At 43.1% G+C, this 144,179-nt stretch overlaps 1 protein-coding gene and 1 pseudogene across 4 annotated transcripts; one reads left to right on the forward strand and one right to left on the reverse strand.

Annotated features, from left to right (window-relative positions):
* Window positions 1-14,651: 14,651 nt before the first annotated feature.
* BLM (BLM RecQ like helicase) lies at window positions 14,652-113,486 on the forward strand. 4 transcript variants are annotated; one of them, XM_055326741.1, is made up of 22 exons: window positions 14,652-14,720; window positions 48,762-48,863; window positions 50,035-50,726; window positions 51,809-51,959; window positions 54,734-54,855; window positions 58,384-58,516; window positions 58,833-59,524; window positions 61,247-61,438; window positions 63,463-63,581; window positions 64,453-64,566; window positions 67,258-67,356; window positions 67,565-67,713; window positions 78,677-78,783; window positions 81,351-81,511; window positions 87,028-87,223; window positions 89,816-90,006; window positions 94,554-94,701; window positions 102,881-103,080; window positions 103,566-103,761; window positions 106,004-106,126; window positions 108,356-108,557; window positions 111,867-113,486. In XM_055326741.1, the coding sequence occupies exons 2-22, from the start codon at window positions 48,766-48,768 to the stop codon at window positions 112,042-112,044; spliced, it is 4,263 nt and encodes a 1,420-aa protein (XP_055182716.1). In that variant the 5' UTR covers window positions 14,652-14,720; window positions 48,762-48,765; the 3' UTR covers window positions 112,045-113,486. The 4 variants fall into 4 exon arrangements, with proteins under 4 accessions (XP_055182716.1, XP_055182717.1, XP_055182718.1 ...); XM_055326742.1 differs by lacking the exons at window positions 51,809-51,959; window positions 54,734-54,855; XM_055326743.1 differs by lacking the exons at window positions 106,004-106,126; window positions 108,356-108,557; window positions 111,867-113,486 and having other exon boundaries at window positions 103,570-103,650.
* LOC129510515 (elongin-C-like) lies at window positions 43,487-43,984 on the reverse strand (annotated as a pseudogene).
* Window positions 113,487-144,179: the final 30,693 nt, after the last annotated feature.

Raw genomic sequence — 144,179 nt, forward strand, 5'->3', positions numbered from 1 at the left:
CATAGTAAACTGATTAAAAAAAAACTACAATAAACTTGCAAGGATGAGGAGAACAGAGGAGACACTAGTAACAAAATTTTGGAGGCCACAACAGAAGAGGAATGGTGATTGTCTTAGTAGATCTAAAAAGGGGCCATTCCTGAGCCAATAGTGGGATAAGGTGAAAACCAACTCAGTTTCTACCACAGAATCCTAAAAAGGAACAGCCATCAGAAGAACAAGGTATCTCTGGAATTAGGAGTGAAGGAAGGCCTAAAATAATGAGTACTGGGCAAAGGCAGTTTGAAAGTAGTTAAATCCCTGGATCCTCTCACCTACTGCATCCATTTGGGCTGGCTTCCCATCAGCACACTCATTATGACCATATTTTTGTTGAATTCTTTGAACATACTTTCTTTTACATTCTTGAACAGGTTTATAATATTTTCCTTAAAGTCTTTGCTAAATCCAACATCTGTATCTTGTTGTTAGTTTGGGCCACATGTTCCTGTTTTCCAGAGCATCTACTGGATGAGATGCTGTAGATGCTCTAGATTGCCTTATCTGCTAGATCTCTCATATATGTTTGATTCTCAACTCCGTAGCAGCTTCTCTCTTGGAAGCCTCAGACAGTCTTCCCCAACACATGTGCATCCCAGCTCTCAGACAGCAAGTCTCAGGGGACCCGCCACATAGATTTCTGCTTCCCACAGATGAGACAACATCCTTTCCGGTGCCATGACCTATAGATTGTGTCTGCTTCAGCAGCCCTGAATTCTACTCTTCAACACAGCAGGGCATCTCTACTCTGCTAGGAGTCCAGCTCACTATGCTATGGTTGGAAAACTGTTCCTCAATAGAAGGCCAAAACGATTTGGAGTACATCTCCTGTGTTCCCCTTCTCTTGGAGGTCACTGTCATGCACTGCCAGTTGTCCAGTGCCTGGAGGATGGTTGCTCCTTCTTCTGGTCACCTTTACTGTTGTTATTAGGAAAGCTAATCTGGCACTAGGATTATACTATCACTGGAACCCTCCCATGCTAGATTTTTATTTTTTCTTTTTTTAATTTATATTTTATTATTATTATTAAAGATTTTATTTATTTACTCATGAGAGACAGAGAGGCAGAGACACAGGCAGAGAGAGAAGCAGACTCCATGCAGGGAGCTCACTGTGGGACTCGATCCCGGGTCTCCAGGATCGCGCCCTTGGCTGAAGGCAGGCACTCAACCACTGAGGCACCCAGGTGTCCCTCTTTCTTTTTTTAAAAAGATTTTATTTATTTATTTGAGAGAAAGAGAGAGCACACAAGTGGAGGAGGGGAGAGGCAGAGGGAGACACAGATTCCTTGCTGAACTCAATCCCACAATCCTGAGATCATGACCTGATCCAAAACCTAGAGTTGGATGCCTAACCAACTAAGCCACCCCGGCACTCCCGGATCTTTATTTTCTTATGGCATCTTTCCTCCTCCCCTTCTTCATCCATTTAAGCCAGGTCTGTGTTTATTGGCTCAGATGAGAGATGATGCAATAATGAAAGCAGAAAATACAGAAGTCCCCCCGTGCCCCCCACCTTATCTGCTCTTTCATTTTCCATGGTTTCAGTTACCCATGGTCACCACAGTTCAGAAGCAGATGATTCTCCTCCTGATGTATCATCAGGTCAGCAGTAGCCTAATGCTACGTCAGAGTCCCTATGTCATTTACCTCACTTTATCTCATTAATGACATAGGCATTCTGTCATCGTCCATCTTCATAAGAATGAGTCCAAAGCAGCACCTGGTGGTGTAGTCAGCTAAGCATCCAAGTCTTGGTTTGGACTCAGGTTGTGATCTCAGAGCCATAGGATTGAGCCCTGCGTGGGGCTCTATGCTCAGCGGAGAGTCTGCTTAAGACTCTCTCTCCCTCTCCTTCTCCCCTGTGTACTCTCTCTCTTTCTCAAATGCATTAATAAATCTTCAAAGGAAAGAAAAAGAGTACAGAACAATAAGTTAGTTTGAGAGGGAGACCACATTCACATAACTTTCATTATAGTATAGTGTTAGAGTTGTTCTACTATTATTAGGTATCGTTGTTAATTTCTTGATTTATAAATGAAACTTTATCATAGGTATGTGTGTATAGAGGCAAAAACAGCATATAGGTTCAGTACTTCTGTGATTTCAGGCATCCCCTGGGAGGGGTCTTGGAATGTACCCCCTGAAGATAAAGGGAGACTACTCTAGTCTGAAACCAATAGTTCTCAGAGGCCTTCACTGATTAAGAAGAGGGTTTCTCTATGGAGACTAGATAAAAGCCCCTCAAGCAGGGGAAAAATAAATGAGGAATTGATTTATGAGAACAGGGATGAGTTCAGTGGGTTCAAGAAAAAGGCCTGGGGCCCTGCTTCCTGGCCAGCTCCCCAGGGAAGATGATTGCAGAGAGGGCACTGCTGTCTAGGGTATCTGGGGAAGCCGTGCTCTGGGCAGACTCTCCAACATCCCCATGCCCTTGGTCAGCACAGTAGCAGCAGAAAGATTCCCACCCCCAAACCGGGAAAAGAAGTTGAGGAGGGAGTCCACGGGCCTGAGGAAGGCACATACACAGGAACAAGATACTTCTCGGTGACTATGGGGAAAGGTTTTTTTTTATGATAGTCACAGAGAGAGAGAGAGAGAGAGAGAGAGGCAGAGACATAGGCAGAGGGAGAAGCAGGCTCCATGCACTGGGAGCCCGACGTGGGATTCGATCCCGGGTCTCCAGGATCGTGCCCTGGGCCAAAGGCAGGCGCTAAATTGCTGCGCCACCCAGGGATCCCCTGGGGAAAGGTATTTAAGGACCACCCGCTCTTGACACATTGGCACAACGTGAGCCTCTAGAACGTAAGACACACCATTCGGCAGAGAGGAAAGAAGATCCTAAATTCCGGAGATTCATTTGCTGTCACTCTAGCTGGTGGGGAGCCCAAAACATAAAATTACCTAAAAATAAAGAAAATTGCTATTTATTGGGGGTGCCTGGGTGGCTCAGTCAATGAAGCATCTGCCTTTGGCTCAGGTCATGATCCTGGGGCACTGGGATCAAGCTCCAGGTGGGGCTCCCTGCTCAATGGGGAGTCTGCTTCTCTGTCTCCTTCTCCCTGTCCCCCTGCTTGTGCATTCTGTCTCAAAACAATAAATAAAATATTTTAAAAAGGAACCAAAATGCTATTTATTGCCCATCGGGGTTGGTAAGCTGAAATTCATGCCTAACAGGACAAGACACCATTTGTGAGGACTTTACAGAGAGTCTTACACTCATTATCTCATTTAAGCTTATTTTATGTGATGAGAGTTCACCCTCTCAGACTCCCCTGATGAATCTTCTGACCAACCAGAAGTACTCACCTGAGAAAAACTTAATAAAAACAGATACTGGGCAGCCCGGGTGGCCCAGTGGTTTGGTGCCACCTTCGGCCCAGGGCCTGATCCCAGGATCTGGGATCGAGTCCCACATCGGGCTCCCTGCATGGAGCCTGCTTCTCCCTCTGCCTGTGTCTCTGCCTCTCTCTTTCTCTGTCATGAATAAATAAATAAAATCTTTAAAATAAAAAAATAAAAACAGACATTTACCGTGTGCCAGGCATTATGCGAAGGGCCTTATGTCACTGAATCCTCACCCTAAAACTAGGAGACATGTGCTACCACCTCCATTTTACAAATGTGAAAACAAATTCAGAGTTGTCTGTCAAATGATATGGCTTTCCGATTCAAGCCTGCTAGAAGCTTTGCTTTATGTTATTTATAATCCACGAGAGAAAACAAGATCTAATAGGAGCATCTACAATAGGATTTAGAAAGTGAGTTTATTTATAGTTCAAATATACAAATTCCTTTTTATTTTCTAAAACAAACATTCTAAGATTAACAGGATAATCTTCTTGGCTAAATACTGTATTCTGGAAAGACGTTAAACAAAAACTTTGCAGTTAACATTGTTCGTTCTATTCTTTCATCTTTCTGAACTTCAGTTTGGATATTTTCCATTGGCCTGTCTTCAAGTTTAGGTTACTAATCTCTTGCCTCTCTTGTGTCTACTCTGCTGCTCAGAGATATTAAATAATAATATCTGAATTATCATATCAGATATTATATCTGTCAATTCTAGAATGTTCACGTATTCCAAATCTCTATTGAAATTCCCCATTTCATCACCATTTTGTCCACTGTTCCCACTATTTTCTTTAACATATTTTTAAAAAGATTTTATTTATTCATTTTAGGAAGAGAGAGAGGGAGTGGGAAGAGGGAGGGGGAGAGGGAAGGGGAGGGTCTCAAGCAGGCTCCCAGCTGAGTGAGGACCACCACCTGGGGTTTAGTCCCGGGCTTAGACCTGAAATCACGACCTGTGCCGAAATCAAGAGTTGGAAGCTCAACAGACGGAACAGCCCAGATGCCCCTTCTTTAACATATTTAAATAATTATTTTAAGTCCTTGACATCCAGATCAGATGTGGGTCTACCTTTACTGTCTCATTTTTTTCCCTCTTGATTATCAGTTGCATTGCCCTCCTGTATTAGTTTCCTATTGCTGCTATAATAAATAACCACAAAATTAGTGATCTAAGACACCACTGATTTATTATCTTAGAGTTCCGGAGGTCAGAAGTCCAGAACCAGTCTCATGGGCTCAAGTCAAGGTGTTGGCAGTGTTGGTTCCTTCTGAAGGCTCCAGAAGAGAGAATACATTTGTCTTTTCCAGCTTCTAGGGGCCACCTGCATTCTTTGCCTTGTGACCTCTTCTTCACATAACTCCAACTTCTGGCTTCCATCCTCACATCTCCTACTACTGACTCTGACCCTCCTGCCTCTCTCTTGTAAGGACCCTTGTGCTTTTATTAACCCCATCCCAATAAGCCAGGATAATCTCTCCATTTTAAGACCCTCAATCTCGGGCTCCCTGTATGGAGTCTGCTTCTCCCTCTCTCGCTGCCTGCCTCTCTCTCTGTGTCTCTCATGAATAAATAAATAAAATCTTAAAAAAAAAAAGATCCTCAATCGCATCTGCAAAGTCTCTACATCCACAGGTTTCAGGAATCAGGACACACACATCTTTGGGAGGCTGTTGTTCAGTCTACCATACCTGCTTTTTCTATGACTTGTAGCTTTCTGTTATGCCAAATATTGTGTATAAACGAATCACGGAAGTTAAAGTTAATCATATTTTCACCTGGAGGGTTTACCCATTGTCTTTAAGGCAACGTAGCTCAAAGGGATGATGCCTCAATCCAATCAGGAACTGAGCTGAGTTGGAGTGAGTTGCAGCTTTAATTAGACTCTGTCTATCCCTGTTTTTAATTAACCTGAGAATGAGACCTGCCTTGTGTTATAGGACCTTCCCTCTAGCAGGACTCCACCTTCCAAACACTAAGAGACAGCAGATCTTACTCTGCCTTTCCAGTCCAAGCCCTGGCTGGGTCCTCCCCTATCCCACCCCCAATCTATCCCAGCACTTACCAATTACCCATGGGGAAAAAAGCATCATATCTAGATTCTAGCCTATAACAATAGCCTGAGTGGTCTCAACAATTCAAGGTAAGCCAATCTCAGTCTTTAGCTTATGCCCAGACTTCACAAATGACCCAAGGAAAAAGGACCGACAATCTCAGCTCACCTAAAATGGGCTCTTCCTTCTCTGCTTCCACTGTTCTCTGATATCTTTAAAAATATGATTTTGGGGGATCCCTGGGTGGCGCAGCGGTTTGGCGCCTGCCTTTGGCCCAGGGCGCGATCCTGGAGACCTGGGATCGAATCCCACGTCGGGCTTCCGGTGCATGGAGCCTGCTTCTCCCTCTGCCTGTGTCTCTGCCTCTCTCTATATATGTCTCTCATGCATAAATAAATAAAATATTTTAAAAAAAATATGATTTTGGGGGACGCCTGGGTGGCTCAGTGGTTGAGCATCTGCCTTCAGCTCAGGGCGTGATTCCAGGGTCCTGAGATCAAGTCCCACATCAGGCTCTCTGCGGGGAGCCAGCTTCTCCCTCTGCCTATGTTTCTGCCTCTCTCTCTGTGTCTCTCATGAATAAATAAAATCTTTAAAAATATGTATGATTTTTGTAGTTTACCCCCCTGCCGCTTGCCAAATTGCTGCAGCAGGAATGATGACCTACTGATACCTAACTACATCTTACTCAGAGACAGTAGTTCCTTGTGGATAACACTGAATGTTCTGCAAGAACTTTGCAGTTATCACTAGATATCTCAGAAAGCTTCTTGCATCTTCTCAGTAAACATAGTACAAGTACAAGGCAGGCTATGTATACACACCCTTAAATTTACTTATTTGTTTGTTACAGTAGGCTCCACATCCGGCATGGAGCCCAACACAGGGTTTTAACTCATGACCTGAGATCAGGACCTCAGCTGAGATCACAAGTCAGATGCTCAACCAACTTTGCCATCCAGGCACTCCTACTTATTTTTTTTAGGCTTTATTTTTTTTAATAATCTCTACACCAATGTGGGGCTCAAATTCACGACTCCCAAAGAGGTCAAGAGTTGCGTGCTGCTCTGATCGAGCCAGCCAGGCACCGCTAACCTTAGATTTAATTAAGATCTTTCTCCATCTACCTGTTCTCTTAACTGTTCTTTTTTTTACTTTGTTTCTCGGTGGTTCGGAATGTAAATATACTTATCTTACTAGCATAGTCTTTGAAAATTCAATATTGTTAATGTAGTAAGATTTGTTCTTCCTAAGGTTTATCAAATACCATTGCAACCTCTAGATTTTGTATTTTTAGAATTCTGTATTTAATACTATGAATAGGTAACATTCTTAGAAATGTAAATGTCAAAAGATAGAAAAGAATATACAGTGACATCTATGATTTTTCCCCATTTACTCAGTTTCTATTCCATAATAGGTATCCTTGATTATCAGTTTCCTACTTAACAGAAAAGATTAAATGTATTTGCAAGCAGATATGTATAAACGCTATTTTCTCCTCCTTTTATCACACAAACAGTAATATAGTAGGTCCACCAGTTTGCACCTTGCATTTTTTTAAGTATGAAAGGGAACTTATCAGTTCCCGTACCTTACCGAACTGTGGGATCCAGGGTGTGGAACAATCCAATCAGAACCCAGTTTCTTTCCCACTCTTGCCTGTACTCTTCTCTGAGGTGGTTTTTACCTAGGCTAGGTCCCACTTCTCCTCCACCTGGTGCTCTCCTCCCAATCCCAGCTCCAAGAGGACACCCTAAAGGGTGGCAACCTCACCAGAAAGGATGTATCTGCCTGCCAAACTCCCAGTACGTTCAGCAATGGGCTAACTGGACTCACAGGCCCATCCCTGAACCAGTAACAGAGGCCAAGACAGCAGGAGATGCAGATTGTCCAAGCGGAAGTCACATGACCATGTCAGGCGCTCTAGGCTTAAGGAGTCAGTTCCACAAGGCGTGAGTCCCCTGCACTGAGAGTTGGGAAGGGGTGGCTCTCCCAGGGAATATCAAGGTACTGCAAGCAGACAGGTGAAGGTGACAGCTGTCTACTGCAAAAGGTGTTCTTTCATTGTCTTTGGGTGTTTGGGGGTGTTTAGGGTTTTTTTTTTGTTTTTGTTTTTGGCTCTTTCATGGCTGGAAGCTGTGTGGTTATGCCTAACACATGTGCAGCTGAGGTGACACATAGCCAGCAGCACTAGCTTCTTGGAAAATGCCCCAGGGTGGAAAAGGGTTGCTAAAACTGTTTTCCTGGATTCTGTATATGTCTCTTTGGCATCTGTTAACCACAAGGCCAAAGTTGTTTACACCTCGCCTGCTATCCACTTTTGCAAGCTCAGAAAGTCCTATTACAAACCCTCCAACCCATCCCAAGCCCACACCGACAGCCACCTCCTTTCTGTAACCCCCACATCCCTTGCCAATATTACCCCAGTCCTAAATCAACCCATGGCTAGGAACCAGAAATCTAGGGACAGCCCCTATGCCCCTCAGATCTGCTGGAATTATTCAAACTAAGACTTTATCAGGTAAACACTCAAAAGCAAAACAGAGGGGTGGGTGGGAACGGTCAGGGACAGACAGGAGAGGAAAGAAAAAGGGGGGGGCACTTTACCCACCTAGAGATACAGCTGTATGGGTATTCTAAAAGACTTTGCTTAAGAGGAAAAAAAGGTGGATGTTGGGGGGATGGTAAGAGGGGGACAGATTAGGCTGTGGGCAAGGAGAGGCTGCTGCCTAGAAGCATAGGGTTCTTCCCACTCCTTCTTTCCTCTTATCAGCCAGAGACAGAAACTAAAAACCACTGCTTCAGGGAGCTAAAAGCCTGAAAGAAGAGAAAAACAGTAGGCAGCGAGAGAGAAAAAAAAAAAGAACAAAACCACACCAAACTTTAGATACAGGGGGAGAAAAATAAAAGGTAACTAAATGTGTCTATAAAATATTTTAACACAAAGGTAAATTAGGTACATTACATAGGTCTTTGTGATAGCTAACGAAAAGATCTGTTCTTCATTTGACCCAATTGGAAATCCAAAATTTGTGTCCAAAAAATGTATACACTGAAAGAATTTATATAACAAAAAAGATAAAAATGGTGCTGATTGTCTTTTGTGCATCTGCAACCTATGTTCTAAATTAACTTTAGCATTTGCTAAAATGCACCAATTGACGCAACCTCACGGTCTTAATACTGGGGCTCAAATTATAGTTATATCTAGAGATTCCACTAAATTTAAACATCATGCCTGCTATAATCTTAAGAAAGTAACTAAATATAAGATAGAGAAAAAAACTAGTAATGTCTCACTTTAACTATAGCTTTGCCTAAATTTCCCATAGTCATAATACCCATTGTCCTAAAAATATCCCATATTGGGCACACACACTCTAGCACAATGAATAATAAATTAAAGCCAAATCTTTGGCACTTGCAAATTGGCTTAATACAATGGAACTCCACGGACCCCTTAGTTAAAATAGCTATGCTGGCCCTATGTAAGTTAAAACAGGGCCTTCGAGGATTAAAACTTATTATATAAAACCTAATTAACAAAGGGGTAATTATTCCTGCTGCTTCTCCATTTGACAGCCCAATTTCACCTGTTCTTAAACCTAGACAAAGTAAAGGGTGCGATAGTGGTTAGCTTGGGTACCACAGACTGGGTGACTTAACCAGCAGAAATTGGTTTTCCAAAAGTTGTGAAAGCTGGGAAATCCAAGATCAAGGTGTCGGCTGATTCAGTTTCTGTTCAGGCCTCTCTTCATGGCTTGTAGGCTTTCTCACTGTGTCCTCACATGGCTTTCCCTCTGGTAGTGCAGAGAAAGAGAAGTCTCTCTTGTAAAGCCACCAGTCTTTTTGGATTAGGGTCCCACCCTTATGATCTCATTGAATCTTAGTCATCTTCATAAAGGCCTTACTCCAAATCTAGTCACATTGGGGGTTGGGGCATCAACATCTCAATTTTGGAAGGACAGTCATATTCAGTCCATAACAGGAGACTCATGGTGGATTACTACATTAATGCTCTGGTCCCATCCATTTGGGTCCCATTAATGCTCTCGTCTCATCCATTGGGTATTTTAGATACTCTATATCTAATATTATTAAAATTACTGAATCTATCCAATCACTAATAGGTATATATATATTGCTCTTATAAATGTGGCTAATATATCAAGTGCCTATTTCAACAGCCTCTCAGCTGCATTTTGCCTTCACCCCCAAAAGGATACAACATACTTTTTCCAGGCACAGGGAACCTCAACAGCTTTGCCACCACATACAGTCTGTGCAGACAAGATCTTCATGTTGTCCACCAGAAGCACAGGTATGCCATGATTGATGACATCCTTCTCCAAGGAGACTCACTTGACATGCTCACTGCAGTCATCTAAGTCCCATATCTTTTGGTCCTTTTAGGGCTGGTGATGACATATTCCTCATTTACAAATTTTACTTCCAAATTAAAATCAACAGGCACTTCCATAGCGCCCTCAGAAACTCCTTCACTCTAGAGACTTTGGTAACCTCTTCTTATGCCTCCTGGAGTTTCTAGACTATATATGATAGACATAAGTTGCCCAAGAGCTTGTGATACAAGAAACTAGCTCTCTTGGCTTCATGCTATATGCTATTAAAACAACAAATAATTGGCTACACACTGGGATTTCCTGGAAATTGAGCTTTCATAGACCTTGAGTTTGTGTCTTTCCATATCCATTGTGCTTTGGGTCATGGAAGCTGTATCTCACGAGGTACCTGCCTCATATCAGTCAACTCCTTGACCCCTCAGGGAGAGGACCACTCATTCCCCAGTGCCTTATGCTCCCACCGTAGGTCCCCAACCATGATCACTCCTTCCCCGAGGTTATACACAATACCACTCATCTTTACATAGACTTTTTTAAAAAAAGATTTTATTTATTTATTCATGAGAGACACACAGAGAGGCAGAGACACAGGCAGAGGAGAAGCAGGCTCCATGCAGGGAGCCCGATGTGGGACTCGATCCCGGGACTCCAGGATCATGCCCTGAGCCAAAGGCAGATGCTCAACCACTGAGCCACCCAGGTGTCCCAACATAAGACTTTTCTAAATATCAGCTCATATCCTCCATCAACATAACTGCTGAGAAATACACCTGACCATAGAGTACAAATTGACCTGAGAAATACACCAATACATTATTATTAACCTCATGTTTTTACATGTAAAAACCTCATGGTTTTTACAAACCAACCAGAATATCGTTAGAGATTCCAAAAATTTCAGATGTTTTTTTGGCTAATGTTGTATAAGTGAAAAACCTAGTTATGTGCTGGCCTAGAAGGACTCCTTATACTTCACCTTTTCCTCCATTTCATGCTCATGTAAAATGTTTCCTGTGTTGCTTAGAACAACTTAGATTCTACTTCCTGAAAGTCCCCACTGTCATCATTCGAAAGTTTCCTTGAAATGATGCCAGGTAGCCACAGGACCTACTGTTCTGTGTTTTTTTGGTTTTTTTTTTTTTCTTTCCGTATTTGTCCTTTTGACATCTATTAACCTCAGCGAAATGAATGGCCGAAGTCTGTGATCCAGTTTTTTCAAGCACAGAAAGGCATATTACAAACTCTGCCTCCCATCTTGAGTCCATAACCACAGCCACCTCCTTATCTGACTCACACACCATGCCAACATTTCCCCTGGCTGAAGTAAATTCAGAGCCAGGTACGAGGCACCTAGGAACAGCTCCTCTGCTCCAAAGCCACCGGGATTATTCATACTAGCCAATCCTAAACTATTTTCTCTGCCCTGGCTTGCCTTGCCTGCACAAACCCCAATAAGGGCTCTGGCTTAGGTTTTCCCTTGCTCCTTCCTGCATCCTGGCCAAACCTGTGTGCGGTGTGCTTCCTCCTTTCAGGAAACATTAAGGAATAAAATCTTCTGTGTCCTCATTCAGTCACTTCCATAAATTAAAATTTTGCAGGTACAATTGAGACAGGAGCCACTGCTCAGTTTTCAGACCCAGAACATCAGGCATACCTGTGTGTCCGTGTGTGTGTGTGTAAGTGTATATGATACAAATTTTACCATTAACCATTATAAGTGCACAGGTCGGTGACATTAATTCCATTCATAGTGCTGTGCAACCATCCCTACCATCCATCTCTAGAATTATTTCATCATCCCAAACACAAATTCTACCTGTGAAACAAACTATTCATTATACACCCCACCCCAAACCCTGGTATTTACCATTTTATTTTCTGTCTCTGAATTCTGGGTACCTGATATAAGTGGAGTCATACAATAATTGTCCTTTTGTTTCTGGCTGAATTTATTTACTGTACTTCTTCAGGGCTCACACTGTTACATGTGTCAGAATTTTACTCCTTTTCAAGACTGAATCATACTCTATTGCCTGAATACAACACATATGTTTATACATTCATCTGCCAATGGACTCCTGGTTTGTTTCCACCTTTTGGTGATTGTCAGTGATGCTGCTGTTGAGCGCTGGTGTACAAATGCCATTCTCCACGTAACAACCAAAAGCGCTTTCTAAAAATCCATTCAACTTCCCTCCTGAAAACCTACTATGGTTAATTAAATAAGCAACAATGAGATACCATTAAACACCCTACAGAACAGCTAAAATGGAAAGGATTGGCAGTTTCTGTGTTGGCAAGGATGCAGATAATGGGACATCTACAGTGTTAGTATATATACACTATATATATATATAAAACAATATAACCACTTAGGAAACATGACTGTTTCTACCAAAGTGAAATACACACTTACCCCTGTGGTCCACAAATCCCATTCCTAGATACTGTTTACCCAAGAAAAAGTAATACATGCAATCACAAGAGATTTATACAAAAATGTCCATAGCAGTTTCATTTATAATAGCCAAAGGGGAAAAACTCAAGTGTCCATCAGTAGATGAATAGATAAATAAGTTGTGGCATGCTCATACAATAGCGTACTGGTGTTAAAGAATAATTTTTAAAATCAAGTATAATCATGACTCTCATAAAGATATAGATAAACACATGTCAAAGGTTTTATTTAACTCTTTAATGAGATCTGGAAAGATATTACAACTGATTTAAAGGATAATTCAAAGTACTGCACATATATACTGTAGTTCAATGAGAAATAATGAAATACCTTGCAAAACTGGCAGAACTAATGAAATCAACAATAATTCAATGCATTCCACTGGACATAGTTTGCATTTCTATAGACAAGAATCATTTTTTGAAAAACCTTGCAGAGTTTTTGTTTTGTTTTGTTTTATGATAGTCATACAGAGAGAGAGAGAGAGGCAGAGACATAGGCAGAGGGAGAAGCAGGCTCCATGCACCGGGAGCCCGACGTGGGACTCGATCCCGGGTCTCCAGGATCGTGCCCTGGGCCAAAGGCAGGCGCCAAACCACTGCGTCACCCAGGGATCCCCAGAGTTCTTTATATTGAAGACAATGAAAGGTGTAGAGCCCACATAGAATCAGCTCTCCCTGAGGATGTGCTAGGAAACACCTTATTTTTCCTTGGACAAAAAAAGTACTATTGGGGGGCCATTTCAAAGTTTTCACAAATTTTCTCTACATTCTGCAATAATAAAAGAGAATGAGTCACTGGTACACACAATATAAATGAAGCTCACAGATATTATGTTGATCCAAAAAAGGCAGATATGGAGGAGTATACACTGTGTGATACCAGATTACCTCTCAGGACACAGAGAGATGGGAAGCTCCCAAGGGAACCGTACCAGGTGCTGGAAATGGTATATACCTTGATTTAGGTGGTGGAGATACATATATATGTACATAAATGTAAAGCCATTGGGTTTCCTTAAAATTAGTGAACAAGGCTCTCCCTATCCTACTTGTCCCCAGATCCAACAATTGCCATTTACCTTTCCGGTGAAGTCCAAATTGAGATCTGGTCTCTGTTTCTTCTCAAGTATTTTCTCTGTCTGTTGCTCATTTTCCTGACTTTTCCTCTAAGGTACCTTACTGTGGTCTTTCCCATTTCCTGGCCTTTGCCTTCAAATCTTACCTCCTATTTATCTCTGAGTCTTACCTAACACTGCGAGTGTGTGTGTGTGTGTCCCTCCTGGGTGCTCCTAAAACCTCGACCAGTGTTCCTATAACTCTTGTCATCCATATGCAAGTGTCAGCACGGATCCTACTTATCATTCTGGGTGGTACCCTTTGAGTCTAAGTGTTAAGAGCTTTCTCTTTTGGTAGATTTTTAATACCTTGTACTTCGTCTCTATCCCGCTTCCTAGGTAGACATTTTGGTATTAAAAACCTGCTTTTGGGTGGCTCAGTGGTGGCTCAGTGGTGGAGCATCTGCCTTCAGCTCAAGTCGTGATCCTGGAGTTCTGGGATGGAGTCCCCCGTCGGGCTCCCTGCAGGAAGCCTGCTTCTCCCTCTGCCTGTGTCTCTGCCTCTCTCTGGGTCTCTCATGAATAAATAAAATCTTTAAAAAAAATTTTTAAAACCTGCTTTTGCTTTTTCCCAATGTGTTTTGTTTGACTGCAGCATGTTATTTTTGTAGCATTTTAAAATCAGCAGATTTCACACATAAACACATTTTCAACTTTTCTTAGAGAAAGGAAAGAAGGAAGAAAGGGAGGGAGGAAGGGAAAAGAGATGGGGGGGGAGAAGGAAGGGAAGGAAAAAAAAATCTGGCATCACAGAGCCCACAGTCCGGCGTGGCTTCTCCCTCGGGTCCTGCACACGTCCCCGAGCCCTCTGAGTTTGCGACCCTTACCCGTCGATGACAATTTACAGTCGCTCTCGCTCGGGAGCTGGGGGGCGGGGGGGGAGGCCAGCGTTGCAAGGAGGTAGAGGGGACAATCCGCCAAACCCTCCGCATGGCCTGTGGAATTGCCTCACGCTCCTCTCAAACTCCGGGGTTTTTCACTCCCGCCACAGCCGGGTTTCCTGATCCTCTTATTCAAAACCTCCACAGACACCAAAATACACATGGAGAACAAACATCGCGAGAGTGCCGGAAGCCCGGGGGCGGGGGCGGCGGCTGTCACGTGACCTCGCTTTCCGGGTTCTGATTGGGCATTGGCAAGATCCGGCCCCGGCAGCCCCCGGGGGCGGGGACAGGTGCCACGCGACGACGCCACTGGTCGGTTTCCCCAGGAAGCAGCCAATCGGGATCGGCCGGCTTCCGGCGCGCCGTGAGCTGGCGCGCGGCGCGGAGGCTGCGGAGGCGGCGCGGGGAGTTTGGACCGAGATTTTGCCAGCTGTGAGCCAGCGCGAAAGGTGAGGGCAGCGCGCTCGGACCTACGGGCTTAGGGCCCCGAGCCCTAGCCCGGCCCATCCCCGCTCCCGGCGACCCGGCTCCGGGGCCGGAGAGGGAGGCTCGTCGGTTCCCCCGTTGCCCGCCACCCCCCGCGCGGCGAGGCCCGCAGAGCTCTCCGTAGCGGCTAGCAGCCCAGGGGGGAGAGCAGAGAAGCACGCGTATTCGCGGACCCGCGAGCAGAGGCCCGGGGGTGGGCCAGGGTCGCCCTGGGCGTCGAGGGAAGAGCCGGCCTAGCCCCCGTCTTGTTCGCGTACTCCGGTGCCCACTTGCAGGGGTGCCCGGCATAGAGCGGTCACTGGTGATCCTAGCCCAGAACCCCGGTGCTGCCCATCTCCCCCGGAACGTCAAAACGCTCTACTCGTCCCGGACCCTTCCATGGTCACGTGCCGGGCTGCTGTTGTTTGGGTGCACTGTGTGCCTCGTGCTTGGGACCCGTTGTCTTACAAATGCAGCTCCGCCCTACCTCCGCACTGGGGAGTGGTTAAGGATGCCGAGTGCATCCCATTACGTGGGGGTCGGATCCCAGCTCTTCCACGCAACAGCTCAGTGCCAGTCCCACTCGTCACTTAAACTCAGTGCCTTCCTTTCCTTCTGTCATATGGGGAGAATTATTTCTTCTACACCCTGGAGGTTTTGTTGGGATTAAATGGCTTAGTATATGCAATAAATGCTTCAAAGAGTACTTGGTACATAGTTAGGGTTCTGTTATCACCAGTATCCAGAGAAGTAGGTGAAATTGTCCCGATTTTTGACTAGAAGAATCTGAAGCATCAAGAGGCTGTCCCTTTGTTGAGCTGCCTGATTCCAAGGCATCTTCCACGACACCACACTTTCTCCCATACGCCCCACTTGCTCTCAGGTTACTCAGCACTTTGGACATTTAATGGCCTGACAGCTCCTGGTGCCACCAGTGTAGATAATAGATAAGTAGCATTTGTGTCCCTGTCAAGGTTAATGGGCAGTAATGGCAGAGAGCATGGTAAAGGTCAGCAATTGGGAAGGAAGAGAGGCAGAAGTATTGCGTTTGGGGAATATAAATAGAACTAAATTGAACCAGGAGGCCTGGGTGACTCAGTGGTTGAGTGTCTGCCTTTGGCTCAGGTCATGATCCCAGGGTCCTGGGATTGAGTCCCACATCGAGCTCCTCGCAGGGAGCCTGCTTCTCCCTCTGCCTAAGTCTCTGCCTCTCTCTGCGTTTCTCATTAATAAATTAATAATAATAATAATAATAATAATAATAAAAGAACGAAATTGAACCAACATTTTGTTACCAAAGCTGCTTTTGGAGAGTAGCTTATGGTCTAGGAGGAGGGAATGAAATTTCTGGGTCTTGAGTTCTTTTCAGTGCCAGTCACCATGATAGGCACCATATACATTCTATTTCTAATCCACTACATGGGAGAAGTAGCTACTGCCTTCATTTTACTGATAAGGAAACCCAGAGTTTAAAAACTGGGCAAAGCCCATGGTGTTAGATATGCAGTGAAAGAACAATGTACAGAGAAATCATAGGCATCCACTTTGAGATAGTATTATCTATGAGGGTAGAGGGAAGAGGAGAAAAGAGGAGTGAGTGGGATTTCAAATATATCTGAAACATTTTATGCCTTTGAAAGAGAGTAGGAGAGAATTTGAGTTCTTAAATTTAGTTGCTGGGTACATGGGTATCATTTTTTTTATGTTTGAAATATTTAAAATTAAAAGAAATACATGATATATAAAAATAAATATATTTTAATACTAATTTTAAATATTCCAACATATATTCTCAAATACTTTTTATTTTATTTTTTTTAAAGATTTATTTATTTATTCAGAGAGAGCGAGAGAGAGGCAGAGACACAGGCAGAGGGAGAAGCAGGCTCCATGCAGGAAGCCTGATATGGACTCGATCCCGGATCTCCAGGATCACACCCCGGGCTGCAGGCAGTGCTAAAACGCTGCGCCATCGGGGCTGCCCTCAAATACATTTTAATACTAATTTTAACTAAATATATATTCTAATATATAATGTGTGTGTGTGTGTATTATATTTCTTTTAAGGGAAGAAAGGATAGAACAAAGAGGCCCAAGATAATTGCAAAGTACTCTTGGGACCTAAATTCTAAAAGCGCTAGTGGTTCTCCATTGCCTGTAGCATGTCTTTAAGCAGGCTCCTTCTCTAGCCACCTCCTCTTCTACCTCAGACTTGGCACAAATACTGCATAGACACCCTTCACACCTCCACCCTGTCTGGAAGCTTTCACCTGTCCTTCAAGATTCAATTCAGTGTTCTTTGGAAAGCTCTGTGATTTTCCTGAGTTTTTACTTCATCAGGGAAGCTGTAGACTGGCCCCCCCTTGCCCCCCCCTTTTTTTTCCATTTTGTTTTTTAAATTGTAGTTGACACAGTGTTACATTTGTTTCAGGTGTACAGCATAGTGATTTGACAATTCTAGACTTCATGCTGTGATTACTGCAAGTGTAGCTACCACCTTTCACCACCTAAGGCTATTACAGCATCATTGATGATATTCCCTGTGAGGTAGCTTTGATCCCTGTGACTTATTCATTTCCTAACTAGAAGCCTGGACCTCCCACTCCCCTTCACCCATTTTGCCCATCCCCCAACCCCTCCTCTCTGGCAACCATTAGTTTGTTCTCTGTATTTATGGGTCTGATCATGTGGGAAGTCATAGACTTTTAAGAAGAGACTTTTTTGTGGGACTTACTTCGTTGGGTGGTAATTTTTTGTTGACATGTCTGTTTCCTGCCAGCCTAGAAGCTTGTTGAGGGGAGTAATTATGTCTTTGCCTGTCTCTGTACTCCAGTGCCCAGCATGGTGCGTGGCACCAAGTAAAAAATACATGTTGAAGTCACCTTGTGGAAGGTCTTGGGGTTATGACGTAAGGACTTTATTCTCTAGAATTGCAAGGACCTGGGGCACCTGGGTGGCTCAGTGGTTAAGTGTCTGCCTTCAGTTCCGGGCATGATCCTAGGGTCCTGGGATCAAGTCCCACATTGGGCTCCCTGCAGGGAGCCTGCTTCTCCCTCTGTCTGTGTCTCTGCCTCTCTCTGTGTCTCTCATGAATAAATAAATAAAATCTGTAAAAAAAAAAAAAATGCAAGGACCTATTGCATTTACTTTGTTTAAAAATTCCTGTATCTTAATGAAATACACCCACAATATCAAGGAAAAAATATTGCAGCCACAATCCTGTCCTTCAACCACATCAGCTATTTTCCTTTGTCATGAGTCCTTTCCAAATTTTAGCTATACAGATTTCTTAGCTGTAAGCATAATGTACTAATAATTTAGTCTTTTGTTTTTCCAATATTAAATCATTCCATGTAGCTACTCTTCATGGTTGTCATTTATCTTATAAATTATCACAGTATTGCACTCTCCTTGGCTTAATAGGTATGCAGTGTTGCTTAATGCTATTAATTATTAGAAAAGAATGTTTTTTCGTAAGTTTATTTAGTGTCTGTATTTTGGCGAACTGCGTGTTTACACTCTGATCATTCGTTCGTGGGAAATTGGGTGTTCTTTGTATGTTTTTAATATTAATTTGTTTTTGGTAACTTTTCTCAGAAATTTTGTTTTAAAAGTTTATTTATTTTAGAAAGAGACAGAGAGAGCACGTGCATGTGGGGAGAGGGGCAGAGGAAGAGGGGGAGGAAGGGAGAATTCAAAGCAGACACTGAGCTGAGTGCAGAGTATGATTCCGAGTTTGATTGCAGGACCCTGAGATCATGACCTGAGCTGAAACCAAGAGTCAGATGCTTAACCTACTGAGCCACCCCATGTTGTCTCAAAGAAATTTTTTGAGAAAGAAGATACATAGTATCTTAGGAAGTACTTAGTGTATATATATACAATTTAAAGAATAATTATTTTAAAATTACAAAGTTTAAAAAATTATAGCTTAATTATACATTAAAACTAAATAAACTATGTTTATTAAACATAAAGATGACTGTAAAATGATAATTATACATAACCATTAAACAAATCAAGACATAGGATATTACTGGTGCCCCAGGAGTGTGCCTTCCCTCATCATAACCTCCTCCCCACACTAGAGAGAACTATTGTGAATTTTGTGATAATTTTCTTACCTTCATCATTTACCTTATACATGCATCCATAAATAATGTAGTTCAGTTTTACCTGGTTTTGAGAGTTTATGTATTTCTACTTTGTCTTGTTTGGTTCAACATTATGTTTGTGAGAGTCTTCCATACTGTGGATATAGGTTTTTTTTAATTTTTGAAATAATTTTTAATAAAAATTCATATGATTGCTGTAGAATATTCCTTTGTGTGATTGTGCCACAGTTTATCCATCGTGTTTTTTTTGGTTTTGGTTTATTTTTATCCATCCTGCTTTTTGATGGCATTTGCATTGTTTTCAGGTTTTGGCTATTGATGTTTGTTGTGAATGTTCTTGTATGTGTTCATTAGTTTGTATATGTGATTAAGAGAAGTCCTGGGTCTGAGTATGTTTCCTTTTTACCTTCCAAAATAAGGTCAAATTGTTTTCAAAAGTTGTTGCGCTCCCCTCCTACTAGCCTGTGAGAATTCCATTGCCCCACATTCTTGCTAAGATTTGATACTGTGTTGTAATTTTTTCCCATTTAGTAGACATATGTATAGTATTTTCTTGTGGTTTTAACTCCCTGGATTATTAGTGAAGTTGAGTGCCTTGTGTTTCTGGACTGTTTCCTTATTTTTAAGTGTCCAAGTTTTTTTTGTCTTTCTTTGCAGTTGTCTTGCCTTTATCTCATTATTTTGTAGGAATTGTTTATACATTCCATACACTACTTATTTGTCAGTTACATGTATTGCAAATATTCTTTGTGGCTTTTAAACATAGACTTAGTATATTTTAGTCAACCATTTTTAAGCATCTTTTATTGTGAAATATCATAGAAGAAAGTGCAAAAAAGATCTAAATAAGCTGCGCAGGAATGAATTCACATAGTAAGCCTGAAACTTACCTTTAGAAAGACCTGCTTACAAGATTGCTTCTTGGCTGATGAGTAGGAACTTGGCTTTTAAAACCTAAGTTATTCTATATTATTCTCCAGAAACTTTTATTTTTTTAAATATTTTATTTATTTGAGACAGTGGTAGAAGAGAGGAAGAGGGAGAGGGAGAAAGATTCTGGGCTGAGCATGGAGACAGAGGCAGGGCTCTATCTCAGGACTCTGAGATCATGACCTGATCTGAAACCAAGACTCAGGTGCTTAGTGACCCAGGGACCACATGATCTATTTTCTTAAGTGTACATTTACATTCATAAAAACAGTTCATCTGTTAAGTTGCAAGGAAGATTAGTAATTTCCATAAAGTAGAAGTGTTACAAACAGTCCTTATCACTATATAACAAAACTAGAAATTTAAAATGAAATTTTAAAAAAGCAAAAAGACCCTTTCATGTGGAAAATTAAACGCTCAATTGGGGCAGCCTGGGTGGCTCAGTGGTCAGCCCAGCACGGGATCCCCGAGACTCAGGATCGAGTCCCACGTCGGGCTCCCTGTGTGGAGCTTGCTTCTCCCTCTGCCTGTGTCTCTGCCTCTCTCTCTCTGTCTCTCATGAAAAAATAAATAAAATCTTAAAAAAAAAAACCCTCAATTTAAAAGACAAAGTAAAACGAAAGCACAAAAGAATAAAAAATAATAAAGATTAAAATAGTTTAATGAGATGAAGAACAGAGAAACATCTGATTGAGAAATAATAATCTTAGTTTTTTTTTTTAAGATTTATTTATTCATGAGAGACACAAACTGAGAGAGGCAGAGGCATAGGCAGAGGGAGAAGCAGGCTCCTTATAGGGAGCCTGATCCAGAACTCGATCCCAGATCCCAGGATCACGACCTGAGCAACTTTGGGAGAAATCACAAATACAAAATAACAAATGACAAGTGGAAAAAAAAATGTTTTAATAATATTAATTTGCATACTTCTGTGTTAAATGAATTTGAAAATTCAAATGAAAAAACAATTTAAGAAAATACAATTTACCAAAATTGACGCCAGCAAAGATGGAAGTTAAATAACTCAATTTTCATAGAATGAGGTTATGAAAGAACTGTCCCATTGGAAACAAAACACTAGATCTAAATGGTTTCACAGAGAAATTCTATTGAAAATTTTAGGAGTCCACATAATCCCAGTGTTAAAATACATTGTTTCAGAGCATAGGAAATGAAGGAAAACTTCCAAATTCTTTTTTTCTTAGTTACTTTGTATTCTTACAATGGTTGGTTTAGTCATCTGCCTTTAGCTGTTGAAGGGCTAAAGTGAAATAAAATTTCCCCGAAACTTTTCAGTCTTCTAGAGGTCTTTGGGTTTTTTTTTTTTTTTTAAAGCAGCTTTATTGATCTACAATAAACTGCATATTATTAGGGTGTTTTTTGTTTTTGTTTTTGTTTTTTTTTTTTTTTTTGAGAGAGTGCATGTGCATGTGCATGCAAGTAGGGGTGGAGGGGGGTGGGAGCAGAGGGAGAGGGAAAGAATCCCAAGCCAACTTCATGCTGAGTGCAGAGTCAAATGCGGGGCACAGTCCCCCCATGACCTGAGCCAGAATCAAGACTCAGTTGCTCAGCCAACTGAGCCATCCAGATAACCCTGTAAAGTGTACAATTTGATCAGTTTGATAGGAGATATCATCACTACAGTCAGGTTTGTCAACATATTCATCTCCCCCAAAAGTTTTCTTATGTCTCTTTAAAAATGCCTCCGTTCTGCTCTCCGTCCCTTACTCCAGAATGAAGAACCCCTATGGTTCGGGGCATAGGAGTGACTCAGTGGTTAGGCATCTGCCTTTGGCTTGGGTCATGATCCCAGGGTCCTGGGATCAAGCCCTGCATCTCCCTACCCAGTAGAAGTTTGCCTCTCCCTCTCCCTCTTCTTCAGCTCTCTTTTGCTTCTCAAATAAATAAAATCTTAAAAAAAAAAAACCTCCTATAGTTCCTTAAAACAAACAACTCAGTTAAAAGTAGACAAAGGATTTGAATGGACATTTTGTCAAAGAAGATACACAGATGGCCAAAAAGCACATGAAAAGATGCTCAGCATCACTAATTTATTAGAAAAATGCAAATCAAAGACACAAGATATCATTTCACACTTACTAGGATGGTTACCATTAAAAAAAACCTAGACAATAACAAGTATTGGTGAGGATGTGGAGAAATTGTGCCCTGTTGCTGGGAATGTAGAATGGTGCAGCTACTGTGAACTATAGTATGCCTATTCCACAAAAATTAAAAATAATAGAATTAGGAACATCTGGGTAGCTCAGCAGTTGAACCCCTGCCTTTGGCCCAGGGCGTGATCCTGGAGTCCTGGAATCTAGTCCCACATCCGGCTCCCTGCATGGAGCCTCTTTCTTTCTCTGCCTATGTCTCTGCCTCTCTCTGTGTCTCTCATGAATAAATAAATAAAATCTTTTAAAAAAATAATAGAATTAGCATAGGATCCAGGAATTCCACTTCTGGGTATAGACCCAAAAGAATTGAAAGCAGAGTTTCAGAGATATTTGTACACAAATGTTCACAGCAACATTATTCACAATAGCCAAAAAGTGGGAACAACCCAAATGTCCATTGACAGAATGGATAAACAAAATGTGTTAGAGCCATACAATGAAATATCATTAAACTTTAAAAAGGAAGGAAATTCTGACACATGCTGCAGTGTGAATAAACCTTGAAGACAATATGCCAAGTGAAACAAGCCAGTCACAAAAAGACAATGCTGTATGGTCCTCCGAAGTAGTCAAATTCATAGAAGCAGAAAGAATGGTAATTGTTAGGGGCTGGGGAAGGGGAAAGTTACTGTTTAACAGGTATGGAGTTTTAGTTTTGCAAGATGAAAAAGTTCTGGCAATTGGTTGTGTGACAGTGTGAATATACTTATTCCACAGAAGGGTATGCTTAAAAATGATTAAGATGGTAAATTTTATATTACATGTATTTTAGCACAATTAAAAATAGAAAAGGATTCAGGAGCCAGCTTGAAGGAGCTCCACTAATCAAATATGAAACTACTTGAGCGTGAAAATAATGACAGTAATGGATTACAACCCACCAAATACGTTAAGAATCCTGACTGATAAAAAGCAAATAGGGGAGAAAGGAAAGTTCTTTACAGTAGCATGTCAGCTGCTGAACGATGATGCCAATACAAAGAATGATGGATGGGGTTATGAAAACCATCATTACACAATCCTACTGTTTACAGTCATACTATTATTTCTTCAGGCGTGAATCATCGATGGATACTAAAACAGTTACTTTTTCCAATTATTGATTTGTGGCATAATTTATTGGGTTGGAAAACATGTTGTGATTTCAGTCCATTGTAATTACTGAGACTTGCCTTATGGCCTAGTACACGGTTAGCTTCTGTAAGCATCTCTTCTTGAAAAGAATGCACATTTTATAAGTTGTAAAGGTTGTGTTATTCAAATCTTCAGGGTCGTTACTGTTTAGTTACTTGTTCTCACAATTACTGAGAGGTCATTTTAAGTCTATAATTACAGTCTTTTTCTGTTTCTTATAATTCTGTCAGTTTGGTTCATGTATTTTACAGTTATTTTATGGGCCATACAGATTTAAAGTTGTTATATCTTTCTGGTGAATTAAATTCTTTATCATTATACAGTGACCCTCTTTATCTCTAGTAAGGCTTTATGTCTTAAAATCGATTTTGTCTGATATTAATGTAGCAGTCTCAGCTTTCTTCTGGGGAGTTTTTACCTATTTTTTCATCTTACATTCAGTTTTCTATACATCTCCTGTTTTAGACATGTCTCTAACAAATAACAAATATAATAGATTTCATTTTTAAGTTCAGATAATCTTTTTAGCCAAAGTAATTTGTCAGTTTATATTTATTATAACTAACAAATATTTGGATTTAAATCTACTAACTTATCTCTTAATTTGTATTATATTTTTTTCTCTTTTTTTATAGCTTTTTTATTTTTTAAGTTTCAGAGGTAGAATTTAGTGATTCATCAGTTTCAAATAGCGCCCAGTGTTCATTACATCATGTACCCTCCTTAATGTCCATCCCCCATTTACCCCCAAACCTCCACCTACCTCTTCTCCAGCAACCCTCAGTTTATTCCCTAGATTTCAGTGTCTCTTGGTTTGCCTCCCACTTAATTTTCATCTTAATTTTTCCTTGCTTTCCCCTCTGTTCATCTGTTTTGTTTCTTTTTTTTAAAGATTTTATTTTATTTATTCATAGAGACAGAGAGAGAGAGGCAGAGACACAGGCAGAGGGAGAAGCAGGCACCACACAGAAAGCCTGACGTGGGACTCGATCCCAGGTCTCCAGGATCACGCCCTGGGCTGCAGGCAGCGATAAACCGCTGCGCCACCGGGGCTGCCCTGTTTTGTTTCTTAAATTATACATATGAATGAAATCATATGGTATTTGTCTTTCTCTGACTTATTTTGCTTAGCGTAGTACCCTCTAGTTCCATCTGTGTCATTGCAAATGGCAAAATTTCATTCTTTTTGATGGCTGAGTAATATTCCTATGTACACACACACAGCACATCTTCTTTATCCATTCATCTGCCAGTGAACATCTGGGCTTTTTCCATAGTCTGACTATTGTGGACATTGCTGCTATAAACATTGGGGTGCAGGTGTTCTTTTGAATCACTATGTTTGTATACCTAGTAGTGTAATTCCTGGGTCATAGGGTAGCTCTATTTTTAACTTTTTGAGGAACCTCCATATTGTTTTCCAGAGTGGCTGCGTCAGTTTGCATTCTCACCAACAGTGTAAGACGGTTTCCCTTTCTCCACATCCTCACCAAGATCTGTTGTTTCCTAAGTTCTTAATTTTTATAGCTTTTTAAAAAAGATTTATATTTATTTGAGAGAGAGAGTGCATGTGAGCAGGGAGAGAGGCAGAGGAAGAGAATCTCAAGCACACTCCCTGTGATCACCAGACCAGCCCTACAGAAAGTTTTAAAAGGGTCCTTGAAGTGAAGAGAGAGCCCAAAAGTTACATAGACCAGAAAGGGACAGAGACAATATACAAAAACAGTGACTTTACATGTAATATAATGACACTAAATTAATATATTTCAATAGTTATTTTGAATGTAAATGGGCTTAATGTCCCAAAGGACACAGGGTATCAGATTGGATTAAAAAAAAAAAAAAGCAAGATCATAGATATGCTATCTGCAAGAGACTCATTTTAGACCCAAAGACACCTCCAGACTTGAAGTGAGAGGGTGGAAAACCATTTATAATGCTAATAGACAGCAGAAGATAGCTGAGGTAGCAATTCTTATATCAGACAAATTAGATTTTAAACCAAAGACTGTAATAAGAGATGAGGAAGGACACTATGTCATTATTAAAGGGTCTCTCCAACGAGAAGATCTAACAGTTGTAAATATTTATGCCCCTAACACGGGAGCAGCCAATTAATAACAAAATTTAAAGAAACACATTGATAATAATACAATAATAGTAGTGGACTTTAACACCCCATTCACTGCAGCAGACGTATCATCTAAGCAGAAGATCAACAATGAAACAAGAGCTTTGATAACACACTGGACCAGATGGACTTCACAGATATAGTCAGAACATTCCATCCTAAAGCACCAAAATACACGTTCTTCTCGAGTGCACATGGAACATTCTCCAGGATAGGTCACATACTGGGTTACAAATCAGGTCTCAACTGGTACCAAAAGATTGTGATCATTCCCTACATATTTTCAGACCAATGCTTTGAAACTGGAACTCAATTACAAGAGGAAATTTGGGGATCCCTGGGTGGCGCAGCGGTTTGGCGCCTGCCTTTGGCCCAGGGCGCGATCCTGGAGATCCGGGATCGAATCCCACGTCGGGCTCCCGGTGCATGGAACCTGCTTCTCCCTCTGCCTGTGTCTCTGCCCCCCCCCCCGTCTCTCTCTCTCTGTGTGACTATCATAAATAAAAATAAAAAATAAAAAAAAAAAGAACCAGAATGTTTAAAAAAAAAAAAAAACAAGAGGAAATTTGGAAAGAACTCAAATGTAGACTAAAGAGCATCCTACTAAAGAATGAATGGGTCAACCAGGAAATTAAAGAAGAATTAAGAATATTCATGGAAACAAATGAAAATGAAAGCACAGCTGTTCGAAACCTTTGGGATGCACCAAAGGTGGTCCTAAGAGGGAAGTTTATAGCAATATGAGCCTTTCTCAAGTAACAAGAAAGGTCTCAAATACACAAGCTAACCTTACACCTAACAGAGCTGGAGAAAGAACAGCAAGTAAAGCCTAAACCCAGCAGGAGAAGAGAAATAATAAAGATTAGAGCAGAAATAAATGAAATAGAAACCAGAAGAACAGTAGGGCAGATCAATGCCATGAGAAGCTAGTTCTTTGAAAGAATTAATAAGATTGATAAACCCCTGGCCAGACTTATCGAAAAGCAAAAAAAAAGGACCCGGATAAATAAAATCATGAATGAAAGATCATAACCAACACTGAAGAAATACAAACAATTATAAGAACATATTATGAGCAATTATATGCCAAAAATTAGGGGATCTGGAAGAAATGGATGCATTCCTGGAGACATATAAACTACCAAAACTGAAACAGGAAGAAATAGAAAACCTGAGCAGACCCATAACCAGAAAGGAAATTGAAGCAGTCATCGAAAATCTCCCAATAAATGAGTCCAGGGCCAGATGGCTCCCCAAGGGAATTCTACCAAACGTTTAAAGAAGAATTAATATCTATTCTTCTGAAGCTGTTTCAAAAAATAGAAATGTAAGGAAAACTTCCAGACTCGTTCTATGAGGCCAACATTACCTTGATCCCAAAACCAAAGACCCCACCACAAAGGAGAATTACAGACCGATATCCCAGATGAGCATGGATGCAAAATTCTCACCAAGATACTAGTCAGTAGGATCCAACAGTACATTAAAAGGACTATTTGCCATGACCCAGGGGGATTTATTCCTGGGTGGTTCAACATCTGCAAATCAATCAATGTGATACACTACATTAATAGAGGAAAGGATAAGAACCATATGATTCTCTAGTTGATGCAGAAAAAATATTTCACAAAGTATAGTATCCTTTCTTGATTAAAACTTTCAGTGTAGGGATAGAGGGAACATACCTCAATATCATAGAGCCATCTATAAAAAAGCCCACAGCAAGAATGGTAATCTCAATGGGGAAAAACTGAGAGCTTTTCCCCTAAGGTCAGGAACATGGCAGAGATGTCCACTATCACCACTGTTATTCAACATAGTACTAGAAGTCCTAGGCTCAGCAGTCAGACAACAAGAAGAAATAAAAGGCATCCGAATCAGCAAAGAAGTCAAGCTCTCCCTCTTTGCAGATGACATGATATTCTGTATGGAAAACCCAAAGACTTGACCCCAAAATTCCTAGAACTCATACAGGAATTCAGCAAAGTGGCGGGATATAAAATCAATGCACAGAAATCAGTTGCACTTTTGTATACTAAAAATGAGACAGAAGAAAGAGAAATGAAGAAATCAATCCCATCTACATTGCACACAAAATCATAAGATACCTAGGAATAAAACTAACAAAGAGGCAAAGGATCTGTGCTCAGAAAACTATAGAACAGTTATGGAAGAAATTGAAGACACAAATGGAAAAACGTTCAATGCTTATGGATTAGGAGAATAAATATTGTTAAAATGTTTAGGCTACCTAGAGCAATCTACACATTCAGTGCAATCCCTATCAAAATACCATCACCTTATTTCACAAAGTTAGAACAAATAATCCTAAAATTTGTAAGGAACCAGAAAAGACTCCTAATAGCCAGAGGAATGTTGAAAAAGAAAACCAAACACAATTCTGGACTTGAAGCTCTATTATGAAGCTGTCGTCATCAAGACAGTGTGGTACTGGCACAAAAACAAACACATAGATCAATGGAACAGAATAGAGAATCCAGAAATGGACCCTCAGCTATATGGTCAACTAATCTTCGACAAAACAGGAAAAAATATCCCATGGAAAAAAGTCTCTTCAACAAATGGTGTTGGGGAAATTGGACAGCCATATGCAGAAGAATGAAACTGGATCATTTCCTCACACCATACACCAAAATAGACTCAAAATGGATGAAAGACCTAAATGTGAGACAGGAATCCATCAAAATCCTAGAGGAGAATATAGACAGCAACTTTCGTGACCTTGGCCACAGCAACTTCTTACTAGACACATCTCCAAAGGCAAGGGAAACAAAGGCAAAGGCAAAAATGAACTATTGGTATTTCATCAAGATAAAAAGATTTTACACAGCAAAGGAAACAGTCGACAAAACCAAAAGACAACCAACAGAGTGGGAAAAGATATTTGCAAATGACATATCAGATAAAGGGCTAGTATCCAAAATCTATAAAGAACTTATCAAACTCAACACCCAGAGAACTAATAATCCTATCAAGAAATGGGCAGAAGACATTAACAGACATTTCTCCAAAGAAGACCTACAAATGGCCAACAGACACATGAAAAAATTCCCAACATTACTCAGCAGCAGCGAAATACAAATCAAAACCACAGTGAGATACACCTCACACAGCAGTCAGAATGGCTAAAATTAACAAGTCAGGAAACAACAGATATTGGCAAGGATGCAGAGAAAGGGGGACCCTCGTACACTATTGGAGGGAATGCAAGTTAGTGCAGCCACTCTGGAAAACAGTATGGAGGTTCCTCAAGAAGGTGAAAATAGAGCTGCCCTATTAGCCAGCAATTGCACTACTGGATATTTACCCCAAAGAAACAAATGTAGTGATCCAAAGGGGCACCTGCACCCGATGTTTATAGCAGCAATGTCCACAATGGAATACTACTCAGCCATCCCAAAGAATGAAATCTTACTGTTTGCAACGACATAGATGAAACTAGAGGATATGATGCTCAGCGAAATAAGTCAGTCAGAGAAAGACAATTATATATCACTCGTGTGAAATTTAAGAAACAAAACAGAGGACTATAGGGGAAGAGAGGAAAAAATAAAACAAGATAAAACATAAGACTTAATCATAGGAAAGAAACGGAGAGTAGCTGGAAGGAAGGGGTGGAGGGTAGGGTAACTGGGGGTTGGACATGATGGAAGGCGCGTGATGTAATGATCGCTGGGTGTTATATAAGACTAATGAATCACCGAATTCTACCTCTGAAACCAATAATACAGTATATGTTAGTTAATTGAATTAAAAAAACCTCCTGTTGGCTATTTGATTTGGATTGCACTGAATAAATGGATTAATTTGGAGATAACCCTTATTTTTTTTTCTTTAAGATTTTATTTATTTATTCATGAGAGACACAGAGGCAGAGAGGCAGAGATACAGGCAGAGGGAAAAGCAGGCTCCATGCAGGGAGACCAATGTGGGACTCGATCCCAGGTCTCCAGGATCAGGCCCCGGGCTGAAGGCGGTGCTAAACCGCTGAGCCACCTGAGCTGCCCAACCCTTATTTTTTAAATAGTGCTACTTCTACAAATGAGCAAAGGAAAAAGGAGATAAACCAAAAAACAGGCTCTTAAATATAGAGAATGGATGATTACCGGAGGGGAGGTAAGTGGGAAGATGGATGAAACAGGTGATGGGGATTTAAGAGTACACTTATCATGATGAGCACTGAGTAATATATAGAATTTTTGAATAACTGTATTGTACATCTAGAACTAATATTACATTGTATGTTAACTATACTGGAATTAAAATTAAACCTTCAGTTCTCCATATTAAAAAAATTACATAAAAATTTTAAAAATAAAATTAAAAATTTTCTTTATTTGAGAGAGAGCAGGCATGAGTGGGGCAGGTGGGCAGAGGGAGAGAATCTCAAGCAGATTCCCTACGGAGCACAGAGCCCCATGTGGGACTCGATCCCACCACCCTGAGATTATGACCTGAGCAAAAATCAAGAGTCAGGCACTTAACCAGCTGAGCCACCTAGGAGCCTGTATAGCTTTCTTTTAGGTGTGTTGTTGTTGTTGTTGTTTTTAATCATTTCATTTTCGCCTTCTAGATTTTAAGTTAATTCTATTTTTATTCTTCATTCTAGTGGTTACCCTAGAATGTGCAGCATGCATATTTGTCCTCTCAAAGTCTAAAACTAAACAACACCATACACCCCTTAAATCACAGAGGCCTTGGAGCACCTCACTTATGTGTCATTACTGTTGGGTATTTTAACTATTTTATTTTTCACCCTACAAGACATTATTATTATTGCTTTCTGCAGTCAAGGCTTGCATAGATTTAGTCATGTATTTACCACTTTCTTGACTTCTTTCAGTCCACCTATCATGTGAGAACTTCCATCTAGGCTTACTTTTCTACTGCTTTAAATACTTCCTTCAGGGATCCCTGGGTGGCGCAGCGGTTTAGCGCCTGCCTTTGGCCCAGGGCGTGATCCTGGAGACCCGGGATCGAATCCCACGTCGGGCTCCCGGTGCATGGAGCCTGCTTCTCCCTCTGCCTATGTCTCTGCCTCTCTCTCTCCCTCTGTGACTATCATAAATAAATAAAAAATTAAAAAAAAATACTTCCTTCAGAATCTCATTTAATAAGAGTCACTGGTGGCAAACTATTGGTTTTGGTGATCTGAAAATGTTATTATATTGCCTTGATTTCTTTCTTTTTTCTTTTTTTTAAGATTTTATTTTATTTTTTAATTTTTTTATTGGAGTTCAATTTGCCAACATATAGCATAACACCCAGTGCTCATCCCACCAAGTGCCCCCCTCAGTGCCCGTCACTGAGTCACCCCAATCCCCCGCCCACTTCTCTTTCCACCACCCCTTGTTCATTTCCCAGAGTTAGGAGTCTCTCATGTTCTGTCACCCTCACTGATATTTTCACTCATTTTTTTCTCCTTTCCCCTTTATTCCCTTTCACGATTTTTTATATTCCCCAAATGAATGAGACCATATAATCTTTGTCCTTCTCCGATTGACTTATTTCACTCAGCATAATACCCTCCAGTTCCATCCACATTGAAGCAAATGGTGAGTATTTGTCGTTTCTAATGGCTGAGTAATATTCCATTGTATACATAGACCACAGCTTCTTTATCCATTCATCCTTCGATGGACACCATGGCTCCTTCCACAGTTTGGCTATTGTGGACATTGCTGCTATAAACATCGGGGTGCAGGTGTTCCGGCATTTCACTGCATCTGTATCTTTGGGGTAAATCCCTAGCAATGCAATTGCTGGGTCGTAGGGCAGGTCTATTTTTAACTCTTTGAGGAACCTCCACACAGTTTTCCAGAGTGGCTGCACCAGTTCACATTCCCACCAACAGTGCAAGAGGGTTCCCCTTTCTCCACATCCTCTCCAACATTTGTTGTTTCCTGTCTTGTTAATTTTTACCATTCTCGTTGGTGTGAGGTGGTATCTCATTGTGGTTTTGATTTGTATTTCCCTGATGACAAGTGATGCGGAGCATTTTCTCATGTGCTTGTTGGCCACGTCTATGTCTTCCTCTGTGAAATTTCTGTTCATGTCTTTCGCGCATTTCACGATTGGATTGTTTGTTTCTTTGCTGTTGAGTTTAATAAGTTCTTTATAGATCTTGGATACTAGCTCTTTATGTGATATGTCATTTGCAAATATCTTCTCCCATTCTGTAGGTTGTCTTTTAGTTTTGTTGACTGTTTCTTTTGCTGTGCAGAAGCTTTTTATCTTGATGAAGTCCCAATAATTCATTTTTGCTTTTGTTTCCCTTGCCTTCATAGATGTATCCTACCAGAAGTTCCTGTGGCCAAGTTCAAAAAGGGTGCTGCCTGTGTTCTCCTCTAGGATTTTGATGGATTCTTGTCTCACATTTAGATCTTTCATCCATTTTGAGTTTATCTTTGTGTATGGTGTAAGAGAATGGTCTAGTTTCATTCTTCTGCATGTGGCTGTCCAATTTTACCAGCACCATTTATTTATTTATTCATGAGAGAGACAGAGAGAGAGGCAGAGACAGGCAGAGGGAGAAGCAGGCTCTCTGTGGGGACCTGATGCAGGACTCGATCCCAGGACCCTGGGATCATGCCCTGAGCTGAACTCAGATGCTCAATCACTGAGCCACCCAGGCGCCCTGCCTTGATTTCTTTCCTAACAACTTTGAGAGGTAATTCACATAGTGTAAAATTCACCCATTTAGAGAACAACTCAGTGGCTCTTACTATGTTCATAGACTTGTGCAGCCATTGTCACAACTGATTTCAAAACATTTTCCTCAACCCAAAGACAACCTCCACACCCTTCACCATCATCCCCCAATCTGATAACCACCTCACTCCCAGGCAATTACAAGCTACTTTGTTTATACAGCTTTGCTTATTCTGGACATTTTTTTTTATTCTGGACATTTCATATAAATAGAATCATATCATATCATATGTGGTTCTTATGACTGGCTTCTTTCCCTTAGTGTAATATTTCAAGGTTCTCATTATTGTAGCATGAATCAGTACTATATTCCTTTGTATGACCAAATATTTCCTCACAGGGATACCTATGTTTTATTTTTCCATTCATCAGTGGATGGACATTTGGGTTGTTTTGCTTTTTGGGTATTATGAATACTGCCTCTGTGAACATTCAGGTACAAGTATTTGTTTGAATCCATGTTTTCTGTTCTTTTGAGTATATATCTAGGAGTGAAATTGCTGGTTTCTCTGTGTTTAATCTTCTGAAATACTGCCAGACTTTTCCAACACAGCTGCACCATTTTATGCTCTCAACAACAGTGTATGAGGGTTCCAATTTCTCTGCATCCTCAGCACTTATCTGTTGCTTTTGTTATAGTCAGTTTTAAAAGTAACAACTTTACTGAGATGTAATTCACAAATCACAAAATTCATCCTTTTAAAGTATATAATTCAATCTCAATTTTTGAAGGATAGTTTTGCTGGGAAAAGAGTTCTAGGTTATTTCCTGTCAGCACATGGAAAGTGATTTTCATTTTTGCTGAAGAGAAATCAATTTTCTGTTCAAATGTTGTACAATGATGTATTTTGGTATGGATTTCTTTTTATCTATCCTGCTCAGAATTTGTTTGGTTTCTTGAATCTGAAGATTCACGTCTGTGATTCTGGAGGAAACATCTGAGCTGTTATCTTTTTTTTTTTTTTTTTTTTTTATAAATTAATTTTTATTGGTGTTCAATTTACCAACATACAGAATAACACCCAGTGCTCATCCCGTCAAGTGTACCCCTCAGTGCCCGTCACCCATTCACCCCCACCCCCCACCCTCCTCCCCCTCCACCACCCCTAGTTCATTTCCCAGAGTTAGAAGTCTTTATGTTCTGTCTCCCTTTCTGATATTTCTCACACATTTCTTCTCCCTTCCCTTATATTCCCTTTCGCTATTATTCATATTCCCCAAATGAATGAGAACATACACTGTTTGTCCTTCTCCGGTTACTATGGCCAAGTTCAAAAAGGGTGTTGCCTGAGTTCTTCTCAGGGATTTTGATGGAATCTTGTCTCACATTTAGATCTTTCATCTATTTTGAGTTTATCTTTGTGTATGGTGCAAGAGAGCTGTCTAGTTTCATTCTTCTGCATGTGGATGTCCAATTTTCCCAGCACCATTTATTGAAGAGACTGTCTTTCTTCCAGTGGATCGTCTTTCCTCCTTTATCGAATATTAGTTGACCATAAAGTTCAGGGTCCACTTCTGGGTTCTCTATTCTGTTCCATTGATCTATATGTCTGTTTTTGTGCCAGTACCACACTGTCTTGATGACCACAGCTTTGTAGTACAACCTGAAATCTGGCATTGTGATGCCCCCAGATATGGTTTTCTTTTTTAAAATTCCCCTGGCTGTTCGGGGTCTTTTCTGATTCCACACAAATCTTAAAATAATTTGTTCTAAGTCTCTGAAGAAAGTCCATGGTATTTTGATAGGGATTGCATTATACGTGTAAATTGCCCTGGGTAACATTGACATTTTCACAATATTAATTCTGCCAATCCATGAGCATGGAATATTTTTCCATCTCTTTGTGTCTTCCTCAATTTCTTTCAGAAGTGTTCTGTAGTTTTTAGGGTATATTTTGAGAACCATTTGAATGGTAAATGGTTCTCCAACCTTTTATTTTCAGGTTGTAGGTGTCCTTCTGTCTAAAATGAGTCTCTTGTAGACAGCAAATAGATGTGTCCTGTTTTTTTATCCAGTCTGAAACTCTGCGCCTTTTGATGGGGTCATTAAGCCCATTCACGTTCAGAGTTACTTGAACTTCTTCTTAAAGGGGAGTTTTAAGAGTCCCCCTTAAAATTTCTTGCAGAGCTGGTTTGGAGGTCACATATTCTTTCAGTTCCTGCCTGTCTTGGAAGCTCTTTATCTCTCCTTCCATTTTGAATGAGAGCCTTGCTGGATAAAGTATTCTTGGTTGCATGTTCTTCTCATTTAGGACCCTGAATATATCCTGCCAGCCCTTTCTGGCCTGCCAGGTCTCTGTGGAGAGGTCTGCTGTTACCCTAATATTCCTCCCCATGAAAGTCAGGGACTTCTTGTCTCTTGTTGCTTTAAGGATCTTCTCTTTATCTTTGGAATTTGCAAGCTTCACTATTAGATGTCGAGGTGTTGAACGGTTTTTATTGATTTTAGGGGGGGATCTCTCTATTTCCTGGATCTGAATGCCTGTTTCCCTTCCCAGATTGGGAAAGTTTTCAGCTAGGATTTGTTCAAATACATATTCTGGCCCTCTGTCCCTTTCGGCGCCCTCGGGAACCCCAATTAAACGTAGGTTTTTCTTCCTCAGACTGTCATTTATTTGCCTTAATCTGTCTTCATGGTCCCTTAATTGATTGTCTCTTTTTTCCTCAGTTTCCCTCTTTGCCATTAACTTGTCTTCTATGTCACTCACTTGTTCTTCCACCTCGTTAACCCTCGTCGTTAGGACTTCTAGTTTGGATTGCATCTCATTCAATTGATTTTTAATTTCTGCCTGATTGGATCTAAATTCTGCAGTCATGAAGTCTCGTGAGTCCTTAATGCTTTTTTCTAGAGCCACCAGTAGCTGTAGAATAGTGCTTCTGAATTGGCTTTCTGACATTGAAGTGTAATCCGGATTTTGTAACTCTGTGGGAGCGAGTTTCTGATTCTTTCTTTTGAGGTGAGGTTTTCCTTCTAGTCATTTTGCTCAGTGCAGAATGGCCAAAAACAAGTTGTATTGGAACACGGGGGAGTATCACTGGTCCGTCCAGCTGGTCTTCTGGGGGAGGGGCCTGCTGTGCTGATTTTCAGGTGTTAGCACTTGGGGGAGCTGCTCTGCCCCTGCCTGCTGCCGGGCTCAGCTTATCTTTTTAAGTATAAATTCTGACTTAGTTTCTCCTCTTTCTGGAACTAGATTTCTGTTAGAATCACTGTATCTTCTGTGTCTTTTAACTTCTCTTATTTTCCACCTGTTTTCTTTATCTCTCTGTGTATGCATTTGTTATGTCAGAAACCATGAAGGATCTTAGATTTTGTCCTGTTTTTAAACTAGTAAGTTACCTTGTCATAGTTTTTTATACACACATATATACACACTTATATATGTACTGACAAGACCCAAGACCCCTGGATCAGAGATATAGACAATTTATTACAGCAAAAACAGCCAGCAATATCTTACATCAGTTTCTTGTGCCCTGATTCCCACAGGGTGAGGTAATAAAGACTAGGTGATACCTGTACGTACATGCAGTTTAGTGCATCACAGAAAAGGAACTCCAAAACCCAGAGACTCTGAGCACTGGATTGCTGACACATATGCACATCCTTCCTTCCAGAGAGATTACTTGTTACCTTAGGATGTAGGCAGATCTACCTACCCTGGGGTGAGATGGGGAGGGTGTCTTAAGGCTTATTACCCTGAAATGTAAGGAAATATCTCAAGGGAGAGAAAGGAGAGGGCTTTGTCTTTACTACTGTGGGATGTCTCTCGGGAGGTCTGACTCCAGATCTCTCTGGAGGGACATGCTATCTCTAGCTGCCAAAGACTTAACATGTCCTTTGCTCAAAAGGCTGGGACCAGGTAAGAAGGTGAGAAATCCCTGGAGATGGATCTTGGACACTTTTTTCTGATTTTCCCTCCCATTTACTAATATCTCTTTAGTTGTGTGTAATGTATTGGTAAATCCATTCATTGAATTCTTAGTTTTGGTTATTGTATTTTTCATTTTTAGAAGTCCTTTTGGCAAGATCATTTTTATAGTTTTCTGTTTACTGCAGTTATTTCCAAGCTTGTCTTTGATTTTTCTAAACATAAGAAGTTTAGTTGCCTTACACTTTTATGCCTGTTCGACCATTTCTATTACTGCAAGGTCTCATTCCTGGTGCCTTGTTTCCTTGTATGCTTGGCTATTTTTGTCTGTGTTTGCTACACATTGTCTTGAAAAATTATTTATGGAAATTATTTAAGCCCTAAGATAAATATATATTTCTCCAGAGACGTTTTTGTATTTGCTTCTGCCAGGTACTTTGGAGCTAGGATCACTTCAATCTAAATTAATGACTTGAAATTTTAAGAAATTATTCAGGTGTAAAAATTGATTTGAAAATATTCTTGGGCTTGTGATCTCAGGGTCTTTCCCACATAGCCCCTCTCAACTGGTAACTTCTATTCACTTACAAACACCAGCAATAGAAGTGGGATTTAAGGGACTCCTGGGTGGCTCAGCGGTTGAGCACCTGCCCTTGGCTCAGGGCGTGATCCGCGGTCTCAGGATCGAGTCCCACATTGGGCTCCCTGCCTGGAGCCTGCTTCTCCCTCTGCCTATGTCTCTGCCTCTTTCTCTCTCTGTGTCTTTCATGAATTAAAAAAAAAAAAAAAAGTGGGATTTAATATTAGTTTACCTTTTCCCAAATGATAAGGCCATTGGGGTTGCCGATTTTATAGGGGGACTTTCCCCCCTGGTTAGGCCTAACTTTCATTCTGTCTTTTCCCTCCAAGGCTATCAAAATTGATATCCAGATTCTCAGGATTTAGACATCTGTCTTAGGACAAAAGCAGTTTCAGTGCTCTCCTTAACTCTCTAGTTGTCCGCTTTGATTTAGGTTTTGGCCTGTTAGGGGCACCTGAGTGGCTCAGCGAGCAGTTGAGCATCTGCCTTCAGCTCAGGACATGATCCTGGATACAGGGATAGAGTCCCGCATTGGGCTCCCCGCAAGGAGCCTGCTTCTTCTATGTCTCTGCCTCTCTCTGTGTGTCTCTCATGAAAAATAAAATCTTTAAAAGAAAGTTTTAAAGATTTTGGCCTGACAATTTTTTTTTTTTACTTCTAATCAGGGATTTGATGTATTTAATAATTATTTTTTTACTCAACAATAATCTAGAGCAACTATCAACAAATCTTTTCTAAAAAGAGCCAGATAGTAAACATTTTAGGCTTTGCAGACCAGATAGTCTCTGCCATAACTACGCAACTATGGTGTTAAAGCAGCTAGCTATAGGTAGTATGTGAACAAATAAGCATAGTTGTGTTTCAGGAAAATATTGCTTACAAAACCTGGCTGCAGGCCAAATTTGGCCTGTGTGTCGTAGTTTGCCAGCTCCTGATCTAGAGTATATTGCTTACTGAACATCCCAGTAACACTTGTTAAATACTGATTATTTTCCCTATTTTGTTATGTTTTTCTCATCACACATTAAACATTACGTTTCAGAGACCAGGTTTTTCTTTTTTAAAGATGAGTACCATGCCTATTAAATTACTGCCACATTTAACATAATTGTATTTCTAATGCTGGTTCCAGCCCCAATATTGTTTAGTATTCTTGTGCTTTTGACAAAAGAACTTTAGAAGCATTTTTGTTGAGTTTTGTATTCTTGTGGTGTTTTAATTGGAATTTTGTTAAACTCTTGAATTAATTTATGAAAGAATGCTATCTTAATGACATTTAAAGCTTTCATTGAAGAATATGAAATATTTGTCTATTTTTCCAATTTTTCTTTATTTCTCCTAGTAATATTTGGTCATTTTCTTTATATCATGAAGATGTATATCTTTTGTTAGGTTAATTGGTAGTTTAATACTTTTCATTGCTATTGTTAACTGAATGCTTTTTAAAATTTGGATTTTCTAGTTAGTTATTACCACTACACAAGAATACACTTGCCTTCTGTGGATTTATATTTATCTTTTATTTAACCACTTTGCTGAAGTTTTAATTATCTATTGTTATGACTGATTTTCTTTGGATTGTGTTGGTATATAATCATATTGTCTACATGTAATGATATTCTCATCTTTTCTAGAATTTTCCTTTTTGAATATTTTCACATTGGCAAATATGTGAAAATGTGAGAGTGAAAAGTGAACACCCTTGGTTTTTGGCCCTATTTTTAATGGATTCATCCCTACTGTAAAATATATTACAATGGGTCTTGGTTTCAATTTCTAATTCTGTGTTTCAGTCTGCCTATTAGAAATGATTTGAGTTTTATCAGCTGGCTTTTCAAAAATGCATTGGTAGTACATAGTGTATTATTCTATATATATGAATGAAGTTCAAGAATAGGAAAAACTAATCACTGGTGATAGAGTCAAGTAGTGGTTACATGTAGGATATATTAACTGGGAAAGAAAACAAGAAAGCATACTGAGGTGTTACCGATATTCTATATTATAATTGAATGTTATTTATATAATTGAATATATAAGTAAAACTGTATTGAGAGGTACATTTAAGATCAATGCACTTTACTGCATGTATGTTTTACCCCAATAGAAATATATTTTTAGAATCTATGGATCTGATCATACTATTATTAAGTAAACTGTTAAGATGACATGTTAATGGTTTTACTTAATATTAAACAGCTTTATATTTCTGGCATAAGCCATAGTTGATCACAGTTATTCTTTTGAGTGGCACCTGGGTGGTACAGTTGGTTAAGCACTTGACTCTTGGTTTCAGTTCAGGCTGTGATCTCAGGGTCATGAGACTGAACACTGCATTGGGCTCCATGCTCAGAGCTGAGTCTGTTTGAGTTTCCCTCTCCCTCGCTCTCTGCCCCTTACCTCCCACCCCATGCATGTGTGCACTCTCTCATTCTCACTTTCTCTCTCTCTCAGATAAATAAATAAGTAAATAAGTCTTTCAAATAAATAAAGTCCTTTGAACCATTCTTTCTATATTCTTTAAAATTGTTTTTTATTCTTTCATTTAATAAGTGTTAATAAAGCGCTAGGTATTTAGAGATGCTGTGGGTTATAAAACCAATAGTGGCCCAATCTGCATAGTACTTAAAATCTAGTAGAAGAAATAACCAATCAAGTAATTACAAAAGTGAATGTAGAGTTACAACTGTGATAAGAGCTGCAATTAAGAGGTATTTATTATCATAAAAGTGTATTATAGAGGAATTATTCTTTATCAAACACAGATATCTATATACTTGTTGTCTCCCAGATAACATTCTAAACACTTCACAAATACTGATTTGCTCAAATTCACGTAACAACCACTTGAGGTTGGGAGGCATTGTATAGATGAGTAATCTGAGGGACAGAGAGGTTAAATGGCAGTGTCCAAGGTCACTTAGCTAATAAATGGCAGAGCCAGGATACAAACCCATGTACTTTGGCTCAAAACCCATGCTTTTAACCTCCTCCCTAAATATGGGTTTTCCTTAAGGAAGTAATGATTCAGATGACATACTGAAGGATGAGTAGGAGTAAACTGTCAAGAGGGTCTGATAGAAGGCTCCTGTTTCAAAAAGGAGCATGTAGTCAACTATGTCATATATTAAGAGGTCAGAAAAGAGAAGGGTCAAAAAAGGCTATTGGATTAAGTAATATAGAGATCGTTAGTGGCCCTAGTAAGGGTTTTAGCTTTGTGGTCAGGATAGAAGCCAGATTTATATGAGGAAAAGATGATTGAGGATTGGGAAATGTAGAGTGAAGGTAAGTCTTTCAAGAAGTTTGGCTTTAGGGGCACCTGGGTGGCTCAGTCGTGTAAGTGTCTGACTCTTCAGCTCAGGTCATGATCTCAGAGTCGTGGGATGGAGTCCCACATTGGGCTTTACACCTGGTGCAGAGTCTGCTTGTCCCTCTCCCTCTGCTCCTCCTTTGTGTGTGTGTGTGTGTGTGTGTGTGTGTGTGTGTGTGTACTCTCTCTCAAATAAATAAAATCTTTTTTAAAAGGAGCGCTTGGGTGGCTCAGTTGGTTAAGCAACTGCCTTCAGCTAAGGTCATGATTCAGGGTCCTGGGATCGAGCCCCAGGTTGGGCTCCCTGCTCAGCAAGGAGTCTGCTTCTCCCTTTCTGTCCCTTTGCCCCTCTTCCCCTGCTTGTGCACGTGCTCGCTCGCTCGCTCTCTTTGATAAAATTAAAAAAAAAAAAAAAGGTTTGGCTCTACAGGGAAGGAGATATGGAGTCATATAGGTGTTATGTTTTGGGGTTTTCTTTCCTCAAAGGGAGAGGCTTTCACATGTTTAAAATCTAAAGGGATGCCAGTCAAGAAGAATGGACTAATTATACAAGAAAGAGAAAGATTAGTAATAAATAGAGTAAGGTTTTTGGAAAGGTGAAGGATGTGTAGGAGATCTAAAATTTCAGGTGGAGAACTTTGTCAAAGAGGGTAGCCTGGCTCCACATAAAGAGGGGGCTTGCAATTTGGCAGAAAAGTGGGGAAGTTTCCTGTGGTGGTTTCCATGTTCTCTGTAATATAGAAAGGAAGTCATCTGTTTGGAGAGAGGAGTAGAAGTTTGAGGAAGTAAAATGAGAGTGAATTGACCAGAGAAATGTACTTTTTCTTGGCAGAGCTGCAGGCCCATTTGAGATTGGTGAGCATCAACTTAAATTTTTTTGTACTTATGATATTTTAGAGTCAGGACCATGCTTGTTTTGTACAATGAATTTGTACAATGAATTTGGTGCTTTTTAGAGAAACTTTTTATAGTTCTTTCCATTTTAACTGTTCATTTTGGCTTCCTATTTCTCATATCAATATTGAGTACTTACATTTTTTTAGAAAAGTCTATTTAATTTAAATTTTTCAAATCAACCATCATGCTTTGATGTTAGTGTTTATATGTTTCTCATTACGTTTTATTTCTTTTTTTATAGTTTACTTTTTTTTTTTTAATTTATGATAGTCAGAGAGAGAGAGAGAGAGGCAGAGACACAGGCAGAGGGAGAGGCAGGCACCATGCACCGGGAGCCTGATGTGGGACTCGATCCCGGGTCTCCAGGATCGCGCCCTGGGCCAAAGGCAGGCGCTAAACCGCTGCACCACCCAGGGATCCCTGTTTGTCTCTTCACTGTGCTCTAGAAACACCTCTTGGTGTTATCAGTTCCCCTGTTTTTCCCTTATTAACTTTTATGCCCTTAATTTTTTTAATTGTTATTCTGTGCTTTTTCTAAGATTATACACATGTGAAATTAGTTCATTTTTTTCCTCTCCTTCAGCTATATTCAAATAAAACAGGTTGTTACCAAAGGCTGTGGTGGGCTCCTGGTGGGACTCAGAACCCCTTGAAACTTATTACAAAATTGTGTTCATTTTTCAGACAGAGGGTCCATTATTTTCATAAGATTGTTAACAGAATCTATGACCTAAAATGCTAAGAACTACTGCCAACTAAGTGTTCAATATATAGTGTTTTAATTATCACTCTTTAAAAATAGTATCATTTTATAATACTAAGATTTTTTTTATCAGTTCCAGTTTTATTTAGACTATAGTTTAAACTTTCTAAATTTCGTTTTTATTTTCTCTATTAATTTGTTTTTATTAACTTGTGCCTCCAACTTGAAACTATGTAGTCTCTACTTTTTAGTATATATTATTTCTTTGACAGGTTTTTTTTTTTTTTTATTGCTCATCAACATTTTGGGATTATATTCTCTACTTCTCATTTTATTCCTTCCAAATACCTGCTTAGTTCTGAAATCATAGAAAGCTAATTTTAGAAGGAAACACAGAAATTCTCCAACCCAACCTCCTTACTTTACAAATGAGGGTGCTAGAGAGAGTAAATGAATTCCTCCAAGGTACACCATGAATTTGTGGTAGGATTAACCAAAGAAGCTGGGTTCTTTAATACAGTTCTCATTCCCACTGGTCTTTGCATTTTGTACTAAATTGATGCTGTGATCTCCTTACAGTTCTGTTTCTTTCCATTATCTCTCCTTGCATTTTTAACAGTTTTAGCTTTATTCATTTTTTTGCTGTGGTATTTGGGTCATAGAGATTAAGTATAGTTTGGACTTTTTTTTATCATTCTGCAATGACTTTTTATTTATTCCCTTTGCCTTGGGCTCTTTGATATAATATGTAGGTTCTTTCTTTTTTTAGCTCTTAGTAGCTGTTTTAATTTTACTTATTAAATATAACTGGAAGTTAAAAGTCTAAAAGTTGGAGTATTTATTTATTTATTAAGATTTTATTTATTCATTCATGAGAGACACAGAGAGAGAGAGGCAGAGGCACAGGCAGAGAGAGAAGTAGGCTCCATGCAGGGAGCCCGATGTGGGACTCGATCCCAGGACTCCAGGATCACACCCTGGGCTGAAGGCAGCGCTAAACCGCTGAGCCACCAGGGCTGCCTGGAGAATTACTTAACATTTTTACCATGAATTTTAAAAAGAAAGATAATTAAAACCTACATAATAAAAATAGTGGAATGGAAGAACTGTGGGCAAATGGATTTGGTAACCACCTGATAACCCCATAATTAATAAATTTCCCTTTCTTATGAGATACAGTGGGATTACACATTTTGACAGCTTTGCTTTTCATAGTTAAATCACACAGAGATATGCCTCTTCCCAGAAGATAAACTATGCATGACAGTAAATGAAGAAAACATACATTTATGAAATCCTAGTCAGAAGTCTCTCTTCATTTAGAAATTGTGTTTGCGTAATGTTTGATTAGAGAAGAAAGTGTTGCTTGTCTCTGGTGCCCTGTCAAGGTGAAGTTGAGGTTTATAAGGTTAAAATTTGCCCTCACTTTTGCCGCAGGAAAGTAGCTCCTCCCTTTGAACAGTAACCAAGTGAAGCTCACCCCTGAAACCTCTACTTCCAGCAGAAAACTGAAAACAGTACAAGACATACTTGAATGTTAGTTGGCAGTGAATTTCTTTCTTTTTTTTTTTTTTTTAATTTATGATAGTCACACAGAGAGAGAGAGCGGCAGAGACACAGGCAGAGGGAGAAACAGGCTCCATCCACCGGGAGCCCGACGTGGGATTCGATCCCGGGTCTCCAGGATCACGCCCTGGGCTAAAGGCAGGCGCTAAACTGCTGCGCCACCCAGGGATCCCGGCAGTGAATTTCTTAAGAGTAGTCTTTTTGGCTAGTCTGTCCTCATGTCCTAAAGTAGCCATCTTACGACAACAAAAAGAATAAAAGAAAGGCTTGACCTAGAGAAGGTAGTACTACTGATTTTGATAGATACCCAAATAGTAACTTTAGTCACATTTATTTGTAAGAAAAGGAATTCTGCATTAAAAAAGAGAGAAAACTTTGCTTTTTCTGCCCTTTGTTATCCTGCAGTCTTTTTTTAACTTTAACTTTTGTTGTAATAATTCTGCATTTCATAGCAACAGTCTTTTTCCCACCAGTGTTTTCAGAACATGTCTAATAGACCTGGTTAACTCAGATGAGCCATTCCTTCCACTAACTTTTTAAATTTTTGTTTATTTTTAAACACTGAAAGAAGTTAACAGGTTATTACAATGTATTTTATTTAACAATCTAAAAGTTCCCAGCCATCAGCAGTTCTGGTACAATTTCAGGTGCATTTGGCATATTCCATGGAGCTGTTAGTATAGCAAACCTTGTAGGTAAAATACATATGTCTTGTTTGTTTGTTTGTTTGTTTTAAGTGAGAGGGCTGGTAGGGGCAGAGGAGGAGAGAGAATCCCAAGCAGTCTCCACACCCAGTGGGGAGCCCCATGCCAGGTGATCTCATAACCCAAGATCATGACCTGCATGGAAATCAAGTCAGATGCCTAAATGACTGAGCCACCCAGGCGCCCCTACACGTACTTTTGATAGCATACATGAAGGGATCTCTCTGAAATTGACCTCAGTAGTCTTGTTTTCAGCAGACTGATTCAGGCTGCACAATGTGGCTTATATTGTTCCAGATGTTAGTACATCTTCTCTTTCCACAATAAGTTCATGACCATCGAAAGACATCAATTTGACATCCATGGTGTCAAGGGCCTTCAAGCCATTACAGGTTTTCTCTTCTCCACCTCTCATATTCTTAGGAAATTCTGCTTCACTTTCACAGGACCTTTAGTAGTTTCCTGATGTGGGAGGGACATAGAGTCTTCAAGCCACCTGCTTGTGTCTACCTAAATTTATGTTTTTAAAGTCAGTGTTACTATTTGAACATTTTTTTAAAGATTTTTTATTTATTTTAGAAAGTGTGCACACGTGCATGTGCAAACTGGGGGAGAGGCAGAGAGGGAAAGAAGATTCTGCTGAGCTTGGAGCCCCATCTGTGAACATTTCTTAACAGACAGTTTTGGAGATAAGGCTTGAATCTTAAAATGTTAAAACTCCAGGGACACCTGGGTGGTGCAGATGAGCATCTGACTCTTGGTTTGGACTCAGGTCATGATTTTAGGGTTGTGAGATTGAGCCCCCTATCATGTTCCACATCAGCATGAAGGCTGCCTGAGATTCTCTCCCTCTTTTCCCTGCCCCCATTTGCACACAAGCGTGCTCTCTCTCAAATAAATAAATCTTAAAAAAAAAAAACTCCAAAAAGATTACTCTTTGGAAAATGAACAAAAGTTGCTTGGATCTTTTATGCTGAGGATCTTATTAACAGCTATATCCCTCAAGTAGTTGGAAGTAATTCTATTTATTATTACAAATGTGATACTTTTCTTGCTTTGCTACATGTAGGACTTTACCTTTTTTTTTTCCTTTTAGGGGTTCCTGGGTGGCTCAATCGGTGGAGCATGTGACTCTTGATCTTGGGGTTGTGAGTTCAAGCCCCATGTTGAGTGCAGAGATTACTTAACTATTTTTTTTCCTTTTCATGTCCTTAGACTACTTCTTAGTATCACAGCCTGCTTGTTAAATAAAAATCCTCAGTTTCTGACCTAAACCATTTTTCTTTATTCAAGATACTGTTCAGATAGGACCCCTTTAGTCGTTTATTCTTTGCCATTGGTTTTTTTTAATTTACAAAAACTTGAAGTCTCGTTTACTGGGTATATGTTTTGAATTCCAGCTCTGGATTGTTGTTATTCTCTCATTCCTCTTTTCACTGATTTATTTATTCTTATTTATTCTGTGCTTGGATGTCGTTTTGTGGTTCATTTTGTTTCATTCAGCAAATTTTTTATAACTATTGAATCAGTATTTTGCTTATCACAGTGGCTTAAGAATGACTTACCCCTCTTGTAAGTGAGAGAAAATTGTTAATCATTTACCAAAGTATTCTTGTGGGGCAGCACTGGTGTCAGCGGTTTAGTGTTGCCTTTGGCCCAGGGTGGGATCCTGGAGATCCAGGATCAAATCCCATGTCGGGCTCCCTGCATGGAGCCTGCTTCTCCCTCTGCCTGTGTCTCTGCCTCTCTCTCTCTCTGTCTCTCATGCATAAATAAATACAATCTTTAAAAAAAAAAAAGTATTCTTATGATTCCACTGGTGAGTCTAATTCAGAAGTTTATTTTACTTAAAGTTTTCTGGGCTCGTTGCTCTGTTCCTATTCTTTGGTATTGTGAAACTTTTCACTGATCTCTATTTTCAGTTAATTTTCCTCCATTTTATATCAGATTTTTGCTGTTAGTGAACAATTTTTTGTGTGTCAATTTAATGTTCTAATGGAATAGGTACAAGGGAGACACCTTTTGCTTCTCAGCACTCACCAACTTCTTAAAGGCAATCCCACTGAAGGATATTGAGTAGAAAATTTGTGTGCTTGCTACCAAGCTCTGGACTATGTCTCTGACTAGAGGATGGTACCCTCTGTGAATAACCAAAGAGTTGTGTAGCTTAAAAGTAGGGAAAGTGCCCCAGGGTTAAGGCTGACTGCATGCTAACTATGTGTCACTACCATTATGAAATATTTAATCAAACATTTGTCCTATTGAGGTGGTTAAATACATATCATCATGTTTTGGAGTGATGTTGGAAATCTCAGAGTACCTTGGCTGATTTTGAGCCAAAAATAAATAAGACATGGAAAATTCATAGAAGGATGAGATAAAAACTATAAAATCTTAGAAGGAATGTGGGGAAAAATTAAGTAATGATGCCGTGGACCATTTTGTTCTGCTCAATGTCTTAAGGTTGAAGATCTTGTGCCTCCACCTCTGTGTCAGCAGCTGAGGTTGAAATTCTGAGAGGCAGCAGTGTGACTTCACTCTTTCTCATTTATACTGTGAAGAATTTCCACACTGGACAGATCTTGGAGAGAGCAAATTTCAACAAAAGACCAGTCTTTTTTAGAGAGGTGCCTGGGTGGCTCAACTGGTTGAGTTTCTGCCTTTGGGTTGGGTCATGATCCTGGGGTCCTGGGATCGAACCCTATGTCGGGCTCCCTGCTCAGTGGGGAGTCTGCTTCTCTCTGTCTTTCTCTCTCTCTCTCTGCCTCTGCCCCTTTCCTGCTTGTGTGAGCCTCTCTCTCTATCACATAAATAAATAAAATCTTTATTTGTTTAAAAAAAAAAAAAGAGGGACAACTGGGTGCCTCAGTGGTTGAGGGTCTACCTTTGGCTCAGGTCATGATCCTAGGGTCCTGGGATCGAGTCCCGCAGGGATCCTACTTCTCCCTCTCTCTTCCTATGCCTCTCTCTCTGTGTCTCTCATGAATAAATAAATTTAAAAATCTAAAAAAAAAAAAATCCTTTTAAACTGGGTATAAAATGGGGAAGTGCTAGGGTTCCTGGCTGGCTCAGTCAGAGGAGCCTACGACTCTTGATCTTGGAGCTGTGAGTTCAAGCCCCTCATTAGGACAAAATGGGAATGTGCCTTTGGACACACAGAAACTGGCCTTAACATATTCTCCATATAAAAAAATCAGGACTCTTTGGGGGAAATGGCTAATTCTAATTCTGGGGCAGAAAATGCACAATATTAGCCTGGAATATGTATTCATTCCAGATAGTGAGGGAGCTCACAAAGACTAGGTTATGTCAGAAGGACTAAGGAGATTCCCACTAGCCACACATGAAACAATTGAAGAATCAATAAGGATGAATGGTAATTATTGGACTGAAATATGCCTAATACATTTAAGTGATGAGTTTATAATCTGAAAAAAAATTAACCATTGGGGGTTGTTAGAAAATCAAGTCATTGTTTTGAAAATTAATAAATAAAGGAAAGAATCTAACATCCTGACCTTCCTGTGTGAACTGTATTAAACTAGGTAACAAACTAGGTCAGAAGAGACTTCTGTTGATAGAAATATACCAGGTAATGAATAAAAAAGGGACGACAGAATTAAAATACATCATTTGAGGAGGTCAACTTCCAGAATGGTAAAGTGAGGACAGTGGGATGTGAGTACAGATGAAACAACATTGGATGTGAGTTGACAATTGTTGACTCTGGGTGACAGGTATGTAGGAGTTCATTACAACCCTTCAGTCTATTTTTTAAATTTTATTTATTATTCATGAAATTATTTATTCATGAAAGACAAAGAGAGAGAGAGGCAGAGACAGAGGCAGAGGGAGAAGCAGGCTCCATGCAGGGAGCCTGATGCAGGGCTCAATCTCGGACCCGAAGATCACACCCCGAGCCAAAGACAGAGACACTCAATCACTGAGCCACCCAGGTGTCCCCCTTCCTGTCTATTTTTTAATCATTATTTTGATAGCAACTTTACTAAGATATAATTCACATTATCGATATGAATTATTCAATGCTATTAATTAATTAGCTATTTTACCTGAAGCATACTAAAGGGGAAGAAGAGGCAGAAATCATTCCTTCTGGAGAATGTGGAAGAAAATTTGTATCATAATCATCTTCATCAAGCTCAACAAATGGAAAATTTTCAATTGAATATAATTGCATTTCTTCCAAGTTCTTTTCACTACTATCTAAAGTGAAATGGTGCCTGGCTGGCTCGGTTGGAGGAGTGTGTGACTCTTGATCTTGGTGTCAAGAATTCAAGCCCCACATTGAACATAGAGATTACTAAAATAAATAAACTTTTTAAAAAATCAAGTAAAACAGTTGTTAAACAGATTATGTTAATAATCAATGAGTGGAATATGATTGATATAAAACTTCCTATTTCCATAAACATCTAGTGTTTTTAACCCTTCCTCCTAAGGTACATGGCATAAAATAAAAGTGGGTCTCTGGTAAAGATGGAGTAGGAGAGGAGGTTATAACACTCAGCCTAAATGAGAATTTTTAACTATGCATAGATTCCAGCTATCCCGTCTTCCTTCAGCCTCAGGAATTTTAAAGTGGCTGAGACTGTGCATTATCCTGCATAGTAGCTCAGCAATATCACATTTGTCCCACGAGGAGTATAAATGTGCTTGGTGAAAGTACTCTTTCAGACTGAGACCCTATAATCATGAAGCACGGCATCTTGCTGGCAAAGTGCACTATTCTCATAGGTGAGCCCTTTCTTCTTTGCCTTTCATCTGTTCTTGGGGGTTTTCCATATGCTTTCATCGTTCACTCCCACCTCGCTCCCATCCAGCTTCCATTTACTCTTCCAGCCCAAGCCAGGTCTTGTTTTTCTCTAAACCCTTTACAAATAATCTCTTCTCTTATGTCTATTGTGCTTATTTTAGCTTTGGGGGAAACCAGGTCATTTTGCTATTTAAGTGAGCCTTCACTGAGTTAAAGGCTATATATTTCAGGTATCACCAGATGTTAAAAAAAAAAAAAGAAAAATCAAAACAATTTATTGACCCCAAAAAACGTCATTCATCTAGGCACAGTTGAAACAGTGCTCCATGCGTCCCCCTCCAGAAATACTATGATTAATGCAAAGTACTTAACTGCCCTGATCATTCTTTTCCTCCCTGTTTAGGATCATGGCTGCCGTTCCCCAGAATAATCTACAGGAGCAACTAGAACGCCATTCAGCCAGAAAACTTAGTAACAAATTGAGTCCTTCCAAACCGAAATCTTCGTAAGTATTTTGGCTGTCATACAGGCACTGACCCAGAGTATTGTATGAATGAAACACTTCTCTTTCAGCACTTTCACTGTGCAGATAAGGAAATGAAGCTGAGGGCTCAGTCATGTCCCTACTTTGCACATTAACGATAGAGCATGTTTTAGTAGCTCCAGGTAATAACTGTTCAGTACTTCCGCATTGTTCCTGGCACATATTACTTGCTCAGTTAATATCTGTGGCATGAATGAATAATGAATCTTCCTATAAGTTTGGGCAAATAGGTATTTTCAATATTTTAATATAATTTTATATCTATTCCAACAACAGTTTATAAGGACCCTGCAGCTCTCCAGTTCTTTTCTCTCCTCCAAGCAAGGCTCCAAACTCCTTCTGATGATATTTAGTAATAATTTTTTTTCTTTAATATTTCTATTCTGTTTAATAATTTCTAGAACTTTACCAAATTCTAGACACTGATGTGAGTGCTGGACTTTAAAGTTACCATTGAACTTCATGCCACCAGGCCCAGCAGGCATCCAAGGGACTTTGTCCTTCCGGTTTCAGCATAGCCTGTTCAGTTTTCATCTCTCTTCCCCATAAGAACTTGTACCAAAAAAAAAAAAAAAAAAAGAAAAGAAAACTTGTACCAGAGAAGCAACTTAACCTCACATTTGAGTCTCTTCTCTTTTTCTTTTATGCTGTCCCTCTCCTTAATTACAGATGATCCGTGTGAGAAATAAAGTAGTGCAAGTGGCCTGGATACTCTCAAAACCAAATAATTAGCTTCTAAATTGGAAAGATCAGAGCATACAAATTATAATTTTAAGTTACTGTACAAATCTTAAAACCAGAGAGGGAGGGCAGCCCTGGTGGCTCAGCGGTTTGCTGCCGCCTTCGGCCCGGGGTGTGATCCTGGAGACCCGGGATCGAGTCCCGAGTTGGGCTCCCTGCATGGAGCCTGCTTCTCCCTCTGCCTGTGTCTCTCTCTCTGTCTGTGTGTGCCTCTCATGAATAAATAAATAAAATCTTAAAAAAAAAAGGGGGGGGAGATGGATTCTTTGTTTATCTGTGCTACAGTGAAGGAGTTGCTGTATAAATCAGTAACAGACTTTAGAGTTTTGTATAGTTGGTGAGTTTGCTAAAATTAATCAGTCTAATTCAGTTTTTCAAATTTTTTTTTCAGAGTTTTCACTTTTAAGAAGAAAACATCAGCCAACAATGTGTCTGTCACTAGTGTTTCAGTAGCAAAAACACCTGTGTTAAATGACAAAGATGTTAATGTCACTGAGGCCTTTCCCTTCAGTGAACCTCTGCCCCACACCACAAGTCAGCAGACAAGGCCCAGTGACCTCAAAAATACTCCAGCAGGACAGCAAACCAGGAGAACTGTTTCAAAACCATTATTGCCAGATTTGTCACTGGTTTCACGAGTTTTATGTAATACCCAGAACACACCGATTGTAAAGAAATCCAGTAATGCTACTTTCAAGAAATTGGAATTAAGCTCTTCATCAGATTCTTTTGTTACCATCAATGATTGGGATGATATGGATGACTTTGATACTTCTGGAAATTCAAAGCTTGTTACACCATGCAAAAATCACTTTGTGAGAGTTAGCACTGCTCAGAAGTCAAAAAAACCTAAGAGAAACTTTTTGAAAGCACAGCTTCCTCAAGCAAATACAGTAAAGGCTGATTTGACTCCATCCTCCTTTGAAAATAGGCAAGCATGTTTGACTAAAAAACAGAACGACGACTCGGAATGGTTTAGTAATGATGTGATTTGCATTGATGATGACCCCAATCCTGAAGAGCTTATACATGGAGATCCTCAGGAGAGTCATGCTTTAAAAACTCATTTGGAAGAGGAAAGAGGTAAAAATTTTATTTTATCTCATTTCAATATATTGATTATATTAATTTATTCAAAGCAAGGCCCTGAAACAATAGCAGATAGATACAGCTTTTGTCCTTAGCTCTGTGGAGATACCTGTTGCACAGCGTGTGGCCACTTCTTTGAAGCAAGTTCTACAGATGAAATGAAAATTTTATTCTAGTAATATAATTTTTATATAAACACCAAGGATAGCTCTGTAAGGTCCATAGAGGTTAAATGGTTTCTTAACGGTCTACTGACTAGCTCATGGCAGAAATGGGACATGAAATAAAGCCTTTCCATTATAAGTCCTTTATGGCTTGCTTCCGCCGGATGTGGATGTATGATACGATCTAATTGTGCTATTAAAGTATTACAGATGACACTCAAATCCTTTTCTGTTTAGGTCTCCTAGTTATTAGGTGCCCAGAACCTCAGCTGAGATTAGCCATGTGTGGAAGTACCCACCTCATGAAATGATTGTAAATGTGAGACTAATACTTCTAAACACCCGAATCCCATCAAGGTTACCACAGGGTGCGAAGGGACAGAAAGGTGATTGATGAGAAGCAAAACTGTAGTCTAATCAAATGCATTGCTGTTTATGAAGAGAAAATGGGGTCACAGGTAAGCTGGAAAGCAACCATCGGGCATTGTTATCACACATAGTCAAGAGAAAGACAGTGTGGCAGACTTCAGTAACTAGGAGGCCCTCATAGTCAAGTTAACAGGGTTGGTACAGTTACACACTCCTATGTCATACTCACTTACTGAAATATGAGTGAAAAATAGAAAAACGGAAGTGCTGATACTAAGTAGGGGTTTCATAGTTGAACTAGAGAGTCCTGAGAATCCTTCAGCAGATCTTTAGCCTTCTTTCCCGCATCCATTGGTCTTAATCCAGGTGACTCAGTGATGATTTGTGAAGAAGCCCCCAGCATGGACATGTGGAAGGTGGGCACACATAGAGTGCTGGCATTGGTGTGACTCGCCTGGAGCACCCACTTGAGTGCTTGTGCCCAGCACTTCCTGTCTCAGTAGTGATGAAAGTAACCTGTGCTTGTCAATGGTTGTACTTTAGATAGTGAAAAGAAGAACTGGGAAGAAACAGAGTTACGTTCACTGGAGAAGTCGCCATGTGTAGAGCTTGACGAAGATGATTACGATACAGATTTTGTTCCACCTTCTCCAGAAGTAATTTCTGCCTCTTCTTCCTCTTTAAAGTGTTTTAGGTAAAACAGCAAATTAATAAATGTTACTGTGTATTTCTGGGATATCTGAAATAATTTTGTTTAGGATACCTGGGTGGCTCAGCGGTTGAGTGCCTCCCTTCAGTCTAGGGCGTGATCCTGGAGTCCCAAAATCGAGTTCCACATCCGGTTCTCTGCATGGAGCCTGTTTCTCCCTCTGCCTGTGTCTCTGCCTCTCTCTCTGTGTGTCTCTCATGAATAAATAAAATCTTAAAAAAAAAAAAGAATTTTGTTTAGCCACCTAGTATCATTTCTGTATAGATTTGTTTGATGCTTTTGCAAAGTTTTCTATCCCCATAAAAGCGTCAAAAAATCCCTGTTTATACACTTTATTTAATCGGTGGTATAAAGCTGTAAAGTTCTATTATTAATTATGTGGGACCTCCAAACAGTTCTATTTAGTTTAATTTGACATGTGAAATATATTCCTAAAAATACTGTATATTTTCAAACTCCTACACCTGAAATGACACAAATGAAAAGTCACTTATTTGGGAAGTGATTTAGTTAACATTGTGTCCTTTTCTTTTTACCCTGCAGGATAGAATTGGCCATTATATTTGTCATTCACTAAATTTTAGTAAATCAGTGATGTGGTTGTGGTTAATTGACAGTATTATAGGAAAAAGACATGGTATACATAAGCCATCGATAGCTAAAATACTAATCAGTCTTACCTCCATCTCTGACCCAATCTAGATCATGGTGCATTTGAGTGGTGGAGTATTTACTGTGAACCAATATTTTTATGAGAAACATGTCCCCTTAGTATACCACCTTAATTAAAGAAGGCAGGCAGGAAGGAAGTATTTGCCTACATAACCTCATTTCTCTGAGATTGTGTTTTAACACGTAGGTTGGCTTGTTTAAAGAGGAGGGAAAGGTCGAAGCATGATTACTATTTGATAAAAAACTAAAAAACTGTAAGAGCTGTCCTCTTATCCCATCCCATAGAATTTCAGACAACATTATAAAAAGTGAAAGAACTGAACAAGAGTTTATATAGAGTGTAGATTCTAAACCAGATTCCCGTTTAACAATGAAGCAGCCAAGGCCCAGGGAGGAGAGGGGATTGTCCAGGATGATACAATCAGTGGCACGTGGACTAAGATCCAGTGTAGGGTAGGGGTGACTGGGTGACAGGCACTGAAGGGGGCACTTGATGGGATGAGTACTGGGTGTTATTCTATATGTTGGCAAATTGAACACCAATAAAAAAATCAAAAAGAAAAATAAGATCCAGTGTAGGGCTATTTTCTGGACCATACCAATTCCTACTGAACACCTGGGTTTCTCCCTCTGTTTACTAAAAAAGTATGTTGCACAGACAACCTTGTATCCAGCTTAACAGGATGCTTGTAGTCTTGCAGTTCCAACAAACCAGACGTTTTCCTTACCCATGTTAGGTTTTGATCCTTCTTCACATGTGTGTGTGATTTTTACATTGTAATCATTTTTACATGTAACTTTAATTTTTTATTCTGCTTTTCTCTTACATTATTTTTAGACATTTTTCATACTGCTACATAGTCTTTATTTTTATTCTTTTTAATGGCTACCTAATTTATTGAGTTGTCATACCATGGTTAACTTTACCTAGATTTTTGGCAGTTGGAAAATGTTTATTTCCAAGGTTTCCCCAAAGGTGAAGTCTATCTATATAGTTTCCATTGCGACCTCGAATACATATTTGCATATATTTTAAAACTGAAATAGAATTTTCACAAATTATGCTCTCAGTATGTGCAGTACATACTTAAATTTTCTTTTGTATTTTATCTTGTCTTAAAACACTGGTTGTGACTTGTGGATTAATTTCAGAATTGTAACCTCAGTATATGTACAGAAGAAACGTGTTTTTGTATCTCCTGTGTGCCAAACCTCTTGAGCCAGCCTTCAGAGTCCTCCCATCTTCAGACCCCACATCACCTCTTCAATTCTATCCCTAGTTATGCTCTTAGGATAACGATAAGCTCCAGTGAGCCAAATGAGACAAACCGACAATCTAGAAAACATTGCTAAAACTATAAGGCCTTTTCTTTAATTATATTATCATTTTTTAAGACTATATAAAGCATAGTTATTCATCACTGCTCAATCTAGTTAGAAGATTGCATTCCAGCCTTAGGCAAGGACAGTTGATACCAAGTAAAGAGAATTATCTTTTTTGTCTCTCCTCACTCAGAGAGACACTTGGTCTGTCACTTTTCCAATACCTGTCATTCAGGGCTTCCTCATATCTCCCTCCTTGGCAAAGCCTGCTCAAGTTCCAGAAGATGTTGTCTTTGTCTGGATTTCCATGGTATCCTCTCTCTAACACTTTAGTGCCCATTTATTACTTTTAAAGTATTTTTTGTATGCAGACTGACCATGTTTATATGTGTTAATAATTTTTGTATAAAACTATACATTATCAGAGAAGATTGGATGATGAGTTTTCCAAATTGAGAGGAGAGGGAGACAGAATCCCTCACATAGACCAAGTAGACCACGCCAGTCTCCTGTGAGGAATGTAAGTGATGCCCTGTGACGCCACATGGGGTTACTAAAAGAACATCATTGGAAGGAGAATTGAAAAGATCTCTTGGGGCCAGAAGATGGGAGATTTTGAAGACCTGCCAAAGAGGTTCTAGACTAGAGGAGATTAAAAAAAAAAAAAACATGCTTATCTGTCTGACCCGTTGTGGGAAAACGTGAGAGGAAAAACTATACATTTGGTTTAAGTCTCATTTAGTTTTATATTTTTTAATTCACAGTATGTTAAAGGACCTTGATGCCTCTGGCACAGAGGATGGTCCTAGCACATCCGAGGACTTGCCAACACCCAAGGGGATGACAACACAGCAGCCCAATCAAGAGACCAGCACAGACTGTGATGGTACAAAAAGTATTTCGACATAGCACATATTTTAACTACCTAACATTTGGAAACAAAGTATGGTTGTATTTTTAACCTGTGGCTGTCCAGTGTAAGATGGCAAATTTGCAGTTCCTCACCTCTAAAACAGAACCACCTTTGGCTGCTGGCTAGCTAGCATTTGCTTGAACAACTCACAAATTTGTGTTCTCGAAAGAGAAATGGTGGAAACACTATTTGTTAGAAAATTATTTCTCACATTGAGCCAGAATTTGCCTTCCTAGAACTTTAATCCTTGTGAGGAAGGTCTAAAGCTCCTAGAAACTTTCTTCCCCCATCCCCCTCTTTTTTTTTTTTTTTTAAGGGCTAAATATCATTAGGTCTTTTAACTCTTCTTTATAGATAATGGTTTCTAGACCTTCCATCCTCCTGACTCTTCCTTATTTGTACTCTGGGTTTACATCTTGATGGCCATGCAAAGTTTAATGCTTTTTGTTTGATTTGTTTCCAGTTCATTTTTAGACTTTCTATCAAGTATCTAGTATAAATAGTGCAGCCACACTACTTTGAAAAGGAGCAGCCTCCTTTCCCACTGTGATTTCTACTTCCCTGGGGCTCTGTCAGTCCTGAGATCTATGTCCTTCTATCCTAGAAAGTTTTCCAGTATTTTTTGTTTTTGTTTTTGTTTTGTTTTGTTTTGTTTTTCACTCTTCCTGAAACTTCTGTTATTTGGATATTAGGCTTCCCTGAGTTATCTTTCATCTTTCCAGCCTCTTGCTTCTCTGCTTTCTGGGAGATTTACTCAATTTTATCTTTAACTTGTCTATATGGGATTTTCCAAGAGCCTTTTTTTCATTTTCTGAATATTTCTATAACATGTTCTGGTCCTTTTTGATGGGTTCTGTACTCATGATGAGTGTGTGTACACATGTGTGTCATAGTGGGTGTGTCATATGCACGTGTGTGGAGGTGTGTGCATGCACAGGCATGTGTGTGGTGTGTGTGCACATATGTGGTGATATGTATGGTGGGGTGCATGCACAGCATGTGTGTGTTGTTTCTGTTTCCTCCCCATTTTGTTTCTTTATTTTGGTGTCCAAATTTATTGTTAGAGATGTCCCTGAAACATCTGCTGTCCTGGGCGCTTTTGTACGTGTTTTCTGCTGTTAACTAAATTCATCCTCACAGTGGCCTTTAAGGTAGTTTCTATTATCCCCATTTTACGAATAAAGACCCCGAGGCACAGGAGAGTGAACTAGAATTAGACAGCACAGGCAGGGTTTAAACCCAGTGGTGGGGAGGCTCCTGCACTGTGCTGCTTGTGGGCATGGTCTTGCTTATAAAGTGGTTACTCGGTTGGGGGCAAGGCCATGGTCCTCCAGGATGACATTAGAGGTCTTCCTCACAGCAGATGTGAACCCATCACTTCTTGTTCCATTCTGTACAAACCTGCCTGGAGCCCATGCTTCTTCCCCTGGCCCACAGGGCTGCAGAAGACTCACGTGACTGCACACGATCTGGGTCTGAGGCAGCAAGAGGGAACGGCTGGGACATGGGCTCCAGAGTGATGCGGTCCTGGGGCACAAACCTGTCTCCCTCAGCTCCTGGCGGGGAGACTGGAGCAAATCAGTTATGCTTCTCTGAACCTCAGTTTCTTCTTCTCTGAAATACCTTGCTGGGTGTTTGTCAGGATGCAGGGTAAAGTGCCCAGTGTACTGTCGGCCTTCAATAAATGGTGGCTATTGTTATCTGCCAGTCTGGTAATCCCTTCAAAGAAGGAAATACATGAGATTACTGATTTATTTATATAAACTCTTGCTAACTCTATAATTGTTTCCTCTCCTTAGAGTTCACAAAGCAGCCATTTGATAACATGTTCCAGAATTTTGCCTTGAATTAACAGCCAGAGTACCAGCCTGTAGCTTTTGGCAATCAGTTTAGAATTTTTTGAAAATTAGAACAATGTTTGCCTGTCTTCACTCTTCCATCAACTGTCCTGTTCACTGGATGCCTCACATATCAGTAGGATCTTCTTTGAGGGTTTCCTTTGTGTTCTGAGGTATAATCTGCCTAGACAGGGAGACCTGAGCTCCTTTTCAATACCCATATCTCTCTCTGAGCCTGTCTGGCTTTCATTTCTTTCAGACCGTTATTCATTCTCTTCTTCCCATTCTGATAGCCATTCTCTGTGTAGAGAAAACAGGCAAAACGGGGATTCAGCCACCATCCACCCAACATCTCAGACCCCACATCCCTATCTGTGCCAGTCACCAAATTCCATATTTCCCAAGTCATTTTGACACAAACACTTGTCCTCCCGACCCATCTGTCATCTCTCCATCTCCTTTCTGCCCGTTGGACCATACGACGGGCTACTCTCCTCAGCAATTTCCCAGCAACCTCATTCTCTTGCTGTCAGCTCTCAGATTGTCTCCTGAGAATAGTCTCCTCTGCAGCCCACTGAAACCATTTCTTTCTCCCACATCCATAGACCCTCAGGGTGGAGTGGGCATCTTCCTTGTTTCCCGTTATTGGCCTAAACCATTCTTTTCTTCCTTCATTTATAGCCTTATCTCCTTTTACATTCTGTTTTTTAGTCTATAATGTCAATTAAATAAATGTGGACCAGACTGTCCGGATTCTGATGTGTAAACACTGTCATTAGGCATTTCTCTCCCTCACACCTGCCTTCTCTCCTCTCTTCCACCCTCCCTTCCAATCTCAGCCCCCTTCCTTTCTATCTCTGTTTTCCACTTTCCCTTGCATGGGTCTTATTTTCAAGCTGTGTGTCCCAGGGTGGTGGTAGGGGTGGCCACCAGAAGCTTGTCCAGCTCATTGAAAAGAGAAGTCTTCTTTTCCAGTCAGAAAACTCCCAGACCTAATTCTCTTTGAGCTGCCTCTCATCAAAGGCCCACTGAGGTTGGGGTCCCCGAAAAGAAAGTCTCAATGCTGTGCTGTTACCTTGAAAACAGTGTGGATGCCGGGTGGACTGGAACTACAGGTGGTGTGGGAGCCTTGCCAGTCCAGCCCTGTATGATACCTTGTATGGGCATGGTGAGATTTACCCCTCAAGTTGGTTAAAAATGATAGTAACCTGGGATGCCTGGGTGGCTCAGTGGTTGAGTGTCTGCCTTTGGCCCAGGGTGTGATCCTGGGGTGCCCGGATTGAGTCCTGCATCGGGCTCCCTGCATGGAGCCTGCTTCTCTCTCTGCCTGTGTCTCTGCTTCTCTCTCTGTGTGTCTCTCACGAATAAATAAATCTTTAAAAAAAAATGATAGTAAGCTGATAAACTTTTGCATCTTACAATGATGTTGGTTACCCTAAGAGAAATATTAAGAATTGACATGAAACAAAATGAAGGTAACACAATTTGGGGCTCTCATGATATAGAATAGAGACAACATGATTTCAGATTATTTCACAGGCAGATAATAGGGTGATACATGATAGTTTATGATCTTGTTAAAGTACTGCCAGTTTTACATGCATGACTGTAAAAATTTTAAGTCTTTTTCAAGGAAAAATATTAACAAAATAACATTTTATAGCTAGACAGCCAAGTTTACAGCAGCAGCTTATTCACGTGATGGACCAGATCTGTAAATTAGTAGATACTATTCCTGATGATGAACTGAAAGCTCTGGCTTGTGGGAATGCACTGCATCAGCAGCGGGACATAAGGTATCTTACTTTTCCTTCTCTTGCAATATATCTGATTGCATTTCGACTGACCTGAGTTAGAAATGTACCGGGCAGAATTTTGAGGGGTTCTGAACAGGAAATCGTATCGGATAATTGGCTTTATGTTTTATATTTTGAATTTGTTTACTTTTTCAAACTGCCCCTTTAGCATTTGTGTTCACATTTTTGAGATTGAGGAAAAGAGGATATAAAGGATAGACTTCACCACGATTGGGGATGAAAACTAAAGATACACTTGTGTGGCCTGCCCTGGCAGACTACTCATGTTTCATGTGGAGTTCTGTTTCCTCTTCAGAAGGAAGCTCCTAGCTGAAGCCGACTTTAATACAAGTGATGCCAGTGTTCTTGCTTCGGTGTGGACATGCGGGCCTGATTCACTGGGAAGCCCTGTGGAGGATATGGCATCTCTTTCTGCTCCTGATGTGTTTCCAAAGGGCAAGTCCCATCCTACCAGGAATTCTGTTAAGGAGTTAAATTTTCCACACCTTCCCTCACATTCCAGTTCCACTGGGGAGTGTTTACTGGCTACTACCCCAGGAAAGACAGGATTCTCCAGCACCATGAAGAATCCCTCTGAAAGACTGTTATTCAGTCCCCATTTACAGAAGTCCTTTGTAAGTAGCAACTGGGCTGAAACACCACAGATAGAAAAAAGGAATGAGAGCTCTTACTTCCTGGGAAATGTTCTCACAAGCACGGCTGTGAAAGATCAGAATAAACGTGCTGCTCCAATAAATGACTTAGAAATTCAGGCTGCCTGTGATATTGATAATTTTGACATAGATGGCTTTGATGATGATGATGACTGGGAAGATATAATGCATGATTTAGCGGCCAGCAGATCTTCCACAGCTGCCTGTCTACCTATTAAGGAAGGTCGGCCAGTTAAGCCAGTATCAGAAAGAATTTCTTCAGCCAAGACAAACTGTTTTCCAGTGGCATCTACTGCTCAAAATAAAAACTCAGAGTCAATTCAGAATTACACTGGTAAGTTTAAACTAAATTGAATGCTTATATTTTATATGTAAACGGAACTGTCCAAAATCGCAATTGGGTAAGAAAACCAAGAGGAAATCATCCTTGCCTGAAAAGTGCATTGTTTCTATGCAAATTCCTGTTGATAATATGAATTACAAATCACAATTTCAATAGCAAGTCACTCCTTTGTCTCCGTAGCAGCTGTAGTTTTATAAAATGAGTAATTAAAACCTATTGTAGTAAAGCTCTAAAGTCATTACAAATGTGCTTTGCCTTTAAATTAACATCTTTTAGCCCTGGAAACAATAAAGCTCATGAGCACCAAATTTTAAAGATTTGGGAGATAAGTAAAAGCAAAGCTGAGTTTATATGTTAAAAAATGTAACTGCATGTATTTTTAGAACTCTGATGAGAACCAATTTATAAAGTAGTAAAACATGTTTTATGTGTTAAAATATTAAAATGCAAGGCCGCCTAAGAAAGACATGGAGTCAGAAATTTCTTAAGACAAATGATCTCTCTGGGCCTAAAATCCTTTTAATTCATTCAGCAGATGGTTATGGAGTTCCCACTCCAGGCCCTGGTTTATGTTGGGTTCTGGTCATAGTTGAGTAACGAGTAGTCCCTTTCCTCTTAGTAGAAGTTTGTGGAGGAGTGCAGTTAGCCACTGGAAAGGCTGCAGGAGAAGCCAAAATTAATTTTAAAACCTTACATCAACCCTATAAAGTTATCACCAAGTGTTTTTTAACTGAAGCAAGTTTATATATGTAAGATTTATAAAGTACAGCCTTCCCTATTTTTGCCATTGATGACTTAATACCATGGAGGTTGTTCTGACAGTTATGCTGTTGACCTTTAAAATAACCATTAATGGATTTATTTTTGTGTCAAGTTAGAATGTGTCATACTTGATGTTTGCATTTATCTTTGAGACAGTTGAGTGTTGGGGTTGGAGAGACTGCCAGAGCTGGTGTGAGCACCTCTTGTTCTGTGTGCCGAACCAGGGCTGCAGAGCAGGGGGGCAGATGTGAGAGACGTGGTAGAAGAGGAGCCAGAGGAAGCTGAGATGCCTTGGAGGTTCCAGACCCGGTGACTGGGAAATATGTGACACCATTAGCAGAGCAGGGGAGTCAGGAGGCAGAGCAGATTGGGAGAAAAGCTGAGGAGGGCTATTTTAAGACTCATGGAGCTTAAAGTGTTGGTAAAGTCATTCAGGTAGAAATGTCTTGCAGACATTTGGAGATGCATGCAGGACTGGAACTTAGGTGGGTGTCAGTAGGGCTTTACAAAAGAGATCTAGGCAATCTGTGCACATACGTGATGTTCAAGATCTGAGGACTAGGAGAATTACAAAGAAAGAATGGCCAAAAGTCCCAAGCATCTGCAAAGACTCCCAAGTGTAAGGGGCAGGTGGAGGAAGTGGAGCCAGGAGAGAGAATTTAAATAGAAAAACTATGATTGTCTTGAAGGTCAAGAGAGGAGGAAGAAGGGAATAAATGAAATAGTTAGTGGTAGGTGCTGCAAAAAGATCAAGGAAAAGACTGGAATTTGGCCTCCGGAAGCCTCTGGCAGCTTTGACATTTGGTGGGGATGAAACCCTGATAAGTAGTTGAAGAAAGATGTGCTGCAGGGACATGTATGCCTTTGATTTTGTATGGCAAAGGGTAAATGCTAAAACTGACTTGTTAACAATAACGCACTGATTTTTCTTAACATCAATTATTTTCTCAGACAAGTCGGCGCAAAATTTAGCATCCAGAAATCTGAAACACGAACGTTTCCAAAGTCTTAGTTTTCCTCATACAAAAGAAATGATGAAGATTTTTCATAAAAAATTTGGCCTGCATAATTTTAGAACTAATCAGCTAGAGGCGATCAATGCTGCACTGCTGGGTGAAGACTGTTTTATCTTAATGCCCACTGGTATGTATTTTTAGATGTAAATTGGCAAGAGTCCATTGGCAGATGTTAAATGAAAGCCCTTTAATAGAAATAAAATGAACACCCACATGGCATTTCCATCATTAAGAGACCTCTATACCTCCCATGCCATAGTGAGAAAATGTATTACCTCACGTCCTCTGCTGACATGATAACATTTATAACCCTTTAAGATTTTCACCTCAAAGCTTGTTGTGTTGAATCGATCTAGAATTTCTCTCTCTCTCTCTCTTTTTAGTCTGTATTAATCTGGAACTTGAACAAAAAGTTATCATCGTCAGAGACCTTGAACATCTCTGGCACTTTATTTGGTACAGTCTGCTGTCGAAGGGTGGTTAAGATCATCGGCTCTGGAGTGACTGCCTGGCTCCAGTGTGCAGCGCTGCTACTTACTCGCAGCGTGACCTGGAGCGAAGCACTTCACCCCAAGCACCAGCTTCCTCATGTGTGCAGCGGGGGTGATAACCAAGTACCTACTTCACAGAATGTCGTGAGGAGTAAGCAGAAGGCCTTTAGCCATAGTTCTTGCTTGGCCTCAGTTTTTAAGAGATCCAGGACTTTTCATTGTGCCATTCACATCTGTAACAGCTGTTTGATGGTTTACAGTCATCCAAATGAGGATATTAAATCAACAGTTAGGATAAGGAGCACAGGAATCTGAGTTGCAGTGCTTCCTCAGAGCCTTCCCTGTCTTTTACTCACCTTGCTATGACCTTTAGCAATTAGTTATTACCGTTTTAAAATTATGTTGCTAAGCATCTGAGTTCTTTCAAACTGATTTTAGAACTCAGACAACATTGGCTTAATAACCAACATTTTGTATTTTATTGTTCACTCTGCTGCTCTGGCTCTAGTTTGGTATTTCAAAATGGAAGCTGGAAGTGATCCTGACAATGATCTAGTCAGTGGTTTCAGGGTTTTTCATGGTCCTTTAGGGTTTCAGGGGGCTTTTTGTGGTTCTTCCCACCCCAGTTTCAACCTGTTGATTTATATAGATAAAGATTTCAATAAGGTTTCTTTCAGACAAAAAAACATTTTGCAGGTGAGAGAATTGAGGCATGGTAAGGGTAGCTTGAGTGTCAAAGTCAAACAGTCTAAGTGATGGAGCAGAAGCTGGAACACAGCTTCTTGATCTTTTCTTGACATTTACACATACATATATACCAAGATATAATGTATTTACCCAACATGCAAAAAAGGTGGAATGTGATGTATATAGTATTTAAAAAAAAAAACAGAGAGTCCTAGAAACTGTCAGGCACAAGTTTCTACCATTAGTGGATGGGAGAAGTTGAAAATTAAGAGACTAATCATTAAATGTAGACCAATTGTCTTACCATTTTGAATTAGAGTTACCCAGAGAAATGGGGATGCATCTCAGAATGACTTTCTCTTCATCTTCTGTTAGTACACACCGATGTAGTTCTACTCTTCTATCTCAAAGGAAGATTGGGAATATTTTCTTACTGATAAGAGTACAGGGAGTCAAAGTACAGATGTTCAGCGTTGAAAGGTTCATATTAATGGTTTAAAAAAGTGAGATCCTAAAAGTGCTTTCTGGATCATCAAAGAAATATTAAACCATGTTCACTACGGTCTTAAGTGATGTATGTTTTATAACATTTTAACTCTTTAAAAATTAAATATTATACAAGGTAATTACTTTCACCCTAATACTGTGATAGAATATCCCTCATACTGCACTTGGATTTCCCAAGTAGCTTTTTAAAGCACTTCTATTACATTTAAGTTTCCTGCCCTGATTCCTGTTTTTGTATTCATGTATACCTACATAAGATCTCCTAAAAGATAAATTTCACACATTTAAATTGTCTAAATATTTTGGCTTATTCCAGTGTGGCAAATTATTGGCACCATAGGGAATGTCACTTGGTGTTCTGTTACTTTTAAATATTACTGTATGATTTAGTTTGTAACTTCTGCCTTCATGCTCACAAGATAGAACCTGACAGGTGGTTTTTTGTTTTTGTTTTTTGTCCTTTCAGGAGGTGGTAAGAGTCTGTGTTACCAGCTCCCTGCCTGTGTCTCTCCTGGTGTCACTATTGTCATTTCTCCTTTGAGATCACTTATAGTAGATCAAGTCCAAAAGCTGACTTCCTTGGATGTAAGTTAAAACAAAACACTACCAATTATAATTAAAAATACTAATAAAGACATAAAAGTAATTCTATTTCAGTACTCTGGGTAACATTTTTTATTAAGTAGTTCATAAATTAGAAGAATCAAGCACAGCAGTTTGAGTAAGTTGTACAAGTCGTTGAAAATTCTAGTACAGATAACCTTCTCAGTTCAGTCTAATTTTATTCTAGAAAAATGTATCTTAGCAAGAACTTTTAACCTGTATTTTGCTGATGTACATTTCTTTTATTAATGTGAAAGGATTTCTTATTACTGCAAGATCAGCATATAATATCTTAAAACACTTACACATGAGCACACCCACACATGCGTCCTTTTTCCTCCGGCTGAGGTTAAGAAAGTATAAAATGTATTCTACCAAACCCCACATATATTCGAAGTCGTGAGCCACCACCCCTCAACAAGACCGCCAGTTTGATTTTTCTGCCAAAGAATGTGTGTGTGCAGCGCCAATCACCAGTGTTCAGCTATTCCTGATGCTATGGCCCTCTCATTGTCCTCATGCTTTAACGCACTCGAGATACATTTGCCTAAACAAAAACGAGCTGTGCATTAGGATGTGACTCTCTTGGGCACTGAATTCATATTTATCTTACTTACAGATGTGAAAAGCAATGGCAGTAAAGAAAAGAGAAGAAAAAAGAAGGAAATAAACAATGGGAATATTCTAAGTTATGGCTAAGAAAAGTTTTGGTTTTTTTTTAATATGTGCTAATTATTTACTTTCATCGCATTGAGATTAGCTTTCCTTTGACCCAGGTTTGATATGAGACTTATAAAGTATATATAGAACCTAAAGATAAATATATGCTTACGTTTACGACTTTTGTACTTAGATTCCAGCTACATATCTGACAGGTGATAAGACTGACTCGGAAGCAACAAGTATTTACCTGCAATTATCCAAGAAAGACCCAATTATAAAACTTCTATATGTTACTCCAGAGAAGGTTCGTATTGATACCATTATTTTAAAATATGATATTAGGGGCACCTGGATGGCTCAGTGGTTGAGTGGCTGCCTTTGGCTCAGGTCGTGATCCCGGGGTCCTGGGATGGAGTCTCACACTGGGCTCCCTGCTGGGAGCCTGCTTCTCTCTCTGCCTGTGTCTCTACCTCTTTCTGTGTGTCTGTCATGAATAAATAAAATCTTTAAAAAGTAATGAAATAAATAAAAATATTAAAGCTGTGTTAGAAAAACAACCCCGTTCTGTCTCCTGAGTAGGGAAGAACCCAGGCTTCCCTTCCCATGTCTCTCTCCTTTACCATCACATGAAGTATTTTACTCCTGGTGACCAAACGTGTGGACATTTTTTCCTTATTCTAAGCAGCTCTCTGTGACCAGAGAGTCCTACAGCAGAGAGTCCTACAATTTAACACAGCTCTGACAGTGTCTACACAGAGAGAGCATTGGGTCCCCCCAGGTGAAGGGTTCAGTCCCACAAGATGATTCCCACCCTCTTTTAGATGCCAGTAGCAACTAGAAGGTCCCCAGTCACCCATAACTTCTGTTGGATTTGGCTAACAAAGCAGAGATTCCGATGATCCCCTCCTCGGGTTTGATTAATGTGCTAGAGCGGCCCACAAAACTCAGGGAAACACTTAACATTTACCAGTTTATTAAAGGACATGACAGATGATGCAGATGAACAGCCAGATGAGAGACACACAGTGTAGGGACTTGGGGGGAGGGGGTCCCAAACACAGGAGCTTCTGTTCTGGTGGTGCTGGGATGCATAACCATCCACACTGGAAGCTCACCAAACCTCCTACTATTGAGAATTTATGGTGGCGTCCTCACATAGGTATGATCATGTCCAGCCCCTCTCCCCTCTCAAGAGGATGGGGTGCTACTGAAAATTCCAAGTTTCTGATCACGGCTCGGTCTGTCTGGTGAGTGGCCCCTCCCAGAGTCACTGCACTAGAACAAAAGACACTCCCAGTGCTCCTATCACTTAAGAATTTAGAAGGGATTTAGGATCCCTGCATCAGGGATGGGGTCAGAGACAGATATTGGAGTGAGGGATGCTTCTCCTCTTATCACTTAGCAAATTACAAGGGTTTCAAGAACTTGTGCCAGGAACTGAAAGCAAAGACCAATGTATTTTTCTATTATCTCATAAAAGCCCACTAGAATACATAATATTTTTAAATTTTTGACATAATTTCTGATACACAGTATAGTACAAGGATTCCTGTATAACTTTCACCCAGAAACCCTAAATGGTAACATTTTACTATAATTGCTTTATTGTCCTTTCCCTCTCTCTGCCTTTTTTCTAAAATATTTGAGAGTAGGTTGTAGACATGATAACCCTTTCAACCATAAACACTTCACCATGCGTTTCCTAAAAACAAATTCTCTTGCATAACCTCAGGACAATCATTAAAATGAGAAAATGTTTATTGATACAATGACTTAATCTGTAAACCTTATTATAGTCTTTCTAGTTGTCCCAGCAATGTCCTTTATTGCAAAAGAAAATCCTAGATTGCATTCGGTTGTCATGTCTCTTTAAAGTTTCTCTCTGTCCTTCATGATTTTGACAGTTGTGAAGAGTGAAGGCCAGTTGCTTTGAGGCCTGTCCCTCAGTTTGAATGTATCTTCTGTTTCCTCACGATGAGATTTATGTTACTCATTTTGGCAGGAATATCATAGAGGTGACAATTGTTCTCAGTGCATCAGATTGGGATGCACTTGATGTCTGTTTATCCTTTTGTTGGTGGTGTTAAGTTTGATCACTGGTTGAGGTGGTGTCCGCCAGATTCTCCACTATAAAATGACTTCTTTTGTATTGTTGCAATTGGTAATTACAAAAATAAACATAAATCTTTTGCTTTTGTAATTAGTGGGTATCCTGCTGTGGAGTACTCTTGAGATTGTATAAATATCCTGTTACTCATCAGACGTTGACCCAAAAGAGTTTTTATCATCCATTGACGACTCCCTGTCAGTGATTTCTGTAATGGATGCCAAATGATGAGTTTTCTAACTTAGCCAGCATTCTCCTGTAAGGAAGAGCTTTCCCTTTTACCTACATATCTATTTATACCAACACGAAATAATGGGTTCTTAATTTATCAGGGGGCTATAATCCACTCTCATTGTTTATGTGGATGTTCTAATTGTCCTAGATTTGGCCAGTGGGAGAGCTCCATCACACTGCTTCTGTATCCTGTTGACGTGTCCCTGTCAAGACATGGATGCCAGATGTTGTCATTTCTACTGGGATATCATTGCTTCTAAACCCTGTCACACACAGAATCATGAAACACATACATATATACATACATGTGTGTATGTGTGTATCCCCCCCCAAAACAACATGCATGCCGACAACCTAAACCTGTAACCCTGTTACCAGTGTAAACGTGGTGAATCTCAGGCATATTGAGGCAGGAAAAAAGTTTTAGAACCACTGACCTATTACACAACTGCTTGCTAAATGTGGGTGAATATTCTAGAAGGTTTCATTTGCAATTTTCTATTCTGCTAATTCTCTTCATACATTGAAATAACTCATTTTATGTGGAGGTTTTAATACAGCTGAAGTTGTAGTGGAACTAAAGACAGCAGAGTCCTTAAGGTGCTGTGGTGTTTAAATATTTTCAGATCTCTAATGAATACATCTCTGGTCTAGGTCTGTGCAAGTAATAGACTACTTTCCACTCTGGAGAATCTGTATGAGAGGAAGCTCCTGGCACGTTTTGTCATTGATGAAGCGCATTGTGTCAGTCAGGTAAACACTGGTTTATGTGACTTGAAATACCCAATGAATATATACTACCAACAGTATATGTCTTTTCAGAATAGAGGAAAAACAGTGAATTATCCTAGCTCACTAAAGAATAAAATGTTTCTCAATACAGTGAGCAGTATATGCTTCCTTTTTATGTAGGAAGATCCAAATAGTCTGAAAAGCGTTTTTTTTTTTTTTTTCCAACTAGTGGGGACATGATTTTCGCCAAGATTATAAAAGAATGAATATGCTTCGCCAGAAGTTTCCCTCTGTTCCAGTGATGGCCCTTACTGCCACAGCTAATCCCAGGGTACAGAAGGACATCCTCACTCAGCTGAAGATCCTCCAGCCTCAGGTGTAAGTTGCTCAAAGTCCTGAATTTAAAAACCCTGGGGCAGTGGTTCCCAGATTGCCACACAGTAGAATCGTGTACTGAGCTTTAAAATCCCAGTGCACAGATTGCACTCTGTCAATTAGACAAGAATTTTGGGGGCTGGGAGCCATTATGTTTTTAAAAAACCCCAAGTGATTCCAGCGTGCAGCAAAATTTGGGAACCAAGGCCTGAGGGCTTTTTACTTACTGAAATTCAAACTCTATCCCAATACCTATTTTGGAAGTAGAGATAAAGTGTGTGCTGTACCTGTTAACTCTAGAATGGTCCCTGTAGTAAATTAGCTTTTATTTATCTATCCTGGTTCCCATACATCCTAGGGTATACATCAGGAAGTACACAGATGACCCTACTTTGTCATTTTCCCTGAAGTTCCACTTATATCCAGGATATTGAAAACAATCCAGGAACTATGTTTTACAGTTTTTATGCTTTGTTTTCATCTCAAAAGCAGAGGTGCTTTTCATTGCCACCAAATCCATAATTACAACAGAAACTACTATAAAAAAAAAATCCCCACATATCTAGGTTGTACTGGATTGTTTCATACCTCTGCATGAGTCTGTAGAGACAGGTGCATTCTCTGATAGGTTCATTCACTCAGCAAATATTTACTTAACACCTGCTGTGTGCCAAGGTTAAAAGTACTTGTCCCTTCTAATTTATTAGTGGGTGCTTTGAGTTTGAGGAATGCTTGAAGGAATGACTGGTATATTGGGGTGAATTTTTAAAGCACACCTTTTGCTCATTTGGAAATAAAGACAGTAAGCTGGCTCTCTAAATATTGTGGTCAATAAAAACAGCAGCATCCCTCAGCAGCTTAGGGAAGAACCAAAAGCACCATATGAAAGATATGGGGGACCATGAGGTTAAGACAGCTACAGGGACCTTTGCAGATTAAACTGGCATTCTCCAGCACACGAATTTTAGAGTCCTCAGAATTTTTTGTGTGAAATCACAAAATTTGGAATGGAATATCTTACTTTAATCTTACTTGAGAAAGGGTGTTTTTGTAGAATTTGGGGGTGGGGAGAGATTTTGCTTCCATAATTGATGTACATGACAACATATTTAAGGTGTCATATTATGCTTTAGGTTCTAGTGAGTAACCTACCTGCCAGAAATTCACTGCTATAAGTACTACATTGATCTGTGAAAGCCTTTCTTTTTTTTAATAGGCAGTGTTTTTAGCTTTTTTCCATCAAATTTATGCCAGATGCAGTCTGCTCATCTTCTCGGCCAGTAATATTAATTGCCAAATGCACATAGTTAAAAGAAATTGTATGAATTCACTTCACCTTTTGAATAACTTTTTGTAAGTACAGAATTTGTCATTTTTGTTTGCGTAAACATTGCACATATGCATTTAGAGATAGACACCTTTAATATCTTTTCCTGGTCGTGTGAGGAGATCAGCCTGGAAAAGCAATAGATTGTACATTTCCTGAGTCTAGCATGTGGTGCCCTGTGCATAATTGGCACTCAGTAAGAATGAATAAATGGAACATATGGAGGAATTTTGGTAAATGTGGGTAAAATATGAAAATTTGGGCAAGTCTGTTGATTCCTTAATATATTTGGTACTTCTATATTTGGGAGAGTTTAAATCTCTTAGTGGAAGTAAAAAGATTTTAACAAACACTTTCTGGTACATTTTTTCCTGATCTTTTTTGCCAGTAGGCCCTTGCTTCGATTAAATGTACCCAACTGCTGCTGTATCATGGCCCCGGAGAAGGCAGGTCTCCCTAGGGTTGGAGCCACAGCACCCCCATGCTCCCCTTCTACAGCTAGTGTGTGGTAATGTTCTTCTTTGGAAAATAGGATAGATAATAATAAAATAGAGACTTTATTTCTTTTCCTTAGGACCTTAAAATATAAACCGAGAAGGGAAAGGCAGACACGTAGACAGTTGATACAACAATAATATCACAAAACAATAATGAGAGCTACTAGTTACATATTTAGCCTATTCAATGGGCCAGGCACTATTCTTGACAGTTTATGTGTATGAACTCATTTATCCACACAAAAGGCTTATGAGCTAAGTACTCTACTTTCCTCACCTTTGGATGAGGAAACGAAGGCATAGAGAAATAACTTGCACAAGGTCATAGGCCTCGCGAGTGCCAGAGGGAGGACTTAAACCCAGATAGTCTGGTTTTAGAACCCTTTAAGTACTTAATAAATTGCAGGATGAAGTACATGTTAATTAGAGATGTAAATTATGACTGCAGGAACTCAGGAAGGCAAGAGTGACTCTAACCCAAAATAACAACCAGTTGTTAATGAAGAGGGGTCGGTTGGGCTTTTATAAAGGAAGCGGGCTTGGTAGGATGAGGAGTCTTTGTTGTCAGCAGCTGTACTGAGATACCATTTACATACTTTAAGAGTCACCTATTTAAGTATGCAATGCTATGATTTTTTTTTTATTTATTCACAGAGTTGTGCACCCCCACCATATCTAATTTTAGAACATATCTGTCTCCCTTGAAAGAAACTCCATACCCATCAGCAGTCAGTTCCCACTATTCCCCATCTCCCCAGCCCTAGACAACTACTGATCTATTTTGTGTCTTTATAGATTTTTGCCTAAGCTGGACATTTCATAGAAACAGCATTTTGTGGAAAGTGGCCTCTGTGACTGGCCTCTCATGCAGCTTCATGTGTTCAGGGTTCATCCATGTGTTGGTTCCTGTCAGTACTGCTTTCTTTCCTACTGACAAAAACTATTCCATCAAACGTGTGCTCTCTATGTTTTATTTTTCATTTATCATGTGGTGGATATTTCAGTTGTTTCCATTTTGTGACCGTTGTTATTATGAAGACTACTACCGGCCTTGGTGTCTTAAGTTGTGGGTGTGTGTTTTTGTTTCTCTGGGGCATCCGTGCAGCAGCCATGGCAGACCACAGAGCTCCAGCAGTGTGTGAGGGCTATGGTTGCTCCCTGTCCACATCAACACGTGTTACAGGACATCTTTTATTATACCTGTCCTAGTGGGTGTGAAGTGATGAGAATGGTGCTTTCACAGGCAGAGAGGGAAAATTCAGGGCTGAAGTTTCAGATATCAGAGTACAAGCGGGATCCAAGGAATGGAGAATAATACATGGGATAAGAGGAGAGACCTGGGAGGGCTTAACACCCCATCACGGGGATCTTGCGTTTTGTGGTGGTATGGTGTTTGGAATTCATTCTTTGGACAACTTGACCTGGAAAATGGCTTGAGCTGAACCTTAGGATAGAATAATCACCCTGGCAGTGGAACAGAAGATGGAGCAGACGAACAAGGGATCAGAGGCCAAATGGCCCCTGGAAACCCCATTGTAGCATTCTAGAAGACAGGTGACAGTGCTGGCAACAGCAGAAGAGAACCCAGGGGACCGGTTTGAGGGAAGACACAGCTGAATCAGGAAGACTGACAACTGATGGCATAAGAAAGACAGACATTGTAAAGTTTATACTAGTTTCTGGTGCAGGTGACATGCAGGAGGGGAGAAGAGGTGAAGGGGTGGGTAATGAATTTGATTTTTAGATCTGTGGTTGGGGTGGGGGTTAAGGGATGAGTGGAGAAGGTCACGACCTCAGTCTTCATACTTTCTTTCTTTTAAGATTTTATTTATTTGAGAGAGACCAAGAGAGAGAACATGAGCAGGGGGAAGAGGGAGAAGCAGACCCCCTTCTGAGCAGGGAGCCCGAGGCAGAGCTCGATCTCAGGACTCCAGGATCATGACCTGAGCCAAAGGCAGACATTTAACTGAGCCACCCAGGTGCCCCTTAGTACTTTCTTTGGTTTTATGGGCCCCCTGAAAGAATTTTGGAAAACTGTATCACCTATATATTTCTAACCTGACACCAAAAATTTTTCAACATGAATTTTAAATAAGAGAATGTAGTCTGTTGTAAATAATGTTTTTAAATTAAATCTTTAACCTAGCCCTTTTAAATGTATCCAGTAGAATATAAATATAATAGTAATTTTGTATCTACTTTCACTCACTTAAAAAACACATTAAAAATTTTTAACTTTAAATATCTTCAAAAATGTCTTTAACAGGGACACCTGGGTGGCTCAACGGTTGAGCGCCTGCCTTCTGCCCAGGGTGTGATTCTAGGAGTCCCGGGATCGAGTCCCACATCGGGTTCCCTGCATGGAGCCTGCTTCTCCCTCTGCCTATGTCTCTGCCTCTCTCTCTTTCTGTCTCTGATGAATAAACAATAAAATCTTTATATATATCTTGGGCAGCCCCAGTGGCTCAGAAGTTTAGCACCGCCTTCAGCCCAGGGTGTGATCCTGGAGACCCGGATCGAGTCCCACCTCGGGCTCCCTGCTTGGAGCCTGCTTCTCCCTCTGCCTGTATCTCTGCCTCTCTCTGTCTCTGTGCCTCTCATGAATAAATAAATAAATAAAATCTTTAAAAAAAAGTCTTTAACAGATATTTTATTATATCTTTCCTTTTTCTCTTTGAACTCCTATTTTTCTTTCAGTTTCCCCACAGATTTTTATCCTAAGGTAATATATTTTTATGCTTGAAGTCTTATTACTTACTATATCATACTTACCTATAAGAAAAATATGAAAAAAATCTGTGTATATAAATTAAAAGTTGTTTTTGAATTTCCCATACCAAAATTTTCTTCCAGATTGAATTACTATAATCATTAGTAATATATTACTGATTGAAATAGTTTAAGTATCTTTTTAAAAATTTAAGCCTATATTTTGATTGGGAATGTGTAATTTAATGAGATAGGACTTCTTTTCAATTAGCTGATACATCCATGGACAAATCAGGTTTTTACAGATGTAAGCATTGAGAACCATTGCTCACATACACATGTAGATGGGAATGGAAAGCATTTTATTATAGCAGTAACACTCAATTATTTGAATTTTTTCTGACATATATGCCAAAATTACATAATATGTCATAAAAATTATTTTTAATGATCTGTCAACTGACTACTCAACTTAGGTTCTTTAAATTTTGTGGAAAGCGAAGTATTGTAAACAATCTAACTGGCAAAATAAGTCAGATCATTACTCACTTTATTTTTTCTGGGAAGCATACTATAAAAAATACCAAGACTTATCTAATGACTATTAAATATTCTTGTTCCTGGGGCTCAGTTTGGTTAGTGGCCAACTCTTGGTTTTGGCTCAGTTCATGATTGCAGGGTTGTGAGATTGAACCCCCAAGTCAGGTTCTGCATTGGGTGTGGAGTCTGCTTGAGATTCTCTCTCCCACTTCCTCTGCCTCCCCCGCCAAAGTAAATAAATAATCTTGTTCCTCTTGTACTGAAATGAATCTTATATCCGTTATATTTGGAAGAGGTGGGAAACCAAAATGCTGTTAGTTTTAGTACACTTTTTCTAATATATTTTTGACAGGTATTTTTATTGTGGGATATGCTTTTAAATGATAGTTTTATCCAATTTTTGTGGCTACCATTTAGCATTTTCAAATGCTGGGATGTGACTACTATCTAATCTGGTTGGCAAAGCTAGTATTCAGTGCCAAACCCATCACCTAAATTAAACTTACTTTCATTTTTAAAAGGAAAATTCTGACTTTGTTTCTCAGTTCATATAAACTGTTTAGTACACATCCCCATGACAACTATCTCAGTTTCAAAAACAACAAGAGCTGAGCACAAATTGATTCCATTTCCTAACACATCACTTAAAATGACATGAGTTTGACACCCTGGACCTAATCATAGTTGCCATGTTAATGTCAGCTGATATAGTACTCTCTTAGTGAAGATACAGTGGAATCTCAAACTTTTTTTAAAATATGAAAACTTTATTGAAATATAGTGGAGGCACCTGGCTGACTTAGTAGAGCATGAGACCCTTGATCTCTGGGTCATGAGTTCAAGCCTCATGTTAGGTAGAGCCTCCTTAAAAAAAATGATAAGAGAGAGTGATAATTGACACATCATAAAATTCACCCATTTAAAGGTTAGAATTTAGTGGGGTTTTTGTATTTTCACAGTTATGTAGCCATCCCCCAAGTCTAAGTGTAGAACATTTTCATCACCCCAAAAATAAACCTCGTACTCATTAGCAGTCATTTCCCATGCTCCCCACCTCATGTGTGCCATTGTCTTTCCCCTAGCCAAGTGTTTTCATGGCTCGTCCATGTTGCCGCATGCATCAGTATGTAGTTCCTTGTTATGACTCAGTAATCTTCCATGGTATGGGCATTCCATGTTTATTTATGCATTCATTGGTTGATGGGACCTGTCGGACTAGAATACTTGGTAATTCCAAACATCCCATTTTCCAACAGGCCAAGTAAGACAAACTCTAAGCAACCATTAATGTTCCCATCACAGCAAGTTGTGTACAAGCTACTTTTACTCAGTGGCCCATGTGCTAGGGGTTAGCTGTCCTTCTGCAGTAGAGACATCTGTTTTCATTTTAATTGAGTTTGGGATTGGTAACTTTATTTCCTAATCTCATGTCATTTTATTATTTTTAGTAATCCATTGACTAAGTTAATTAGTATTTCTAAGTTTTTTCAATTATGTCACAAATATTAAAAATTTTTCAGATTATGTGCCAGCTTTTGGTAACTGCTTTATTGAGATAAAATCCACATACCATACAGTTCATCTATTTAAAGTATACAGTCCAGGGATCCCTGGGTGGCACAGCGGTTTGGCACCTGCCTTTGGTCCAGGACACGATCTGGGAGACCCGGGATCAAGTCCCACGTCGGGCTCCCGGTGCATGGTGCCTGCTTCTCCCTCTGCCTATGTCTCTGCCTGCCTCTCTCTCTCTCTCTCTCTCTCTCTCTCTCTCTCTGACTATCATAAATAAATAAAAGTCAAAAAAATAAAATAAAGTATACAGTCCAGGGTATGTGGGTGGCTCAGTCAGTTAAGCATCTGCCTTTGGCTCAGGTCGTGATCCTGGGGCCCTCGGATTGAGCCCTGTGTCGGGCTCCCTGCTCACTGGGCAGCCTGCTTCTGCTTCTCCCTCTGCCCCTCCCCCTGCTTATGCTTTCTGTCTCACTTGAATTAAAAAAATTTTTTTTGAACAAAGCAAAGTGTACAATTCAGTGGTTTTAGTACAGTTATACAACCATCACCATAATCAATTTTACAGCATCTTCATCACCTTCCAAAAACACCACGTCCACTAATAGTCATTCCCTTCCCCACTGCCCTGTCCACCCACAGCAACCACTAATCTATCTACCTTCTTTTTCTAGATTTGCCTATTTTGGATATCTCATATAAATAAAATCATTCTATCCTTGGTCTTCTATAACTGGCTTCTTTAACATGATGTTTTCAAAGTTTATTGCTGAATAATATTCCATTGTATGGGTGTGGCCCATTTTATTTATCTGTTGGTGGTGTTTCCATTTTTGGCTCTTATGACTAATGCTAAACTCTGTGTTCACAGACAGGTTTTTGTGTGAATCTCTGTCTTCCTTTCTCATGGGCATGCACCCAGGAGTGGAAGTGTGCACTTACAGGGTGACTCTATTTTTAACCTTTTGCAGAACTACCAGGCTGTTTTCCAAAGGAGCCATACTGTTTCCCATTCCCATTGGCAGTGTCATGGGTTCTGATGCCACCTACACTTGCTATTGTCTCTTTTTTGGCCCAAACTCTTTTTTTTTATTCATAAAACATTATTCTGAAATTAAAGCATAGTGTAAAATGTAATAAAAGGTAACAAGGCAATTCTTGTCTATAGTCATTTTAGCATTCATATGGGTAGGGAGACTCACACACCATTCCCAACTAAAGCCCAAATTAACTCAGATAGTCTACATTGTTTGTATACCTGGGCAGTTCTTGTTATGACATCATTCTGTCAAGACTGTGGTTTCCTTTGCTAGAGCAGTAGTTGTAAATAATTTAGAATGATCGAAATAGTCCATAGATATATCAGTCTTTTTACCTGTTGTCTTTTCTTGTCACAATCCATTACATGTTCTTCTGCCATTTCCAGCCCTAGAAGAGAGCTCTCAGTGTTCTGTGCATATAACTAGCATAAGAGGGATGGTTTCAAAGTATTGATTAACAGATGTCTCAAGACTCTCAGAAGCAAGGCATCCTGAGATAATAGCAATACAAGAAGCAACATCATATGATGAAAATCATCTCTACCCCCACCACTTTGCTCTCCGTGTGTCTGAAATCAGAATATCCCAACAAGGGCCAATGTACTTCATTCCTCATGTCACACTTTATTCCCAGCATAAATATGTAAAACCCTTAGAAGGCATGGAGCTCTACCCAGGGTTTCTAGTACTTTGATTAAAGAAAGTTTCAGGGGTGCTTGGGTAGCTCAGTCAGTTGAGCAGACTCCATGCTGAGCATAGAGCCTGATGCAGGGCTCAACCCCACAACCCTAAGATCATGGCCTCAGCCAAAATCAAGACTTGGACTTTTAACCAACTGAGCCAGCCAGGGAGTCCCCTTCTCTCTCTTAAAAAATAAATAAAAATAAAGTTTCAGCTGCACCCATACTATATTGCATTTGTTCTGCATGGTGCCCTGGAGGTTTTTATTGCCAAAACGAATGTGCGATCGTGAGGTTCAGAATGGGTGAAAAGTAGGGTTTATTTTTAGGAAGTGAGGAGACCGTTTTAAAAGGGAAAGGCAGGGCAGGGGTCATGAGCAGGATGTCAGGACTGCAGGTATACCCAGATCAGTCTTCTGGGAGAAAGTACACGTGAAGATGGAAGATCTGCAAATTGATTCCTTTATAGTTGTCTTTGCTTCTGTACCTTTAGAAAGTCTTTGTGATGGGACGCCTGGGTGGCTCAGTGGTTGAGTGTCTGCCTTCGGCCCAGGACATGATCCTGGAGTCCCGGGATCAAGTCCCACATTGGGCTCCCCTCAGAGAGCCTGATTCTTCCTCTGCTTGTGTCTCTGCCTCTCTTATGAATGAATAAATAAACCTTTAAAAGAAAAAGTCTTTGAGAACCCGTGGTGTGTGTACCCCAGTTTCAGGCCGCTGATTTTAAAAAGAAGTTGGACTATAGTTCAGAACTATAAAGTCTAAGGTGGACAATAGCGGAAATTGGGGCATGTGGGCATGGCACTAGGTGCTGCTTAAAGCGGGGAGTGAGGTCTCTGAAGAAAGCAACATGAGGGAGAAGAGGAGCACTGAACACTTAAGTAGTCCCCACTTAAGGAGTAAGCAAAGGAAGAAGAGACAGGGGCACCTGGGAGGCTTCGTGGTTGAGCTTCTGCCTTCGGCTCAGGGCATGATCCCGAAGTCCTGGGATCGAGTCCCACATCGGGCTCCCCATAGGGAGCCTGCTTCTCCCTCTGCCTTTCTCTGTGTGTGTCTCATGAATAAATAAAATATTTTTTAAAAAAAATAAGAAAAGAAAATGAGACAACTCAGAGGAGCAAGTGCCGGCGGGGGGTGGGGCACAAGTCCATGGACTGTGAACTTGTTGCTGCTATGAGGGGTTTTCTGTGAGGACAGCCAACTATGTGGAGTGCTGGAGAGGTCAGAGAGAGTGAGGTCTGAATAAAGACCAGTGGGCACAGTGCACACAGCGGGGAGACTGATGCCCATTGCATGGCCGCCTTACCTACATAGAAGTCCATTCAGGAATATGGCTGCCCTCCACATGCAAGGCATTCTTTCACCCTAAAGCCAAATAAGTGTATCCTACCACTGGCAACAAAACTTGGGCCCAACCAGCTTGGATTTAGATACAAAGACAAAAAGCCAGTGGTTTTATTCACCATCATCCTTCCCTCCAATCCCCACCCCCTGTACTAGGTGTCTTCCTTAAACACAAGTTGTTAGAGTTACAGTCTCTTTTCTTCTATCAGCATGGGCACTGACTTGTCTTTATGCTCTAACCTTAACTGTTCTGCAGTGTTACCTTCTTCCTATAGAGATGTTGGAACCTGGTGCAGTGGGGGGACCCAGGCACAATCCTCTCACCTTCCTTTAGTTTTTTGTTTTTCTTTTTTAAGATTTTTTTTTTTATTCATTCATGACAGAGAGGCAGAGACACAGGCAGAGGGAGAAGCAGGCTCCATGAAGGGAGCCCAATGTGGGACTCAATCACAGAACTCCAAGACCACACCCTGAGCCAAAGGCAGACGCTCAACCGCTGAGCCACCTAGGAGTCCCATTTCTTTGGTTTTAAAAGCTTAGCTAGAACAATTTGGGTAGAATGGTGATGGCAAAAACCAGAAATGGAGGTGCCAAGAATTGAAATTGGACATATGGTTGGTTGGGGGCATAAGTGTCTTCTGAGAAACTTGCCATTGGAGGGAAAAGAAAGAGGTGAGGTGCCAGATGCAGTGGAATGTAAGGATCCAGAGGAGCTTCTGTTTTTAGGATTGGTGGCCCTAGAACATACTCAGGCAAAAGGAAGAGACTGAAATACAGGAGAGGAGCGAATAGAGAAAAGCTGAGGAAGCAGGAGGGTGGAAGTGGGAGGAGAACAAAGGACCAGCGAAAGGGGAGACAGACCTGCTGTCTGGGGCGCAGACCACAGGACAGGGGTCCCTGCTGCTGCCCTACAGTCAACTCTTCATGGACGCAGTCAATTTGAGAACATTGGTAAAAAAAAAAAAAAATACACCATTCTCTGATTTTCTTAATGTTTTAAGTAATGTTTTTCTGCCTCTGCTTGTAATCAACCTCATCCTGGCGACTGGGCTCCCAACTCCCCTGTCTTTTGTACACGGTCTGTGTATAGCCTTCCTAATTCCTTATCACCTCGGCCTACAGACATTTACTCCCTCTATCTGTGGACCCTTCACCTGACTGCCCTCCCACAGTTCTCTTACCTAAGCTGCCAGGGACCATATTCAGCTTAAGACAGCTTGATAATTAGGTTTGCAGAATGCAAAATCTGTGTTTAATGTGTGAAGGTGACTGAAACTATACTTTCTCATAATAACAGAATTTTATGTTTGGGACTTCTAGGTTTAGCATGAGCTTTAACAGACATAATCTGAAATACTACGTGTTACCAAAAAAACCCAAGAAGGTGGCATTTGATTGCTTAGAATGGATCAGAAAGTATCACCCACGTGAGTACAGCCATGTGACAAACTAATAAATGTCGTTTCAGTATCACAATAGAATAAACGTGCATATTAAACATTTCTTTTCTCGTTATAATAGCACTAGCTAGCTATTTATAGAACAGAATACTGCAACTCTCTGAATCCTAGAAATTATAAAATTGCGTTTAGTAACAATAAACCCTAAGAAAAAGTGTATGAAATACTCCCTCCTTCACACCCGTGTTATGATTCGTGGTTTCAGTGTATCTCCCCTGGTTTCTGTTGGTAGGAATTTTACCGCTGTCTGGGTTAGGGTCTTCTCCCAAGACTGTCTGCCTCTGAGTTCTGTTAACTGGAATGAGATCCTGAAATGCATGGTGTTTTTCCATGTAACCCTTTTTCTACTTCCCCATAGAAAATTGTTTCTGTTAGTCACCTCTCTTTGATTTTTTAAAAACTAGTACACCTGTTTGTGGGGCACCTGGCTGGCTCTATCAGTGGAGCGTGTGACTCTTGATCTCAGGGATCATGAGTTCGAGCCCCCACTTTGGGTGTAGCGATCACTTTTTTAAAAAAATCCTTGGGGCAGCCCTGGTGGCGCAGCGGTTTAGCGCCGCCTGCAGCCCGGGATGTGATCTTGGAGACCGGGAATCAAGTCCCACATCGGGCTCCCTGCATGGAGCCTGCTTCTCCCTCTGCCTGTGGCTCTGCCTCTCTCTCTCTTTCTCTCTCTCTCTCTCTCTCTCTCTCTCTCTCTCTGTGTTTCTCATGAATAAATAAGTAAATAAATCTTAAAAAAAATCCTATGTGTATTTTTTTGATCAAATCAAATGATACAGGGATAGACCAAGAAGTCATCCACAATCTCCCTTCTAGGCCTCCTTCTCTCAGGCAGTGAAGAACATAGGCAGCGTGTGTGTCTATAACCTTGACTTTGCCATGGAGAGCGGACAAATATCATACCTTTCGTTTTGTGATTTTTTTTTTTTAAGATTTTATTTATTTATTCATGAGAGACCCAGAGAGCGAGAAAGGCAGAGACACAGGAAGAGAGAGAAGCAGGCTCCATGCAGGAAACCCAATGTAGGACTGGATCTCAGGATTCCAGGATCATGACCTGAGCCAAAGGCAGAAGCTTAACTGCTGAGCCACCCAGGCATCCCTCATTTTGTGATTTTTCAAAACAATACATATAACATATAACATGTGCTTACTGAAGAAAACTGAGAAAGTAACAAGAAGAAAGAAGCAAAAGATAAACCTTACCTCAAGACAAGTCACCATTACCATTTGGGGGTTTATTTCCTTCCAGCAGTTGCTGTGTGCATCTTTCCATAGCTTCTGTGTATAGTTTTTCTACCCTTAACCTGTTTTATATCTTGAGCATTTTCGTGTTTTATTTTTTCAACTTAGAGGTCACTTAAAAGTTTCAGCATATCAGGATGCCTGGGTGGCTCAGTAGTTAACTGTCTACCTTTGGCTCAGGTTGTGATCCCGGGGTCCTGGGATCAAGTCCCACATCGGGCTCCCCGCAGGGAGCCTGCTCCTCCCTCTTGCCTTTGTCTCTGCCTCTCTCTGTGTGTCTCATGAACAAATAAATGAAATCTTTAAAAAAAAAAAAAAGTTTCAGTGTATCTTATTTCTTTTTCTTTTTCTTTTTTTTTTTTAAGATTTTATTTATTTATTCATGATAGACATAGAGAGAGAGAGAAGCAGGCTCCATGCCGGGATCCCGACACGAGACTCGATCCTGGGATTCCAGGACTGCTCCTTGGGCCAAAGGCAGGCGCCAAACCGCTGAGCCACCCAGGGATCCCCAGTATCTTATTTCTTAATGTCCTAATGTTGGCCATTAAAATTTTTCTAATTTTAAAAAGTAGAAACAAAACTTTTCTCAGAAGTCCTTGTACCACTTTATTTCCTAGATTAGCTTCCTAGATGCATTTCTAAGGCTGATACATACAGCTATACGCTTTCCGCAGCATTTGTGTAAGGGTACCCTCTTTCCATTTTGTTGCCAGAGTGAAATAGAGCCCAGGCTTCCTCCACGTCCACATAAGGAGTCATTCGGGGAACAAATAGAACAAAAGGTCACTTTTTTTTTTTTAACTTATTTGAGAGAGAGAGGAAACACAAACACTGGGAAAAGTAGAGGCTAAGGGAGAAGCAGCCCCCCCCCCCCCCACTGAGCAGGGAGCCTGATGTGGGGCTCAATCCCATGACCCTGGGATCATGACCTGAGCTGAAGGCAGACGCTTAACCAACTGAGCCACCCACACGCCCCCAGAAGGTCACATCTTGTCATTTCCAGTACACCTGAACTCCTTGCTTGAATTACTCTGTTACCCGCTACTATTAGAAGACTGGAGGTCTACTTATGGTTTGTGTATTTCTAAGAACATAACAAGTGGCTAAGTTGGTTGAGCATCCCACTCTTGATCTCAGTTTGGGTCTTGATCTCAGGGTCATGGGTTCGAGCCCCACATTGGACTCCATGCTGGAATTAAAGCCAACTTAAAAAAAAAAGGAAATTGTTTTGTTACTTATGTTAAAAGCTCTCGTGTCTCAATACTGTTTTGGTTTCTTGGCAGATGACTCCGGGATAATCTATTGCCTCTCCAGACGAGAATGTGATACAATGGCTGACACTTTACAGAAAGATGGCCTTGCTGCTCTTGCTTATCATGCTGGCCTCAGTGATTCTGCAAGGGATGAAGTACAGCACAAATGGATTAATCAGGATGGCTGCCAGGTAACATTTTTTAAAATAAACAAAGGAAATAATCTTTTATAGTATATGAACAAACTTGCACATGCAGTATAAAAATCTTTCTACTGAAAAGACAGCAAACATCAAAATAAGACTGAAATTTAAAAACAGATTTTTTTTGAGACTTCTAAAGTTGCTTTTTCTTTCCTAAATCAAAAAAATTTTTTTCTTATTCAGTTGTAATTTACATACCATAAAATTCGCCCTTTCAAAGTTTACGAGTCAGTAGGTTTTAGTGTATTCACAGGGTTGTGCAAGCATCACCATTATCTAATTCCAGAATATTTCATCATCGCAAAAAGAAACTCCATACCCGTTAGCAGCCACTCCCCACTCCACAAACTCCCATCTCTGACAAAAACTAATGGAACCACTGCTAATCTGTCTCTATAGTTTTTCCTATTCTGGACATTTCATATAAATGAAATTATACAGTATGTGTTCTTTTGTGACTAATTTCTCTTATTTAGCACAGTGTTTTCAAGGCATTATGTATCTTGTTGTAGCATGTATCAGTACTTTCTTTTTGTGCACCAGATCACATTCTGTTGTATGAATATATCCTAGTTTGTTATCCATTCATCAGTTAATGGACATTTTGTTGTACCCACTTTCTGGCTATTGTGAATAATGCTTCTGCGAACATCTGTGTACATGTTTTTGTATGAATATGTTTTCAGTTCTCTTGGATAGATACCTAGAGTGGAATTGTTTAGTCATATGGTAACTGTATTTAATGTTTTGAGGAACTACCAAACTGTTTTCTAAAGCAGCTACAGAATTTTAAACTTTACATTTCCACCAGTGATATATGAGGTTCTAGTGTCCATGCTTCCTTATTATTATTATTACTTTATTTTTTTAACCATATCCATCCTAGGGAATGTGAAGCAGCATCTCATTGTGATTTTAATTTGCATTTCACTGATAATTAATTGTGTTGAGATTCTGAGATGACAGATTTTTCACCCAAGTAGATCAAGAGACATGGAACTAAGAACCCTCTAGACATCCCGTATGGCAACAGGTGCCAGTGTTGCGGCCTTCGATAGATCTCTCTAAATACAAAGATGAATTTGAGGAAAATCACTGATAACTTTTTTTCTTAGCCTATGAAGTTTTCAGTCACAAAAAAAGAAATTACCCCGAAGATTCAAAGGAAAAATATCTCTCAAAATTATTTCATAATGGAAACAGAAAAAAGTCTTAGAGGGTATTAGCTTGGGGTCCTTGGAAAGATGCCAGAAGACTCAATATATGAACTAGAAGTACTTTGCCATAAGAAGACCACAGGCAGAGATGAAGGCACAAATAAAAAATTCAGTTTATCTAGATAAGAAAATTCACAAAAAGGCAAAACAAATCCAATTATGTAACAAGACATAAATGATTCACCTTGGTGCAGACATTTGGATCAGCGAGGTAGTGAATATCTTGAAAATGTCAGCTTAAGAATAATCAGTGTATCCAAGGAAGAAATCAAGATGGCTGAAGTAGATACAGTAGTCAGATGTGTTCTGAATGAATACATAACAAATATTTAACAAATTTAAAAGCATTATCTCAGAGTCGCTGGGGGAAAACTTACATGTAGACAGAGTTCACCACTTTGTTTGATTTGCAGAGAGCTGAAAGAAATTACATTCACGAAGATAGAGAAATAGGATACTCTACAAAAAAACAGACAGGCCTGAGACTGTTTCACTGAAGAACAAAAGCAGAACACACCATCTTCAGAATCAAAGGAGGGAAGCCTGGAGCTGTAGGATTTCACAGCCAGCTCTCATCACAGATGTTGGACACAACAGAAAAGCACTCTCAGATATGTAAAGTCCAAAATGTATCACCAGCTTATCTCCACTGAAGTAATCACAGATGCCAGTCTTCCCTAATTTGTATATTTAACTAAGCAGAATTCCAGTGGGTTTTTTTTCTTTGATAAATTTTTTCTAAAGTTTATCTGGAAGAATATTCAAGTTAAAATAACTGAAAGACTTGGGCAAGAAAATGAAAACACGTGAACACTGGCTTTGCAGTACATTACAGACAGATCAATAACACAGAAGTCCAGAATTAGACTGGAAAACAGAGCACACCGGGTGGGTGGTGCAGTCAATTGAGTGTCCCAGCTCTTGGTTTCAGCTCAATTTGTGATCTCAGGGTTGTGAGATCAAGCCCCATAAGCAGGGTTCCCTGCTTAGGGCGGAGTCTGCTTGAGACTCTCCCCCCTCCTTTCCCCTCCCCTCCCCCAAAATGAATAAATCTTTTTAAAAAAAGGCATTATAAAAACAATATGTGGTAAGGATGACATTGAAAAATAATGAGGAAAGGAGGACAATCCAACCACTGGTACCCCTTACCTGCTGGGGGGGGGGGATCATTTTGAATCCTCCCATCAAAATTAATTATAGGTAAATAAAGGTATTGATATTTTTATTTTTTTGAAGATTTTATTTATTTATTCATGAGAGACACAGAGAGAGAAGCAGAGTCAGGGAGAAGCAGGCCCCCTCCAGGGAGCCTGATGCCAGACTTGATCCCAGGTCCCCAGGATCACGACCCGAGCCAAAGGCAGACACTCAACCACTGAGCCATCCAGATGCCCCAGTATTGGTATTTTTAAATGTATGAACTCTGACTAGAAGAGAACCCAACCTTAAAAAGAGCTCAAAAGGAAATAATTGCTAAAAACAATTAAAAACCTAAATAAACACTTATTAATTGATAAGATTAAAGGCAATAGCAAATAGCAAAACTAGGAAAATAATGTCTCCAGCAAATAAAACATACCAAAGAGCATGTAAAACTTTGATAAGAAAAACATGAGTCTCTTGGGATCCCTGGGTGGCGCAGCGGTTTAGCGCCTGCCTTTGGCCCAGGGCGCGATCCTGGAGACCCGGGATCGAATCCCACGTCGGGCTCCCGGTGCATGGAGCCTGCTTCTCCCTCTGCCTCTCTCTCTCTCTCTCTCTCTCTCTCTCTCTCTCTCTCTCTCTCTGTGTGTGTGTGTGTGTGTGTGTGTGACTATCATAAATAAATAAAAATTAAAAAAAAAAAGAAAAAGAAAAACATGAGTCTCAAATAATAAATTTCCCCAGGCTATCAAGAGACATCAAAAAGGAGGAGCCACGAAAAGCTAAGTAGAATTGTTTCTCAAAGTGCAACTTTGCTAGTTATTAAAGGAAGCCAAACTTAAAACAGTGAGAGACCATTTTCACTTCTTGTATTAGGAAACTTCTATTAATTGTTAATGGTGCTATAAGAGGCAGTTTCCTGCAATGCTTCTGAGAGCCTTTCTGGAAAAGAACATAGCAGACTATTACAGGAGCTTCTGATTTGAAACGCACGAATGGAATTCGTATCAGTGTTTATGGTTTTCTGGGAGCTTTTTTAATTGAAGTATAGCTGATATATACAATATTATATTACTTTCAGGTATACAACACAGTGACTTGGCAATTATATACATTGTCGCATGCGCACCACAATAATTGTACTAGCTACTTACCACAATACTTGTACTAGCCACTTACAACAAAGTTATTAGAATATCATCGACTGTATAATAATATTATTTTTAATCGTAAGTAGCCTAAGTGTCCTGAGAGAGTGACTGTATTATAGTGCATTCCTGACATTGAAAATGATTTATGAAGAATTTCATAATGATACGCAAATGTTCAGATGGAGAAACGTAGGAACAAATAGAATCTAAAACCATAAAAAAGGGACTAAAAAAAAAAGGGGGGGGACTCCTGGGTGGCTCAGGGGTTGAGCGTCTGCCTTTGGCTCAGAGAGTGATCCTGGAGTCCTGGGATCCAGTCCCACATCAGGCTTGCTGTGAGGAGCCTGCTTCTCGGTCTATGTCTCTGCTTCTCTTTCTCTCTCATGAATATATAAATAAATTCTTGAAAAAAAATATTTATAGTATAAATACCCATGCACATATATATACATATTTGTATACATATATATAAAACACTTTGATCAAAAATATAATTTAAAAAAAATTGGTGAGTTTTTGTTTCCATTTTCAGACTAGCTAATTATACCATCACTGGACAACCCTGATCTTGTTAGATTTGTAAGATAGAATAAAACTTCCTTGTTTTTCTTCACAAAGAAATTATTATAGTCTAGTCTATAGTTTTAAAAGCAACACAGAAATAAGGAAATAACAGCTGGACCAAGCAAGTTTTTCCCAGTGAGGAGTAAAGGCTTTCAGGGGGACTTGGCATCTATGTCGACTCGCTGGGAGCCTACACGCTCTCTCACTGCCCTAAACCCACCTGACCTGGGGAAATGCACCCCTGCTTCTTGGACTGCTGCGGGCCTGTGGTTTGCCACACCTCCCTGCCCGGCCTCTCCACCTGCTCCCCACCACTAGAGGCTCCAGTAGACTTTCTCTTTTCCAAGGACATTTCCTTTGATCAAAGTGCCATAAATTTAGAGGGCTGACTGGCCTATAGCTCAGGCCGCAGCCAGACCCAACATTGCCAAGCACATTTATTTGCTGCCTCACACTTCACAGCCTGCAGTTGCTGTTTCTACTGTTCAGGCACCAAGGCCTCAGTCTGGCTGCTAGGTAGCTCAGTTGCTTTTGAAATCCTGTTCTTGCAGCTGCTGTTTATTTTCTTAAGAGCTAAAAAAATAAAATAAAGCCTTGCAGCTTTATTTGTATAATATAATTTTACCTGGAGATGTAACTTTTTGATCTGACTTAATAAGTCCTAAATTTGCAACTGAAATATTCTTAAAAATGATCTTTTTACTAAAAACCAATTTATGAAGCTCCTGAAATATAACCGTCACCTGGCTTGTCCTACTAAGTCATTTGCATAGGCACAATCTCCAGTCTTTTTTTTTTTTTTCTAGTATAAGCAACTTAGACTTTCACCCACATGAGTTCCAATAAAAATGTCACAAGTTTTTACTTTGAAATCAGCTGTTGAGGAGAAGTTGCTTGTGTGTGATCCATCAGCTGCCCCACCTGGGAACATAGACGGTAAGCAGTGGAGCAGGGGAGAATGCCATTGCTCCCAAAGCATCAGAGAAGCTGGCAGCAGTGACCGCTGGAAGTTCAAGCCCTGGGAACAGCCTGAGTAACGGCTCCTGAGCAACGTGTTCATGATCATAGACCTGGTGATCATGGCCATGTGGATAGTGCTCCTCACACCTCCATATCAAAAATGTAAGAGAATAAGCAATGGCAACACACCAAGAGGTGACTGCTCTTGATTCTGGGCCTCTTCCATAATGACTCCAAATCACACAAAAAAGTATCTGCCATAGCAAGTTTCTCTTTACCTCCTTGGGTCTTAATAAAATTGACAATTATCTCGTATATGAAGATCTCATATAAGTCATGCTAAATAATGGGACCAAGTTACGATATTAGATTGTTGTATAAATAAAATAGAGGATGGAGCTTTTAGAGGTGCCTGTAAATGTTCCTGTAAATCTATTATGAGTCTAAAAGGCTTCTGCTTTTTCATCAGGTCATCTGTGCAACAATAGCGTTCGGAATGGGGATTGACAAACCTGATGTGCGATTTGTGATTCATGCATCTCTCCCTAAGTCTGTGGAGGGCTACTACCAAGAATCTGGCAGAGCTGGAAGAGATGGGGAAATTTCTCACTGCCTGCTGTTCTATACCTATCATGATGTGACACGACTCAAGAGACTCATCCTGAGTAAGCCAAGCTCCTGTCCTCTTTAGTCTCGTGATAGAACCTTGTCCTGCCATTGGGGTACTTTCGGTCCAGTTTTCTTTAAATAGTTATAAACGTATTACATGCTTGTCATGTAACACTCAAATGATACAGCAGCAGACAATGTCCAAACCATGCCTTGTATGTGGTCCTACCCTAAGAAGTAACTCCAGCTATTGGCTTCCTTTGTATCCTTCCAGATCCAGTCTCTGTGTGCATCCTTGCATGTAACATAGATTTCAAACACGCGGAAAGGTCAAATGGGAGAAATAACGAACCTTCACATATCACCAGGTTAAGAAATAAACCCCCCATGTCTCTCTCTCCCATCTCAGCCTTCTACTCCCCCATCAGAGAGAAGCAGTATCTGATATTTAGTGTCTACCCCTGCCAAATGCATACATTTTAAAATTTTTAAATTCGGGGCAGCCCCGGTGGCGCAGCGGTTTAGCGCCGCCTGCAGCCCGGGATGAGATCCTGGAGGCCTGGGATTGAGTCCCACGTTGGGCTCCCTGCATGGAGCCTACTTCTCCCTCTGCTTGTGTCTCTGCCTCTCTCTCTATCTGATTGATTGATTGATTGATTGATTAATTAATTAATTAATTGAAATAAAATTTGTAAATGGGGTTATGTATGCCTTTTTTTGTAAACTGATAGCAAGCTGATTGTTTTCAGTCTACATGAGGATGTAATTATGACTCCGGTTGATGACGTATTGTTCAAATACGTAGAATTCCATGGCTTTTTAACCAGTCCTGTTGGAATCGATACCTAGATTATTATTGCTTTTCACAGTTATCAGCAGTACAGTATTGAGCATCTTTTACGGGTATCTTTGGGCATATGTGCAAACAGTCTGTATAGAACAAATTTCCAGACTTAGACTTGCTAGGTTAAAGTGAATACATATTTTAGAATCTTTTATTATTCCCTTTGCCCATTTTTCTACTAAATTGTGGTAGTTAAATACATTTCCCAAATAAAGTTGCTATTTTGAGACCACTTTTGAATGGATCCTTCCAGAGATACTACACATGGACATGACATTTACCAGGCACCGTGCCAAGTATCATGTCCCCTTTTGTGCCCATAATCCCTAGCTTTTGAGGTAGTTTATCCCATTGTAAAAGGGAGTTTCATGAAACCTTTGTGTCTTGCCCCCAAGAGCACTGATGAGCAGCTGCAGCAATAGGAATGGGGGTTTGGAAGAGAGTACGTTGTATCAGCAATACAGATAGATGGCATTGCTTAGCACCTGCTCTGTGCGCTATCTTAACTGCTTGATTATATCCCTTTACCCAGTCTTCACAACAGGCCTAATGGGTAATGCTGTTACTCTCCTCATTTCACATGGCAGGATGAGAGATGTAGAGCTAGTAAGTGGCAGAGCTCTGATGGGGCCCAGGTCTATCTGAACCCCAAAGTCCATGTCCCTTGCACTATATTCCAAGATGATTCTCAGTGAAAAAATGGACTTTTAATCTTAGCATGTCCTTTTGTGATTTTAAACAGAACCTGTATTGGGGATCCCTGGGTGGCTCAGTGGTTTAGCGCCTGCCTTCGGCCCAGGGCATGATCCTGGAGTCCCTGAATTGAGTCCCACATCAGGCTTCCTGCAGGGAGCCTGCTTCTCCGTCTACCTGTGTCTTCCTCTCTCTCTCTCTCATGAATAAATAAATAAAATCTTTAAAAAAAAAAAAAGAACCTGTATTAATTTAGGTCCAAACAATTCAATAAGTATTTTAAGTTTTTAACACTTAGCAATATTTTGAAAAAAATAATACTCATAAATCAGAAAAAAAATTTTAATTTTTTTATTTTCATTCTTAGCTAACCTCAATTGCTTACAAACAGAAAGTATGTGCATGTGATTCTCAAACCTTGACATGAGATTAGACACTGCCACCCTTATTTCCTGTTTCATGTGGATTTTTCTGGAGGTACTTGTATTTATCACGACAACTGCCAAAACTTGAGTTTCACAGAGATGGCATTGGAAAGAATGTAGCACCCTGAGCTACCTCGGACTAGTGGTTTGTGTGGTGTTCAACAGATGTCAGATATTGCTGTGCTTAGATTTAAAATACCCTGCCAACATCCCTGTGAGTTCACTGCAGCACCCCGGGGCTCCTTGGCACACACCTCGGGAACCGCTGGCTTAACTCTTTTGACCCTAGATGCCCAGGGACGTGCATGGCTCACTGCCATGGTTCCATGCTCTGCTGACTTTGAACATCCAGCTAAGTATGTGCTTATCTGATAAATACAGTAAATTTGATTCAAATCTTCATCAGTGGGAATCATGAAGATCTGAAGAAATTTTTCAGATATTCCTGATGACAATCTTCATTTATTCCTATAGAACTAAAAATTTGAGGGATAAACATAAATACCCTGTTGGTCATAGTATAGAATATAGAATGATACCATACTGATATCTATGCTATTAATAATTTTGTTTCATTTAATATTCAAAGTTACATGAATCTATTCTGTATATTTCTGTGATATTTACTTCTATTTTTTCTACTTAATACTAATAAGTATTTTTACTTTGTTCTTCACCTCTTTTAGTGGAAAAAGATGGAAACCGTCATACAAGAGAGACTCACTTCAATAATTTGTATAGTATGGTGCATTACTGTGAAAATATAACAGAATGCAGGAGAATACAGCTTTTGGCTTACTTTGGCGAAACTGGATTTAATCCTGATTTTTGTAAGAAATACCCTGATGTTTCTTGTGATAATTGCTGTAAAACAAAGGTAAAAAAAGAAAGTTTTAAATTCCTTGTAATTCAGGAAATTGCTTTTTTTCTTTCTTAATTTAGCAAAGTGAGGTACAAGTTAGGTTACTATAAGTGTGCCCTCAGGTATTGAGCTGGGGAAAGATGGCTTCCTCCCCATAGTAATTTGGAATAGAAACATTTAATAGTAATTCTGTGGAATAGCTTTCAGATTAGAAGCCTATAAAAAAAATATACCGGACCTATCTAAAATATTGAGGTTTTGGGGATCCCTGGATGGCTCAGCAGTTTAGTGCCTGCCTTCGGCCCAGGGCATGGTCCTTGAGTCATGGGATCAAGTCCCACGTCGGGCTTCCTGCTTCTCTCTCTGCCTGTGTCTCTGCCCCTCTCTCTCTGTGTCTCTCATGAATAAATCTAAATAAAATTTTAAAATAAAATAAAATATTTTATTTTAAAATAAAATAAAATATTAAGGTTTTATATGTGCAATAAGGCTTATAGGGTATTTTAGAAATATCATTTATCTGTAAAGATCCAGAAAGATCCAACATGGGCAGATAGAATATTTAGATTCAATCCCAATATATATTTGAAGTTGTCATTCTGAAGAGAGTTATAGTAACTAGTATATTGTGTGTTTGAATCAGGTTAATTATGTTATACTATAAATTGGTTATTTAAAAACTATAAAGAATTAATGGCAATAGATTCTAGATGAGTTTGCTATCATCCGTCCTAAAAATAACCATGAGAAGTTGTTAAATTCAATCATTAGGTACTTAATTTTACCTCTCATGGTAATTCTGTGTTTTAATGTCTCCGTACAGAGAGACATTGCAGTTTACAGAGTGTTTTCACATTTGATACATTATTTGAAATGTCTATGCAAGATGCTGGAGATTCACAAATGAGTGTGCTATGGGCCAGTTCATAGACTGGAGGGGGACAGACATACATGTATTCACATGATTGTAATGCCATGTGATAAGCACAGTCACAAAGATACGCAGCAGTAGCCAGAACAGAGGGTGGTGTACTCTCTGTCAGGGTAGGATCTCCAGATTCCTCAAGCCCTACCCTGCGCACATTGCTGATCAGTTCTTATTTAACAAATGTTTATTGAGTGCCTGCTGTGTGAGGGTACCATTCTAGGAGATTGGGATGCGTAACTGAACAAAATAAAAAGATCCCTACCCCTGTGGGGCTTACATCCTCACAGGGGGAGTCTGAGTACAGTGTAAGGGCATGCGACCACAGCAACGTAAGGAGCCCAGAATAATGGATGGGATGAAGGTTCAGGATCAGGTAAATTGGCCCAGGGCAGTCTTAGCACAGAGATGCAGCCTACCTGAGAGGATACTTGTAGTTAGCTGAGCAGCTCCCTGGATATGGGCATTCTTAGCCTCAGGGTATTAGAGGCGAGGGCGGGTATGCCTGTGTATTTGAAGGATGGCAGGGGAGCCCGTTTAGCTGGGCACAGCTAAGAGTCAGTTGAAGGAAAGGAAATGGCAGGCCAGAGAAGCCACTGGAGGGGTGGTGTGATGTGACTCTCAGCCAGAATCTTTGGGGATGGCCATTTGGCAGGGCAAATCAGTTCAGTTTGGGGTGTTTTGAGTTAGATGTGTCTGTTAGATTCAGGAATTCTGAAAAGAGGCTTGTGGTACCTACAAATTTGGGAGTGGTTAGTACACAGATGGTATTCAGAGCCATAAGAGCAGATGAAATCTTCAGACGTCTAAGGTTAGACCAAAGAGAAGAAAATCAAAGCATTGAGTCCTAGGACATTAAGAGTTTAAGGAGAAGAGGAGGGGCTAGGAAAGGAGACCAAGAAAGAGAATTAGCAAGGTAAGAGGAAAACATACAGACAGCGTTTTAGGGAGAAGGGAGTACTCACACCTCAAATGCTGCTCCTAAGCCAAGCAGGAAAGGGACCGAGAATATGCCGCTGGCGTTAGCACCACAGGAATCATGGTAGCTTAGATTTGTTTGGCCAGTTTCAGTAGCATGGGGCCAAATTGGAGGTAGTGAAAATAGAAAACTCTTAAGTTCTGCTTCAAGGATGATCAGAAAAATGAGATAGCAGCTGGCAGGGGAAGTGGAATCAGGAAAAGACAGAAGTAATATATGTCTCTGATAAGAATGTACCTGTAGGGGCAGCCTGTAGGGGATCCTGGAGTCCCAGGATCAAGTCCCATGTCAGGCTCCCTGCATGGAGCCTGCTTCTCCCTCTGCCTGTGTCTCTACCTCTTTCTGTGTGTCTCTCATGAATAAATAAATAAAATCATAAATAAATAAATAAATAAATAAATAAATAAATAAATAAATAAATAAAATCTAAAAAAAAAAAAAGAATGTACCTGTATAGGGTGAAAACTTGATGTGTCAGAAGAGGGGAGAACCACAGATGCAATGTCCTTGAAGAGCTTGAAGAGGGTGGGTGGTGGAGGGATCTAGTGCACAAGTCCAGAGTTGGCTCTGGGTAGGAACCTAGATAGTCCATCCGTAATAGCAGGAGGAAGAAGACTATGGAGCCTTTGCCAGTGATAGATGATGTGAGGGAAGTTTGTGAAAGCTCTCTTGTGGTTGCTTTCATTTTCTGTGAAGTAGCAGATGGTCAGCTGATGGTCAGGAAAAGAGAATTGAAGAGAAAGGAGCAAGAGAAGTAGTCATCTAGGACAGTGGTCAGCAAACTTTATCTTAAAGGACCAGAGTGTATACTCCAGGCTTTGTGGGTCCTGGAATCATGGTCTCTGTCACAAGTACTCAACTCTGCTCTTTTAGCTCAAAAGCAAATATAAACAGTAAATACATCAATTTTCCATGGCTTTGTTCCAATAAAATTTGATGTACGGAAACAGGAGTACAGCTCATGGGCCACAGTGTGCTGATCCCTGAATGGAGGGGTACTAGACCAAGGGTGTGTGATGATGACCTGGCCGAGTGAAGGATTCACTTGAGGTTTCCCGCCATTTGTTGAAAGTGCAGACTTTCAGCGTGGCTGCACATGTTCTCCAGACAAGGTCAGCCACCAAGGCTCGGGCATGGAATGATGAAGAGTTGGATCTAACATGTATCATCCGTTGAACAATGAATGTGATGAAGTGACCTAAAGGCAAGGGAACTTAAGGTACATGAAAGGTAGTATTGTAATGACGGGCTGTGGAATTTAAGCTGAGTTAGGAGATCAGATGAGGATGGGAATGAGTGGGTTCTTGGAGTCAGAATATACAAGATGGCATAAGGTGGCAGTCAAAGAATGAAGGGGTTACCGCTTTTAGTGAGGCCAAGGTGGTAAGTGTGACCAGGGGAGTGAGTTGCTGCAAACATGGAAGACAGGGTCACTGGGGCAGAGGAGATCAAGATGCCAGAGGCCAAGGTGGAGCATCTGTCTGCTGAGTCACCAAGAATTAAGGCAGGAATTGTGTTAGAGTGACAGAGCACTGTTTCATGATGGTTCTAGATAGAACCTCAGAATCACTACCAACTGTTAGAATAAGACAAGAAACCTGTTTGTCTTGTTGTTGTGAGACCGTGGCAGAGGAACAAGGAGTAGAAGGTGAGGCGGCTGCATAGGCAGAGGCCAGGAGCTTGATGCCACTTTTGAGAACAGTGAGTGGTTAGAATTACTAGTTTGGAGATCTAGGATAGATGAAAGCAGATAAATCATACAGTAATACTTTAAAAAGTAGGCTGAGTTTGGAGACCAGAGAGGAGAAGAAAGGGAGCTGCCAGGCCATCATTAAAATGGTTGACTATGGCACCAAAGGCCCAAAAGCAATCAGAACTCAGATTTGCATGGTTGGTCAGTGGGGTTTTGGGGGGGGGGGGGCAGTGTTTTTGATCGCAGAAGTCACCATCCAAGTAACAGAATGGAAGAGGAATGGAAGAATGTCTGTAAGGAGAGGAATGTCTGTAACACAGTAGTAAAGTAGATATGGTAGAGTGCTAATTGTTCTAGGCACAAGGTTAATGTAAGAACTTAGAAAAGAAAGAACATTGGAAATTAGGGTTTGGGGGCACCTGGGTGGCTCAGTCAGTTAAGCATCTGTCTTTGGCTCAGGTCATGATCCCAGGGTCCTGGGATAGAGCCCTGAGTCAGGCTACCTGGTCAGCGGGGTCTGTTTCTCCCTCTCCCTCTGCTCCTCCCCCTGCTCATGTGTGCACACGAGTGCACTCTCTCTCTAATGAATACATTTTTTCTTTTAATGATTTTATTTATTTATTCATGAGAGACACAGAGAGGCAGAGACACCAGCAGAGGGAGAAGCAGGCCCCATGCAGGGAGCCCAATGCGGGACTCAATCCTGGGATCCTAGGATCACACCCTGGGCTGAAGGCGGCACCAAACCACTGAGCCACCTGGGCTGCCCATCAAATGAATACATTTTTTTTAATCTTTTAAAAAAAGAAATTTGGGTTTGGGTCTTGGTTTTGGTGTGGAAATTGGTTATAAGACTACCGCAGGTAATATTAAACCCTAGCAACTTAGGTATTGGCTTCATTACAGCAGAAGGTAATCTCCTTTTTTTTCTTTTTTCTTTTTTGGTAATCTCTTTTTATTCATAGGATTATAAGACAAGAGATGTGACTGATGATGTAAAAAATATTGTAAGATTTGTTCAAGAACATAGTTCATCACAAGGAACAAGAATTAAAAATCAATTAGGTCCTTCTGGGAGATTTACTATGAATATGCTAGTTGACATTTTCTTGGGTAAGTTGTCCGTTTTATTGTTTGAGTTACAGTAATTAAGATTGAGCATCTAAAGAATTCATCACAAGTACACAGAAAAAAATCTCTCATCTATTTTCTTGTAGAAATTAAGGATTTCGGGGGCACCTGAGTGACTCAGTTAAGTATCTGCCTTAGGCTCAGGTCATGATTTCAGGGTCCTAAGATCAAGCTCTGCATGAGGCACCCTGCTCAGTGAGGAATCTGCTTCCCCCTCTCCCCCTCCCCTTGCTTATGTGCACACTCTGTCTCTTCCTGTCTCTCTCAAGTAAATAAAAATTTTAAACCATTTAAAAATGAAATTAAGGATTTCAGAATAAAACTTTTATGAGTTACAAAAATAAGCTTTTATTAATTTTACCAATTATTTATATAGAATTTATATGTCACTAAGGTGAGCTCTTCGTATTCAGAAAAGGAAATAATAGGGTAAATGAGTGATAGGAATTAAGAGGTGCAAACTTCCAGTTATAAAATGAATACATCGGGACACTTGGGTGGCTCAGCCATTGAGCATCTGCCTTCAGCTCATGTCGTGATCCTGGGGACCCCGGATTGAGTCCTGCATCAGGCTCCCCATAGGAAGCCTGCTTCTCCCTCTGCCTATGTCTCTGCCTCTCTGTGTCTCTCATGAATAAATAAATAAAAATCTTAAAAATAAAGTAAAATAAAATGAATACATCATGGGAATGAGAAGTGCAGGATAGAAAATGTCAACAGTAATATTGTAATATTGTATGGTGACAACTGGTGACCACCTCTCATGGTAAGCAAGACACAATGTATAGAATTGTTGAATTGCTATGCTGTACACATGAAACTGATATATTATTGTATATCAATTATATGTCAAAAAGTAGTAATAATAAAAATTAGTACAAAGAAAATATTAAAGCATCAAAATTCCATCTGAATGAGTGGAATATAACTTAATTGGAGAATTATCTGTTGAATGACTTCCAGTTCCAGATGGCAGCCTGGGCAAAAGTATGTCTTTTTGTTTGTTTGAGGCCCTATTAAAGTAATAGTAAGGAAATAAAATGGGGATTCAATTCATTAGGGCATAGAGCACCAGAAAGAGACCATCATCAGATTCAAGGTTTTTCGAATCTTTTAGGAAATGGATAGAAGCATGGTGCCAAGTGTACTGAAATACAAAAGGCCACCATGCAAAATGAATGTAGGGAGAGAGTCATAGAAGAGGAAGGACTGTCAGCCAGGCAGAAGTCCATTATCAGTAGGCCTCAGACTAGTCTACAGGCCCAGGGGGTGGGAGCGAAAGTAGGGGAGCCAGAAATAGGAGGGAGCAGTTAAAGTCTGCCCACGAGAGAACTGTATCAAATACCAGCCTGGAATTGATTCTAGAACAAAACTGCCTAAGGAATAGAAAGGCAGGGACGCCTGGGTGGCTCAGCAGTTTGGCGCCTCCTTCAGCCCAGGTTGTGATCCTGGAGACCAGGGATCGGGTCCCATGTCGGGCTCCCTGCATGGAGCCTGCTTCTCTCTCTGCCTGTGTCTCTGCCTCTCTCTCTCTGTCTCTCATTAATAAATAAATAAAATCTTAAAAATAAACATAAAGCTTCTTAAAAAAAAAAAAGGAATAGAAAGGCAGCTGAGTTAGGGGCCCGAGCCCCTAAGTGGCATTTGGGGACCACCCACTCACCCTAAAACAAACCTGGGTATTCCTATTCATGGGAGGAATTTGAGAGGAAATAGATACAAAATAACAGAGGAAGGGCATCTAGATATCTTAGTTAAGCATCCTACTCTTGGTTTTGGCTCAGGTCATGATTTCAGGGTCATGAGATGGAGCCCTGCATCAGGTTCCACGTTCAGCAAGGAGTCTGCTTGAGATTCTCTCCCTCACCATCTGCCCCTCCCCTTGCACATTCATGCACTCTTTCTTTCTCAAATAAAAAATAGTGGGTTTTTTTCGGATTAAGAAAAATTAAATAACAGGAAATCCACCTCAAAAGTTTAACCTGATGCCTGCAGGTTAAATACAACTGGACGATCAAGAAAAACCAAGTAAGTATTTGACCCTGGGATATAGAGAATTTAGAAAATAATCAGTAGCTTTAGGGAGAAGGGAGGAGAAACTCCTAATTTTGAATCTTCACAAAGACTTAAGTAATAATGTTATGGAAAAGATACAAAGAATGAGGGAGAGCTGTTAAAAATTTTACTTATTGGGGCACCTGGGTGGCTCAGTCAGTGAAGCATCTGTCTTCAGCTCAGGTCATGATCTCAGGGTCCTGGGATTGAGCCCCACGTTGGGCTCCCTGCTCAGTCAGGGTGTCTGCTTCTCCTTCTGCCCCTCCTCCCTGCTCATGCTCTCTCTCAAATAAATCTTCTTTTATTATTTTATTTATATATTTTTAAATAATCTCTATCCCCAGCATGGGGCTCAAACTTAGAACCCTGAGATCAAGAGACTTAGCCTCCTTCGACTGAGCTGACCAGGCGCCCCAAGAGCTGTTAACATTTTTTAATGATTGACAAAGTAAGTTTAGTGGAAATGTTGAAAGATAAAGTCAATAAATTTTCTAGGACTTGAGCAAAAAGATACATGAAAAGTATGAGAGAAATAATATAGATCAGTTCTTTGGAGATGTGAAATCTGACGTAATTTTTGAAATAGAAAGTAGAGGGTAGCCCTGGTGGTGCAGCGATTTAGCGCCGCCTGCAGTGCAGGGTGTGATCCTGGAGTCCCGGGATTGAGTCCCGCATCGGGCTCCCTGCGTGGAGCCTGCTTCTCCCTCTGCCTGTGTCTCTGGCTCGCTCTCTCTCTCTCTCTCTCTCTCTCCCCGTGTCTCTCATGAATAAATAAAATCTTTAAAAAAAAAAAGAAAAATAGAAAGTAGAGGGAGTTATCAAATCAGTGATAATAGAACATTTCTGAGTGAAAGAAAAAGGCCTTCAGAATAAAACCTTCTACTGAAGGCCAAAGGAGATACTTTATAAGATGAGATTTGAGAATGCCAAGAATAAAATGATGTTGAGGAAGAAAAACTTCCTCCATCCTGTTATATTTAGTGGTTGGGGGCCTGTAAATTCATCTGACAAAAGACAGATTTCATCAAAATGTGACTCGGGGGGAACCCTGGGTGGCGCAACGGTTTAGCGCCTGCCTTTGGCCCAGGGCGCGATCCTGGAGATCCGGGATCGAGTCCCACATCGGGCTCCCGGTGCATGGAGCCTGCTTCTCCCTCTGCCTGTGTCTCTGCCTTGCCTCTCTCTATCTCTGTGTGTGACTATCATAAATTAAAAAAAAAAAAAAAATGTGACTCGGGGGCACCTGAATGGCTCAGTGGTTAAATGCCTGCCTTTGGCTCAGGGTGTGATCCCGGAGTCCTGGCATCAAGTCCCACATCAGGCTTACAGGGAGCCTGCTTCTCCCTCTGCCTATGTCTCTGCTTCTATCTCTGAGTCTCTCATGAATAAATAAATAAAATCTTTAAAAAGGTGGGAAGACTCAAAGGGCCAATTAGAATTGGGGCTTATATACCATCTTACTAGCAGAAGGGGAAAAGAGCACTTAGGGGAAACAAATGGTTTTTTGGAAAGATAAATGGGCCCTTCTAGAAGAAGAGATGAGAGGGAGATAAGATAGTTTGTGACAGTGTTTAGAAGTGGTATGGAGACTTCTCATCTTCAATGATAAGAATCAGTCTAATTTGGTTGCTCCCAGGGAAAGAACTTAGGACAATTGAGTTTTGGGGGTCTCTGCTTTTTTGCAGATAAGAGGTCTCAGGAACTCAAATGCCTTCTGCTTAAAATAATGTTTATGCCACAGTGGCATGTTCTGGACCCCTTCAGAGATAATTATGAAAACTTTGGAAAGACAGAAACCAAAGCCAAACTGGCAGTTAATGTCAGCAACCCTAGAAGCTCGAAGGCAAAATGAGTGCACACATTCTAATACCATAAACGGGAGCTGACCCATGGGTCCAGGGAGAAGAAAGCCCAGATCCATAAGCTATGCAGCAGGTCCAATAAGCAGTCTGTGCAAATTATAACAGAAAATCAAGACAAATAGGTCCTAAGCAATGTGAGAAGGAATAAGAAATGAAATTTTTTGATGACCGTTTTAAGAATGCAAATGTTAATTTTCAACAAGAAGAAAGACACTGAGAAATTCCATGTGAAAGATTATACAAAAAGAGCCAAGGTCAAATGTGTAAAACCAAGGAAATTGTTACATGATTTTGAGGAATTGATAAAATATACAAAAAATAATCCAGTCGTCTGGGTGCAATAAACATTCTCCTGAGGGTTGCACAGGAGTCAGGACCTTTTAAGTAGGGAAGGAAACTTGTCATAAACACTGCTGACGGGCTGTGACAGAGTCAATGTATAAACGGTAAATTGTTTAGAGAACAGGACAAGATGTGTTAATCTTGATGATGTAAAAATAAAAGTACAGTTAACAAAAGGGGAGTACTTGGGGAGCTCATTCCTCCTAGGTAGAAGGTAGATTAGATAACTAGCCAATTTTAGGGCAAGATGAAATACAGGGAGTGGTCTATTTTTTTTAAAGACTTTAAAAAAATTCGAGAGAGAGAGAGAGAGAGAGAGGCATTCCTTTTTTTTAAAAAAGATCTTATATACTTATTAGAGAGAGAGCGTGTATGCAGGCACAGGCCTGGGGCAGGGGAGGAGCAGAGGGGGAGGGAGAGGAAGGGCGAAAGAATCCCAAGCAGACTCATGAGCCGGTCCCCAGGATCACACCCTGGGCTGCAGGCGGCGCCAAACCGCTGTGCCACCAGGGTTGCCCGCAGGGAGTGGTCTAAATGAGATGAAGCCCCATCTTTCATAGTGGGGAGTTAGTAGGTAAATGTCAGATGGTAGCGCTGGCTAGTAGAATGACGAGACAGCAAGAGTTTGGCTTCCTCCTAGAAGGAGCTGAAAACAAAAGCTATTTAAAACAGGACTGGAGATCCCTGGGTGGCGCAGCGGTTTGGCGCCTGCCTTTGGCCCAGGGCGCGATCCTGGAGACCCGGGATCGAGTCCCACATCGGGCTCCCGGTGCATGGAGCCTGCTTCTCCCTCTGCCTGTTTCTCTGCCTCTCTCTCTCTCTGTGACTATCATAAATAAATAAAAATTTAAAAAAAATAAAATAAAAATAAAATAAAACAGGACTGCCTGGGGCACCCAGCTGCCTCAGTCAGTTAGGCATCCTACCCTTGGTTTCTGCCCAGGTCATGATCTCAGGCTCATGAAATGGGCTCATGAGTCTGCTTGGGATTCTTTCGCCCTTCCTCTCCCTCCCCCTCTGCTCCTCCCCTGCCCCAGGCCTGTGCCTGCATACATGCTTTCTCTCTAATAAGTATATAAAATCTTCTTTAAAAAAGGAATGTTGCTTTTTATTCCAAGCCTTTCTGTACTATTATTTTTCCCATGGACATGCCTTACTTTAATTTAAAAAATAGATAAAGCAATTAATAGATGAATTTATTTATTAAAACATACCTAGATTGGCATAGGAATATGGTTTACTCAGTTTCTCAGCTGTTCCTTCTGGACCTTTATTCCTCAGGACAAAAGCAACTTTCAGTGTTGATCTTCACTCTCTGGATTCTTTTTTTTTTTTTTTTTTTTTAAGATTTTATTTATTTATTTGAGATTGAGAGAGAGAGCATGAGCAGGGGGAGCAGCAGAGGGAAAGGGAGAAGTAGACTCCCTGCTGAGCAGGGAGCCTGACCCTACCTACATAGGGCTCCATCCCAGGACCCCGGCATCACAACCTGAGCTGAAGACAGATGTTTAACCAACTGAGCCACCCAGGTGTTCCCACCCCTCCCCCACCCTTTTAAGATTGTGTTTATTTGAGGAGGAAAGAGCACAAGCAGGGGGAGAGAAGAAGAGGGGGAAGCAGACTCCCTGCTGAGCAGGGAGCCTGACACAGGGCTCCATCCCAGGACCCTGAGATCATGTGCCGGAGCCAAAGGTGGATGCTTAACTGACTAAGCCACCCAAATGCTCCCTTTCTGGATTCTTGCCTTCTAGTTTGGACCTCTTTGGGGGGCCTGGGAGAATAAGGGGTTGCAGATGAAATAATGTATTATAAGAGTGATACATAATCACTCCACATTGCAATATGTAGAAAATGTAAGTAACTCCAGAAAAAAACTGCTAATATTTTATTTATAATTTTTTTAAGATTTTATTTATTCATGAGGGACACAGATTGAGAGAGAGGCAGAGACACAGGCAGAGGGAGAAACAGACTCCATGCAGGGAGCCTGACGCGGGACTCGATCCCAGTCTCCAGGATCATGCCCTGGGCTGAAGGCAGTGCTAAACCGCTGAGCCACCCGGGCTGCCCAAAACTGCTAATATTTTAATGTGTATTTGTTCACAATCACATACGTATCATTGTACACATAATTTATATCATTTCTATTTAATAAGATAAGCATTTCTTAATTTTTTATTCTAGAGTAGCTTTTAGTAATTTATATTTTATCATACTGATGAGATGTATTTAAGTAGTCTGTCTTAAGGACATATTTTTCTATTACACATAATGACATGATAAATGGCCTCTTAAATACACCTTCAATTGCATCATTGATTGCACCTTTCATGTGGATTCCTAGAAAGATTACTAAGTCAAACAATTACCTGACATTCTGGGTTTTGTTTTTGTTTTTGTTTTTTTATTCATCAGAGAGAGAGAGAGGCAGAGACACAGGCAGAGGGAGAAGCAGGCTCCATGCAGGGAGCCCAATGTGGGACTCAATCCGGAGACTCCAGGATCATGCCCTAGGCCGAAGGCAGGTGCTAAACTGCTGAGCCACCCAGGGATTCCCGACATACTCAGTTTCTTGTTAGCTCTTTCTCATGTTAAGAAAATTGTTTCACTCAGCTTTCTTTTTTTTTCCAAAGTTTGTTTATTTTTAGTAATGTCTACAACCAGTGTGGGGCTCAAACTTATAACCCTGAGATCAAGAGTCCTGTGTTCAGGGGATCCCCGGGTGGCTCAGCGGTTTGGTGCCTGCCTTTGGCCAGGAGTGTGATCCTGGAGTCGCGGGATCAGGTCCCACATTGGGTTCCCTACATGGAGCCTGCTTCTCCCTCTGCCTGTGTCTCTGCCTCTCTTTGTGTGTGTTTCTCATGAATAAATAAATAAAATCTTTAAAAAAAAAAAAAAGAGTCTTATGTTCCTCCGACTGAGCCAGCTAGCTCCCCCATCCCCCAACTTTTTTTTTTTTTTTTTAAGTTTATTTCTTTTTCCAGCTTTCTTAGTTATCCGCAGCACCAGGCTGGTCCACATTACCCAAACCCACTATTACCAGAGCAGTGGTCCTGATCCTGTAATGTGACGTTTCAGGGATACCAACCACTTGAAGGAAGGAAAACTTGAATCATGGGGTGTATGTGACCAGAAGCCATCTGACATTTACAATAACGTAATTATTTGGAACTCTTAAAATAGAGCTAAAGCTTTACAAAGTGTTAATTCTGATTATAATCAGTGTCACAAGGCTTCTCAAGTAGATTGCTATAATAAAGTTGTGTTTATAATGAAGACATTAATAATTACAGCAGATTGGATATGAAACCAAAGATCCAGCCCAGGGTGGTACTCTCAGCCAGTGGGGGAGCGGGAGAGGTGCAGTCTCGTGGAGGGATGTGCTTTTGTTTTACGGGTTATAAAGATCATAAAAAGTATAGGCTTAAATAATTGGACCGCAAACAAGTAGTGCTTTCAGTACAGGACCAGAGATGGCATTTGTAAAAATGATTGTCCAAACTTTTTGTAACTAAATCAGTAATGCAGTTATCCTAATGTAACACAGTGATATGAAGTGCTTAAAGTTTAGGTAAATCTGATTTCTTTGCTCTAATGTAATTGTATAAGGTGTAAATGCAACATCCTAAAATGAGAAGCTTTATTTTGCTGCTGGTTTTGGTCAATGCATGTTATAAAAAAGATCAGGAAAAGTATATAGAACTGTAGAAAGTTTAGAGTTCTATTCCAATATTCTCATTTTATGGAAATGGGTGTTTATTTGTGCTGTGGGTTTTCCTGTGGAACAGATTATTTACTCCGTTTATCAGGACTTGTCCATAAATGATTTTTTCAACCTCTCCTATTAGAGGCTTCTGAAGAACCTACATTTATTAATCTAGCTTCTGGGGCCTTCTTACCAGGAAGTAAGAGTGCAAAAATTCAGTCGGGGATATTTGGACAGGGATCTACTTATTCACGACACAATGCCGAAAGACTTTTTAAGAAATTGATACTTGACAAGATTTTGGATGAAGACTTATATATCAATGCCAATGACCAACCAATTGCCTATGTGATGCCAGGAAATAAAGCCCAAACTGTACTAAATGGGCATTTAAAGGTATGGTATTTTAAATGTTTATTTTATTTAATTATCTTATAATGAGTGGGTAAAACTAAAAATACATTACTGTAAATTAGAGGGTCTTCTCCAAAGTTTATGGATATATACTGTCCATTTATATATACTGTCCTACATGAACATATTTTGTTCCTCTTAATTTGGAAAGAGATCTTAAAATTTAACCCAAGTAATGTAGTACCTATCAAAGTGAATTCGTCTGATCTCTGAATCACCATACATTCATTAGGTAAACATTTATCAAGAAGCTGTACTGCACCAGGCACTGGACATGTAAAGATGAGGAATGCACAGCCCCTATTTCTGAGGGTCTTGCTGTAACTGCTTGACATAACAGAAATACAAAAAAAAAAAAAAAAAAAAAACCAAAAAACTAAAAAATGCAGTTAAGAATTAAATGAAGCCTGTATTTAGATACAAGTGTGCATGTACCCACTCCTGTGATCACTTTCTCTCTCACAAAGGTAGACTTTATAGAAACGGAAAATTCTACCAGTATAAAAAAACAGAAAGCTGCTTTAGTGGCAAAGATGTCTCAGAGAGAAGAAGTGGTAAAGAAGTGTCTTGGAGAACTGACAGAAGTGTGTAAATCTCTGGGAAAAGTTTTTGGTGTCCACTACTTTAATATTTTTAATACTGTGACTCTCAAGAAGCTTGCAGGTAGGTGTGGGTGAGTCCTCTGTTATTGGCATGATTTAATAAGCCAAAAGTTTATCTCACTAAGGAACTTTTTAAGTGCAGAGATCTAGCTCAGTTTATTTTCACTATTTTTATATAATCTCTAAACTGAAAGCTCAAAGAAACAACTTAAACTTGAGTTGAAATACAGTCTTTAAGATATGTACAGTACTGTGTTATTCGGACACATAGTATAATTTTAATTTTATAGTTTTCCCTCTAATGCCAGATGTCAGGATGTAGATAATTGTAATCACTAATACTAGCCGTCACTCATTGATTTTGTCTTTATTATCTGCCTGCTTTATGACATTTGGCGATGTTATGTACAAATGTCTCTGCAAGGAGCTATGTTCTTTATGAAAAGACATGATGTTTCATGCTTCTTTGAGCCCGAATCTAGCACACTGCTTGAGTTAAGAAATATGTGCTGACCTGGGTTATTTCCATTGCTCCCAACAGCTCAGCCCAGAACCCTAATAGGAAAACCCCTGAAAAATAAAATAAGTCACTCACATAGCTGACTGATTAATGTATGTGTTACCTTCTGCATTCTTCCTTCATCACATCTTATGATCCACACCTCTCTGTTCTGTTCCCATTCCTACCATCCTAGATCATCACAGTGTCTCATCAACTCTGAGATGCTGTTTTCAGACACTGCTATTTTGTGTACTATTAAGAAAGCAAAAATGGTGCTAATTAAACAATGACACAGTGCTTTTATGGAAAGAATTGCTTTTGACTTATTTAAGTACAGATTTTTTATCATACATAAGTCTGTCACTGAGAATGACATAGCCTTTTAGGCACGCTCCACTCTTTACCCCTGCATTTTAATCAAATCCCGTGTCAGCCGTCCTGATTTGATGGTGGCATTTCCCTGATGATGCCAGGAAGTGACAACAGGAGGCCACACATCTCTCAGGCACACACATGTAATGCTGCCCCCCCAATGTGAGGCATCCTTTTTGGGTCCCATTAAGTGCTAGGATGTTGCTCACAGGTGTCATGGCCTCGTGACCTTTTCCTCAAAGAAGGATATTTGCTATATTCTTGCAGATACTTCCCCATGACCCTGCACTTTTGGGCATCACAGTCACTTTCCCAGGGCTCTCACACTCTCATCTTCTGGCGGCCGTTTCGTGTGACGGTCAGACTCCACTCAGGTGGCACCAGCATGGCTGGGACACTGCCGACGTGCCCACAGCACCATCAGCAGTAACCAGGCCTCATGCATCCAGGGGACCACGGCTGTTCGGCAAGCAGCACCTGCATTTCTGCTTGCCCGTCCAATTTCATCTTCCATCAGCCGCCCATAAACCTGCTGGTCTGTCCCACAGGCCTTTTCCTTTTCCTCCAAACATAGAAATGATGCGAAAATCACAGATTTGAGGTCTACCTTTTCTTTGCTCAAATAGTAGAAATGATCACTTCCTTACTCCCCAGGAGGCAGTCCATCAATGAGTCCTACAGACCGGGATCTCTCTCTTCAGTCAGAACCCACTACCGTGTTGTAGTTGACTGCATCCTTGCCTGCTCCTGCAGGGGGTCTGCAGGGACTTCCAGTTTCCTCTCTCCCTTATGGTTCATTTTCCATGAGCAGCCGGAGCGATCCTTAAAATGACAAGCTTGTCTAACTCCAAGACTGATGCACCATCTATATGCAGGGGACTCGTAATGGTCCATTGTTCAAGTCTAAATACTTGCTTCACCCCACATGGGAGAGACTAGAAGAAGAACGGGTTTAGGGTGGGGGCAGAGTAAGAATTCAACTGTGGCCTTATGGAGTAGGATCTACATGTCTGGAGTACAGGGGAGCAGTCAGAGCCAGAAATACAAATGTGGGCGTTCTCCAAAAACAGGGAGCATCATTGTGACAGCTAGACAAGTCATTGTTGTGAGAACAGCAGGTGAGAGCAAAGTCAGGTTCAAGGCTGAGACACATCGCCTCTGATCCCCCTCCCCCATTCGTGCCCCTCACTGTCTCCGCCTGCCCCCGCTCTACGTGCCTTTGCTGCTGGAACTGTATGATGGACTCCTGTTCTCTGGGCCTGTCTGCTGTCTCTGTCAGCACAAACTGCCTTTTAGAAAATTGGCCTATGTGCCTGGTGCCCTGCAGTTAGTTGGCACTTGACAAATGTGCTGAATGAGTGAATGAGCATGAACTCGGTGGGTTTTCTATGGGTGGTAATTTGAATTCCTGATTTTATGCCTTGCACAGAATCTCTATCTTCTGATCCCGAGGTTTTGCTTCAAATTGATGGTGTTACTGAAGACAAACTGGAAAAATATGGTGCAGAAGTGATTCCAATATTACAGAAATACTCTGAGTGGACATTGCCAGGTTCGGTACACTGCTAAATACGTGTCTTCTAAAAGCCTGTTTTCGTGTTAAGCACTGCATCTCACTGGATTAGAATTGTGTGGTTTCTGGGTTGTGTGAATGCTTCCTGCAGCCGGTCACCTGGGCACCAAAGTGCTCAGAGCAGCCCCCAGTGGTGTGCCAGGCACCTCTTCGAGGACACTGGTGCTTAGCCCCACCCCCACCCCTGGAGAATGCCAGGCAGGTACTGGACCTGCTAGTAGGACCCAGAGAAGGATCTTTGGACCCAGGAATTCCAGTTCTCGAGGAATCCCATCTTACTCTGCTATCCTTGGCAGACCACAAATAACCTCTTTGTGTTTGGTTTCCTTATCTGCGGGAGGAGCATGTTATCTGACAAGCGTGTCTAAAGATAAAATTTAAGAGTAGAATTTAAATGTTTCGGGAAAATGAACGTGCAGTTGGAATGCTAGATAATCATCCTTATCAGAAGGAATCAGCCCAAGTGAGCGCAATTAGCAGACTGTCCCCAGGGTTACATTGGGCCCATCATGTAGCCCCTCACTGTGAACCTCATCCCTGAGCCACAGACAGCTTTAACCTGAAGAAGATAGAGACAGGGAGATTGTGTTGTAGGGGATACGAGGCCCCGTGCCCATCTCCAGCATCGTGCCATGCAGTAAGACACAGAGGCTAATGTCAGTGTTTTCCCTGCTTCTGTAACAATGTCAGTGTTTTCCCTGTTTCTACCCAAGGTTGATGGAAAAGGTAAGCAGAATGAGCAATGAGTGAGCGTCTGTTGCAAATTCTGTCCCTCTTCCTCTTTTTACCCATTAACAAAATGCTGAAAGGTGGGGTTTTTGTAAATTCCTCTGTGTGGTAATTATTCCATTAAGAGCCTTGCTTTGAATATTGGTAGGAACTTAACATTTGTTTAGTGTAGTAACTCGTTTGGAAGGGGATTCTTGCCCACAGAAGACGGGCTGCTCTGTGGAAACAGCCCACAGCGTGGTAATGATTGCTCCCACTTAGTGAGGGACAGACGCCGTGCCAAGAGCTTTGCCTGCTAGTATCATTCAGTCCTCACAACACCCCATTTCACAGCCTTTTTATTTCCAAGTCCCACAGCTAGGATGATGGGATGACAGCTTCACCAGAGCTGCACTGCCTCCCCGTGTGAACTAGTGTTGGACAGACAAGGAATCCTGTGGGTTAGGGCCCTTCCTGCCAGTTCGGGGCGGGGCCGGGTGGGGAGCAGGAAGGGGAGCCAGACCAGCCCGGAAACTCCTTCCTTCAGAGAATGGAGCTGAGATCCCTGTTGACCCATAGAGAGGTTTCATGCTTTTCAGGTGCCTTAGGATGCTAATACTTACGGAAAATACCACCTTTTTTGTGCAAACCAGTGCTTTCATACAGACCCATTTACTGCATAGTATGTGACATGTTCACAACTGTAATGTAAAGAAGTGTTTTTTTTGTATTTGAAGAGTATAATAGGTCCTAGGCTTTTCTGACACGCATTTACTAAGTAACCATTGTTCAAAGATGAGGTGCAGAGCATAATGTTTCTCTTATATTGGTCTTTTTTTTTAAGATTTTATTTATTCATGAGAGAGAGAGAGAGACGCAGAGACACAGGCGGAGGGAGAAGCAGGCTCCATGCGGGGAGCCTGACGTGGGACTTGATCCCGGGACTCCAGGATCATGCCCTGGGCTGAAGTCAGGCTCTAAACTGCTGAGCCACCCAGGGATCCCCGCACTTTATACTTTTCAAAGAGCTTATCAGGACTTACTACCCAAATGATAACAGGGACACAGGCCACACAACAGAATATGAGCCTACCTGATGTCTCTAAGATAAAGAGTATCACAAATTTCTGGAGCGCCCGGCTGGCTCAGGCAGTTGGACATGGGACTCATGGTCTCAGGATTGTAAGTTCAAGGCCCACATTGGGGCTAGTAGGGCTTACTTTAAAAAAAAGAAAAGAAAAAAGTATCACCGATTTCTTTAATGAATTCTGATCTCCTTACTTTAAAAGTAAATTTCCAGTGAGGACTTTGGGGCTCTGTTCACATAAAAGAGAGCTGTTCTATTCTTGTAGAATTGTTGAACCCATGTGGCAGGAGGACACCAGGAAAGCATAAGGTAGCAGCCAAACTGCACCCCTGGTTGTGTACCTCCACGTGGATTGTAACAGGACCTGGGCCAGCACAGCGTCACGGACACTTGTCTGCCTTGTCCATTTGTAGCTGACGATGGTTCCCCACGAATCAGCCCAAGCAGCAGCAGAAGCACCAGGAGAAGTGCCCCTGAGGAGTTCGACGAGGAAACATCCGTATCTTCTCACTACTTTGCAAATAAAACCAAAAATGAAAGAAAGAGGAAAAGGATGTCAGCCACCCAGAGGTCTAAGAGGAAGAGAACTAGCTTTGGTGGCTCCAAGACAAAAGGGTATGTCCTGGCGCTCAGTCTGGGTCGCCGCAGTGAATCGGGGAGGAAAGTACAAAAGCGCAAGTGCTCCGGGTCGCTTTGAAGCTTTCATTAAAATAAGCCATTGTTCAGTGTTTGCCTCCCTAGTTAATGGAGTGATGATTAAGATTGAATCCAAAACAGGAACATTTGTTTCAGATTTTAAAATCTCTACTCCTAAATTGCTTATCACTCAAGTTTTCTACTTGACCGAAAATGTCTCCAGTTTTATTTTGTTTTGTTTTAAGATTTTTTAATTTATTTATGACAGACACAGGGGGGCAGAGACACAGGCAGAGGGAGAAGCAGGCTCCATGCAGGAGCCCGACACGGGACTCGATTCCAGGTCTCCAGGATCACACCCGGGTGGAAGGTGGCGCCAAACTGCTGGGCCACCCGGCTGCCCCAGTGTCTCCAGTTTTGACCTTGTATTTGGGGGAAAAAAACGAAAGTGTTTTATGATTGCTCTTCTTAAGGGACTTTTCCACCTAAAATGTTATAAATCATATACTAGCTGAGCAAACAAAGGGTTTTGTTTCCATGTTGCTTTTATGATTGCATCAGTGCCTGCTACCCTGCCTTTATTGCTGTGGAATCTGCAGGCCTGCGCCCTGAAGCCCTGCGTGCTCCCTGCCAGTGCTCCTGCCCCTCATTAATACCTGGAAGAACCCGCCTCCCAACCTTCACAGGGCAGCAGACAAAAGGCCACAACAGGCAAACTGAAAGATCAGTTAAGCCAGGCCTTCCACCTCCTGTCCCTGGACCAGGATGTCCCTGGGCCGGGATGCGGCAGCTTTAGGGTACTCCCTGCATGCCAGTGGGGAATGGGGTGTTGTCGGGTCCTGGCTGGTGATTTGTACAGTGTTCTGACATCTTCATAATTGCACTAGTTCTGACAGCCCCTGCCCTGACCTTGCAGGTAAGTGAAGTCTGGCAGGATGGGGACCACCCCATCAGTCTGGAGAATGTGGCCCCCAAATAACTGGATGATCTAACAGAACTGCTTACAGGAAAAGGGAAACAAGTCCTCGGAAAACTTTTGCAAGCTGTTGTGTTTTTCTTTCGCAGTTTTTCTACCTCTTTTCCTTTTGGGTAATAAAAAAAAAAATTGAGTGGGGGAAGAGAAAAGGAAGGCAAATGTTACCAAATTGTCGTTTTCTTGTTAAGTCCATAAACAAACATCTTGTATGTGCTAATCCTTCTGCCAGGGTACAGAAATTAAAGGCATTACTAAATGTTAGTTTAATTTTGTGGTTTTTAGTGCGCAAGTGACCAGCAGATGTTCTCTGGTGGGGACATTTTCTTATTTTCCTCGTCTATTCCTCTGTTTTGGGAAATACTCACTTCCTTAGGAGCTCACAGAGTTGAAGGAGAATTTAAAAGGCATCTGGTGCAGCCCCCTGGGGTTTATGATGAGGAAGCTGAGGCCTGGCCTGGGGAAGGCTTGCATGAGGCTTTTCCCAGGGAGGTCTCAATTTCCCAGGTAGGACTGGCCTCTGGCTCACCCATGCCTACCCAGAGTGCTTTCATTTCTGCATGTTGCCCGCGGAGATCCCTTACCCATGATTATGATCTCCTCATTCTTACTTGTTCGAACAAAGCATGCCATATTTCAATGTTCGATTGCCCTTGGCTCCTTTTGCAGTTTTTCCAACTTCTGTTTGTAAGAGTGAAGCACTTCGCCTTGTGGGTTAGAACCTCATCTAGGGAGTAGTAGTAGCACACTTCTCCAAAAACCAGTACAATTTTGATGCTAGTTGTTAATTAGCCTATGCATTTACAACGGGTTTCTTTTCTAATCCCTACCAACCAAAACCAGTGAGTTTTGTAACTTTTTTTTTTCAGCCCTCGTAGCAGCCTCTTTGTACACGTGCTTTCATTCTCACTCCCACTGAACCACAGTGATGGTTTCCCACAGTTTCCAGCTGCTCACCTGGCTGAGACTCCGCACAGCAACAGAATACAAGTGGCTCTTTGCCAGATACCTTAACTCCCCACCCTACCCTCAGAGTTTTACATCTTCAGAATAACATACAATGAACCAGTTGTGTTCTAGGCTCTCCGAGTGGGAGTGAAATGGATGGCCCGGCTGAGGCAGAGACCGCAGTTGGCGGATTCATTCTGTAAATCAACATAAACAGCAGGTTTTTGCTCAGGGCTTAATTTCTCAGCAGGAAATCAGCGTAGGGAAATTCAAGGCTGCTTCTCTGCCGGTGTAGCAGATCTTTGCCAGTTCTGCAGTAAAACTGCCCTCAAGCAAGAGTTTAAAAATGTTGAAAAACCACTCTGCAGCCCAGCCCACCAGAATGCCTTTACCACAGGTGGGTGGCCCTGAGACCCTGACCCCTAAATTCAGAGGCAGGAGGCCCTTTGCCTGCCCTAGTGTTATGGAATTAACTCTGGCATGGATTCAGACTGGTTACAAACCATGGGAAATAACCCACATCGTTTGGAAAGGCTTCTCCTGTTATCCTTGTAAAATGCTGGCCTCGTGGCTCTTTGCTTTTGTTTCATTTGGGAGGAAAAAAAAGATCTGGTATCTTCAGGTCAGTCAGGGAAGTGAGGTGCTGGCAGGACTTTGTAATAAGCTGTGGCAGGGCGTCTTGCCTGGTTTTGAAGGCAGTGAGTAGGAGAGGAGAGTGGGCAAGAGAGGGAGCTGCTGGCGACGTGGCCATGACACAGGCGCCAGACCCAAGCGCCTCCCCTGGGAACCACATTTGCAGACTCCCCCGCTGCTGGGTGAGCTGGGTCCCGCCAGGAGGAGGCTCCGCGGTGCTCTGCTCCCGCCCCGCTAGGCTCAAAGCAGGACCCAGCTCCACTCACCTACAAAGCTACCTTTCTCAGAACTGGGCAAGCACAATAATTCCAGAGTGTCTATTGTCCTGACAGTTGGGATCTTAAGGTATTCTCACTTCCTTTATTTGGTCAGATTGAGGAACGTGGGTCTGGGCTCTGTTGTCCAGAGGGAGGGGTTTGATTATCAGCGGTGAGAGGTGTAGGTGGGGGTGCAGACACAGGGGTCACTCTCAGGTCACAAAATTAAGAAATAGTCCTTGCCATTTTAGGAAGACAAATTTAGGATGAAATTGTGCAAAGGGCAGCAGTCCTCTATTCCTTGAATTATAAAGGAAACTTACAGGGGATTTAAAGGAGGAGATGAACAGAGACACAGAAGAACAAGGAAAACATCACAGACCGATTATATAGCTCTGTGCAGGTTTAAGAGAAAGAAGACTGTTCACTTTTGATTTTATTTAACATTTTAATTTTCTTTTCTTTGTCACCTCTTAGGGGGTCCACCGCATGCAGAAAGACATCTTCTAAAAGTAAATCCTCCAACATATTTGGACCTCATTCATCTTTGCATGGTTCTCAAGCAGCATCAGGAGCCGCTAGAAAATTGGGGATTATGGCTCCCCCAAAGCCTATAAATAGACCGTTTCTTAAGCCTTCATATGCATTTTCATAACAACCAAATCTCAATGTACATAGATCTTATTTCTTGTTTGTCAGCATCTCACCATCTGTGAATATAAAGCTGTTAGTTTTGTTATACCATTTATAATTTTTACCCGTAACTATTAATATTTAAATAAATGCTTGGGGTGACAGTTCTTATTTTTAAAATAAACCTTTTCTTTTGAATAAGCATGATTTGCTGCCACTGCAAGCCTTGTGGCCGTCGTTTCTCAGAATGTCTGAAGCAGCAGCTGAATCATCTCAGTGAGAGAAATTCTAAGCACGACATGAAACACAGAAGCCTCAGGAAGAGACATGCATGGGACATTGTGAAACTGTAAAACTCTGCAGAAGGTGACATAAACAAAATTAAAAGACAAATGACAGAGAAAACAAAAAGATATGACAATTAATATCCACAATACAGAGTCCTATACAAATCATGAAAAAGAAGAAAACCAGCTCAGCAGAAAAATGAACAGGGGATGTAAAAGACTCTTCCCAGAAGAAGTACAAATGGCCCACAAATATGTGAAAAATGCCCAGTCTCCCCAGTTACAAGTATAAATTAGGACAATGAGATGCCATCCTTCTGCCTATTAAGTTGTCAACACTGGATAATATCCCCAAATCTGGAGCCAACAAGAGAATGATCAAACATTCTCTTGGTGAGAATATCGGAGCTGTTCATGTTTAATATTTAGGTGGGGGGGTGCCTCACTTTCCAAGACCTTCAACTGGTAGGCTGATTGGCCAGAAAGTCTTAGAGTGGCACCTCTTTGGGGAGCTTGTTTCTTAGCTGTCAGTAACTTTAGAGACCTGCTTGGTGTCCCAATTCTCTCCTGGACCTCAGTCAGAGAGAGGAGGCCCTGCCTGGGCCAAAGGTAATGGATGGGATGTGGCTGGAAGCCTTGTGGGCTCTGCCTGGAGGCTGAGTACTGAGGCGGATCTTGTACCCACCCTGAGGGGCAGCCCTCAGCTGCACTCGACTCCTTACTTCCTCGACTGCTACCTGGGGGTTTTGGGCTCCACGTGTAACACAGAGGAGACTGGCCAGACAGGAGTCCACTGAGGACTATGTCCTCTTCTCTCAAGATGTCTTCCAGGGATCCCTGGGTGGCGCAGCAGTTTGGCGCCTGCCTTTGGCCCAGGGTGCGATCCTGGAGACCCAGGATCGAATCCCACATCGGGCTCCCGGTGCATGGAGCCTGCTTCTCCCTCTGCCTATGTCTCTGCCTCTCTCTCTCTCTGTGTGTGTGTGTGTGACTATCATAAATAAATAAAAATTTTTTAAAAAATAAATTTGTGGGGATCCCTGGGTGGCGCAGCGGTTTAGCGCCTGCCTTTGGCCCAGGGCGCGATCCTGGAGACCCGGGATCGAATCCCACGTCGGGCTCCCGGTGCATGGAGCCTGCTTCTCCCTCTGCCTGTGTCTCTGCCTCTCTCTCTCTATGTGTGTGTGTGACTATCATAAATAAATAAATAAATTTTAAAAAAAATAAATAAATAAATAAATTTGTTTAAAAAAAAAAATGTCTTCCAGATGGGGCACCTGGGTGGCTCCGTGGTTGAGAGTCTGCCTTTGGCTCAGGTCATGATCCTAGGATCCTGGGAACAAGTCCCACATCAGGCTCCCTATAGGAGAGCCTCTACGTCTACCTATGTTTCTGCTTCTCTGTGTCTCTTATGAATAAATAAAATCTAAAAAAAAAAAAAAAAAAAAAAAAGTCTTACAGAGCTAACATTTTCAAAGATACCATCAAGCTCTTACTCAAGTAACCAGAAGAACCTTCTCGGGATGAGAAAAGGAAACAGGACAAAGTGGCCTATAGCTGAGGCTGCTGGGTAAGGTCACCTGGGAGTGTTGGCATCTGGCTGGAGGTCCCATCCACCTGTGGCAGCTTTGGCTTGGGGGGGGGGAGCAGTTTAGAGGGTGGCCTCTGTACAGAGCTGATGCCACAGACATTGGTTTACTTCCTGGCTCCAGCCTCACTCATTCCTTTCCTGAGGCTTCTTCTCCCCAGATACTGGAGACCACTGTCTCCCGAGGGAGTACCCACTATCTTGGGGCTCCCAGGGCCTTGGGACAGAAAAGGGCAGTGCAGAGGGTGCCCTCAGAGTTGGGTGCTGAGGGAGATGGTGCTGACTCTGACCCTAAACCTACTAACTCACCTCGAGGCAGGAACCTGAGGTCTGGATGCCTGCGGCCAGTCCAGGGTCCAGTGGCAGAGCAGGGCCTCACACTCCCCTCTTAAAAATTCTGAGTTGGAATACACTCTGTTAAGTTCTCAGGCCCCAGCAATAGGCATGGAAAATGTTAGTGGCCTCCTTCATTCCAGCCTCCAGCCTTCTCGGATCTCCCTGGGGGTGGAGGGTGGGATGCAGTCACATGCACGTGGGCAATCTCAGGACAGCAGAAGCACAGGGACTTTGTGCCCCTGACAGCCAAGGAGAGCCAGTGACCACCAAGCCACTAGGCCCTAGCAGAGCCTCTGTGCACACACATCACCACGCTGGAAGGAAGGTGGGGGATGAGTTCCAGCCTGGGGCACTTCCCAGCCCACCCTTCCCAGGTATGGGAAGGCCTGAGGGTGAGAAGGGGTCTGGGCCTCTACCACCTTCCCCCATCAGGCCTGTGGAGGACACAAGAAAGATTGGGATCTGCCTCCCTGGGCTCTCCCACCATGAGGACTCCAGCAAGCTGATAGGTCCTTGCTTACTTTGAAAGACAGGAACCCCACTTCCTCACAGGGGAGAACCTGCAAAGCCCACTCCATGCCAAAGGCTGTTCCAGAGATTTTCACATAATTTAACTCACTCCTTTAATCCCTCCAACAGCCCTGGGAGGCAGGCACATGATATTAGCCTTCTTTATGCAGAAACCAGAATTCAGAGAGGTTATGTAATTGCCCAGATCTGCACAGCTAAGAAGTGGTGATAAGTAGGGTAACACATCCCGGTTTGCCCTGAAGAGTCCCAGGTTGCATTTGCTGTCCTGGTGTAATAATTAAGACCGCTCCCTTTCATTCCTGAAAGTGTTCCAGTTTAGACAATACACTGTAAGGAATCCAGGTCTGTGCTCTTTCCCTGGACAATCCAGCCTCCTCTCTCGACCCCATTTTTTCCATCCAAAGCCCCAGGGGCCACCTGCCACTACCTGCTGAAACATCAGACCCCTCGGGGCTGGCTCCAGGGATAGAGCTGCACAACTACCAGCTGGCACAGCTGAGCTGCGGTTTTTCTCCAGAAGAGGAAGTGGAGCTGTGGTCTGGGCCCCCTTGCTCTTCTTAAGAAACTGTTTCTCCTACAACCTGGAGCTGCTCTGAGCCCCCAAGGCTCCCCTATCCTTGGGAGGCCCCGCCGGGCCCCAGCCCTGTGTCTCTACCCTGAGCGGTTGCCGGGGTTGGCGGCCGTCCTGGGTCTCCCCAGGTCCTGGGCTCCCACTGGGGCAGAGGCCTCTGGCCGGAGAGACAACGGCGTCATGGGCCCTTCGGGAGGGCCGGGCGGAGTCCCTGAGAGGCTCCCGCAGCCACTTCTCTCTCAGGGCAGCTGCCGCAGCCCCCACGTGGCCTCACGGACAGTTTGGACAAGCGGGCTGGCGAGAGGCGCCCGAGCGATCCGCCCTGACCAGGCCCGCCCGGAGTGGGCGGCAGGCTCAGGCCTCTTGCTGCGCGGGCACCGCCAGAGCTGCCGGGACGAACAGCCCGGCCTTCAGAAGTTCCTGCGTTCCAAAAAGCACTCGTTCTCCTGTCCTTCCCACTCCCAGCCTGGCTTTCCTAGACCCCTGTTCCTTGTGGGGGGGCAGAGAAGGGAGAGGGAATGAGACTCGCCCCTGGTCAGGGTGGCCACTTTGTTCTGGTTGTCGGGAGAGGACAGGGGACAGGACAAGAGGGTAGACTGAGTCCGCAGAACCCTGGAGAGGGGCGAGGGTCTGAGGCTGGGGTTTCAGTGTCCTCGCAGCTTGACTGCGTGGTTCCACCCACCCACCGAGGGTCCAGGGCCCACTGGTGACCCGGTGGGGACTCGGAGGGCCCCTAGGCCTACTCCGGATGCCGGAGTTCTTCCCCCACGGCCTCTGTCCCTTCGGGTCCCACACAGGGCCTGGCACACACAGCGGCCACAGCCATCAGCCTGTCCTGGCCCCATGTCCTCCATCCCCGCCAGCAGCCTGGAGGCCCCACGAAGTTCCGAGCCTGGCCCTTTGCCCAGCTCTGGGGCAGGTCCTCACCACCCATGGGGTGTGCTCCCTCCGAGGGGCAGAGCCCAGAGCAGTGAGCACGGGCCCGAAGGTGAAGGTCGGGTGGAGAGCTGAGGCCCTGACCCGGGGGACCTTCACCACTTTGGGGAGGGCCTGAAGAACACCCCCAGGAGACCGAATCCCAGCTGGGAAGGAAGTGGGTCTGAGAAGCCCGGACCTCTGGCTGGCGTCCTGCCCACACCCAGCACCCTCGGGCCTCCCCAGCAAGGGGCCTCAAGCCTCTCGTGACCCCGGGCAGGCTGTAACCCTTCTAACCTCAAGACAGAAGCGTGAAAGTCTGCGGCAGCTGTGGTTTAACAGTTGTGCCAGAGAGAAGTCGCCCACGCGAGCCCCACTGCAACTCGCTGTCTGCACGTGCGTCGCCAGAGCCCGGACCACAGTCCATCTGTCACCACCAGCTCGTCGGCGCCCAGCCCAGCCAGCCCATGCCTGCCCCGCCAGGTGAGTGACCTGTGTGCTCAGCAGCTTCCCGAGCCTCAGGGTCTCACCCGCGCCAGAAAGGAAGCGCCGGGTCCCCACGTGCAGTGATGGTGGGCACCGCTGCCATCACATACTCCACAAGCCTTGGTGGCCCGGGCCCCGGGGACTCAGGCTTGGCCCCAGGCCTCGGCAAGGCTCAGCCAGCCAAGGGAGCACATGCTCTCCCAGCCCAGGAGAAGGGGAACAGGAGCAATATTGGGGGTGCCCTGGGAGCCCCTGGCTGAGGCCTAGCCTTGTCTCAGGTGCACAAGAAGTGAAACTCCGGCCCCTAAAGAATGAGGACGAATTGGGAACAAGGGAAGGAGGCCCCAGACCCAAAGGAAGCACAGTGGTGAGGGCTGGAGGTGTGACAGAGCCTGGCCTGTTGGGGCATCTCTGCAGCTCAGGACAGGCTGAGGGAGGCAGAGAAGCCAGCCCAGATGGTCCAGCATGGCCTTGTGCCCGGGGAAGGTGCTGAAGCAACAGAGAGCTATGATCTGATTTGAGGGTTAGAGAAATTGCTCTGACCATGAGGTCAGTGAAGACCAGAGCGGATGAGCTGGATGCCAGCAGGCAGGCAGTAGGCCTTTGCTGGTCCACAGAGAGGCCAGGCAACCTTCAGGGTCACAGGCAGGCGACAGGAGCAGATCGATCCCACTGGCCAAGGAGGGGAAACGGGCAGGCACAGGGGCTGCCCACACGCTCCGATGACATCCCAGAGAGATGACATGGTGCCTGCATGTGTGATCCCAACAGTTCCTACTGCTCCCAGGCAGGCGGTCACTATTGCCTGAAGGCTCCATCTGGGGCCCCTGGTGCAGCCCCCTGGGCCCAGCATCTCCCCTGATGTTTAGGGTGTGCGTGCATGTGTGTGTGCTCGCATTCTCTCTCTCACCCACGCTTCCTCCCCTATACTTAGCAAGTAAACCCTCAAAGGCCACACAACCCCCTACATGAAAAATCCAGCTCTGTGCTAAGTTATGTTTTATTGAAGAGCATGTGGTGAATGCACTGCTTATTGGCCTGGGGAGTCCCCCGCAGTGGTTATTGGAGAGCAGAATGGTGCCACCCTGCCCAGCTCAGAACTCCGGGCCACATGGCTGCAGGAAGGGCCACAGCATAGCTCAGGGTGCTCTGTGCTCATACAGCTTGCAAACCTCAGCTCTTTTTTTTCCTTAAAAGCAGGCTACAGAACAGCAAAGCTACTAAAGTGTGTGTGTGTGTGTGTGTGTGTGTGTGTGTGTGTGTGTGTGTGAAGGTTGCTGACCAGAATAGTAAAAGCGGCAGGATGGAGGTGATTTTTTACTTTTCTGAATAGATTAACTTTTACAATAAGCCCTGTATCATTTTTATAATCAAATAAAGCAAGGAGACGGCCACTCAGCCACCTTGGGCTCAGCTTTTTTCCAGAAAGGCTGTGGAGTAGGAACCCCTGTGGACTAGAAACAGGCCATGGGTGCACGGGCAGCCACCCCCTCCCAGGGCTATGCCAGGCCTGCTGGCACCAGTGGGGTTGGACTTGTGCAGTGAGGAGGCTAGAGTAGCTGCCTAGCCTCCAGGCCAGGGGTCCTAGGGTTCATCCAGCCCCACTGGCTCTCTTTTCCTCACTTCCCGGGAAAGGTGAGAGGATCTCAGAGCCAGCTCAGGAACCCACTTCTGAGCAGAAAGTGACACTTCCCCACCTGACCACCCTCCTAACTTCAAGAGGACAGGCACCCTGGGCTGGGCCACCTGTTTAGGTGACCTCAAGGAGCACAGCAGGAACTCTCACTCAAGGAGCAGGTGTTGCACAGAGGAAGGGGAAGGGGGTCCCAGCCAGCCTGCAAGGACCCACCCCACAAGTCCCAACACTCCCTTCACAGTCCTTAGCTTAGCTTTGTGCTTTGCTCAGACTGGGGTTGTGACCAGGAGGACCTGGCACACAGCAGGTGCCTAATAACATTTGTTGGATGGGTAATGGATAGATGGATGGGTGATAGGTGGATGGATGGGTAATGAGTGGATGGATGGGTGATAGGTGGTAAATGGATGGGTGGATGGATGGGTGAGAGGCAGAGACACAGGCGGAGGGAGAAGCAGGCTCCATGCAGGGAGCCCGATGTGGGACTCGATCCTGGGACTACAGGATCAGGCCCTGAGCCAAAGGCAGATGCTCAACCGCTGAGCCACCCAGGGATCCCTAAATAAATAAAATCTTAAAAAAAAAAAAAAAAAAAACTGTTTCTGATGCAGAAGATCGGGGGTGCAGCCTGAGGGTCTGCAGTCCTTATAAACACCCCCACAAACTATGAGGCTAAAGCCACCTGTCACCCCCAGCCCACACTTTGAGACCCACAGGCCTCAGGAAGAGGGAAGGGCAGCAGGGGTCAGCCCTCGGGGTGAATACAAGGTGAAAACAAACCTCTCCTGAGGCGATTTTTAGCTTTGGGCCTTGGGCAAGGAATTCTCTTTCACCCTTGGTTTCCCTGACGGCTTAAGCTACCTCCGTTCATGATGTTGGACGAGCCTGTCCGTGGGTCAGAATCTTTCTTCCAGTGGGAGCCCTTCGCAGGCAGGAGTCTGGTATCATGAGAGAGTTAGGGTTCTCCAGCCCCTTCCAGCCCTAAAGTACATCTTCAACCGTGACTTGGCAGCTGGGAACAGCCACCGAACTGCCATTCCCATTGGGCGCTTTGCAGAGTGTTCTGGGGGCAAAGGAAACCCCCTTAGAAATGGTGGAAACGAGTGTAAGCTGACATTTCCCAGGCCTTGCCAGCCTGTGGGGTCAAATGGGATCACATTACCGGCCAAGTTTGCCTGAGAGCAGAGTTCTGTCTCCCTGCCAGGCCAGGCAAATGCTGCTTCATGATACGGTCCACTGGGGACTCAGACAAGGGGGTTGGGGCGCCAATGTGTTACAGAGGCTTTCCAGAAAAATGCCATTTAGGTGTTTACTTGGCGCCTGCTCTCTTTGCCCAGACCCAACGGGATCCAAGTGAGCTGGGAACAGAGTTGTCTCAGAAAAGAATGGGGCTGGCCTTCCCTGGCTGTGTCACCAGCTCACAGGAAGGAAGACTGTCACTGGCTCCTGGGTCAGAGTCCTTGAGGTCAAAGGCCAGTCGGGTCAATTTCTTGTGTGACCTTGAGTAATTCACTTAACTCTCCTTTGCCTTAGATAGGTCATAATAGCATGACCCTGTGGGATTTATCTTTAGGAAGATTTAACATGGTAATGCATGAGGTGCCTGGCACTCTCTGGACATGGGCAGTTGTCATTCTAGCAAAGACCTGCTCTATATATTTGTTGTTTGTGACCTATATTGTGCCAGGGTCAAGCGGTGAATAATCTGTTCTCACTCAGTGGCGTCAGCCATTCTCAACATAATTCTTTCATAAAATTGTTCTCTCAAAAAAAAAAAAAAAAAGAGGGGCAGCCCTGGTGGCTCAGTGGTTTAGCGCCGCCTTCGACCCAGGGTTTGATCCTGGGGACCCAGGATGGAGTCCCACATCGGGCTGCTGCATGGGGCCTGCTTCTCCCTCTGCCTGTGTCTCTGCCTCTCTCTATGTCTCTCATGAATAAATAAAATAAATAAAATCTTAAGAAAAAAAAAAGAAACAAAGAGGCCTGCTTCAGGCATGACCACACCCAGCTATCCAACCATCATAAGCATCCAGCTTCTGGGGTTCTGGAGATTGGCAGACAGCACCCCATAACATAGGAGGCCTTAATCTAGACCAGGAACCCCTGGGAAACCCAAGGAGAGATGTCAGAGGGTGTGCAAACTCCTAAATTGTAAGTTTCTGTGACAACATTAGCCATAATAACCAGGTGGTCTGCAGGCTTGTCTGGGAGACAGGTCCCGTGAAACGCCTGCAGGCCTGGCCTGTCACAGACCCAGCGGGATGGCAGGGCAGCCACACCGTCACACGACAAGGGACTTCAGATTCTGTGTTCATCCGTCACATGAGCCCTTAGCTTCTTGGTCTTGCTTCTTCATCCAAAAACTGGGGTGACTTATCAGTGTCTTCCTCCTGGGGTTGCTGTGAAGAGCCAGGAAGCCCACGGGTGGGGGACTGTGTTCAGCGTCCACTGTGGAAGCAGCTGGGGCCCGTGCACCTGAGTTGGAGGCCAGAGTCGGCGCTGACCTCCTCGGGTCCTCCTGTGCCCAGCGCGGCGGCGGGGACCCCGCACCAGCCGCAGCAGCCACTGGCGTGATTCGCACACGCCCCAGGACACACGTGGGGGCCACCGCCAGCCCCCGCCTCTGGGCGAGGGAGCCAGGCCTGAGAAGTAAAAGGGCCACTGGGAAGAGGTGGGGGCAGAGGGAGGAGGGGAATTTAGCAGGAAAAGATCAGAAATGCCCCAGAGAGAAATGAAATTGCAGCTCTGCGGTGAACGGTGCGATTCCTTCTCCCCATCACCTCGCAAAAAGCTCCACTGAAATATTTCTTGTTACCTTGTGGAATGGATCTATTTTGGGCTCAGTGGCTCCGTTATGGAGAGCCCTGCTTCCTGTGTGCCTTTGCAGGAATTAATCCTCATCACAACCCTGTGGGGAGGGTCCTGTTATGGTTCTGAGCCAGCTGAGCCTCAGAAGGCCCTGGAAGGAGCAAGCGGGTGGGCCCAGGACCCTCGGCGCGCTGCCCGATGTCATCAGGCTGCTGGGGTGCCACAGGAACAGAGCTGGAGGCCCACGAGTACCTAGGACACACTGAGCCGCTCGGTCCACCTGCCCCGAGGGCCCCAGCCCAGGCCTCTAGTTGGAGCTTTGAGCCACCAGGCCCCCACTGCTCTGGCAGCCCCTTCCCTGGGCAGGTGGGGGACCCTCTCGGAAAAGCCTGACCCCAGCCATCGCTGGCACTAATCCAGATCCCCCACCTTTTCCATTGCAGCTTCCTTACCAGGACCACTCCACCTGCCACCTGGCCCCGGGTCACTGGGTCACTGCCAGGCTCTGGGCTCCTGCTGAAAGCACAGCTGCCAGGGTGGTGGGTGGATGGGGGGGGCAGGCGGGAGAGGAAGTGGGGCTCCTCCTGAGAGAGTTGGGATTTGATAGCATGCCTCGCAGGGTAGCCACCCTCCCCCAAGGAAGCGCGTGACCACAGTCCTCAGGAGCAGGGCTGCAATCATTTCCTCTCTGCAAGGCCAGGAGATGGGACCGGGGGGCTCCTCATGCCATGGACCTTCCTGACCTCAGAGGTGGGCCACCCTGATCCCCAGGCCTGGTTGGCATTTCCAAGTCTTCAAACTTGTCTGTTGCTGCCTTGCTGTATGACCTTGGGGCAGTCACTTCTCCTCTCTGGGCCTCAGAGGCCCCACCAATAGAATGAATGATCCAATTTGCCCACCCACTTAGACATTCCAAAACTGTGAGTCGTTCAGAGCCATGTGATTTCACATAATCAGAGCTGTCTTCCTTTAATAGGACCAAAATGCAATGGCCCTAGCAGATGACTCAGCAGTTCCCACCCCCAGGCCTAGACACCCTCACCACTCCGGGTGGGGAAGAGTCCCAGGCAGACCTGCAGAAGCAGGCTCTCGGGGCCTCTGGGCAGCCGGACCTGGACAGTGACATTTTTAGGAGGCTGCGCAGGAGAGGAGCTCAGACTCTGGGGGGGCAGAGTGAGGAAGAACTTGAGTACCCCTACCCCATGCAGAGGAAATGAGTAACAATGACAAATTGTTTATGAAAAGAATGACCAACAAACTATGAAGAGTCTCCACAGCAGTGGCCTCCAGGACCCCCCCACCTTCACGGATCCTGGGCTGCACAGCAGGGGTGGGGGATGGCAGGAGGACACCCTCCTGGCTGGGCAGAGGGGTCTGGGTGCAGTGTTTAGGGGATGGCCGGAAAGACAAGGCCTGTAGCCCCCTGCCAGGCGGCCTCTGTAGAGGACTCGGTCCCTGCACACTCGGGCTACCAAAAAGGCAGCTAAAAACCACACAGCCCTCGCAGTTGTCCTGAGGTGGGGGGTGGGGCTGGACACAGGCTGGTCCCTGTATTACAGCCACAAGGAGGATGACCATGGGACTGGGCTCAGTTAACCACGCAGATGAAAAGAACTTGCAAGATCACTCTGTCAAGTGCCAGGAAAAGCAAGGAAATCACATGAGGACATGAGAGCTGATAGGGCCCAGGATCAAAGGCAACTTCCTCAAAACCAGTAGCCCCAGATTAGAGAAGGGGGCATGAGGACATGAATTCGATATCAAAAGAGCATGAAGCAGAGACAGTCGAGAACCAATATCAGGACCCAAACAGGACCACTGCATATCTAGAAACCAAGTCACGGCATCACACGCACATCTGAAAAGCAAACTCCTAGCACAGAGAAAAAGCTGAAATCATAGCAATGACCTCAGAGAGATGGAGCCCAGAACTTCCAACCTAAGAAGGATTGGCTCCTTGAAGTAGATTATCCAACAGCTGAAGCCAAAGAATATTTGGAGATTGAGAGGGCACAGGAGGGGTTTGGGATGATCATCATCAGGAACATACCAACTCTGGCTAAACTTTAAGGATAGAGAAAACAACCGTTCAGGAGCCCAGGAGGAAACCCCAAGTTACAAACAAGGGAAGGAAAAAAAATCAATCTGGCCTCTCATTTTTCCACAGCAACATTCAACTCCAGGAGACAAGGGAGCTTAGTCTTCAAAGTTGTGTGGAAAAGAGGAAACCAAGAATATTACACCCAGTGAGGTTGTTTGGATTTATAGACAACATGGAAAGGATCATGGGAAACAGCACCCGTGGGCCTTCTTTGAAAAAAAAGAAAAAGAAAAAAACCGCAACTACTCAGCATTGAAAATCTAGCCGAGAGTTAAAAGGCCCCCCTTTTTTTTAAAGGTAAAATCATGACTCTCTAAAATGAACACATGTCAAAAATTTCATTTAACTCATTAAATAATTAGAGAACAAGTAATATGTTCCAACCAGTTTAAAGGAAAATTAGAACAGCACAAACAGGCAGCTAAGAAGTACCAAAGTGAATGTACATATGCGCGTCCCAGGGCATTCCACAGGACAAAATTCGTTTGCATATCTCTGAACAGGAACCATTAGCATTACCCTAAGGTTTCTACAACTAAGACTTGGTCCAAGATGATCAAAGGCACAGGTCCCTAAATACAGGAACTCCCTCCCACCGTAGGCTTTTTGCAGGGGCAGCGGTGCCGTTTCAAAGTCTTTCCCCACTTTTCCTGGTACAACGAGGACATGACTCCAAATACAAAACCTAGAGACAAAGTATGCTTTTAAAAAAAGGAATGGATGGGAACCTGGTGGCTCAGTCGGTGAAACACCTGCCTTCGGCTCAGGTCATGATCCAGGGGTCCTGGAATCAAACTCAGAGTGGTTGTTTTTGGGCTCTCTGCTGAGCAGGGAGCCTGCTTCTCCCTCTGCCTATGTCTCTGTCTCTCATGAATAAAGAAATAAAATATTAAAAAAAAAAAAAAAGATGACCTACTAGGAGAATCATGGTTGCAGAGCAGAATCTAAGTGTTAGAAACCTAGACAAAGGGAAAACATTAGAGTCAAAATCAGGAATGGAGGGAAGATGATGAAGCCTGCACAGGTGAAGCATTTCTTGTTTTTCCCCAAGACTCCAATCTGTTGATGAATTTTGTTTTTGTTTTTTTTTAAAGATATATTTATTTATTCATGATAGTCACACAGAGAGAGACAGAGAGGCAGAGACACAGGCAGAGGGAGAAGCAGGCTCCATGCAGGGAGCCCGACGCGGGATTTGACCCCGGGTCTCCAGGATCGTGCCCTGGGCCAAAGGCAGGCGCCAAACCACTGAGCCACCCAGGGATCCCCTGTTGATGAATTTTGTAATCTTGTTTCTTAACATGAGAGAAAATTCATTATGAACTAATACCTCTTTTTTTTTTTAATGAACTAATACCTCTGTGGAAAGTAAAAACTTATCTAAAATTCAGCAATTTTCTAGGTGTTTTTTTTTCTTCCCCCTATTAAACTCAAGTCAAATTACTTTTAGTTTTAAATCTAGCAGGTGTGCTATGATCCCATCTTTTAAAATTACTTGGAGAGGGGATCCCTGGGTGGCGCAGCGGTTTGGCGCCTGCCTTTGGCCCGGGGCGCGATCCTGGAGACCCGGGGTTTTGGCCCGGGGCGCGATCCTGGAGACCCGGGGTCAAATCCCGCGTCGGGCTCCCTGCATGGAGCCTGCTTCTCCCTCTGCCTGTGTCTCTGCCTCTCTGTCTCTCTCTGTGTGACTATCATGAATAAATAAATAAAATCTTTAAAAATAAAAAAATAAAATTACTTGGAGCTATGTACCTTTCTATCTACACTTTTTTTTTTTTAATCTACACTTCTTAACCTCTCCCAGGTTCTCTGTGTATAGATGACATCTGCCAAGTGTGAGCACTGGATAGTGTGTATTAAGCATCTGCTCCATGCCAGGAACTTCTAAGTACCTGAGAGGACAGCAGAGAACAGAGTGGATCAAGACCCTGCCCTGAGGAAACTGGCCTTTTATTTATTTATTTATTTATTTATTTATTTATTTATTTATTTATTTATTTTACTTAATTATTTTTTTGGAAGCTGGCCTTTTAATGCGGGGGTGGGGGGCCCTACTTCCTTCTTTGTACTTTCCTGTATTGCTTGTTTTGAGAATGAGTGTTATTTTTATAAAAGCGCCCGCACCTCAGATGATTCTTCCAGACAGCCAGAGTTGAGCACTGCTATATATATTTTTTTAAGATTTTATTTATTTATTCATGAGAGACGGTGGGGGAGGGGGTGGGCAGCAGCAGAGACACAGGCAGAGGGAGAAGCAGGCGTTGGGACTCAATCCTGGGTCTCCAGGATCACACCCTGGGCCGAAGGCGGCGCTAAACCGCTAAGCCACCCGGGCTGCCCATTTCATTTAAGTCATTGACATGTTAGTGTAAATAAGGTTTTCAGGAAGACAGTGTGAAGACCCAGAGTCTCTGCAGGTCCCAACCCAGGCAGCTGAATTCTGGGAAGAGCTGAAGAGGGGCGTCACTCCCCAAGAAATTCAGCCTCTCTTTCTTGGTGGAACACTTGAGCTTGTCTCCCAAGCCTCCCCTTGCCAGGGTCCTGTCCTGCCCGGATCTAAGCCTGAGAGACAGATGCCTCTGCTGGCTGGCAGTAGACCCAGCCAGCTGGGGGCCCAGCCCAGCCTTGACAAGGGTATGGGACAGTCCTGTTGGCCAAGGCTCCCCTCCTGCCAGCCGTGGGGGTCGCTGAGCCCCATCTGACTCCACCAACCTCATCTCCAAACCCTCACCTCCCGAGTGGAACCCTGACTCCTGCCCTTTACCATTTGTACCCTCACTTTAGCTCCACTGGCTTAAGCACCTCCTTCCTGCACCACCAGGCCTTTGCACATGCTTTTTTCACCACCAGAATCCCTTACCTCCTCCTTCCCTCACCTGGGATCCCAGGTCTTCTCTGGAAGCCTCCCCTGATGTACTCCCAACCCCACAGGTCAGGCCCCTCCCACCAGCTGGGAGCTCCCCAGGGGCCAGCGTGGCTCTGCTCATTCCTGCCACCCACTGACCTTTGAGGCCCTGTGAACTGTAAGCAGGAAGGTACAAGGGTGAGTCTGGGCCTTGACCTCTTCCCAGCAGGGTCTTCGCTGGCTGTTTCCTCATCTGAGAAATAGGGACATGGTAAAGTCTCCCTTGTGGGGTCCTTAAAAGAATAAAGAACATAGGTGCATTTTTAAGGTTTGTTGAAAGATGACAGTGAGTATAAAGGAGGAACGGTAAGTGAAAGGATGAATCACCAAGTCAAGGGAAGGAAAGTAATAAGTTAACTGGAAAGAATTCTAAGTTTCATGGAGGCAGCTGAAGGTCTGTGGGGGCCGCGGGGTCACATGCATGGAGGATTCTGGGCAGGGCGGGGTCCTCAGCTGCCAGGCCCAGTGGGGACTCCGTTCTTGCCCCCTTCCCTCCACTTCCAGCCCAGACACCCCCTGGGCCCCAAGAGCCCAGCAGCTCCCCTAGAGCTCCCCCAGATGAGACAGTCTATCCACGGAGCCAGTGAATGCATCTCCAGGGCAAGCCGCAGAGCCAGTGGGTGCAGTGAGGTCACCCCCACCACTAGCAGCGCCGGGTGAACCTCAGGGCAGGCAAGGGTGAGGGCTGTGGCTGTCAACCGCCATGTCACCTGATGTGCCTCCTCCTCCCTCAGAAATTGTGGCATGAACTCTTCCTCTCAGAGACATGTCGTCTGCTGTGGGGGCGTCCTGGGGAGCCACAGCTCAACTCCCGTAACCCTCACACAGAGCATGTGACAGCCGGGGTGTTTTCCTGCCAGTGGACGACTCAGGGCACCTCGCTGAGCCAGGCCCCGCCCCTGGTCTGCACCCCCATAGTTCCCACTAGGCAAAACTCAAGTCATGGTCACCTTCACTGAACACCTGCTTTGTGGGCCAGATGCTCATCTCACCTGTGAGGTTGGTAAATTGTCCCCATTCTACGGATGGTGAGTGGGTCACTCATGGCCACACAGCTGGGATTGGTAAGTCCACCTGGCTCCAGAGTCTTCCATCTTCCACTTCACTCCTCCAGCCCCACCTCAGTGCCAGGCCAGAACCAGAGCCACACAAAGCAGGGGCACTGAGTGTGGCTGGAGAGGGCGCTCTGAAGGACACTGGGTACCTGGCTTAGGTGGAGGGTGGGCTGAGAGCCTGTATGGGGGTGCAGGAGCTGCCTGTCTTCACATGTGAGAACATTCCAGGGAAACTCATTTTTTTTTAATATTTTTATTTATTTATTCATGAGAGACACACAGAGAGGTAGAGACACAGGCAGAGGGGGGAGCAGGCTCCTTGCAGGGAGCCCGATGTGGGACTCAATCCTGGGATCATGACCTGAGCTGAAGTCAGACGCTCAACCACTGAGCCACCCACATGTCCCCCTCATTCTTTTTTTTAAATTGTTTTTTTATTTTTTTAATAAGATTTTATTTATTTATTCACAAGAGACACACAGAGAGAAAGAGAGAGGCAGAGACACAGGCAGAGGGAGAAGCAGGCTCCATGTAGGGAGCCCAACATGGGACTCGATCCCTGGTCTCCAGGATCAGGCCCTGGGCTGAAGGCAGCGCTAAACCGCTGAGCCACCTGGGCTGCCCCCCCTCATTCTTTTCAAGAGCTCTGGGACCCCACTGAATGGTTGCCCAGGATCGCTGATCCCCCACTATTGGGCATGCAGTTTTCTTTCAGCCTTTTGCTAAGCCAAGACGGTTGTAAGGACTGCCCTTGGCCTACATGCCTTTGCACGTGGATGTGTGTAGGAGAAATCCTCCGAGGGCTCTGCAAGGCCCCACAGGTGAGAAATGGCCTCACGCTAGGAAACTGTGGTTTCAAGGAGGGCCACTCACCAGGGACTGAGCCATCATTCCCTCCAGAGCCAGCCAGCTCCCAAGAGTGGATTCCCCAGAAAGACTGCCCAGGAACCCCAACAGGCATTCCTTTTACCGGGAGCTTTGTTTGGCTGGTTGGTTGGTTGTGTTGTTTGTGTTTGTTTTTGTTTTGGGCCAGAGGGTGGTGCTGGGCTCCAGCCCTAACTGCAGAAGGTACAGAGCTGGTCTGGGCAGGTGGTCATGCAAATCCAACAAGGAAGCAGAGCTTGGGGAGCAGAGGGGTTCCCTCCGGGCTCCCTGCCAGGCAGGAGCTCCCATTTCAATTGCAGCGCCAGAAGACGTGATAGATTCCATGGCGGAAACGTATCTCCCCTGTAAACACACCAGTCAAGGTGACACCGAATCATGCCATCCCCCGTGGCATATGCACATCAACACCTGACAAGTAATCACCAGATGTTTTCATTTTGCCCCAGCTGTCTCCACCCTTCATGAAATTAGCCCATTTCAGCAGTTCCCGATGGTCTGCTCTGATAAAGATCCTGGTCAGGGTACCTGTTACTCAATGCCTGGTGCTGAGAGCAAGCCTACAGATCTTTGCACACATGTCTCTCTGCCCAGGGAGCCTCTTACTATCATCCTTTTATTTATTATTATTTTTAAAGATTTCATTTATTTATGACAGACACAGAGAGATGTGGAGACACAGGCAGAGGGAGAAGCAGGCTCCCCGCAGGGAAGTGTCCCCACTTCCTTTTAAAAAGAAGTAGAGGAAAAAATAAATAAATAAAAAGAAAATTGAAAAAGGAAAAAATAAAAAAATAAAAATAAAATAAAATAAAAAGAAGTAGAGGGACGCCTGAGTAGCTTAGTGGTTGAGCGCCTGCCTTCAGCTCAGGGCATAATCCTGGGTCCGGAAATCGAGTCCAGCATCAGGCTCTCCTTGGGGAGCCTGCTTCTCCTCCCACCTATGTCTCTATGTGTCTCTCATGAATAAATAAACAATCTTTTTAAACAAATAAAAAATAGGGGATCCCTGGGTGGCTCAGCGGTTTAGCGCCTGCCTTCAGCTCAGGGCGTGATCCTGGAGACCCAGGATCGAGTCCCCTGTCGGGCTCCTGACATGGAGCCTGCTTCTCCCTCTGCCTGTGTCTCTGCCTCTCTCTGTTCTCTTGTGAATAAGTAAAATCTTTAAATAAGTAATTAATTAAAAAATAAAAAGAGGTAGAATCCTGTCATACATATATAAAAATGAACATGTGTTAACATTTATTAAACTCCTAAATCAGTGAGGGAACCAGGTGCATTTTATTACCAGTTCACAAGAGATTCTGAAGAGCAGGTGCACGTATTGATCAGGAATATGCAAATGAAAGCAAAGCCGGGGAGGAGGAGGTCAGTGGGTATTCTACGGGACACCTAACCGACTGAGCCACCCAGGTACCCTGATGAAACAGCTTTTCAAAATGAAGAGAAGAAGATGAGGGTTCTGGAGAATTCACATTGAGAAAGACCAAGGTGGGATGCCTGGGTGACTCAGTGGTTGAGTATCTGCCTTCGTTTCAGGGTGTGATCCTGGAGTCCCAGGATTGAGTCCCACATCGGGCTCCCTGCATGGAGTCTGCTTCTCCCTCTGCCTGAGTCTCTGGCTCTCTGTGTGTGTCTCTCATGAATAAATAAATAAAATCTTAAAAAAAAAAAAGACCAAGGTAATCCAACCTGCCCAGGTTTATATAATGTCACATAAACTATTATTGCCTGTGTCAGAGTGTTGGCTCCAATGTTAGAGCTCCTGTGGCTTCCCACAAGTGACTTGATGTCTCTGCACCTCAACTTCTTTATTTTCTTTTTTAAGATTTTATTTATTTATTCATGAGAGACACACACAGAGAGGCAGAGACACAGGCAGAGGGAGAAGCAGGCTCCATGCAGGGAGCCCAATGTGGGACTCGATCCTGGGACTCCAGGATCACACCCTGGGCTGAAGGCAAGCGCTAAACCACTGAGCCACCCAGGCGTCCCACAACTTCTTTTTTTAAAATATTTTTTATTTATCTGAGATAGAGAGAGAACAAGCACGAGTGAGGATAGGGACAGAGAGAAGCAGGCTCCCCGCTGAGCAGGGAAGCCCAATGCGGGAGCTCTATCCCAAGATCATGACCCGAGCCAAAGGCAGACACCCAACTGACTGAGCCAGCCAGGCGCCCCTCAATCTCTTCATCTATAAAACAGGACTAAAAAGAACTTGCCCTAAAGTTGTCAGGAGGTTTCTGTGAGTTTCTGCGAGAAAAACATGCAGTGTGGAACCTGGTACAGTCTGTACTCCATAAATGTGAGCCGTGTTACTGTTTATTTATAAAAAACACGAGGTCTCGCTTATTGACTTGTCTTTGTAACATCTCACTTGACTATCACAACTGCTCTGAGGCTGGATGAGGAAGATAAGGCAGATGAGGATAGAACACTCAGGAGGTGAAGTCACCGGCCCAAGGTCCCACAGCCGGCAAGGGGCCAAGGTTCTTGGACCGGGCCTGAGGCCGAAGAATGAGCCAGCCAAGGGCTTGGCATGAAGGTGCTTAGCAAAGTCCAGCTTCTATACTGCCCTCCTTCCTCCTTCCCGTCCAAAAGCCATGCTGGGCCCCCTTCTGAAGGTCACCTCTGGGACGACAGCACCTCAGGCCAAGGGCTCCCAAGCTGAGCCTGGCCTTCTTCCCCACCAGCTGAGGTCCCCCCTAACCCTCTATTCTGTGCCATGCCTTGCTGCTCTGCATACCCCTGCCTTATCTGAGGACCTGGGGGCCAGGGGGGTCCCTCCCTTCTCATCAGCCACCCTGGTGGCAAAACAAAGAGGGGGCCTCAAGTGGGCCTCGATTCAGTGAATGAAGCCCAGGCCCTGGGGATTGAGTGGACCTGCCAGGCCACCTGGGGCTGCCCACAGGCAAAACAGACTCACAGAGCCCCACCCCAGGCCTGGCCAAAAATGTTGCCCCAGCCGAAGGCTCGTTCAGAGAAATGACTCAGCTTGGGTGCTCAGATGCAATTTCCATGTTTTATGAACTAAAGGTGTTTTCATAACAGCTGGGGATGATGAGCCAGCAGCAGGCTGTAAACAGTTGAAAACGCCCAGGCCTAGCCCCCACCCACAAGCAGGCCCTCTGAGGCTGGCAGCTTCTCTACCACCGTGCTTCCTTCACGCCCAGGTGAAGCCAAGGGCTCCTTGCTTCATCCCAGCAAATAGCACAGGCTCCCAAAATACCGTGGAGGTGCACCTCAGTCATATCTGTAACCAAGGAGGGAGGGAGGGAGGGACAGAGTCAGGCCCACAGCCTACAGGGCCTGCTTCTGTCCTTCCCCATGCCTCCTCGGGCCTCCGGTTGGACTGGAAGCCTTCCAACAACCAGTGTCCTGGGACCAAAAGTCTGGGAGGCCCAGCTCTGAGCCAGAATTTGCAGGAGAGGCACCACCACACAGGCAGTGAAGATCCCCCTCTCCCCCACACAATGACAGTTATTCCTGGAGTAGCACATGACACAGGTACCCTTAATCCTCAGGTACCCAGGAGGTGGGATGGTGCCACCCATTCCTTCACCCCCACCCCCTCCGTTCCCACCTTCATTCACACAGTTATTCATCAGGACATTCAAAGGCCAATCTGTCAGCTTCACCCCAGGCTTCCCCAGCTCAGTAAATGGCACCACCATCCTCTGGCCAAAAACCAAGGAGCCTTCTTCCATCCTGATTTTTCCAAAGCAAATCCTGTGCACCTTACCCCTGCTACACATCCAACCTCGGGCCACTCCCCGGCCACCACCCACGGCCATGCTGCTCCCCTCTTGCTTGGACACGCAGCAGCACCACCGGGACTCCTTATCCCGAGGCCTTGGCCTCTAAAATCCATTCTCCACTCATCGGGGTGATGTGGTTGTGGGGCATCTTTCTGACTGTACCATGTCCTGCCTTCACGTCCTCTGCTGGATCCTACCAGATTTTTTTTAAAGATTTTATTTGTTTATTCATGAGAGACACACACAGAGGCAGAGAGAGAAGCAGGCTCGCTGAGGGGAGCCCAATGCAGAACTCGATCCCAGGACACCAGGATCACTACCTGAGCTGAGAGCAGATGCTCAACCGCTAAGCCACCCAGGAGCCCTGGGATTCTACCAGATATTAAAGCTTTTTTTTTTTTTTTAAAGATTCTATTTATTTATTCATGAGAGACACAGAGAGAGGCAGAGACACAGGCAGAGGGAGAAGCAGGCTCCATGCAGGGAGCCCAACGTGGGACTCCATCCCGGGACTCCAGGATCACACCCCGGGCCGAAGGCAGGCACCAAACCACTGAGCCACCCAGGGATCCCATATTAAAGCTTTTTAAAGGGATCCCTGGGTGGCGCAGCGGTTTGGCGCCTGCCTTTGGCCCGGGCGCGATCCTGGAGACTCGGGATCGAATCCCACGTCGGGCTCCCGGTGCATGGAGCCTGCTTCTCCCTCTGCCTGTGTATCTGCCTCTCTCTCTCTCTCTCTCTCTGTGACTATCATAAATAAAAAATAAAAATAAAAAAAAATTAAAAAAAAAATAAAGCTTTTTAAAGAAACAAAGCACCCCAGCTTTAGCATCAGGCTATGAAGAGATGAGGTGAACAGAAGAAGGGCTCAGAGGAACAATTGTGCGTAAATGTGAACTTGCTACGTGACAGGCATCACCAACCAGCGAGGAAGAGACTCTTATAGATGGTGCTGGGACAAGTGGTAATCCATATGGAAAAAGTAAAATTAGATCCCCACCTAACATCACACGCACAGCTCCAGGTGGATTCAAGGCTTACCTGTGAATAACAAGTGTTTAATACACTTAGGAGAAAATCTAGGAGAATATTTTTATGACCTCAGGGTAAGGAATGATTTGATTTCTCTTTTAAATAAACTTTTTGCTAATTACAGCATGTATTAAAGAGAAGTGTGTGTCCTACGTGTACAGCTTGATAAAATTTCAGAAACCTAACCCAGCTCTGTGTCCAGTGCTGGAGCCAAGATACAGGATCCAGCCAGCAACTGGGAAACTCCTGAGGTGCCTCTTGATAAGAGAATATACAAGGTACAAAAAGTATCAGCCATAAAGGAAAATATTAAATGAGTCTGATAACATTTACATTCAAAATCTGCAGCAAAATATACCATAACCGAGATGACAAGATATGGCCACAACCTGGGAGGAGGTATTTGCAATGCATACAACCAGCAGAAGATTAGTTTCCAGAATATGTAAAAGACCTTTGCAAATCAAAAAGACAGACAACCAACCCAACAGAAAATTCAGTGTAAACTGTGAGCAAACACACCTCACAGAAAAATGAAACCCGTGAGGTCAATGACCGTATAAGAAAAGAGTCTGTCCTTTGCTGGTACCAGAGAAATGCAAATTAAAACAACAGCAAGATATGCTGTCTCCCCCATCAGACTGGCAAAAAAATGAAACAAACAAAAAAACACCACAAAAAACTGCCTCTACCAAATGTGGACACCAGCCTCAGACATGGCGGGCGGTGAGGGGAATGAGATAGCAGGAAGGTCTCTGTCCTCTCCTGGCCAGCATCGTGGTCACTGTTCTCCCTGACTCCAAAGCATCCGGCAGTCCCCATGGCTCCTGACTCCTGAGCCCGAGCTTGTAGGGGGTCTCCCCTTCACGAGAGTAACAACAGTTACTGACCTCACAGAGTCTGTGGGCCAAGAATTTGGACTTGGGCCCAGCAGAGGGGACAGCTGTGCCTGCTCCCCACCCCCTGCCCCTGCCACACACACACACCTGGGGCCTCAGCGGGAAGACTTGAGAGCAGAAGCTGGAATCCCGAAGGCCCTTCACTCCCGTGGGGTGTTCAATCAGCAGAGATCTTGGCTTGGCCTTGGCCAGAGCCTCCTTGCGGGGCCTGCCAAGGACTTCCTTGCACCATGGCCATGGGTTCAAAGGTCAGGAGTGACTAGGAGAGAGAGAGGTCCAACTTTATCTCTATGACGACATCTCTGTGGAAGCACAGCGCAGAAGCCCTTGCCACAGCTTCTTCATCGAGGCAGCCACCAAGGGCTGCTCCATTTCACAGAGACCGGAGATGGCCTCCACCTCCTGTGGGCATGCAGCAAGGTCTCAGGCCATGTGGGACTGGAGACATTTCTGTGGCCATTTGTAGACAGTAGACAGAGGAAAATATTCATATTTAGAACTGGAATGAGTCGGGGCAGAGTCACAGCAGGTGTTGATCAGGAGCCTCTCAGGCCTCTGAACAAAACAAGAGGCAGGGAGGCCCCCCACAGAGGCTGCTTTTGGAGGGGGGGATGATTTGCAGGGGAGGCCCACTGATTATCCCAGCTTGGTCACCAATGTGGTAAGTCCTTCCTGGGGCTTTACCTTCTGTTATCTGTAAATTGAGTGGGACCAAAAGAAAGGGAGGAGGGACCTCAGTCAACTGTGGGCCCTTTGAGAATCCAATGGAAGGAATGAACCCTCCCCTCCAGGGAAGAAAAGGATACTCAGACACCCTGCCCATAAAACAAGGCTGAAAGTTCCAGGGGCAAGCAGAGTCTGCCCAGCTCCGGGGTTACATGTGGGGCCTCTGGACCCAGAGCATCTGGGTGCAAACTCTGCCCCCAGTCCTTACCAGGAAGGGGACCTCAGGTGAGCAACTCGGTCTCTCTGTGCCTCCGTTTCCCCACATGTAGAAGTTAGGAATGCATTCATCCTTCAGGTAACTGAGGACCCAACCCTCAGAGCCTATGGGAGAACAGTGGCTCTGTTTTTCTCATCTGGAAAAGCCCATATGTGTGTGGTTGTTGGTATTGGTTTGGGAGCTCCGACAGAGGATCTTTGTCCCTTCTCTCAGAAAAATCTCTTCATCCTGAAGACCTCTCCTAAATCTCACTGCTCAGAGTGGGGCCATGTGAGCGGCCCATCATCAGTGAGGATGAGGAATGGGGAGTTAGCTCAGAGGTGCTCAACCAAGGGCCAGCACTGCAACTCTACGGAGTGTTTGGAAACCGTTGGGGGGGGGGACATTTCAGGTTGTCATAGTGATTGGGCATTTAGTGGAAGTGCACACACAAATGTGAGGATCTGGGGAGCAGGCCTGTGGCCAAGGTCCAAGAGGAGACACTGCAGAGAACCAGCTATAGGACCGGGAGGTGATTCTATAGAGGGGGACACAGTGTCTCTGCTCTTGCTCTCATGTTCCTTGGAACTACTTGCTGAGGCCTCGGGGGGCCCGCCCAAAGCATCGCCACATCCTGCTGTGTCATGCCACATCCTTTGGTCAGTCCTCAAAGGGACCCTGACTCAGCAGCGAACGCAATGAGCAGGTAAAAGGAAGTGGGAGAAACGTCACTGTTGCCTGTTACCATGTCCTTCCGCCTGGCCTAGTTCCTGGCAGGCAGGGAGTCAGCCCCCCGTTTGGTGTGGGCCAAAACCAGTACTCCACCAGTGGGCCTGCTCAGGGGTGGGCAGGACCTCTGCCACCATCAGGACGGGGGGGATGAGAGGACTGAATCCAATCTCTGAGCAAGAGGGAGGAGGTGACCCCCCCAACCCCAGCCCGTGCGACAGAGAACCAGATCTCACCATTCCCATTCCAGGGGAGGGACACCGACCACAGGGGCAGGGCAGTTTCAGGAAGTCTGCCCTCTGCTCACAGTGGGGCCTAAACGGGAGGCTTCGTGGACACAGCTTAAAGGTAGTGGGTTTCGTTGTTGCTAATCTGAGGATAAAAGCAGATCGTATTCACAGTCGAAACATTTGACAGGCCCAAGGAAGAAACGAAAAATCCAGCCTCAGGCCCATCTTGGACAGCTGCTCTCAGCCTGCTGGGTGGTTGTGTTTCAGTGCCTATAGGTAAACTTCATTTATACGTACTATTTTATAACAAGGCCCCTTTTTTTCTTTTAAAATTACAATATGTGGGGCAGCCCCGGTGGCTCAGCGGTTTAGCACTGCCTTCAGCCCAGGGCCTGATCCTGAAGACCCGGGATCACGTCCCATGTCAGGCTCCCTGCATGGAGCCTGCTTCTCCCTCTGCCTGTGTCTCTGCCTCTCTGTCTCTCTGTCTCTGTCTCTCTCTCATGTATAAACAAAATCTTTAAAATAAAAAATAAAATAAAATAAAATTACAGTATGGGCCATATTTTTGTTTTAAAACTCTATAGACAGGGCAGCCCGGGTGGCTCAGCGGTTTAGCGCTGCCTTCTGCCCAGGCCTGATCCTGGAGACTGGGGATCGAGTCCCACATTGGGCTCCCTGCATGGAGCTTGCTTCTCCTTCTGCCTGTGTCTCTGCCTCTCTCTGTGTCTCTCATGAATAAATAAATAATTTTTTTAAAAAAAACCTCTATAGACAAGGCAAAGTCTGTTCTTCCTTTCCTTCTTCCACCCAGGGGCACCAAAGTCCTTATTCCCAGTGTCACCTGGGTGATGTGGGTGGGCACACAGGAGCTGAGGTCCCCGGGGATGGGCTTTTGGGAAGCCAGAGGTTAGCAGAGTGACATCCTCTGCTTGCCAGCACTGGCTTCCAAGCAGGAGATTCACTGATCTACCTGTCCAGGCCCCAGGCCCCAGCCACCCAGCCCCAGGGGGAGTCCCTGCCACGAACGGAAGCTCCCGATCCGTAGCTCTGCCTGTCCTAGCTCCCACCACGGAACGTGGGCAGCAGGGGCAGCTGTTTGGAGACTTCTGGGCCGCTCTGCAGACAGGGCCCTATCATCCCTCTTGGCCTTCCCCAGGTCCAGGAGGAATCAATTTTCTTACCTCCAGGCTTGACCGAGGTGCATTAGCTCTGGCGACTGCAGAGCCAGTGTGATGTGGCCTGCTTCCCACACCTACTTGTGGGTCACGGGCTGGGCTCTCGCAGCTGGAAAAGTCCTCAGGTGATCCCAGTTGCCTTCCCTCCGCACCTGCTATGTGCAGGGCATTGTGCCATGCACTTTATAGAATTAGTTCATCCCTTTCTTGTGACATCCCAGCAGGGAGGTATCATTATCCCCATTTAATGGATGAGGAAATTAAAGACAGCAGCCATGTTCCGGGCACGGGGCCTCCCCAACATCTGCCCACTGCAGCCCCGCTGACTCACGGAGCCCAGAAAGTCCACATTTTATAAGGTCAACCCAAGTACCCTGGGATTTCCCATTCTGCACTTGTTGACACGGAGGGCTAGAATGGCTTATTTCCACCGGGCACACAGATGGGCATGAGGACATACACGTGCACTCTGTCTCCGGGACCAACTGTGCAATTACAGGTGACAGCTTCCAGGGGAGGAGTGGGAAGACCAGAGCTCCACCTCTTCCTGCTAACGTCCAGCCTAAACTTGGCCAGGTCTCACTCCCTAAGCCTTGGTTTCCTCATCTGAGGAATCCTAACCCCATGACTCTCAAAGGGCAGGCATGGTGAAGATGTTCCTTTTGCCCTCCAACCTTCCTCCTCAAGGGCAGTCTTCCAGCAGTGATAGACAGCCTTTACGTTTTGCCTTGTGTGCGAATGCTGACAGATCAGCAGCAGCTGTCTGGAACACGGTAGAGAGAAGGATTCTACAGCTGTGTGGTGATGGATTAGCAAAGTCTGCCATGGGCAAGGGTAAAGAAGTGGTGGCACGTGTGCTGTGTGTTTGCCATACCTGGCATCCTCCAAGTGTCTTGTCCCAAGTGAACCCTCAAGGAGTTCCCCAAATGCTCCCCACAGGTGATGTGCCCCAATAACCCCATTTCTGTGAAGACAAACTCCCTGTTGAGAGGGGATTTTGCATTGGTTCCTGCCATAGCCACTTCCTGTCCCAGATAACTGGCTCCAGTACCTGCACTGGGGTTTATCTGTGAAATCATACTGCTCTCTGTTAGCTCTTCCATTCTGGGGACTGCTGTCATGGAAAACAGGGCCCTCAGGCTGTCTACTTTCCTGGCAGTGCCCCTGCTTCTAAATATCCCCATGACCAAACCTCACACTGCCTCATGATGCATTCGGGCCTGACATGCCACTTCGTACCTGATTTACGTGGGTGACACAGCAGAATGTGTGACCCTCCCAATGAGTGCGTTTTATTTAATTTTTTAAAACATTTTATTTATTCTTAAAAAAAAACATTTTATTTATTCGTGAGAGACACAGAGAGAGGCAGAGACAGAGGCAGAGACATAGGCAGAGGGAGAAGTAGGCTTGCTGCGGGAGCCCAATGCAGGACTTGACAATCCCATGACCCCGGGATCATGACCTGAGTCGAAGGCAGATACTCGACTACTGAGTCACCCAGATGCCCCCCAGTGAGTGCATTTTAAAAAAGCAGAAATTTAAGTCTAATGATGGAACTCCAGACATTGTGGCTGATAGTTGGGACACGTCTGGTGATGTGGGGATGGCCCGACATTCCTCAAATGAGTCGGGCCAGTGAGTATCTGGATCGGCTTCATCTCACCTTTGTCACTATTTGCAGGTCTCGGTTGCATTTCCTCCTGGGACAGTCTTGTTTGGCTCTGATAGGTGATTCTGCTCCACCCTGCTCCCCAGGCCTTCTGGGTCATAGGGCTCCCCACCCACTGCTGAGGACCAAGGAGAAAGTCCTGTGCTGGTCAGTGGCTCTAGATTGCAGAGAATGCCTTCAAGTGGTGGAGGACATTTTGCAGGATCCCAAAACTTTCCTGAAATTAGGAATCTCACTGCCAGCCAGTGCATGCATCCCTCCCACAGCTCCTCACCAAATGGATACTCAGTTTCCACTTTAATGCCTCCAAAGATGAGGAGCTCAGTTGGAAGGATTGGAAATTCTAGGCACCTTTTATTTTTTTCTCCGTGTCTTTATATAGATTCAAGTTTTCTACAGTGAAACTATTCATTCAACAAATATTAATGGAGTACCTACTATGTGCCAGCACTGTTGTAGCCACTGGGGACAAGCAGTGAACAAAACAGATAAAAATCCTGCCTTCGGGATCCCTGGGTGGCGCAGCGGTTTGGCGCCTGCCTTTGGCCCAGGGCGCGATCCTGGAGACCCCGGATCAAATCCCACATTGGGCTCCCGGTGCATGGAGCCTGCTTCTCCCTCTGCCTGTGTCTCTGCCTCTCTCTCTCTCTCTCTGTGACTATCATAAATAAATAAAAATTAAAAAAAAAATCCTGCCTTCATAGAGCTGACAATCCAGTGGGGGAGGGGAAAGGCAACAAGCAAACAGGTAAAAAGAAGACAGAACCTGTCCAATGTTGAAAAGTGCTATGGAGAAAAGATGAAGCAAGAAAAGGAGGATGGGAGTGTTACATTTGCATTTTATTTTATTTTTTAAGATTTCTTTATTTAGGGATCCCTGGGTGGCTCAGCAGTTTAGCGCCTGCCTTCAGCCCAGGGCATGATCCTGGAGTCCCGGGATCGAGTCCCACATTGGGCTAAGCATGGGGCCTGCTTCTCCCTCTGCCTGTGTCTCTGCCCCCTACCCCTCTCTGTGTCTCTCATGAATAAATAAATAAAATCTTAAAAAAAAAAGATTTCTTTATTTATTCATGAGAGACACAGAGGCAGAGACACAGGCAGAGGGAGAAGCAGGCTCCCCACGGGGAGCTCGATGCGGGACTCGACCCCAGGACCCCAGCATCACGCCCTGAGCCAAAGGCAGATGCTCAACCACTGAGCCACCCAGGCATCCCTCTACATTTGCATTTTAACATACTGTAGACAGTGAAGGTGACATTTGAGCAAAGTCCTGAGAGAGATGGCCAGGCTAGGGCATGTGGGTGTTGTGCAAGAGAAGTCCAGGTAGAATGGCCAGTGCAAGGCCCTGAGGTAAGAGGGCTATTGGAGGGACTGAGAAATAGCAGGGAGGCCAGTGCACTGTAGCCAAATGAGCCAGGTGGAGACCTATGGGAGATGAGATGGGGTCAGGAAGGCCCAGGGCTACAGTAAATGGTGCTTGCTTGTGTATGGCTTTGGTAATGCAAGAAGCCAAGTTTTTTTAAATAGCAAAAGGTTGGATTCTAGTAGAAGCTCCAACCCAGATGAATATCCAGATCCAATCATGGAGAGCCAAGTGAAGACCACACTGGGAACCGCTAAATGGCACCAGCATTTCTGGAACTCAAACAGTGCCTGGCATGTCATGTGGAGCCAAAGAGACAAGATAACTTAGTTTTACAAGCGATTGTATTGATGTAGGAAAATGGAAACCAAATTACTACATAATTTGGTAAGAGGCTTAACAGAGAGGGCTGGGCTTCCTTGGGCCCAGTGGGGGCTGGGGCAGGGTGCCAGTATCCTCAGGCCTGGATCTGAGGAAGGGAGCATAGGTGAGCATGAATGGGTACTCTTCCCGGCTGCCTTGGGCCTGGGACCTCAGGACCTCTCAGGACCCCCACCAGGAAAGAGTCTTTGGCAGACAGCTGGAATACCCAGTTGTGGTGAGGACCCAGGCATTTGTTATATGAACCTTCTAGTAAGTCAGCCCAGCAGCCTGCTCGACACTGAGTATCCTGATCCTTTGGAGGCCAAACCCCCACCCACCCTGGGGCAGCCACTGAGAAGGACTCCACTAAGTCATCCTCTTCCTCATCAAACTATCGATGCCTATTGCCCAGAAGCCTGTGTAGCTCAGACATGCCCCAAGACCTGGTCCCTTGGGTGGAGGCTTCTGGCTCCAGGCCAAACTGACCACCTTCTCTCCTGGAGCTGGAGCTACGAGAAGCAAGGGCAGGCCCGGGACAGGGAAAGAACAAACAGGCAGTGGCAGGAGAGGGGGTAAGAGGTGAAGTGAGACAGGGCAGGAGTTGGTGTAAATAGGAGGCCATCGGGAGGTGATGACCACAGAGTCTGCACTGTCCAGCCCTGGCCCAGCAGAGCTGGCCAGGGACTCCACAGGAACATTTAGAACTCAGTCCTCTGCCAGGACCTGACAACGTGTCATTGTTACAGTCACAGACATAGATCGTTTTCTTCTAACTGGTATTTTTGGCTTGTGTTTCTTCACTCCGATACTGAGAGAGAGAGAAGGCAGGGTCACAATACAGGCTTGGCACACTTTTTCCACCCAGGACTTGGAGGAGAGGATCCCCTGGGAGTCCAGGTCCCACTGGGGACTGCAACCCTCACATTCTCCTTTTGCCCTCTGCTCCAGCCCCCATATATCCTGCCTAGGCTAGCACAGCAGGGCCTGGCCCAGGCGAGCAGTTATGACCAGGATCTGATGGCAAAGAGCTTAGTAAGTTTCCTGCACCGGCCATCAGCCCTTAGTGGTCATTGGGGTCAGTGACATGGGTTCACCATTTCCTGTACATGTATTTGACCCAGAGCAAGTTATTTAATCCTTCCAAGACTAAATGTTCTCATCTGTAAAATGGGTAGTTCTTGCTTTATAGAGTTGTTTGGAGGATTACATACAACCATGCATGTAAAGCATTGAGCATAGCAGTACTCATACCAAGTACTCAGTGAGTGTTGGCCATTGTAGTATTTTCATCACCATTACCATTGGCCTGACCACCTTACAATCTACTGTTGACACAGGATTTCACTGCCGGAGTTTGCATTTGTGTTTATGATTGTGTTGGCATCAAGCAGTCCTTTTTAATTGCTGCTGGCTAACAAGAAAAGAACAGAGGCGGATTTAATGCGTAAATGATGCGTTGAAGCCAAGTGAAGGCCAAATGATGTAACAACCCACTGTGTAAACAGAAGTATGCAGTAATTCAAATAGAGAAAAGTAGTGGGAGAACTGAGTCATCTGCAGCACATGGCAGCATCCGTAGACATCTCAAAACCCAAAAGGAGCTCTGCTCTCATTGGTCCCATGTCCCTGCAAGCAGCGATTGGTTTCAGCCAAACAACATCATCCTTCCCTTCAGACTAATGTTCATTTTGAATTGTATTGAGTTTGTAGTTTTGTTTGTGTGTATTATGTGAATTTTTCCAGAATGTATTGCTAAGTAAAAAATTGTTATACGCTACCTTTTGATAAGAAGGGGGCGTATAAGAATATACATGGAGAGAGAGAAAAATGTGTATGTATATGTATTTTTTTTCCAGAAAGAAACACTGGAAGGATAAATCAGCTCTAATAAAAATTGGTATTCAGGTGTAGAGGGGAACTATACAGAAGGGGCAGATGTAGGATCCCTTGTGTATTTTTCTGTACAGTTTTGACCTTTGAATCATTTTGGATTGATGGCTGCATAAGAACTGTGAAAAGGAATATATACCTAATATAACACAAATAATTTACCTCAATCAGCATTGGGGAGGCTGCAGGAGTCTCCTTCCCATAAAGGGAACGTATGTGGCTCAGATTAGAAGCATGCTGTTGGTGATAAACAGCCTTCTTGCTCCCCAGGAGAGCTATCTTTCTAGAATACTATCTGGAAGTATTTCTTCTCTCTAAACAACAAGAAGGTCAGGAAGAACAGCCCTGGAAGGACCCTCCGACGAGAAAGCCCAGAAAGCACAATGCTGTGGCTAATGCTAGGAGATAGTATAGCCACCTGTCCCCTATGTGGCCAGACCATCAGGTGCCCCTCAAGGAGCACTGTCCTCTAGTGTGCCTGAACCGGCTTCTATAGCCCCCAACCCCCAAGTAGGCGTCAGGGTGTGGGATGGCAGATGCCAGCAAGGCCCTGCCAGTCTCAATATGCTTGGTCCATTTGCCCCAGCGGGCTGCCCACATACTCTGCATGTCATGATGTGAACGAGTCAGGAAGCACTGTCTCACAGGACTCTCTGCTGATCTCTGAACTCAGAGATAAGAGGTGAAAAGAACAGATAGCTTGCAGAATGGGTACAAGTCACCTTGCAGGAACCCCAGGGACCAGGCCATACCAAAGGCTGCTTTGAGCACAGACAGCAGTGTGAGGAGGCTACTAGCGCTCCTGTCTAGGAAAAAATTAGTCTGATGGCCCCAGAAGAAGAGCTGCAATGAGGCAAGAGATTTCATGCCCGAAAGCCTGGTCTTAGGCCAATGTAGAAGCATCAGGAGAGCATTCCTGCTTCAGAAAGGAGGAGGAGGAGGCCACTTAATCACAGAGGCCATCGATTCTGGCCAGGTGCTGTGCTGAGCACTTTACAGGCATCACCTGATGAGTTGGGTAGATTTTTATCCCATTTTACAGAGGAGGGGACTGGGGCCCCAGGAGGTGACCTATTTTGCCTGGGGGGACATTCAGAGCTGGATAACCAGAACACCTGGAAGGCGTCTTGCAAGGTTTGTGTGGGGGAAGGGCAGTTCAGCAGTTCAGCCGGACACACATTAGAGAATCAGCAGTGTGTATGGCGGGGAGGACACAGGCAGGCAGGCCTTGTCCAAGGAAGAGCCAAAGGTGAATCACAGCCGGGCAGCCTACACCATGATGCCTGAGGGAACCTGGCTTCTGATTCAGCCATGGTTCACTTCTAGAAGCAGAAAGCTGAGTGGTTTGTTTAAGTATGTCGGCTTTCCATTACGGGTCCCTAAGTTCATAACGTGGGTCTCCCTCTTCTTAACTATGACTCCCAGCAAGCTGTCTAGACCTCAGTTTCCTAATCTGTAAGATGGAGATAATAACAGAGCCTGCCTCAGGGGTGTTCTGAGCAATGAAACAACCAGCATAAAGTGCTTAGCATAGTCACGGCATCAGTGAACAAGTGCTCTGTGACTTTCAGGCATTAACTCAAAGCAGCCCTTGTTGCCAAGTCACTTGCTAGGATGCCCACATAGATGTGGTTCAGGAAGACGTCCCCCTGACATAACCACATTACCCTCTTTATTATTTGTGTTCCAGAGTACCTGACGATGACCTGAACTTCTCCTACAACCTGGCTTACAGTTGTCTGCCTCCCTTACCACAACTGGAGCACTGGAGGAGAGTCTGCCCTCAGCAGGTGCTCAATCAATGTCTAAGGCACAAATGTATGAAATGCCTGGTGCACAATAACCCTCCAAACACAGGTTTTCATGGTCCCAATACCTTATCCTCACCCGGAGTCCTCTCCTTGCTCCCCCGCTTCACTCATGGCTTCTTGAGAACCTTGGTTGGAGGTCTCCATCAGCTAAAAAAGCTCTCAAAGTCCCTCATTGTTTGCAATGGCTCTCCCTCCTGTTCATCTCCAGC

The sequence above is a fragment of the Nyctereutes procyonoides genome, unplaced genomic scaffold (genome assembly GCF_905146905.1).
Source record: "Nyctereutes procyonoides isolate TBG_1078 unplaced genomic scaffold, NYPRO_anot_genome, whole genome shotgun sequence".
Taxonomy (NCBI): domain Eukaryota; kingdom Metazoa; phylum Chordata; class Mammalia; order Carnivora; family Canidae; genus Nyctereutes; species Nyctereutes procyonoides.

Excerpts from the sequence above, each read along its gene's own strand:
- BLM (XM_055326741.1), top strand. The coding sequence starts at position 48,766 with ATGGCTGCCGTTCCCCAGAATAATCTACAGGAGCAACTAGAACGCCAT. Across the intron at positions 50,727-51,808 it reads TCATTTGGAAGAGGAAAGAG|ATAGTGAAAAGAAGAACTGG; the intron begins GTAAAAATTTTA and ends GTTGTACTTTAG. Across the intron at positions 67,714-78,676 it reads AAGATCCTCCAGCCTCAGGT|GTTTAGCATGAGCTTTAACA; the intron begins GTAAGTTGCTCA and ends TGGGACTTCTAG.